Source organism: Zootoca vivipara, chromosome 14 (assembly GCF_963506605.1).
Source record: "Zootoca vivipara chromosome 14, rZooViv1.1, whole genome shotgun sequence".
NCBI lineage: Eukaryota > Metazoa > Chordata > Lepidosauria > Squamata > Lacertidae > Zootoca > Zootoca vivipara.
The window spans coordinates 31416423-31544916 of record NC_083289.1 but is presented as its reverse complement, the minus strand read 5'-3'; the positions used below and the strand labels follow the sequence as shown (position 1 = coordinate 31544916).

At 46.5% G+C, this 128494-nt stretch overlaps 1 protein-coding gene across 1 annotated transcript; it reads left to right on the top strand.

The window, feature by feature from the left end:
• Positions 1-46998: 46998 nt before the first annotated feature.
• Positions 46999-124557, top strand: HS3ST6 (heparan sulfate-glucosamine 3-sulfotransferase 6). Its single transcript, XM_035132329.2, has 2 exons — positions 46999-47762; positions 122627-124557. The coding sequence occupies exons 1-2, from the start codon at positions 47221-47223 to the stop codon at positions 123243-123245; spliced, it is 1161 nt and encodes a 386-aa protein (XP_034988220.2). The 5' UTR covers positions 46999-47220; the 3' UTR covers positions 123246-124557.
• The last annotated feature ends 3937 nt before the right edge of the window (positions 124558-128494 follow it).

Here is a 128494-nt window from a genome sequence, read left to right as displayed (position 1 = left end):
TTAACCGTAAGACTATTCCACCAATCCAAATTTAAGCATATACAGGTGCAGCCCACATGTCCAGACCCTCCAAGTGTCCTTATTTTCCTGGGACGTCCCTGATTTAGAGAAGCCATCCTTGTTTCTGATTTGAACCCAAAATGTCCCACTTTTCCTTAGGAAGTCCCTATTTTCATCAGAGAAATGTTGAATGGTATGGGGTTATCTGACCCCCAAGCCATCTGAAGGCAATCCTGTAGTTGTTTTTTGTTTTTGTTTAAGTGTTTAATGTTTTATTATGTTTTTTATATCTGTTGGAAGCTGCCCTTCCTGGGCAACCCAGGAAGATGTGTGGGGTATAAGTAGTAAAAGTATTATTATGGATTGAGACGTCCCTATTTTCATCGGAGAAATGTTGGAGGGTGTGTACATCCAAACGGGGATCTGAGTGAGATTCATGCTTATAATCCATGTCTTGAAAGGGCAGTGAGGTCTCCAGACCACAGAGGAGTAGGTTTGGCCTTCTAGCCTTTCGATACAAGTCTCTTAGCCACCATAAAGTTTTGCGAAGTCCCCTTTTTTTTGTCCATCCGTTAGTCCCCACAATGCAGGGATATAATTAAAGACTGCGTGAAAATCTGCACATATTTATTTATTATTTATTTGCTGCATTCGCATCTCACCTTTTTCTCCAAGAAGCTCAAGGTGGCATACATGGTTCTCCTCTCATCCAGCTGAATCCCCACAACGACCCTGTGAGGTAGGCTAGACTGAGAGGCAGCGACTGGGCCAAAGTCGCCCAGTGAGCTTCATGGCTGAACAGGAATTTAAATTCTGATGTCCCAAATCCTAGCACGGCACTGACTTTTCTCCCAAACAGAATTGTCGTTACTGCTGCTGCTGCTGCTGCTGCTGCTGCTGCTGCTGCTGCTGCTGTTATTTCCCCTTGCCTGAAGCCCTGGAGAGCAACTTCCAGTCGAAGGAGACAATACTGAGCTAAAGGCTTGATTTGTTATAAGGCAGCTTGCTATCTTCTTGTTGTTCCTAAATGTGTTATGAAGATAATTACTATGGTGTTTAAAAAGAAAGAGCTGATCAAAATTCCACTAGAGGGGGGTCTTGAGCTGCCAAGCTTTCAATCTTCCATACATAGAGAGCAGACTGTGGGGAGGGGATTCCCTATGCTCTTGCTGCCCCCAATGCAGACCGTCCCTCCTTCCAAGCTTTGGGGGCCAGACTAGCAGAAGGGAGCTGGTGTTCTGTGTCTGTGTGTGCACAAAGGTTCCTTCCTTCCTTCCTTCCTTCCTTCCTTCCTTCCTTCCTTCCTTCCTTCCTTCCTTCCTTCCTTCCTTCCTTCCTTCCTTCCTTCCTTCCTTCCTTCCTTTCTCAGCAGGAGACAGCTCCTTCCTTGCTGCTACCAGTTCAGAATTTTCTCTTCCCCTGAAAATCTTAAAAGTTCACAGGACAGTTTCAGTGGCTGCCTGTTGGCTGCTGAGCCCAATTCAAGGGGGTAAACTTGACATATGAAGCCCTAAGCTACCCGACAAAGCACCTCTTGCAATACAAAGGAACATACAGTACGAAGATGCCGTGTACCAAGTTGGACCATCGGTATATCTTGCTCCATATTGTCTACACGGACAGGCAGCAGCTCTCCAGGGTTCCCACTAGGAGTTTCTCCCAGCCCTACCTGGAGATGCTGGGAATTTGAACCTGGGACCTTCTACGTGCAAGGCAGATGCTCTACCACTGAGCTATCACCCTTCCCCAATACATCGGGCAGGGAGGCTCTGTTGGTCACTTCATCTTCAAGGGAAGTCTGATTAGCCATCAAAGGTATTTAAGAATGCCAGTGGTGGTAGAGTGATGAGAGTGTCAGACTAGGACCTGGGAGACCAGGATTCAAATCCCCCATGAGCTCACTGGGTGACTTCAGTTAAGTCACTGCCTCTCAGCCTTCCTCACAGGGTTGTTGTGGGGATTAAATTAGGATGGGGAGAGCCATGTACGCTGCCAGGAGCTGCTTGCAGGTGGGATATAAATGCAATAAGGTGAAAAAATGCAATGATGTGCTTTTATTTATTTTTATTTAATTTTTTTCATTTCCCCTTTTAAATCTGCATGGAAACGGGATGGGATGGGCTTAATCCTGTATCCATGTGGAAAGGGGATGCACTGGACTCCCCTAGGTTGGTCCATCGCTATTTGCCACATAAGCTGAGCCAGATAATAATGTCCATGTGATGATACCCAGCCTCACCTTACATGCATGCAAGCATCCCTCAGTCTACCACGAGAAACTAATCAGGAGGTCATATCGGGGCTACCGAGGGGAGGATATATGGATGATTCTTCAAATTGTTTGAGAAGTTTACTTTGGCTTTCAGGATAATTCAATTCCTGCCTTGTATCTCCTTTAATTAACTGCGCTGACGCCAAATCTCTTTGACTCGGCTAAGCAAAAAATATCCCTATTAAGTCAGAAGGATCATTACCGTAATAAGCAAATGAGGGTTTAATGGCAGGACACAGGGAAGCAGGGAGGCTGATTCCCAGACTCATCACGAGGGATAACAGGCTGTAATGATGCCTATGAAGGAGAGCCGGAAAATGGGGGGTGGGGTGGGGGGAGAAATCTGCCCGGGTCTGGAAAGTACTCATTGACCCACACAGAGGAGTCAGGCAGGGTCCTAGACTAACACAGACTGTCCCGGTTTTCCCTGATGACGATAAATTGCTGTCCCTGGCGACAATAAACCGCTGGCCCTGTTTCACTGTGTTTATTCAAAATATAGCTAGCATAAAAGACTAGAGTTCCCATCAGTGACACAATGCATTGGGACATCTGACTGGGAACAGGATGTTGGATTAGATGAGCCCCCTTTTGTCTGATCCTGCGGAGTTCCTCTTCCGTTCTTAAGACTATGCAATAATATATTTGGTCAATGCAGACATTATGACTTCTGTAGCAAGCCAGCTTTCATTTTCTCACTCCTTACTAAGTACAGTGGTACCTCGGGTTACAGACGCTTCAGGTTACAGACGCTTCAGGTTACAGACTCCGCTAACCCATAAATATTACCTCGGGTTAAGAACTTTGCTTCAGGATTGTCAGAGGGTTGTCGTGGCTACTCTAGGGTAACTCCGCTTGAGTCCAGTTTGTCTTTATAGACTTATATTGTGCAAGGTATTTACAGTGCAGAGACAGTTTAAAACATGACCTCTTATTCTGAATCAGAATCCAGTAATGGCGTACATCTGTTCTTACGCCAGCAAAGTAGTCGGGGCACCCCAAAACGCCTCCCCCTTGACCTGCGTCGTGGTGCTCTCCTTAACTCTTGCACCAGAAGCAGCGATGCCCTCTCAGTCTCCTCCCTGAGCAGGTGGTGGGCAGGGCTCTCCAGCATCCCTGAGCCCTGGCCTGCATCTCTCCGCCCCCGAGCTTTCCCATTGTTCCACATGCTGGTTTCTCTCTCCCTCCGAGTCTTCCCCTCCCCCCTGGCTGCTCCAGACCTACTGCTGCTCCCTGTGCTTGGCGAGGTGGACGTCAGGATGATGGGGGCTGGCTCCCTGTAGGGAGTCACCCTTACAAGGATGAAAACAGAAATTGTGCGGCGGCGGCACAGCAACAGCGGGAGGCCCCATTAGCTAAAGTGGTACCTCAGGTTAAGAACAGTTTCAGGTTAAGAACGGACCTCCAGAACGGATTAAGTTCTTAACCCAAGGTACCACTTCTGTTCCAGTATCAGAGATAGTATATCTCTGAAGGCTGGTTGCTAAGGTTCACAAGAGGGGAATGTGCTGTGGGACTTGCCTAACTAGCCCAGCGTCCTGTTCTCACATTGGCCAATCAGATGCATGTGGGAAACCCACAAGCAGGGACCTTGATCACAAGAGCACTCTCGCCTTCCCCATGGCTTTCAGCAACTGGTCTTCTGAAGCACCACTGCCTCAAACTGTGGAGGCAGAGCATAGCCACCACGACTAGGAACCATGGAGAGCCCTCTCCTCCATAAATTTGTCCAATCCTCTTTTAAAGCTACCCAAGTTGGTGGACGCGGGTGGTGCTGTGGGTTAAACCACACAGCCTAGGGCTTGCTGATCAGAAGGTCGGCGGTTCGAATCCCCGTGACAGGGTGAGCTCCCGTTGCTCAGTCCCAGCTCCTGCCCACCTAGCAGTTCGAAAGCACGTCAAGTGCAAGTAGATAAATAGGTACCGCTCCAGTGGGAAGGTAAACACCGTTTCCGTGTGCTGCTCTGGTTCGCCAGAAGCGGCTTTGTCATGCTGGCCACATGACCCGGAAGCTGTACACCGACTCCCTCGGCCAATAACGCGAGATGAGCGCCGCAACCTCAGAGTCGGTCACGACTAGACCTAATGGTCAGGGGTACCTTTACCTTTAAGTTGGTGGACATCACTGCCTCCTGTGGAGGTGAGTTCCATAGTTTAATGGCATGCTGTCTGGAGAAGTCCAGTAGGCAGGCTCTTTGGATGTTCTTATCTTGGATGGAAGAGCAGAGGAGCACCCTCCCCGCTGAATGCGTGACTTGGGAGTGACCAGAAACTTGGTACACATAGCTCTGCAGGTGCTCTCTATCAGTCCCGACTCCCTTGCCCCCTGCTTTCTGTGCACCTGTGGAAGAGATCAAAGTGCCTCTCTTCACTCCTCACCTGCTTCCCCAGCCAAGTCCTGCTCCATGTCTCCAGGGGCTCAGTGAAATCTCTTAAATAAGGGCTATCACTCAACAGATGCACCTCGATCCCAGGATTGCCAAGACTTGTTCAGAATTGAGCCTGGCACAGGGAAAGCTCGGGGATGTCACGAAGGAAGCAAATAATGATTTATTTCGAAGCCAATGCCCCAGCTGGTGACGGCAAGCAGGGCATTCGCCAGCTGTTATGGAAGGGTGAGGACTCTGGCAGGGAGGCTGGGCTGGCACAGTCGACACAGTGTCCAGGAGTTAACCGATCCAGACAAAAAAATCTGACATTCTGCAGGCAGGTAGCTCAAAGAGGAGCGACCATTTGCAAGCCAAAAAGATGCAAATTAAGCAAACCTGCACGCGGCCGCAGCTGCTTAGTTTTGTGGAGCCCTGCAGCCTCCCATCCACCCTAAATGCAGGAGCCGACCGCCTCCCTGCAGTGACTTCTGGAATCAAACCAATACTTTCCACAAGTTTTCAAGCTGAACTTTCCAGTACAGTAATAAAGTCCAGAATTTTAGTCTTCTTTTTTTAAAAATTTTTTTTTTTAAAAAAATGCTGAGCTAAAAGGGCTCCCCTCCAATTAGAGTTGGACAAATATGACACTTTTGCTTTATATCCATTTCTCATTGTTCTGATTTTCGGTTCAGTTTGTTTGTTTGTTTGTCTGTTATATTGATCTGTAGAGAGGACTCTATGAATTGAAAACAGAGGTGCTGTATATACTTTTGTTACCCAAGAAAAGCTTTTGAAAACAATTTAAAATGTATCATAAAAAAATCAAAGCAGTTTACAGCAATAAAACCATAGAGTAAATGCATAAAAAGTTTTAAAAAACAAGCTACTTTTTTTTCTTAAAACAGACACCAGTAAGCCATTGTGGAAGGGTCTCCTCTTAATTGCTTGCATGCTCCTGGTGGAATAGAAAGGTTTTCAGCAGGCATTGAAGCTGGCCCAGAAGGCGCCCACTGGATCTCTCTCAGTAGAGTATTTCAGAGGACTGGACCAATGACACTAAAGGCTTGGCTTCTCGTTCTTGTCAAATGACCCTCACCAGCTCAGGGAACAACCAGTGGCATCTCCTGCAGATGATCTCAGCCATCAAGCTGGGATAAAAAGGTTCAGACAATTCCTGAGGTACAGTTTACACCACTTCTACATCAGTTTGCATTTTTTTTTAAAAAAAAAGTCCTGAGAAATTTTCAGCAGTCTTTTAATGTGCATTACCCCCTAATATACACCTTTTGCTTACGGCCATACCACCCTAATTGATACACAATTTTAAACAAAAGAACAAAAAAAACACCTTGGTGGCTATCACCAATCGAAGCTTCGTTACTCAAACTGCTTGGCAAAAAGGGGAAGTGACCTACATACAGAGACTTACTGAGAGAACAAGAAGGAAAATGGAAATTAAAAGATTATGATGAAATAAAAGACCACGTTCAGAGTTGGTTGCATTACAGACAACTAAATGAGATGTATAAGGAAGACAAAAAAAAAGGGTTTAGCTATATAATTTCTAGATTCCAAAAAGAGGTTATAGAAGGAGATGCAAAGCTACTGAAGAAAGCATATAGTATTTTGCTAGAATGGAAAATGAAAGATGAAGAGGTTAAATCAGTTATGATTAAATGGGCGCAAGATATAGGACATAGCATACAATTTGAGGATTGGGGGAAATTGTGGAAGGTAGATTTGAAATTTACAGATTGTTCTCTTTTGAAGGAAAACTATATGAAAATGATGCACAGATGGTATATGACACCAGTTAAGATGGCAAAAATGTATAAAACCGGATCAAATACATTTTGGAAATGTAAAGAAAAAGAAGGTACCTTGTATCATATGTGGTGGGAATGTAGGGAAGTCAAAAAGTTTTGGGAGATGATATATAATGAATTGAAAAAGATGTTCAAAATGACATTTGTAAAAAAAACCAGAAGCATTTTTGTTAGGGATTCTAGGACAAGACCTGCCAAGAAAAACAAAGAGTTTATTAATGTATGCTACATTAATATAGCGTACAACAGTGGCAAGAGTCTTGTTAGCACAAAGATGGAGGAATGAAGAAATCCCAAAGAAAGAACAATAGAAAGAAAGACTGATGAGTTATGTGGAGTTGGCAAAGCTAACATATAAACTATGTGAGAAGGACAATCGTGACTTTAAGGCAGAATGGGAACTTTTTACAAACTACTTAAAAAGGATCTGGACTCCTTGGCAGGTTTTGAATGAACATCCACAGATTTATTAGTAGAACATATGACAGACAAGGTAATGATATGTACAATTTATAACATGCAGAGAATAATATGTATAAACAAAGAGAGGGGAGCTGAGGGAAGTCTTTCGAGGGTGGGAGAGGGAGGGGTGGGAGGGGGGAAATGTAATTGGTTATAATGATTGATAATTGGTTTTGTTAAATTTGTCCAATTAAAAAAAAAAAGAGCAGGGAAGGGGGGTGGAGTTTACTCGGACCAACGCCATTACCCCTAGAGGCAGCATTTCTAAGCCTTTCTCTGTAAAAATTGAATAAAAGACTTGGTAAGAGCTTTCTGCATCTATCTATCCCTGGCAGCCTGTCATGGGGTGTGTGGGTGTGTGATCAGACTCCCTAATGCCTGACACCAGGAGTCATTGAGTCCAGCCCCCTGCAATGCAGGAATCGCTGCTAAAGCATTCCTGCTGACAGATGGCCACCCGACCTCTGCTTGAGAACCTTCAGTGAAAGAGAGTCCATCACCTTGCGAGGGAGTCCATTCCACTTCCAACATGCTCTTGCCATCAGAAAGTTCTTCCTAATTCTAAGTTCCTGGTTCTGGTGTACACACAAACACAAGAAGGGTATCATTAGGATTAGGAGATGTAGTCGGGATCATCAGCTCAGCGCTCATTTCAAGTCATTAAGGATGACTGATTAGGAAACACATTTTCACTAGGTGCTTGGAAAAAGACAGACCTCAGCAACCCCCTGGAAATAAATAAATAAAAGCCCAATGTTTTCCTCAGGCAAAACATTTTTTCCCCAACAGGCTCAGACTAGTGGCAAACAATGCATGTCATTACCTCCCTAATTAACATGCACGTGGGATGAAAACAAATTTCAGCGCCTCCTCTGATGCACCAAGGTGGATTCTTTTCCCTCTGATTAAGCAAAACTTCGTGGAATGGGCCGCCCTTGCTCGGCACGCAGGTCCTTTGGGGTGTTCTTGGGCTCTTGGAATCAAGATAGATGGAGTTATTAGGAGAGGATGGAGGCAAGCGGAGGCTTTAATTTTATCCAGATGTTCTGAGGCTTCCCCTCCTTTGACAGGTGTGAGCTCAGGAGGATAGCAAGCGAGAGTTTGCAAGGGAAGGTGGCTTTCATTTAATACGGTACCTCCTTTTATCCTCATATGTTTTTTAAAAAAGAGAGTATTTTTTGTTTAAAAGTGTGGGGTTATGTGTGGTGGTTTTTAAAAATGCATTTTAAAAAATGATATACCCTCTAGGCAATGCAATGAGGATTTGGGAGGCAGGGAGAGAATATAATAATATTCAGTATTTACATGGCACTTTCAAAGGGGGACAGTTTTGTCTGGTGTTGGGCTAGGACCTGGGAGAGTAGGGTTCAAATCCTCACTTGGCCATGAAACCCGCCTGGTGACCTTGGGCCAGTCTCTCAGCCTAACCCAGGCCACACCTACTTCCCAGGCCACACCCACTTCCCAGGCCACACCCCTCACCAGCCATGTTCCAAATGCTTCTTAGGTGTTTTTGCCTGGCTAGAATGTGCCACTGAGCTATGACAATGCCTCTTGCTTGCCTGGATGGAGCGAGATATGCATTTGGCTGTGGCAATATAGCAATCCTGGGTTCTGGCATGACTGGAATTTGGCATCCTGCGCAGAGGTAAGAGTTACAACTGTTACTCTGCCCATTTTTGCTTCTGGCCTCACCCACCACTGCTGTGCAGCCCCCCCCCCAAAAGTTCTCCATGAGGGAATGTGCCCAGGCCAGCTGCTCAGCCCACCAGGGGGTGCAACACTTGCCCCGCCCCGGGCACCGGCAACCTACACTATACCTCTCTGCCTGTGAGAACAGAATGCGGGTCTAGATGGGCTATTGGCCTGATCCTGCAGGCTCTTCTTATGTTCTTATTATGACCTCCCTCTGAAAAGCAGAACAGCCACTCGCCCTGCGGCTGGGTAGTGGTTTAAGCCAAAGCCTTGCTCCAAGTCCAACATTCTGTCCATTGTTCTGCAGCCACTTGCATTCTTTGTGAAGTTTCCTTCCACGGTGGTCCAGCCAACTCCAGGAGTATTGCTCACTCAAATAAAAGCAATGCCTCTACAAGAATGTGCGCAGGTTTGAGGCGCTCGTTTATGCTGCCAGTAAAGATGAATGTGAAGTAGCTTTGGTGCCCCTTTCGAAGGTCAGCCTCCGAGTGGAGGTTTCATGGGGCCCAGATGTTTCCGATACGTCCTCTGGGCTCCTAAAGCATTTGCGGTTCCTGAGCCCGGTGGGGAGTGTCTCCAGTCCTGGCCGCTGGTGGGAAGATGAAATATCACGAGATGAGTCTGGGCTGACTTTTATAATGTTTCCTCGACGTAATGCGGCAACTGTGGACGATTCCATAGGAGAGCATGGGATTAAACAGGCTGGAGAAGCGAGTTCTATGTGTCCATGACAGTACAGGGGGAAACAAAAATATGAAGCAGGACTCACCCTTGACGGAGACCGAGAGATGGTTTATAGGCCATCTACTCTTAAACCACCTCCCCCCCCCCCCCAAATACAGACCTCGCTCCCATTTTGTTGACTGCAAATGGGCTGGTAAATTTGGAAATAGGAATGGGAGAGAAAATTGGTTCACTTTTTAATGCAAACCTACCTTATTCTTCCTGAAGCACCTGAGGGCCTGAGGCTACAGTTGTAGTTTATGGGTGCTGAGAGCTCTTAGGAGACCCCTGTTCCCTCCGAGAGCGACAATTCCCAGAGTTCCTTGTGAAAAGAGATAGAGTGTTAAATAACTTTGGGAATTGTTGCTCTGGGAGAGGAATAGGAGCCTCCTAAGAACTCTCAGCACCATTAACAAATTACAGCTCCCAGAATTCATTGAGGGAAGCCATTGGATGTTCAAAGTGGTATCATAGCACTTTAATTGTGTGGTTTGAATGTGGCCCAAGACACAGCGATGCTTCAAGATTCACACTTCTCTGAATTTTGTGATATTGTTCGCCCCTCACCAAAGTACAAAATGCATATACAGTGATGCCTCGCAAGACGAAATTAATTCGTTCCGCGAGTCGTTTTGTATTGCGAAAATTCCGTCTTGCAGTTTTCCAATTTAAACAAATCAAAGCAAAAAAAAAAAATGCAAAAAAAATCGTCTTGCGAAGCACGGCCATAGAAAAATTCATCTTGTGAGTCATCAAAAAGATCTCAAAACGCTTTCGTCTGTTCTTAACCTGAAACTGTTCTTAACCTGAGGTACCACTTTAGCTAATGGGGGCCTCCCGCTGCCGCCACACCACCGCCACACAATTTCTGTTCTCATCTTAACCCAAGGTAGTATTTCTGGCTTAGCGGAGTCTGTAACCTGAGGCGTCTGTAACCTGAAGCATCTGTAACCCGAGGTACCACTGTATTAGAGAAAAGTGTGCATATAAATGTGTACATTGCTGAAAATAATGTACAAAAAATACATCATATTTGAAGAAACTGCTTACAAATTGATTAGGAAAATAAAAGGTAAAAGGTAAAAAGGTAAAGGACCCTGGGATGGTTAAGTCCAGTCAAAGGCAACTATGGGGTGTGGTGCTCATCTCGCTTTCAGGTTGAGGAAGCCAGTGTTTGTCCACAGACAGCTTTCTGGGTCATGTGGCCAGCATGATTAAACCACTTCTGGAGCAACGGAATCACCGTGATGGAAACCAGAGTGCACGGAAATGCTGTTTACCTTCCCACCACAGCGGTACCTATTTGTCTACTTGCACTGGCATGCTTTCGAACTGCTAGGTTGGCAGAACAACGGGAATTCATCCCATCACACGGATTTGAATTACTGATCTTCCAATCGACAAGCCCAAGAGGCTCAGTGGTTTAGACCACAGTGCCACCCACTCCCTCTGATTAGGAAAATAATTGCATTTTAAAATTTTGTTCTATTAGGTCAGGCATAGGCAACCTTGGCTCTCCAGATGTTTTGGAACTACAAATCCCATGATCCCTGACCACTGTATTGCCTATGCCTGTATTAGGTCTTTATACCTCTCCCATACTCTCATTAATGATCTCCTAATTATATGATTATAAAATCCATTATGTACTTTCTCTTTCCCATACCATAAGTATGCATGCCAGCCATATCTGTTGTCATGGCCTTCCAAATCTAACACTTCTTCCTTTTCCAGTTCTATCCAGTCCCTAATCCAAACCAAACAGGTAGCCTCACACACCGCTTCCCTTCTCAGTCGTCAATAGCGCCACCACCCTAATGCTGACTGCTTAAGGCCATTTGTCTCTCTGCTCTCCTACTTTCACTGTTTGCTGGGTTCTGAGAGGGGGTGTCTGGAATGCTTTCCAGTGATAACGTATCAGCCAGCTGCTCCGGCTCTGCTTCTCCCCCCCTCCTCTTCTCGCATGATTTCCCAGCTTTGTCCCTCTTCTATCTCTGAGCCTTGGCCTCCTGCAAACCACTGTTGTAAATCTATACCGTCTTCCTCTTCTCTGGAAGGTTCAGGAGGCACTGGCAGAATGGGGGGCGGAGGGAGTGGACCACCCCCGGCACCGCTATTCCAGTAGGGTGCCATCGCGGTGGCCCCCCTGGACACGCACCACGCCCCCACACCACACGCCGGATGCCACGCCCCCACAGCAGCGCGTCATGCCCTCAGAACACACACCACGCCCCCGGGACATGCATCATACCCCTGGAGGGGGCGCCAGCAACCCCCTGCCTGCTCTCCACCCTCGATAGTGGAGCATGCAGCTTCGCCACTGTCAGGAGGGGGAGGGGGAGGGGGAGGAGGCAGTCTCCACCGTTCCTCCTCAGTCCAGTCCCTGACCCCTGGGGTCCCATCCAGCTCTACAATTCTATGATTCAATGAACGTATAAAGGTGCCTTAACCAGTCTGTCTAGCTTTACATGATCTTACAGGGTTAGCCAGAAGGATAGCACCACCGTGCCTGTCTCCCAACAAAAGCGTGGCTGCCACTTAACAGAGTGGCAAGGTCAGAGTGGGTGTGGGGTCACCAAGGGAAGCACCAGTTGGCCTTACTTGTGTCCCTGTGCTGCCCTGACCATCTTCCTCATCCGCCCCCAGCCCTATCCTGGTAAGCCACAGCAACACCACTGCACACAGACAAAGGGACAGCCAACCGAGCAGGCTAACCATCTTGTTCCCTCTTATGGTGAGATGGCTTGCATTTCTATGGGTGCTTTCAGACATGGAGAGTATTGTGCTAGTTTTCCTGATTATACGATCAGTGCTTCTGTTCCGTTTCCTAATGTTCCTTCCACACTGGAGTGACTGGCTGTGTTATGGAACGGTGGCTTTTTGACCAAGATGCCAGCATTTTGTGCCAAATTTCATTCATACCAGCGGGCGTGATGTGGCACAACAACAACATTGACAAATTCGCTGCTTCCCCGCTCTTTCTGCACATGCCTGCTTCTGTTTCCCCGTTTCCCCCATGCACACAGCAGCAGGGAACTGCATGCTGATAAGGTAAAAGTAAAGGGACCCCTGACCATTAGGTCCAGTCATGACCGACTCTGGAGTTGCGGCGCTCATCTCGCATTATTGGCCGAGGGAGCCAGTGTCCAGCTTCCAGGTCATGTGGGCAGCACGACAAAGCCATTTCTGGCAAACTAGAGCAGCACCCGGAAACGCCGTTTACCTTCCCACCGGAGCGGTACCTATTTATCTACTTGCACTTTGACGTGCTTTCAAACTGCTGGTATATGGCCCCAAATTCCATCACTTCTACTAAGACAATTTTCTAGGTTAAAGTGGCTGCAAATGGATTTTTTCTGGAATAAAACACTCACTGGAAGGACAGATCCTGAAGCTGAGGCTCCAATACTTTGGTCACATCATGAGAAGAGAAGACCCCCTGGAAAAGACCCTGATGCTGGGAAAGATTGAGGGCACAAGGAGAAGGGGATGGCAGAGGATGAGATGGTTGGACAGTGTTCTCGAAGCCACCAACATGAGTTTGACCAAACTGCGGGAAGCAGTGGAAGACAGGAGTGCCTGGCATGCTCTGGTCCATGGGGTCACGAAGAGTCGGACACCACTAAACAACTAAACAACAGCAACATAGCAATTTGCTATACAGTGGAACCTCGGTTTATGAACACCTCGGTTTACAAATTTTCGGTTTACGAACGCCGCAGACCCATCTGAAACGGATTAATTCACTTTCCATTACTTTCAATGGGAAAGTTCGCTTCAGTTTATGAACAGACTTCCGGAACCAATTGTGTTCATAAACCGAGGTACCACTGTACATATGCATTAGCATATGAAAAGTTTATGCAAGCCTTTGTACATTTTTTTTGGGGGGGGGGCACTCCCTACTGCTCTGCCTACTGATTGCCCCACTTCGCTCACTCTGCTCTTGAAATCAGTGTGATCTGAAATGTCAGAATGGACTGAATTGTGCTCCAAGTTTTTTTGGTTTTTTTTTACTTCTCTCTAAACTGAAGCTGAAAACTCAACCTGCAACATCCCCAAGAGGAATCAGCCCCGAAAGCACCAACCTGGGACTTGACAGCCTCCTTTCCTTTGGGGTTTGCCCACACCTATTAACGGAACCTCCCTTCACAAGAGAAGAGCTGGTTTTGCCCAGGGCTTTCCCTGCACTTCTGCAAACAAGTTCAGGCACGAAAGGCCATCCTTTAGGACACCGAGGAGAGGAGAGGCAGCCTCTCTCTCTCTCTCTCTCTCTCTCTTTCTCTCTCTCTCCCTCCCTCCCTCCCTCTCTCCCTATCAAAATTTTAAGTCATCCACTTCAAAATTGAAATCCATGATTTGTTGCTTGTAAAACCGCAATGATTAACTGCGGTTCAGTCTCCCGGTTCCATGTCTTATCATGTTTCATCCTGCAACAAAGGAACATCCACCCTCATATTTTTTGGGAGGAGGAAAAAAAACTTCAAAGCCAACGTCTGTTACATGAGCAACACTAAAAACAAGGCAAATATTTAATCAAGGCCTGCACAGCATTAAACTCTCCTGATTACCCCCACTGGGTGAGGATGAATAGTCCTGGCCAGAAAGATACCTTTTTTTTGCCCCTTTTTTTGCTTTATAGACCATTGATTAATCTTTTACTTTCCCCATGCTATCAATTTGACACTCAGTATTGGGGTTTCTTTTTCTGCGCTCTCATCATCCTTTAAAAAGTCTGCCTTTTATGCACTTCAATATAGGAGGTGTGACTTCAGATCTAATTGAATAGGGATGCTTCACCTGTATTCCTTTGAGAACTGAGCTCATCTTGAAGGTCTTTGAATCTCTGGGCTGGATTACCCAGCAGGCTAAGCTATCTACAAAGGAGGAGGCTGGCCTGGTCTGTGCCACTTTCTCTGGCATCATTATCTAGAAAGGCACTTGGCAATAGTTGATCACTGGACAACTTCCAAGGCTGCAAACTGTTGCTGAGGGAGGGGAAGTAATTTAGTGGTGGAGCATCCCCTTTGCATCCAGAAGGTCTCAGGTCCAATCCCCAGTATCTCCCGGTATGACTGAAGACCTGTTACTATTTCCGCCGCAGGGTCCCTGTCTCCAGTGTCCTAGAGCCTTCCAATAAACAAAAAAAGAGGAGCTATTTAGCCACTGGGAAGAAGTTGCTTTGGCCCTTTGTGTGGATTGGGGCCAATCAGAGTGAAAGGAGGTGATGCGCTCCGAGGGTCACTCTGGAGAAGGCGCATGGGAAGAACATTGAGGAGGAGTTGTTGTGCATGCTCCAGACCTAAGCATTTAAGAACACTCAAAACACAAAGAGCTTCGGTTTCAAGAGGATGGTGCGCTGGTCATAGAATTTAACTTTGCAGAAGAAACAACTTAAGTCACTCTGAAAGGCGATACTGGAGCCCTCCAAATCATTTCCCCATGTATGTGCACAGAAAACAGAAGATCTGGCTGAAAGGCAACACATGGAGATCTACATTGATTGTTGCAATGCATCCCTACTTATTATTGTTGTTTAATTAGAAGATCATTGTACGTTGTTAGAGAATTGCATCATCTTGGAAGGAATGTAGCTGTGGCTATGAGGGGCATGACGGTGAATATTATGAGGGGACCCTGCACTTCTAAATTTGCCACTACATCACGGGTGTGTGCATGGGTCTCCACCTGAGGCCAATGCCTCCATTTGCCAAATGGAAGAGCCAGCTCTATTCTCATATGTCCGTGGAACGGTGGGTGAAGATGACTGAATTTTTCACGTTGACCCAAAATAACAAGCCCAGCTTTTAGTCTCCAAGTCTCTGAGCTCATCATTCCCCTCACCCACCGCTAAACTGATACTGAATCTCTCTCCCCACCGCCGCCATCTTCTGCTGTGGATCATGCATTACTCCCACACTGAGAGATAGCTCTGCGGCCTCAATGGCTCTGAAATAATATTGTGGCCTCCACTCCATAGGTTAAACCAAGTGGAATGTTTTTGATCATCCCTGATGACATGACTTCATGTTTTGGGATTGCACTTAATAAAAAAAAAAAAACCTCTGTAACTGACAGCAATCAAAGTGGAATTCCTTCACCCCCCCCCCCGGTGCTCTGTGGAGCAGTGGTAATAAGTAACCCAAGGTGGATCTGTTCCTTGCACCAACTGGCACCAACCGGATGCTTTCTAGACTAGAAAATAGGGTGTGTGTTTTTTTCGCGTGTGTAGTGCTGTTATATAAAACCGTTTAGCACTAAAATGTCTGGGAGTGACATAACGTGGGTAGCAATAAAAGAAGCTGATTAAAATGAAAATCCATCTTCTCGGGATCTAAATTGTTCAGGCTAATTACATGCTCACATTTGTCTCAAACTTCCTCCCCGATGGTCTGTTTTTGTAACTTCTCTCCCCCTTTTCACCCCATGGCAAATATTCTAAGTAAAGAGCCTGGGATTTAATTGTGCCTTCTCGCAAAGGGTTTCCAACTGCCGACGAGCAGGATTTGCCCCGTCGGGTTTCACGCTGAAAGCAGGAGCTGTTCTGCCAGGGGGATTTCCATTCCACCCAGGAGTAATTTCTGAGATGGCAAACTTTCCTCACCTTCCCAAATTAAGAATGAAAACTTAAAACCAGTGGGCTAGTTGTAGGAGGAACACGGAGTAAGGTGGAAAGGGTTTGCTCGCACATTCCTGCCCCAGGCATTTCGGTGCTTAGACAATGGTGGCCACTGTGAGAACAGGATGCTAGACTAGATGGGTCATTGGCCTGATCCAATTGCAAGAGCTCTTCTGGTGTTCTAATGCCACCATCACTCCAGGTTCAGGCAACCAAGGCTCTGTAGCCAAGAGTGCCATCTGGGCTGTACCTATTGGCTTGGGTATAGCTAGCTGATCTCACAAGCCAATGGGGAGACAGCAGGCCTTAGACAACCTGCAGTTTTCTGGGAGAATGAGCTGGGGCTAAGGAGGGAGACTGAGACTGTAGTTTTGTTAAAATCCTGAGTGTTTAAGATAAAGCAGACTGTGGGCGCTTCCAGGCGTCCTATTTATTGAGCGTTTACCCTGACTGGTTTGCAGGGAGATGAGATGAAGTTAGGGTAGCTATTTGACGAGCACACATTCTGAATTGTTTGTGGGGAGATTAAAAGAAGTGTCCTCTCACACTTTCTAGGGCATTTCTCTGTCACTTTCCTTACTGCAAAAAGTCTAGATTTGTTGTACAAAGCCTCCCAATCAACTTGTATATTATTAGGCATCCTGTATAAAATTATGCAACCTGAACTTGCCGGTATGTGATTGAATCCCACCCCCAAACAGTGTCAGCCTAGAACCTCCCTGTAAATACATCAGTAATAAATGTTAAACTTTCCAAGACCCAATTTTACAAGTCATGTTAGAGCTGCCTCTTTCTTTCTTTCTTTCTTTCTTTCTTTCTTTCTTTCTTTCTTTCTTTCTTTCTTTCTTTCTTTCTTTCTTTCTTTCTTTCTTTCTTTTACACATTTTGAGTACTTAAAAAAACAGTAATGAAAGAACAATGACACTCTCATAAACGCTAGTAAATGTCAAGAATGAATTATCCTCTAATAGATGTAGTGACTGTGTACAGTACAGGAGTGTGCCCTCCCTCCCCAAAGTCTGGGACATAAAGCAAGGAGAATATTGGGTAATATAACTCTCTGACATCCAATGGTGAAGATGCATTGCTAATGCTTTAATAAAGTAGAGGCTGGTGTCTACGTCGGTCCAAAGCTCTCTGAAGAGCCATAATTTCAAAGCAAGATTTTGCAGGCAGGTTTGGTTGATGGGACAGAAGTGTGAGGTGGGGCAGTGTAGGAGGGACAGTGTGTCTCCCTCCCCACATACGGGACCTTCTAGACTGTTGGGTGGGGTTTCGGGTGTCTTCTGCGCTGGGTCATCTATTCTCAGTATTCTCAGACAGAGGACATTCCCAGGCCTCCCTGCAGATGCCAGGGATTGAACTTAGAACCCTTTAAAGGCGAAGCTGGTGCATTGCTAGGGAACAATGGGCTTTCCCCAGTTCCAGAATCTGGAACTGCCATAGAAGGAAAGAATAGCAGACCTTTGTGTTCTCTCTAGACCTTAGCACTAAACCTTCCCCTGGATTTCATTTCCATGACTGGAGATTAATTTTGTCACTCCACTGAATGGCCAGGACAGGGCAGGTGGTGGGGAGGATATCGCAAACTAGCCTTTATAAATCTAATAACAAAATCTTTTCTGTTTCCTCCCTCCTTCAACATGAGATCAAAGCATTGCCTGTCAAGCCACATGAAAGCCTTTGTGGTTCTGATTTTCTTAAAAGCTGGGCAAATTAGCAGCTGGTTAACAGTGAGCAGAGGCCGGCAAATGTGGCGTCTCAGGTTCACGCCAAGGATGGGGAAAGCACCTGCTTTTCACAGTAGGAAGCAAGAGCAAATGTTTCACTTTTAACATTGGCAGGATTCACTCTTGCTTCCTACTGTGAAAAGCAGGTGCAGGTTGGTCCATCAGGGCAAGTGAACCATTGCCCCACAATTCACTGCCTGCCCTCAGCCTGCTGCCTCCTTCCTTACTTACAACCAGTCTAGTGGGTGGTAGTAGAGGGCAGCTTCCTCCTCCTCCTCAGTTTCAGTTGCTTTTGCAGCAGTTGGGTCTGGAGGAAGAGGATAGTGACAACACCAGATTGAGTTGGCTTCTCCCCCCATTGGCTCTGGCGCCACCTAGTGTTGGCCTCCCTGCCTTCCATCCCAGCAGTCCCACTGATGAAAGCTACTTCACACACACACACACACACAGGTACAAGGACTCAGGGGAATGCTATTGGACACTATATGATGACGTCAAGCTCAATGATGTCAACACATCCAGTAGATTGCTGCAGATTGTGGGAGGGTGTCGCCTACAAGTTTTAAAGATCTTCGAAGCCCATTACCCAGTAACTGTGCAGGGCTTTTAGTATGGCTGTTCCTGTTCTGTGGAATAGCATCCCTATCAAGATACAAAAGGTACCCACTGTTTGTTTGTTTTTTAAAAAATGATGATGCAAAAGTTTTGTTTGCTTTAAAGTACAGTTGCAACTTTTTCTTGATTTTATTGTTTGGTATTCTTGTATGCAAGTAGCATATAAATATTATGGGGAAAAACAAAAGTGGGCCACCCTAATAATCAGACATTCTGCTCATCGATTAACCTTAGTTGACTGTTCACGTGCACTGCTAAGCTGAGCAATGACTGGAGCGGATGTAAATCTCCTGCTTTCAAATTCTCAAAAGTTGTCACTTGGCCAGGCATCCCCCAGTTGAATTGCTGGTCATAAATGGCCCAGCATACATGTTGCCCTTAATGCAAGACCTCAACCTGTTTCTACCGCATAATGCCCTATTGTTTCCTGATTAAACACACCGTAAAAGGGCTTGTTGGGACTGCGAGAGTTTTCCGTTGCAAGAGTTTTCTCTGAAGCCCTTTGTTACCAGGAGGACTATCTCTATGTGCATCAGAAAAAAATTATCGTTTGTTTGTAGCAGAGAGGGTGCTTCCTCTTCCCTTGGTAAGCGGGGGGGGGGGGAGTAAGTCCCCCACTCTTCTCACACAGAGCAGAACTGTCTGTTAATGGAAGAAACAGCAACATCCTTCCTTACAGCAGCCGCAAGAGGAAACGAGCGTCAAGAATTCAATGGCCTTTTCTCACCCAACAGACAAGAGACAGTAGGAAGCTCAAAACGTCTGAGTGCTGTCCACAGGTGTGTGTGATGTTAAGGACTTAAATAAATGAGAGTAACACTGAAATTGGTAGTTTGGTGTGTCTTTAGGTGAGTGGGCTAAGCTTGCAGGTTTCTGTATACTGTATAGAATCATAGAATTGAAGAGTTGGAAGGGACCCTGAGGATCATCTAGTCCAACCCCCCTGCAGTGCAGGAATATGCAACTGTCCCGTACGGGGATTGAACAGGCAACCTTGGCAGTATCAGCAGCATGCTCTAACCAACTGAGCTATCCAAGCTGAGGGGCATAGGTTGAGCCTATGAATGCAAATGTAGGGCATGTGGATTCCAGTTTCTCATTTCTCCAGTCTTATGTTCAATTCACCCCACAGCCACTTGATTTTCCATTTTATTTATGCATTCATTCATGTTTTAGAAGGCCATGGAAAATTTTGTGCAGATTTCCATGCATTTTCTCCTAAGATATTTATCATTTGCCCAGTATACACATTTTTGCAAGCAACTTTCCCTAATTTAATGGATTAAAAAAACTCACTAATATATGCATATATGTAGATCGGATGAGCGGGATGTGTGTCTGTGTGTATGTTAGTGGTGTGTGTGTGTGTGCACGTGTGTGTATGTGAACATGTGCATGTCAGAAAGTGCATATAGAGTGTGAGGTGGCCATGCCCACTTTTGGCCATACCTGCCACTGGCATGTGGCCCTTGCACGACCATCCAAGGGTTGGATGTGGCCCTCGCATCAAAAAAGTTAGTCACCCCTAGGGATGGATGAATCTATCAACTTTCATTCTTCTCTGTTTCTCAATTTTTTTCAGACTTAAATTCAGTTCTCCACATTTCTGCAGCATTTTTCAGTTTTTCTATTTAAAAAATCCTTGCGAAAATTTGTCAGCGTTATACTGCAAATTTCTCCTAATAGAAATATTTTTTTGCATGCAGCTTTGAGTAACTGCCACATTTCTGCAAGCAAATCCCCCCATTTTAATCCGTGGTTTTTGTAGCTTTTTTTGTGTGTGAATAGGCACACTTCACCACAGTATATGCATTTTTTGAACACACTGTGTGCCTGGACAACTGCAAAATTCAGAAAAGTGCGGATTTTGAAGAATGGCTGTGTATGGTTTGTGTATTTTCTCCGAAAGCGCAGATTTCTTAAGTTTACATTTAAACATGACCAGAATAGAATTTCTTTCCCATCCCCAGCTGCTCCCATTGTAAGAGAACCAAGCACCCTGCCCTTGTTCTTGAAATGGGCTTGCATCTGAAATGGGCCACTACTGTCACTGTTACGCTACGACGCAAACTATCTTTTTCCTGTAGAAAAGTGCGGGGTCTCATCAGTTTTTTGAGGAAGAAGAAGGAAAGTGGGTGGGTTACGAATTCTCCTCTGTCCTGAGACAGAGCTATCTTCTTAGAGGCCATCCCTTCCTGCAAAGATCCTTGGAGGAATTTGATTTTCTACCCGTGTGATTAGATTCTGAGTTGTACAGAAGTGTCTGGTACTTTCCCCCATGCAAAAGAACGTCTCGAAGAGGGAGCAAGAAAGGGAGGGGGGAGAAAGGGGAAATCTGGGTGGGGAGGGGGCAACAGAGAGCCTGCCAGCAGATGAAATCCATACGGCCAGCATTGCATCTTGATCCCATCTATCGAGGGTGCAGCTTGGAATCCGCATGTGCATTAGTTTATCCCAGACTTCGTTCCGTGTCAGAAATTGTGGCATGAAATCGTATGGTGGCTGCCATGATGAATCGCACCCAGATGTTATCCCACGGGGTCCATGAGTGATTTCCCCACACACACAAATGCAGGCATGCTCTCAAGAAACCTTAAGAGAGCAAAGGTTAAAAATGACCAGGGGTGGGGGAGTTCAGATTAGCCTTTGGATTGCAGCATATGCTTCCCTGCCTTCCCTAGTTAAGGGAAGAAATTTTATTTGCTACACATAAATTTAGCAAAATCTCGAGCTGGTAGCATTAGGTAGAGCAGGGGTGCCAAATGTGCCCCCCCCAAGCCTTTCTGCCTGGCCCTTGGGGGACTTTCCTCGTCCCAATCCATCTAAGAATAGCATCTGAGAAGATCCCAAACAGGATTGTGTTGCAGAAAGCACATGTAATAGGAGGAGACTAGAGGGAGGCTGCCAAGGAGGGCTGGTGGGTGGGGGAAATCATTCATGGAGGGTGGGGGATAACAGCCCACATTTCCTCCTTGGAGGAAAAAGGTGGGGGTAGAAACGCAGTGAAATAAAATGAAAAATGAAAACGTTCAGACATAACAACTTACGGTATAATAACACTACTGCTTCCAATTCCACTCTTTCACACTGTGTCTGTATGTAATGCTAAACCATGGTTCAGTGCCATCTGCATGAGCAGGAATGAATCTGAGCAAAAGCTTCCCTCCAGCAGGACTGGAAGAAGAAGGGCCTAGGTAGCTTCCCTGGTCTAGCTTCCCCTAGTTAGCATCTACTTTCATTTTCACGGAATCTCTTTTCCTAGCCACACAGAGCTCATTGCCTACTGTATTTCATGATGCTCTCTTCTCATTTTGAACACTAAATACAAAATATGCAGAAAACTGTGCTTAGCTTTAAGCTCTCACACAATTTTGGATTGCCTCTCTAGGGATAAAATTGAGGGCATTGTTTGAGAAGCTCGGAACTGAGGGAATTGTTGGTTAGAGCATGGTGCTCACAACTCCAAGGTTGCAGGTTCAATCCCTGAATGGGCCACCTGAATATTCCTGCAATCCAGGATGCTGGACTAGATGATCCTCAGGATCCCTCCCAATTCTATGATTTAAAAACAAGCCCCAAACCCACAATTCTAAAGAAATTCTCAACTGCCCGAAGAATAAGGAAGAAGGGTGGGAGCTTCCTTTGCAGGGCAAGAAAACTATTGATGAAACCAGAGGACAGAGTTCATCATGGCGCTAGATGAATTCTCTAGATTAAATTGAATCAGACTGTCAGATCAAGGGCTGGAAGTCTGGAGTCTCCAGACACCATGAGTCCTGCAAACCATCTCCATAATCTGATGCTCTTTTCTCCTGCTACTAAATATTTGAGCCCAGGTTGAGGGAGATAACGTGCAAGGCAAGAGCCCCTATGAAGGATGCGGAGGCTGTCCAATGAGGAAGGGGGGAAAGGCGCTCACTGGCAGACTGAACTCTTAATGGCATCCAGCCAGTTAAAAATCCCCCTCCACCCAAAATGCCTCTTTAGCTTTGATCTCACTGCTTTGGAATGCTTCTCAATGGGCTGGAAAGTTTAAGAGTCAGATAATAACCCCTTAATGCCGTCTCCTCGACATATCCCCCAGTCATAGGCCGACTGATCAAAACCACACAACCGAGCTCCCGACTTAATCCATCCTTTCCGCAGACAGAGGTGGCTCATCTTGAACTTGGAGGCAGAGGTGAGGCATCCCTGCATAGCAGATGGCCGAGAGGGTTTTGAATTAGTGGCGAGGAAGGTCAAAGATGCACAGACCTCACAAGGGCTGAGAAATCAGGATCTTGCTGAATGCAAGCAGGCAAGGAATACCTCTGGATGCATTTGTCGTGCTCGGAGCACTTTCTAAAAAGTGAGAGAGAATAGAAAGTGTATAAAATTGTGCCAGGCATAGAGAAAGCGGATACAGAAGAGTTTTTCTCCCTCTCTCATAACACTAGAACTTGTGAACACCAAGCTGAATGTTGGAAGATTCAGGAGAGACAAAAGAAATGACTTTTTCATGCAGCGCACAGTTGAATTATGGAGCTTGCTCCCTCAGGCAGCAGCGATGGCCACCAACTTGGATGGCTTTAAAAGAGGATTGGACAAATTCATGGACGGGAGGGCTATTGTGCTCAGGTCCTGGTTGCAGGATTCCCTCAGGCACCTGGTTGGCCACTGAGAGAACAGGAGTCTGGACTAGATGGGCCACTGGCCTCACCCAACAAGCTTTCTTAGGTTCCTAATAACATACCCGCCAACATTCCTCAGACAAAAATAGGGACATTTCTCACTCCCCGCCAACTGACCCTCCTCAATGCTCCATTTTTGTCGTCCGTCCGTTCCCCCCCTTAGGTCATTCCAAGCCTGGAAACGCCATAGAGGACTGAACCTGGGAGCTCTTGCATGCAAGCAGGTACTCTACCACTGAGGTGCAACCTCTCCGTGAAGGGAGGAACCTCTGGGCCATGTCCCTGGCACATGAGAAAGCCGCTGCCTGCATTCATCTGTGTTCCAAAAAAACAGATGTTACTGGCTGTTTCACAGGTGAATCACTCAGTTAATGCCTATAAAGTAACAGCACAGGGATGCCCTCTGGGTGTGTGGGTAAGGGAGGAGTGAAAGAAGTGGGGGGGGCAAGGAAGAACCTTAAACATTCTGTACTTTATTAACTCCGGCACTCTTGCTATTGATGGCCGTCCAGACAAGTGCTGGCAATCTCTCCCCTCCCCGCCCCCCGCCACATCCTTTTTCTGCATCCAACACCTGCCCTTGATCGGCGCAAAAGACAGAGCAGCCCCAGGGCTCAAGGAACCGAAATGTACTCTGCTCCCTCTCGTACCTGGAAAGGGTCCAAGGCTCTCTCTCTCATGATTAATTTAGCATGTGCATCTCCTGGGATGGGAGCCATGAAACATCCTTCACTCTCTCTTTTTTGTTGTTTATTAATATATATATATATATTTAAAACAGGTACACGATCAGCCCCTAAAGCGGTACACTGTTGCACACATGTGGAACGTCCCTGCCCAGGGATTGCTTGGCAAGAGGTTGGCAGTCGATTTAGGGGAGAGGGAGGAAGAACTTGGAATATCACGTACGGTTCTGGCTGCTTAACTCAAAAGGCTTTGGGATGGCTTTAAAAGAGGAAGAGGCAGATTCATGGAGGAGGAGGCTGCCAGAGGTTGCTGGCCATGATGGGAATCCATTGGTGGGAAATGTTGGTGGACAGAGTACTGTTGCTCAGGTCCTACTTCCAGGTTTCCCACTAGCAGCTGTTTGGCCTCTGGTAGAAGAGGATGCTGGACTCGGTGGGCCACTGGCCTGATTCAGCAGCTCTTTGCATGTCCTTTTTTTTAAGAAGAGAGATTGTAGAGCTGGTCAAGTTACAGAAAGGGCCATTGATTAGTTAAGCCTTGGAGTGCATGGATCAGGGCCTCAGCACTCGTCTCCATGGGATATTGCAGGCCCTGTTCCTGAATATTCAGGCCACTGAAAATAAAGTCCTTGCCCATTTTCATTAGGGCAAGGAAGGGGGGCTTCACACCTGGAGTGGGATCCAAATAAGGCCCTCCAATCCTCTTAACTGGTCCTTGGGGTTTTCCTTGGGCCACACCCCCTCTGCCCAGGCCATGCCCCTCACTTGCTCACGCTTTCCTCCTTCCTCAGGTGTTTTTAGCCTGGCTAGAATGTGCCCTTGAACTCTGATAATGGATTCTGCTTGCCTGTGTGGATGTATTTATTTATTTTATTATTTTTATTTATTGAATTTATATACAGTACCACCCTATACCCGGAGGTCTCAGGGCGGTTCACAGAACAAAATCAAAATATAAAACCACAATATCATGTAGAAACTAGCCTACAGGACAAAGGTAAACTTTACATCCCTTGCAACATCCACTTTTGCCTCTGGCCCTCTTTGGCTGCAAAATGGCTTCAGGAATGATCTAACTGGCCTCTCCTTCCAGAATTTCAGCCACTGGGATGGTAGACAAAGGAGTTTTCTCTTTTTAATTTGTACTAAGCAAATGGGATAGACTAAAGCAATTTGGAGCAGGGCTTTGAAATAGCATTCCTGTTGAGATATGACAGACACCCCCCATCTGCACTCTCTGGAAACAATTGGTGACATTTGGATAAACTAGTGACCACTTGTTAGGGTTTTAATCTTGTTGGGTGGCGCTGTGGGTTAAACCACAGAGCCTAGGGCTTGCTGATTAGAAGGTTGGCAGTTTGAATCCCTGCGACGGGGTGAGCTCCCGTTGCTCAGTCCTAGCTCCTGCCAACCTAGCAGTTCGAAAGCACGTCAAGTGCAAGTAGATAAATAGGTACCGCTACAGCAGGAAGGTAAAAGGTGTTTCCATGTGCTGCTCTGGTTCGCCAGAAGTGGCTTAGTCATGCTGGCCACATGACCTGGAAGCTGTACGTCGGCTCCCTTGGCCAATAATGCGAGATGAGCGCCGGAACCCCAGAGTCGGTCACGACTGGACCTAATGGTCAGGGGTCCCTTTACCTTTTAAATGTATGTATCGGTGGTTTTGTGTTTTTAATTGTTTTCAATATCTTATTTGTAAATCACCTTGAAATGGTGCTTTCCAAGGCAATTAACAAATCAAAGATGATGATGATGATAATAATAATAATAATGTATTTGTTTATTGTGTTTTTATCCCATCTTTTCCTCCAAGAAACTCAAGGTGGTGTAAATGGTTCTTCTCCCCACCTGTATTTACATGTTGAACTTCTCAGGTAGAAAGCAGGAGGAAGCTCGATTACCCACTTCCTCCCAAGGTAAGGGGAAGTGACATCACTAAGCCTCATAAGACAGCTTACTCAATGGTATTAACCCCTTTGTGCATTAATTAAACTTAAAGCATGTTGGTTATCCCACATTATTACTGCCTGCGACAGTGGAGGCAGAGCAATAGCCATCATGGCCTTTGATAGCCTAATCCTCTATGGATTTGTTAAAGCCATCCAGGTTGGTGGCCATTCCTGCCTCCTGTGGGAGTGAGTTCCACAGTTTAGCTCTGTGATGCGTGAAGAAGGACTTTCCTTTGTCAGTCCTGAATCTTCCAGCATTTGGCTTCACAGGATGTCCATGGGTTCTAGCATTATGGGTGAGGGAGAAAAAGCTTTCTCTATCCACTTTCTCCATTTCTCAGAGCTGGGTGTTTGCACTAGGAGAAGCCACCGTTAGCATGAGGGCCGCCCGCCTTGTCCAGCTGCATCAGTCACATGCCGCAGTGGGCATCCCAGTCTTGAGAAGCTAATTCCCAGCTGCCAGGGAATCGTTTTGCCAATAATTCCAACTGCTCTGATTTAAGACCTTGCCACGAAGTATTCGACGATTCAGGGAAATTAGGATTTTTATCTAATTGCATTCATTACCTGCTTCATTATGTGTTCATTACCTGTTCTTAATGGGCCTTGTTTTCCCCCACCCACTCCATCGGTTGCAAAGTTGCATGAAGCTCATTTATTTATTTGTTTCTCCAGAGCCGAGAGTAGAATAGATACAATCATTCATTCAGCCTTTTAAAGCCAGGCGGAAAGTAACTTGGGAGCCCAACTTTATGCCATGAAGCAAAGTCTTCCATTGACTACTAAAGGTAAAGGTAAAGGGCCCCTTGACCATCAGGTCCAGTCGTGTCCGACTCTCGGGTTGCAGCGCTCTATAGGCCGAGGGAGCCGGCGTTTGTCCGCAGACAGCTTCCAGGTCATGTGGCCAGCATGACAAAGCTGCTTCTGGCGAACCAGAGCAGCGCACGGAAATGCCATTTACCTTCCCGCCGGAGCGGGATGTACTTGCACTTTGATGTGCTTTCGAACTGCTTGATGGGCAGGAGCTAGGACCGAGCAACGGAAGCTCACCCCGTTGCAGGGATTCGAACCGACGACCTTCTGATCAGCAAGCCCTAGACCCACAGCGCAATCTGGGTCCCTAACTTGGTCCTAACTTGAGAGCCCAACTTTATGCCATGAAGCAAAGTGTTCCATTGACTACTACTCCATGCTAAAAAAAAGGTTAGATTCTCATTGAAGATGAGCTGATTTTCACAAGCTGCATAAATTGCCTGCATCAACTGGAGCTGAATCCCAACAAGACAGAGCTAAGTGGTTCCCTTATCCAGATAACTGATTATACGGCCTGCTCTAGATCAGGTGGCCCTCCCCCTGAAGGACCAGATCTGATGCCAGGAGATACTCCTGGCTCCAGCACAGTGACTTGAGATACAACAGGATGCAGTGGCAAGGAGAGTCTATATAGTGCCAGGTATGGCCATTTCTAAATCGGGGTATTCTTGTCCTGCAATCATGACATCGTAATCTTAGGTTGAGACTACTGCAGTGTGCTCTACATTGGGCTGCCCTTGAAGGCTGTCGGAAATTGTATCTAGTGTGGAACGTTGCTGCCCAGATAAAAATGGGTGCATCTGCACACTTTGATTATAATACTGATTTTCCGAGCGCTACCCTGGCTGCATGTACAGTTGGGTCAAAGTCAAGGTTGCAGTATGAGCATTAAAGCCAAGGACCCAGCTACGGTGGTGTAGCTAGCCTCTCGGGTCACCCATGGGGTGGGGGAACCTAGGGCAGGGTGCGCTGCTTGGAGCCAGAGCCTGCATGGCATCCACTCTGCCCCCCACCTCCCCCTCTGTTGCAGGCACTGTGCCACCCAAAAAGGCAGTGTAGGGCTCACATCTGCTTTCCACTTCCTCCTCAGCTGCAGGGCAGGCGGACACAAGCCCCATGCCACCTTTCCAGGTGGCACGGTGCCTGCAGATGCCCAAACCACTGCGTCTCTTCCAGGAGAGACATGTGGCTCGGGCGCGCTAGAGGCACCATGGTAAGTGCCGCCCCCGCAATTAGTTGCTGCCCAGTATGCCCCACCCCCTGCCCCCTAGCTACGCTAGTACCCACCTTTTTGTCAAAATGCCTGCTGCATGCCACCCCAATCTTCAAGCAGTGTGAGATTGCAGGCGTTCCAGCTGCTTACCTAGAGTTTGGTTTCCTTTGAATGAGGGGCAGCGCAGACTGTGGTGTTTTTATGATATATGGCTTCTTTACACATATATACAAGCTGATCTTGCAATGGAGGGGCTCACAGCATTAGCACCCAGAGGGTCTTGCTTCCCCCATAGCCATAGTCTTGGATTCAAGCAGAAATCAAGCATGGCTATGTCTCTCCCAGCTGCCCCATTTCCAACTTCGAGCGCACATCATCCGACATCTGGCCTTTGTCTTTCTAACTACCAGCAAGCTGAGGGACGCCCCCCCATTCACAGAGCCACTTCCTTTGTTGCCTTAATGGCCCATACTTAGAGGCCCCTTACCTCACCAGGAAGCTAGCCTGGCTATTCCAGGAACTGGATTCATGCTAGATCCAGGAATTAGAATGGGGCTTGGGCATACAGCTACCTCCATCCAAACTCATAACATGCCTCTCTCCATGTTGGCCTTTTCAGGCTTTGGGGTCAATGGTTTCTGCTGAGCAGAGTATATTAATAACCACTGTTTTGTCTTATGCTGTTGCTCTATTGCTTCTTTTTATATATATTTTGTATTACTGTGCATTCTTGGAAACTGTCCTGGGACTATGTTGTTATGTTGAAGGATGTTCTACTAATTGGAGGAATTGAAGTATTTGAATGTGTTTGCATAACTTTATCTCTTTTCTGCATAACTCTGCATTCTCACAGTTTTGAGCGGTTTGAACAGCCAACAACTTGGATGGCTTTAAAAGAGGATTAGATAAATTCAAGGTGGATAACACTATCAATGGCTACAATAGCAATGGCTATGTTTACGCCTCCATGGTTGAAAAGCAATATCCTTCTGTTTATTAGTTGCTGAATAGCAGATTATAGTGCCAATTCAGCACTCATTTCCAAGATATTTGCAAAGAGATATTGTTATTTGCAAATAACAATATTTCACTATATTTCCAGAAGTGGCTTTTGCATCAAGTGAATGCTTAAAGATATTGCAGAAATTCACAGTTAGGGAAATGTTGGGGAAATGAAATAAATTGGCATGTGAATGCAACCTGATTTTTGCGAGGCGGTTCTTTCTATCCAAAATGCATGCAAAGATGCCCGCGGCAGTGAAAATGACACGCCAAACTACATTCCGCTAGTGAAAATCACTTGCATATTGCAGGCAACATCGTGTACAAAGATGTGTGTGCAAAAGCTGCGTACGATTTTTTTAGTGCAAACGTTGTTAAAGAAAAAAATGGCAAAGGGAAAGGAAAGTACTCTCCTTGCGCAGGGCTGAACAGAAGTCCCTTCATGTGGTCTTAACAGGCCAAAGGAGAGAGGGTTTCTCGCTTCCCCGAGACCCGGAGACAAAGCTTCTGTTGACACAACTGAAAACGATCTTGGGCCCATTGAGTGGAAAGGGTTGCAACTGGATTCAAACACAAATCCTGGGGATTTGGCTAAGCCTGTAAGTGGCAAAGGGAGCTGCAATTTTCTTAGCGTGGCAAAAGGGCAGAGGAGCCTGCCAACGTTAATGTTTAATTCCATCCTTCCCACCACCCAAGCCCAATGACAAGCCTCCTTTCTTGTTTCATCCCCCCTCCCACCCCGCCTGGCCTTGCAAAATAACCCAATAAATCAATAATAAACTGACATTTGGAACTTTGCCTTCTAACAGGCACCAGAAAGTGCTTTGAACTCTTGTCTTTTTCCCCACTTTTAACTTGGAAGGACAGTCTTTGGAAGTGTGTGTGTGTGTGTGTGTGTGTGTGAATGTCAGGCTCAGGGCCAACATTTAGATTGCGTCGTGCTACCCTCCACCCCCTCCCTTCCAGTTGCATCTCCTTGCCTAGTGTATCATAGGCTGGATAGTCTCCCAGTGAGCAAATCGAAACCATCTTCCACAATGAATTAATACAACGTGCTGAGTTGTTGGGTAAAGGCTGGAAAATGAGGCTCTTAAACACAGGTTTGGGCTAGGAGTTCAAGACATGTGAAAGACAAGCATTGTCTTTCTACACACTTTCCCTTGCTTTGGCGTTAACAGAAATAGCCGAGAGTTTGAACATTTTCATCTGGTGGAGAGAGGTGAAACATCTCAATGTGCATTTTATTAACATTTTTCTTGTATTGTTGCAGTGCTCTTCTTCTTCTTTTAAAAAAATGCTTTTTATATAAATAAATAAAATAAGTAAAAACAACAAGCATCAAAACGGAAATTAGTAATTAAGCCCCCACCACCTCAAAATAGGAACTGACTAAGGAGAATGCAAGAATGCCACAACCCTGCAAGGGAACAGGAAGGAATTAATTAAAGGGGCAGAAGTGTTATGAAGGAAGCTATTAGTTAAAAGTACCATAGCTTCCCTGTTTTTCCAGTCCACACTCAACTATTCTTTTTTTAAAGGTGCTGACAAGAACCCCATTTTCAGGTTCTAATCATGGAGTCACAGCTGTCCTTGTGACTTTTACTTTGCTTCTCTGATGTGAAAAATCCAGGGGTGCAGAAGTGCACAATTTGCATGCCAAAATCCCTTTACAGCTCCCAGGAATCAGATTTGGGTCTTTCTCGCCTTGCAGTTTTCATATAGGATTCTTCTGCAGCTATTTTTCATTTATTCTTTACAGAAGAGGGGAAGTGGATTTGGATTCTTCTCAGATTCCCCTCTGCGTTAACAGCATTTTCCATAGCGATTAAGCAAGGAGGTAAACCCGAGAGCAAAAAAAACCCTGAAAAATGCTTGCCCCCCTGCTAATGTTCCTTGCTGATGTTGATTTATTCCTAGCCACGGGGCACAAAGTCTTTGTATAAAATAATGGAGTGTGTTTTACAGAGCCATTATTTTCTGGTTTTACCAATGGCGCAACAGCAGATGGTGTCTTTCAAAGACATCGTTTAAAAACATGACTGCTTGTGTTGAGAACTGGTTTCTTTCCATAGCCTCTCGGGACTTTGTAGTCTATAACCCATTGCATTCGCTGCAATCCAGGGCCTGCTCTACCATTAGGTAAACGCTGGCAGGGAAAAGGGTGTAGAGCTGTTCCTCTGGCAGGAGATGCCCTGAGGAAGGGAGAAGCTGGAAGCCAGAGCTGAGCGTGCCACCTGCTGTGCCCTGCACCCCTTCATGGGCAATGGAGGATGTTCTCCTGTTACTAGGAATGAAGGAATAAGATTCAACTGTCATCCTGGTCAGCTTCTGGACCATCAGTGGTAGAGCATCTGCTTCCCATGCAGAAGGTCCTTGTTATGTATTCAGTGGTCTGTTTGCCTGAGCTTGAGTCTGGACTAAAGATTCTGAGCCCCTGTGTTCTGATTCGATACATGATATCCAATCACAGAACACTTCAGGATTTGGGCCTCTGCTATTGGCCCTTAAACTCTGCGAGTTATGATTCATAGAATCATAGAGTTGGAAGAGACTACAAGGGCCATCCAGTCCAACCCCCTGCCAAGCAGGAAACACCATCAAAGCATTCTTGACATATGCCTGCCAAGCCTCTGCTTAAAGACCTCCAAAGAAGGAGACTCCACCACACTCCTTGGTAGCAAATTCCACTGCCGAACAGCTCTTACTGTCAGGAAGTTCTTCCTAATGTTTAGGTGGAATCTTATTTCTTGTAGTTTGAATCCATTGCTCCATGTCCGCTTCTCTGGAGCAGCAGAAAACAATCTTTCTCCCTCCTCCATAATTCGCAGCTTGGAAGTTTAGACAGCCAATCACATTGGGAGTGGGAGTGGCCCAGAAATGTATATAAGCAGTTGCTTTGCCCGTAGTCTAGTTCTGTTAGTTCAATAAAAGTTATTGCTGTTATCACTGTGTTTTCCTCATGGGAACCCACCTACATTTCTGCCCCAATCCGGACTCTACACACACACAACACACACACACACACACACACACACAGCCCTCTACTCCAGGGCTCAGTCTCACACTTCAGGCCAGCCCCAACCCAACCTGGGACAATCAGAGGCTGGCTGACCTAGATCCATGCCCTGAATCAATTTGGGGGCCAGCCCTAATCTTTAAATGCATAAGAACATAGGAAGAGCCTGGTGGATCAGGCCAGTGACCCATCCAGTTCAGCCTCCTGTTCTCACAGCGGCCATCCATATACTCCACAAGCAGGATTCTCCTGCAGTTTCCAGCAGCTGCTATTCAGAAGGATTGCTGCCTCCACCTGCGGAGGCAGAGCTGATACATCATGGCTAGTAGCCATCGGTAGCCCTCTCCTCCATGAATATGTCTAATCCTCTCATCAGACCGTTGGCTCTTAATTATCTGTGGGATGTTGTAATCCCGTCTTTTCTTCTCTTTTTAAAGTCTTGTCTTTTCCGTTTTTCTCTGCTTTTTCTTTTATGCTGTTTTTAAGGCATGTGCTTATTTATATATTGCATTGAGTTACTTTAGTTAAAAAACAAACACAATAGCAAATGGGGCACTCATTCTGCTCTCATCCACCCCCCACCACCTGCCTGCCTTGTTACTTCCATCCAGTCTAAGGGGTCACCCTGCCTGCCAGCTTCCTCCTCCTTAGTCTCAGCGTTGCCCCTTGTAGAATGTGGCACTGTGGCAGGGCAGAGGATGGAGGCAAAGCTAGAATGTGTCGCCTCCGACCCTCCCTTCCGTTTGGGCTTCCTGCATTCCGCCCCACCAGTCCCAAATTCATAGAGGGTAGGGCACCCAGCCACAGTGCCTGTGTTGTACTCCCAACTGTCAGGTGCCAGGTGCTGGGGGTTGCTGTGGCACTCAGGTTTACAGGAGAGGAGAGAGCTCTTGCGCTCAGGTCCTGTTTGTGAGCTTCCCCTTGGGGCATCTGGTTGGCCACTGTGAGAACAGGATGCTGGACTCGATGGGCCACTGGCCTGATGCAGCAGCTATGTCCTCCTGATACTCTTATTTATGTGATGAAATTGTAGCACGGGGTAAGCTTTGCTAACCATTGTGGAGAGGGAGGTCTCAACCTGGGTGGGGTGGGTTTGCCCTTTCTACCACAGTTTGGTATTATCTTGCCTGGTGGCAAGGGAACAAAGCAGCACAGCTAACATAGCAACACACTTCCCAGTCTTTGGGGTTTCTGGCTTCCTGCTACCTCCTGGATCCAGCTTTCCGTTATTCCACCCAGGCCTCATCCTTCCCACCCACCGAGGAAGCTTTGCAAAGGCATCAGCTTAAAAAAAAAAAGTCCATGTCTGTGTGCATCTGGAAGTCCAACTCTTTCTCTCCCCCCACCCGCTTTTATTAGTTTTTGTGGTTCGGTAATATTTCACCCAGCAAGACAGTCTGGCTACATTTTATTGCTCAGATTTCTTTGGGAAGGATGCTTTCTCAGCGGGAAACCCAACCTCCTCGCCTTGCAAGTGCCGTTATCAAGAGCTGGAGTCGCTCCCCGAGGGTTTCCATCCACACATGCGCACTCCTGGTCATGCACACACGCGCAGATTCTGTGGCTGCTTGGAAATGAATGTCAGTGGATCTGAAAAGCAGGACTCCTCAGAAGACAGCATCTTGTGCAAATGGGTCCGGGACCCAAGATTTGTGGAGCCCGGAAATCTGTGCCCACATCACATTTCCTAAAATGCTGATGTGCCAGAAAGAGAAGACTTGCCTCCATCATGGGCTGAGAGAGATCCAGCTGTTCAGCCTCACTCCCTTGCTTCAGAGTGGACATCAACGGCAGCTGCTGCCTAGTGGGCAGAGACCAAAGAACAAAAGGTTACTTGATGGAAGTGTATGAAATTGTGCATGGCACGGGGGAGGCAGAGAAAAGTTTTTCTCCCTCTCTCATAACACTAGAACTTGTAGATATCCATGTTAGAAGATTCAGGACAGATAAAAAGAAGTATTTCTTCCCATAGCACATGGTTAAACTCTATCCCGCAGGAGGCAGTGGTGGCCCCCAAGATAAAAGGTAAAGGGACCCCTGACCATTAGGTCCAGTCGTGACCGACTCTGGGGTTGCGGCGCTCATTTCGCATTATTGGCCGAGGGAGCCGGCGTACAGCTTCCAGGTCATGTGGCCAGCATGACAAAGCCGCTTCTGGCGAACCAGAGCAGCACATGGAAATGCCGTTTACCTTCCTGCCAGAGCAGTACCTATTTATCTACTTGCACTTGACATGCTTTCGAACTGCTAGGTTGGCAGGACTGGGACCGAGCAACGGGAGCTCACCCCGTCATGGGGATTCAAACCGCCGACCTTCTGATCGGCAAGCCCTAGGCTCTGTGGTTTAACCCACAGTGCCACCCGTGTCCCGGCCCCCAAGATAGGTGGCTTTAAAAGAGGGTTGCACATACTCGCGGAGGAGAAGGCTATCAGTGCCTCCTGAATGTAATGGCCATGTTCCACAGTTGGAGGCAGCAATGCTTCTGAATACCAGTTGCTGGGAAGTACAGGAGGGGAGAAGGCTCTTGTGCTCAGATCCTGCTTGCTGGTTTCCCACAGGCATCTGGGAACAAGATGCTAGACTAGATGAGCCACTGGCCTGATCCAGCAGGCTCTTCTGATGTTCTTATGGCAACATCAGGTGAGAAGCTTGCGGGCAGAAAATGCTGCCCGAACAATCCTGGCACCATAGGAAGCTGCCATATACTGACTCCAACTATTGGTCCATTGAGCTCAGTATGGTCCACACACTGACTAGCAATGACTGTTCCTCCCAGCCGTAACTAAGGATGCCAAGAACTGAACCTGGGCCCTTCCGCATGCAGAGCAGATGTTCTATCACTGAGCTACAGCATGTTCTCTCAAGGGGGGAAGTTCCATAGACCTGGGGCTACTGCTGAGAAGGTCTTGTCTCTCTTGCCTGCCAACCTGCTCTGCTGGGTCTTGGGACTCACAAGGGAAGATGAATCAAGAAACAAGTCCACCAAAAAATAAAGCAAATCAGGACCCTGGTCAACTCCCTGTGAGTCCTGCTGGCTAAGGTTCGGAAGATGTTGTCTCAGCCAATACCTTCTTCTTCTTCTTGGATTTTAATGGCATTGCAGGACCGTAGGAGGGTTTCTATCCTGGCCACCTGATGGCGACATTTTTACTGCTTCTCAATTACAATCACTCATCAACTTTGGCTTCTCAATTATTTCCATAAAACCACCAGAACAATCCCCCTCTCCTCATGCCCAGATATTTCCCAGGGCGCTGAAAAATATCAGACTACAGTATTTTCCACTGCCTCAATCCTGTGGGGCTAAGGGTAATTGGGAAGATGCAAGGCAAGAGCGGTGCTTCGTACAGAGATGGTGTGACCACACTCCTCTGTGCATGGCTGCTTTTGTTTTTCGGCAACTTTTCTCTGACTTACTCATTTCTCTTAGCACACCATTAAGGGAATGAGAGACATGTACCCTGAGAAATCAGGGAATTGAGGAAAGGTTGCTGAAAACTCAAAGCAGCCATGCATGGAGGAGTATGCCCACTTCATCTCTGTATGAGTCACCGCTCTCACCTTGCCTCGACGTCTGGTAGTCTGGAAATGTCTGTCCATCCTGACCAGAAACTTTCCACTCCCCAACGCAACCACAGCAGCTGATGTTTCTTCTATGAGAGAGACAGTTTAATCCACTTTCTCTGTCTTTGTGATAAAAACCCTGCCTGTTAATATGGATCAAAGAGAAAGAACTCACATCCCAGAAACAGATTTGAGCTCTCTGATGGTTTCGTTTTGCTTCCCACCACGTTCCTTTATAAAGCCATTTGTGATCTGACTCTGACAGAAAGACCCACGAAATCCACAGGCGAGCATGGATGGCAGTTCTGCCCGTGAGGTTAACAAAAGACTTCTCAGCATGGAATCTCTTGTTTGCACTTGCTCCAAACACATCTATCTCCAGAGGGCCAACGTCTTCCAGACTTCGCTGCTCCCTGAAGGGGGATTTCTCTGCTTTTATTTAAGAGACAAGATTTAAGTTCCCATCATCCACGATGTTTTGGGAATTCCAAGAGAGCATTGGTTTGACACAGAGCATTTTCAACAGAAAGAAAATGGAAACGACGGCCATCAGCTTAGAAGCCTTGAAAAATGGCTAGTCAAATTCATGGAAGAGAAGGCTTTCAGCAGCTACTACGGTAGCTATGAGACCTTGACAGCCAGAGACACTAATACTGGGGATCGCAGGTTGGGAGAGAGCTGTTGCACACATAGTGGGGCATGGCTGGAAGGGAAAGTGGAAGCTTCATGCAGGAAGTTGATGAAGGTTGAAAGGGATAGGACATCATTCCAGCCCGAGGGCCACATTCCCTTCTGGCCAATCTTCCATGGGCTACATGCCAGTAGTGGGCAGGGCTGGAGACAAAAGTAGGTGGAGCAACAAAGGCAGTTTTTCCTATGCACAACAGTCAACTTTCTTCACGTACCCCTTTTGTCAGGAGCGAGCCAACACTAAATTACACCATGCAAGTGCAAAAATAATAGCTGCTTAATCTCCTCTCCAGGTTCTCTCTCCCCCAAGCAATCAGAGACTATGTCTGTGTACAGACTATGTCTGTAATCTCTCCTCCACCCTTTTCAGGCCTCTTCTGGTTCTGGCAGATTAGAGGGGAGGGAATAATAATAATAATAACAATAATAATAATAATAATAATAAATTTTATTTATACCCCGCCCTCCTCAGCCAGGACCGGGCTCAGGGCGGATAACACCAAATATAAAACATTTAATTAAAATACAGCTTAAAAACAAGATTAAATACAACATTTAAAATGCAGCCTCATCAGAAAAGGAAAAGGGGGGGAGGGGATCAAGTTGATTCCAGGCCAAAGGCCAGGCGGAACAACTCTGTCTTACAGGCCCTGCAGAAAGAAATCAAATCCTGCAGAGCCCTGGTCTCATGAGACAGAGCATTCCACCAGGCTAGAGCCAATGTTGAAAAGGCCCTGGCTCTGGCTGAGGCTAAACTGACTTCCTTAGGGCTTGGGATCTCTAAGGTGTTGCTATTTACAGACCCTAAGGTCCTCCGTGGGGCATGCCAGGAGAGGCGATCCCGTACAAGGGTCCTAGGTCGTGAAGGGAAGCTTGTCGCAGCAGGAGGGAGAGACACTTGTGCCTCTTCAGCAGCCAGACTCATCTCTGTCTCTTGGCTTCCCTCCTCCCTCCTCCCCTGCTTGAGCCGCTGCCTCTGATTCTGGGCTTCTCTCTACCACAGACTCTCCCAGCTCACTAAGCCCGGTTACCTCTTCTTCAGCTTCTGACACCTCCTCCCCCCAGTCTTCTCCCTCTGAGCATGCATCCCTTGGGGGTTCCCTAGCTCGTTCCTCCCACCATGCCTCTGCATCCAACCAGTCCAAGACACCTCTCTATTGCACATCCAGGAAAGCAAGAGGCATGGTCACGGTTTGTGAGCACATCCCAGGCAAAAACACTCAAGGACAGTACAAACCAAGGTCAGGGAGGGGTGGCGCCCTGGAAGAGTCCTCGGGGCCCTGGCAAAGAGATCCAGAGAACTGCATTTTAGACTATCTCATCACTTAGATTATATTACTGGCCTGCCGGGAAGGAGATCTTGTAATTACTGATCATATGGGAACTTTTTTTCAGCTGAAAAGTGAGATTCCTCTCCCCACAAATAAAACAAAGCAAAATAGGAATTGAGAGCAAGTGTGATGTAGTGGTTAGAGTGCTTACCTACAGCCAGGGAAGATGCAAGTTCAATTCACTCCTCCCATCAGCCATGAAGCTCACTGGGAGACCTGTGGCCAGTTACTATCTCTCAGGCTAGCCTACCTCACAGGGTTGTTGTGGAGACAGAATGGGAAATAGTAAGGCTTAGTCAGCCGGTCTCAGGATGGTAGGAGTGGGCAGCGTTCTCCCCCCCACCCACCCACACTGCCCCCCCTCCAATGCAACAGGTCTGTCCTTTCCACCACAGGAAATCTGTGTGGGTCTCTGGGATAACGCCGTTGGTAGAGCATGAGTCTCTTAATCTCAGGGTCATGTGCCTGAGCCCCATGTTAGGCAAAATATTCCTACATCGCAGGGGGCTGATTATACTCTACGAATCTATGATTCTATGATTCTGCTTGGACTCTCAGCATCATCAAAACACCCTCTGAATGCAGCAAAGATTGCTAATCGAATAAGGTGGTCTCTGACCATTTCATTGATTAGGGGAGAGCTCTGGAGCCCATCTCTTTCATCCCCCACGTCAATGTGCAAGCCATATTTCCGCTTCTCACCTAATTGGATTGTTTGGAAAGAGCTGAAAGAGCTGTTTGACAATCAGCGGGAGAGCAGGGAGCTTCCTTGATCATAAAGGGCTTCTTTCCCTTGGGACCACGACTCCTCTTTGCTCTTCATAGAAAACATGACTTTTTTAAATAAATAAAAAACACCCCAGAAAATCAAATGCTCCAGTGTATCAGCTCATCAGACTGCAATTTGCTAAGGGAGTATTGCTCTGGAGGGGAATCCAGCGCAGGAGCCACAGGGAGAGGCATGCACTTGCTGGCTGACTTTCATCTTTTTTGTTGATTTCTGAAACAGACACTGCATCACCTGGGGTCTAGCCCAATCCAGGATTGGAACTAGGGGTGCTCAGGAAGGACCCAAGGGTGCTGTTCCTGAAAATGGCTAAATCTGTCAATTTCAGTTTCATAGAATTGTAGAGTTGGAAGGGATCATAGAATCATAGAATCATAGAGTTGGAAGAGACCACAAGGGTCATCCAGTCCAACCCCCTGCCATGCAGGAAACACCATCAAAGCATTCTTGACATATGCCTGTCAAGCCTCTGCTTAAAGACCTCCAAAGAAGGAGACTCCACCACACTCCTTGGTAGCAAATTCCACTGCCGAACAGCTCTTACTGTCAGGAAGTTCTTCCTAAAGTTTAGGTGGAATCTTCTTTCTTGTAGTTTGAATCCATTGCTCCGTGTCCGCTTCTCTGGAGCAGCAGAAAACAATCTTTCTCCCTCCTCCATATGATATTGGGGGTAATATCATACAACCCCTTGCAATGCAGGAATCTTTCACCCAACATGGGGCTTGAACTCATGACCCTGAGAGTTAAAGTCTCGCGCTCTACCAGCTGAGCTGATAGGTATGTTTCTCTTCATTTCCCCTCCCCCCCCCCATCTTAAGTTCTCCACATCACTGCATCAGTTTGTGGTTTCCTTTTTAAGTCATCATGAAAATGTATCAGCATTTTAGTGTGAATTGGGAAAGGCTGTAGCTCAGTGAGTAGAGTATCTGCCTTGCATGCAGAAGTTCCCAGGTTCAGTCCCTGGCATCACTAGGTAAGGCTGAGAGACCCTGCTTTTCTGAAACCTTGGACAGCTGCTGCCAGTCAGTGTGGACAATACCAATCTAGATGAACCAATGGTCTGACTCGGTCTAAGGCCTGATACATTCATTTTTGCTACGTAGTTCCATGAAGCAAATGCATTTCTGTATGCTATTTTTTACTAATATGTACAGTTTTATCCACATGCCCCAGCTTCTGCACTTCTGCACACATCACTTGGCTGGAGAAATGCACTGCAAAATTTGGAGAACTGTGAATTTTGAAGGGCGTCTGTGTTTCGCTTTGCAAAACACTGTTTCAGAAAGTGTGAATTAGGTAGATTCATCTCTAAATGTGAACTGAGTTGAATTTCTCCCCATTCACCAGACGCAAACTTTGATAAATGTAGCACACAAGGTTCTCAGCACCTCTACAGTTCCCAGCAATCCTCTTCAGGATTATGAGTAGATCATTGTTGTCATCTCTGATTAGTATTGTAAACATCACAGCTTCTGCTGGGGGTTGGTGTGGGTGTTTGAGGTAGGATTTGGAGCGCTCAGGATCCGCAGACTAACTTCCTTTCCCTAATATTCCTATTCTTCTCCCCAAGGCCTTTGGATAAGAAGCAAAGTGAGCTGGGGACTTTATCTAGTCCTGATGCAGTAGCTCCTAAGTCTTCCCGTTGAAAACCTCCTGTGTACTCTTTCTACAGCGCAAAGTCCCTCAGCAAATCCCAGCAGATAACTGGGTGTGTATTCAAGCAAGCGTCTACTTGCCCACTGGGGGGAGCCGTTTCCCCCCTCTTTTCCCAGGACTGGGAAATGCAAGAGCTGTAAAAATGCCCTTTGGTCGGATTGCCCAATGCACCGCTCCATATTTCTCAATCCTTGCTAATAATAATAATATCTCCACTTGGATTTTATCATCTGCATTCCCAACCCAATGGACTCGCAAAGTGGCTAACGGCATGTAAAATCATGCCATAAAATCAACACTGTCAATTAAACTAATGGAACAACAAGCCGAAGCATGAAGATGCTGGAAAAGAAAGGAGAAGTCTGCCTCCAGTGAGTAGCCAGAAGACTTAAGCGCTCTCCTAAAAGAATCCTGATGGAACTGGTCAGGTGGATTGGGAATTCAGGGGTGGGCAGGGCAAAGTAGTGCTGTAACTAGTAAGGCCTCTTCTCAACTCTTCCCTGCCCAGGAACCAGTACCAGGACAAGTTCAGAATGGCTGTAGAGCAGGCGTTCCCAAACTAGGGCATATCTTCCAACATTTCTTAGATGAAAATAGGTACATTCTCTTCCACATCGGGAAGGTTCTCCTGCGTTTGATCTCCCTGCACACATAAACGTCATTTACATATCTACATCTGATACGCTTTGCTGCATCAGGCTGTCTGCACAGAGACTAGGGCGAAGCTGCCTGGCTGCCTTGCCTCACTAAGCCTTTTTGGGTAACAGGATCAGGCCCGGCTCTAGGTAGACCCCCGGTGGCGCAGGGCACCATGGCGCTGGCCCGCCAGAAAGGCGCTGCGAGCTGCGTCCGCCCGCTGGCCGGCCGGCCGATCCGCCGCACAGCTGCGCCCACCGCGCTGGGAAACGGGGCGGGAGGGCGCCAGAGAGATCGCGCTGTGCCTGCCCGCCCGCCCGCCACTGCGCCCACCCACCCACCGCGCTGGGAAACGGGGCAGGAGGGCGCCGGAGAGATCCGGCGCACCACAGCGGCAGGGGCGTTTAAGACGGCCCTGGACAGGATGTTTATTCCTTTCATCACTGCAGTTTGCTAAGAGTGCTGGGAAGTGTAGCTCTGTGAGAGGTATACCACAGTCCCCAGGATTCTCTGGGAGAAGCCATGAGCTTTAAACATGCTTTAAATATAGGGTGTGTGTGCACCCTTAGAGTATTATGTTGAGCATCTTCAAAGTATGAGATGGAAGCTGTCCAAGAATGAAGCGGCCAAACAATCTGGGATCCAACTTCTTGAGGAATGGTATTAAAACACATAAAAAAAAAAGAGGACTTGGCAAAAAAGGACTGAAGACATGGAGGATGGACAGTAGTAATTGATTTTTCAGAAAGAGAATTCCTGAAGTCCCCTTTTGAGGTTGCAGTTAACATCATGGGAACTTTTAGGCCCCTTGTTCCTATTTCAGATCCACCTCTGCCACAAACTCACTGTGTGTCCTTGGGCAAGTCACTTTCTCTTATTAAGATGGAGACATGCTGGGTATGAATGGACCAGCTTTGGTCACATTCATTAATTTCAGTGGGTCTCTTCTAAGCATAGCCAGCAAGCACTGAAGACAACCTAAAGAGCAAAGCAACCAGCTGACTTCAAAGTGCTTTACCGAAAAGTGAGGCTGTTGTTGCCCCCTCCCCCCACATCCGCTCCATCTCTGGTCTCCATATTTGAAAGCACACTAGAATCTTTGCTCCCTTGCCAGCTGCCGATAATGTCTGCTGTGGATCCTTTTACAGAGCTGTGGATTTGGAGCTGAGCAGCAAAACATAACCCTCCGCCTACCATTAGGCAGAGTGAAGCAGTTGCTTCAGGCAGCAGATCGGGGTGGGGAGAGAGATGAATGGCAAGATGTTCCGTTCTGGTTGCCTCGCCTCAAAACAGATACTATTGTAGAGTTGGGAACGGTTCTGAAAACGGCAGCCAAAACGATCAAGGTGAGCGGAGCAACTTCCCTATGTGCATTTGGTACTTTTTTACTTTAGAGAAAAGGTGAGTTAGAAGCGACATATGGAAGAAGTTTATATAAAATTATGCCTGGCATGGAGAAAGTGGAAAGAGAAAAGTTTTTCTGCTTCCTACCGCTAGAACTCATGGATCTCCAATAAAGCCGAATGTTGGAGGATTCGGGGCAGAGAAAAGAGCATCCCTCTTCATGCAGCACGTAGTTGAAGGATGGAACTTGCAGCCAAGAGATACAGGGATGGCCACCCACTTGGGTGGCTTTAAAAGAGGATTAGATAAATTAATGAAGGAGGATAAGTCTATCAGTGACTACTAGCCAGGATGGCTATGCTCCGCCTTCATGGTCAGAGGCAGGAATGCTTCTGAATCCCAGCTGCTCAGAAGTGCAGGAGGGGAGAGTGTTTTTGTGCCTGTGGGATTCCTTCAGGTATCTGGTTGGCCACTGTGAGAACAGGATGCTGGACTAGATGTGCCATTGGTCTGATCCAGCAGCCAGGCTCTTCTTACTTTCTGAAGATGTTTAAGGATGGAGCTGTGTGCGCCATATGGCCTCGTCTATCTACACCCCTAAGCTAGCCTGCTCCCCTAAAGTATGGTGAATATACTGCCCCATTGTTGAGTGTTGTGGTCAGAACGAACTGCCCATCTGGGTGCCTCAAGAACAAGCAATGAGAGCAGACACCTCCTTCTCCTTCTCCTTGAGGAGCCAAATGTTTTGGAACACCCCAGTCCTCCACATGCATAGACAAGATGCCTCTGAATGCCAGAGCTGAAGACTAACAGCAGACAACCATCACCTCCGTGTCTTGCTCCTGAGTGGCCAGAGTGCTGGGCTGGAAGGAACGTTTTCCAACCTAGCTCAGCAAGTCATCTGTTTTGGAATTGTTGTGTAACATCAGAAGAGCCTGCTGGACCAGGTCCATCATAGTCCAGCATCTTGTTCCCCTGGTGGACAACCTTGATACCCTGCAAGCAGGATCTGTGTGCAGCAGCAACTCCCCTTGTGATTCTAGTGACTGGTATGCAGAGGCAGCCTGCCTCCAACTGAGGAGGGAAAATGGATCCACTTGCTGGGTGGTGACAGAGACACTCCCTTCCTCTCCCCCAAAGCCATACATCTTCTTCCCTCTATGCTATCACTTGGGAGGTTTGGAAGTCCTAATTATATTCAAAACAGATAATTATATTAATGGGCTAATTAACGCTTTTGCTGATTGTAGCTATAAAAAAGGATGGCACAAAATGGGGATTTGGTGCTCAGAAGCAGATGTGCAGAAGCAAACGGATGCATTTCAATGAAGACGAGTGTGGACGGTGCTTTTGTAGAATACTGTTGCGCTCATGTCCAGCTTGAAGGCTTTCCAGAAGAGGCCTCTATCTTGTTGGCTCCTGGGAGGACATTCCTGGATGTTGGACTAGACAGCCTTTGGTCTGATCCAGCAGGGCTCCTCTGGGATCTTTCTCAGACACGGAGACTTTCCGGACACGGTCCAGTGGGAAGGTCTCCTGCACAAATCACAGCCGTGATCTTGGTGTTGGACTTGTCCATGGGAATTTTCTACTGGATTTTACTCTCTTCTATACTCCACAGGGTTAAATTTATAGCTTTGTGAAAGACAGAAATGGCTCCATGCTTCCATTCCCATGACCGGCGGGTTGTTTGAGGCAGCCTTTATTGGCTCAGTACCCTTCAGAAGGAGCGCGGGTGGCGCTGTGGGTTAAACCACAGAGCCTAGGGCTTGTCGATCAGAAGGTCGGTGGTTCGAATCCCCAGGACGGGGTGAGCTCCCACTGCTTGGTCCCTGCTCCTGCCACCTAGCAGTTCGAAAGCACGTCAAAGTAGATAAATAGGAACCGCTCCAAGCGGGAAGGTAAACGGTGTTTCCGTGCACTGCTCTGGTTCACCAGAAGCAGCTTTGTCATGCTGGCCACATGACCTGGAAGCTGTACGCCGGCTCCCTCAGCCAATAACGCAAGATGAGCACCACAACCCCAGAGTCGGTAACGACTGGACCTAATGGTCAGGGGTCCCTTTACCTTTACCCTTCAGAAGAGTTTTAGATATGCAGCAAGTGTACCCCCTGCCAGTCCCACAGCAATGTCAATTGGCTGCAGCTCCAACATTCCTGAAAGACCACCTCCTCACCTACAGACCCTCCCTGGTGTTAAAATCAGCTGAAGGGGACCCCTGGTTAGCTCCACCTCCCACAGAAGTTTGGAAAACCCATGAGCATTCTCCCCTCCTGTGTTTTCCAGCAACTGGTATTTAGAGCCTAGCCATTGTGGCTAGCATCCTCCATGAATTGGTCCAGCTGTCTTTTAAACCATCCAGGTTGGTAGCCATCACTGCTTCCTGCACGAGTGAGTTCCATAGTTTAACTATGTGCTGCACGCAGGACTTTATTCCCTTTGCTCTGAATATTCCAACATTCAGCTTCATTGGATGTGGACGACTTCTAGTAACATGAGGGAGAAAGAACTTTTCTCTATCTACTGTCTCCAATCCAATCCTTAAAAAGCTTCTATCACATTGCTTGTTACTTGCCTTTTTTTAAGCTAAGAAGTCCCAGGTACTGCAACCTTTGCTCATAGGGTGGAACATTTGAGGCTTGCAAAAGAACATTTTTCTGACGGAATGTGTCCTTCCCCAGCAACTAACATTCTCCAGCTGAATGCCAAAATAAAAATAAAAAATTGCTGCAGGTCACCAGGCCTTTCCTTTAAACTCATTTTTAAATTGATGACTGATAATGGAACGGCACACATTCAATTTGTATAATGCATGTATTTGTGTGTCTACACGCACCTACACAAAAACTCCTGTACCTCTTTAATTAAAGCTGACATTTGTGAGGGCTAATTGTTAATTGCCCAGCATGTGGCTATCATCAAACTAATTGCTGTTTATTTATGACATGTTTCCCATCTTTGATTTAAAACTCGGCAGGGAAAAAGGCGGTCTTTTGTGGCAAATCACTTCCCATGAGGCAAGTGATTTGAAACAATAATTACAGTCCCCAAAATGTGGAGGTGGTTGTTGTTGCTGGGGGAGGAAATCAGATGTGAAAATATTTGTTCATTGTATGTAGGCTGTAAAACATCCTCTCCCGCACCCCCTCTCAATTAACCTAGCAGTTCTTCTGCTCAAATCTTGTTTGATCTTCCTTTAATTCCAGTTTGGGGTGGGAGCAGGGAAGTCATAAAACCAGTAAAGACACATTTGTCTTTGATTTGTATCGTTCCCCATCCTGAAGGTTCAAGGCAGATTGTAAATTACATATTTTGTAACACACACACACACACACACACAGAGAGAGAGAGAGAGAGAGAGAGAGAGAGAGAGAGAGAGAGAGAGAGAGAGAGAGAGAGAGAGTTCCCCCTAGATTTTCAATGTGCTTTACGTTTACTTTCAGAGATCATGGGTCTTCATGGTATTGTGACAGGTCATTCTGGAGACCTGCTGTTCAGATGTTCTGCAAGATGGAAAAAATATGGCAGTACCGTAGTCTCACCTTGGCAGTTGACTCCAGCCACCTCCAATTGCCCCCAAACCTCAAAATTCACTTTGCAGTCCTCCGTGATCATAGAGAGCCACCTGGAGATTCCTAGACATACTAAAGGTCAATAGATGTTTAAATTTAAGAACATAAGATGCGCCTCCTGGTTCAGGCCAATGGCCCGTCTAGTCCAGCATCCTGTTCTCACGGTGGCCAATCATTTACACCAGTGGGAAACTTGCAAGCAGGAACTGAGCTGAACAGCACTCTCCTCTCTTGTGGTTTCCAGGAACTGGTATTGAGAAGCATGACTGCCTCTGCCCATAGAGGCAGAGCATAGCCATTGCGGCTAGCAGCCACGGGTCGCCCTCTCCTCCATGAATTTGCCCAATCCTCTTTTAACGCCATCCAAGTGGGTTGCCATCACTGCCCCCTGCAGGACTAAGTTCCATAGCTGAACTATGTGCTGACTGACACTGGAGCCAACTTCAGGGGACCGTGGGTGCTTTGGTACCCACAATAATATATCTGTGGGGCTGCACCCCCCCAAGTCAACAGGCAATGTTGAAGCCCTTCATTGTGGGCACCCACAATCTTTGGTACGAGATGGCCCCTATGCTGCCTGAAGAAGTCTTTAATTTCTAGCTGATGTGCCTAATACCAAAAGGCATCCAGGATATAGCTAAAGCCTGGGGAACCTGTGGCCCTCCAGATGTTGCTGGACTATAACTCCCATCATCCCCTGACCTTTGGCCATGGTGGGTGTGGTTGGTGGGAGTTGGAGTCCAGCAATGCCTGGAGGGACCACACATCCACCCCCACCTCAACTGAGCAATTGGCACCAATCCTGAGCCTACGTCCAGTTTCACTGAATGTCTAGTATCTGGGTCAAAGTAAGTGGGCAAGAGAGAAAAATGCCCCTTCCATAATTGGGGGTGGGGTGGCAGGTCAGTGGTGCCTTGGCTTTTATTACTCCGTCCTTCTCCAACCCAGTGCTCTCCAGATGTTGCTGAACTACAACTCCAGTCACCCCCAGTGCCAGTCCAACCCCATCTTGTGGCACCCCTAGTGAAGGAAGGTCGAGTTGTCCTCTATAGCACCCTGCACGTCTCATGGTGATGCACGCTGAAATAATTAAACGGTACGAAAAATTTAAACAGTAAGTTCTTTCGCTGTGATCTTTATCTGTTACAAACTTCCGATATCGACGCTTACGGACCACTCTCGGGGCTGCAAAACTGTATCTACTTGAGGGAAGGCTCCCCCATTGAAACCAACGAAACTAGCCTGAGCTCGGGCTGAAACGCGCGTCTCCTTGGCTAGCTGACGTATCTGCAAAGTTTGAGGGGCCCGTTCCATACTTACTGGGAAGTCGCTTTTTTAAAAATAAAATTAAAACCAGCGGTGTTTTACCCCCGCGCATGGAAACCCAGCCTCGCAGCACCCGATCCTACGCGCGCGCGCACGGTTACTCAAGCAGGCGCCCATTGTCGCCTCTTTCCGCTCTTTGGGGTTCCCGGGGAGATGACAGACGCTCCTGCCGCGCCTCTCCGAGGGACTCTGGGCTAGTCCGTTTCCCGGCGCGGCGTCTTCCTCGGGAGCCGCGCGAAGTGAAAGTGACCAGCCCTTCGAGGGGGCGGTGCCAGCGGTGGGTGTGAAAGTGACCGGAGCCTGCTGAATGGTGCCGGGAGGGAGAGAGGCGGGGGAGGGCGCAGCTGACTCTCCTCGCGGAGTAGGAGGGGGGGACTCCTCCGTTTGGTGAGGAAGGAGACGTGGGGGGGGGGAAGAAGAATTGGGGACCTTCTGGGCGAGGACAGGCGGGCGGAGGCTCCACTTGGGCTGAGACTGAGAGCGAGAAGAAGGAAGCCGAGGGAGCCGAGGGAGGGGGGGACCTTTCCCGGGGCGGCGGCGGCGGCGGCTCCCCGAAGGAGCGATGTCCCCTCCGGGCCGCGCTCCTCCTCCTGCTGCTACCGCTGTCGCGGGTGGCGGCGCCGTGGTCCCGCGTCCCCCGGGGCCGGCCCCCCATGGGATGTAGCCGCGGCGGGCATCTCCGGGCGCACGTCGGGGGGCTGCTGGGCGCGCGCGCCCCTCCCCGCGCCCCGCTGCTGCTCACCATGCTGCTGCTCTTTAGCTACTTCTTCTACTGCCTCACCGGCTCCTGCGAGCCCCTACGCCCGGGGGGAGCGGGCCTGATCCGACAAGCGCAGCCGCACGACGAAGGGAACCCCCCGCACAAGCTCCTCTTGTTGCTCCCGGGACTGGCCGGGGACGCCGCCGCCGCCGCCGCCGGGGAGGACGAGGAGTCGGCGGCCGGCGGGGCGAGGCTGGAAGAGGAGGACAACGACGGGGGGGACGGCCGGATCGGGAGCCCGTCGGCCGGAGGAGCCTTGCCCGTGGTCAACGGCTTTGGGAGTAAAAAGTTTCCGCAGGCCATCATCGTGGGCGTCAAGAAAGGCGGCACCCGTGCGCTGCTGGAGTTCCTGCGCATCCACCCGGACGTCCGAGCCGTCGGGGCCGAGCCGCATTTCTTCGACAGGTGCTACGAGAAAGGGCTGCTTTGGTACAGGTAAGGCAGGTGCCTCCGTCTCCACCTACCCCTTTCCCGCGGTTTTAGGGGGCATCCGACACGTGCGCGCACAAGCACACACTAGGGTGCCAACTTGAATAAAATATTGGAGCCCCAGGTATGTCCCGCCCCATGTTTTATTTAGGGCGAGTGGCGAAGAGACCTCGGCTCCTAGGATTTGGCTCCTATGACACACACACACACACACACACACCAAGGGTGTCTCTCGGAGTCCCAGCACAGGCAGGCAGGCACATGTCCCTAAGAAGAGTCCGTTGCATTTCGTTTTTCTATCTCTCTATCTTTGAAGCCCTCTCTTTCCACTTTGCTACGACCAGATCAGAGTTTGTTCACAACTCTGGGATGAGATGAAACAGACATTTTAAAGCAGCCCATTGTCCTGCGTGTGTGGGTGTGGAATAGGTTAGCCTGAGTATCAGGATGATCAGTTTTGCACCCTCTCAACCTCCCTCCTGAAATCAGAAAGCATGGAACCACAGAGTCAGGCCATCTAGCTCAGAACTGTTTGCACTGACTGGCAGCAATTGACCGTCAAGGGGCTCCAGGGAGGGAATGAACTGGAAGCTGTCTGTCGCGTGTCAATCTTGAGTTCTGTCACTGAGCTACAGCCCTCCCACCCACCCACTCACCCACCCACCCAAAGGTCAGAAATGAATCTGAGCATGCCAGGCAGGCATCAACATTGGCACACAGGAAACTGCCTTGCATTGAGTCAGACCGCTGGTCCACCTAGCTCAGTGTTGCCCACACTGGCAGGCAGTGGTTCTCCAATGTTTCAGACTGAAGGTTTTTTCTTAGCCCTATGTGGAGGGTTTAAACCTGGGACCTTCTGCAAGCAAAGCAGATGCTCTACCACTGAGCATCCCTTCAACAGCCCACCCTTCATGCTTCACCTAGCCATATGATTTCAGAACAGTGCATCACTGTATTAATTAACCCGAAGTAATGGTCAATCCTATTTTTGAGCTGGAAATAGCTAGTACTTGGGGTTGAAATTTCCTCTTTGCCAATAAGAATCATGGCTTGAATGGGCGGGGAATTTTGCCCCCAATTAACTAGATTGGAACACAAACTATTGATCTAACTTCAACCTTTTTTTTTTTTAAAAAAAAATCTGCTTAAATCTCTGAGCTTTTGGGATGTGAGGAGAGGCAGAAACTAAAAATAAATAAATACGGGATGTCCTTTTTTTGATCATTTGCTCCCCACTGTGACACAGAGCTTCCCCTGTTCAGCACACAAACTTATAAGTGGAATGCAACCTCAAACAGACCCAAAGTGTTGTTTAACGATGGAGGTAAATTTTGCTTCAGTGTATTGGAGCTGGCAAACTGCTGGTACAATATGTTTGTTAATCCAAATTAAAACACAGCTGTTGCCCCCCTCCCTCTAGGAATTCCAATAAATCCTTTCCATATTAGGGCTGTCTTTCCCGGATGGTGTACTTATCAAAATATTTCCCAAATGTTTGGGTCGCCATTGTCTCCAGAGTTTCCTTAAAAGCGTCTTCTTGTTCCGCGTAGTCGGTGCGCACAGGCCACAAATTTAACAGCCAACTGCACACTCCAAATTATGCGAGCAAGACTCTTGTTTTTTTACACCGGATGAGCTCGCCGGTCTTTCTCCCTTCATGTTACCATCTCCCCACCTTTGTGCCTCTTTTATGAAACTTTCCATTATGGGATAAGGTATGAAAGACACTCTTAACTTTCCGAGTGGAAGGCTGTCTTCGTTTGAAGTCAATGGCAGAGACTCTGCCTTTATGGACTTCAAAGAGGTCTAGATTTCACAAAGACCAAGGTAACAAAAGCTGACTGACTATTGAAAATGCTTTTTTTTAAAAAAAAAAAATCCCCAAAGCGATTTATCAGGGTTCAGGTGCTGCCCTTTCATGCAGGACTCCTGTGGCCTGGAAGGCAAATCGCAAACTTTAAAACAAATGAGCTGGGGTTGTTTCAGTGTCCTTAGACCAGGGCACCTGCCCAGTTCCCAAATGTTCAAATATCTCTTTTGAATACGATGCAGAAAAGTTTCTGTTCTTGCCGATATTTCCCCACTCGAACCGCAGTGAGACTGACATCACGAGCCCATCAAGTTTCCCCAGCTGACACTCTTTCTTCACCCCTCCTTCCTTTCTTCTCCTTCCTTTCTTCTCTTCCCTCTTTTCCCCACTTTAAATTTTTGCATCTTTTGGGACTTTTGCGCGAAGCCTCCAGTGGCAGCAACGGCATAGGAAACCACAGTTAAAGCTGAGTTTGGTGTCCTTCCTGTCTTGAGAAAGACCATCACAATTCAGCAAATCTTTGGAGACCGGAGACTAACAAAGCATCCTTTTTGGGAGACACAGGGATAGGACCTCCATGCTAGAATGAGCCTGATTAAAGTGTATCTAATTTTCCCCATCCTTCCTTTGCATCCTCACTTTGTATATGTCTCTGGGGAATCATAGGGTTTCCCACCCGCATTGGTTCCCCTTCACAGCCACTAAGAAAGGCACAGAACCAGCCCATCTCCCTAGCAGAAAGTGAGTTTGTGTGTGTAAAGGGAACATCAGCTGCTTTGGGCATCCTCTGTGGTTAATGGCATTCTGACATGAGTCTTGCCAATGTACAATGGCCTTGATCCACTTTAAAATCTTCCAGCACAAGTCCCATTGATAAGAATTTCCAAAAAAAATGGCACGCAAGAACGCATTAGTGGAATCACACAGTTCCCACATCAAGTGGGGCATTTGCAAGAGAATGCCAAGAGAAGTGATTTGTTTCTGTTATTTGGTATCCATTTGGTTCTCTTTTTTTGCCAGCTGAGCTCCTTTCCTGTTGGGGTCGTGATGGATTCCCGGAGTTCAGCTGGCTTTTTGGCAGGCTTGTGTTTTAAGAAATACAGATTAAAAATAGAAAATTAAATGCTGGGAGATCTGTGTGTATGTGTTTAGCCTAGCTTTATTTATGTATGTATGTGTCCTGATCTATGTATTCCATGGATGCTTGGAAGGGCAATGTTACACAACAAAGCAGGTCTCTGCCCCAAAGAGTCTACAATCTAAAGGCCAGCAGTGGTGGTGGTGGTGGTGGAACAGTATGAAGGGGGAGATTTGAAAAGGGAAGCAAATGTGAACCTATAAAGATATGCGTCATTTTGGTTGGTGTGAGGGCTATGGGACTTCTACTCCTGCCAGGCTGTTGGAAAGAAGCAATAATGATGCAGAAGCAGTTATCCTGAGTGCTGCCACCTCTACTTTAGCTTTGGAGTAGATGGCAAAGACCCTAATCTTTTGGGAGCATCCGCTGCACAAACCCCAAGAGAAGAACAATTGCATGCCCTTTCTTTTCAACAAAACACTTGGAGGCAACAATCTCATTTGACTTTCTGCAGAAGGCCCTTGAAAAAACAACAACCTGGGCAATTCTGGGTTGAAATGCAGGTTTAACTGTTTGCAGCTTTTTAATGTGGGGTGGTAATCGTTGTAAATATAAGTTTTGTTGAAAAGTGTCGCTTATTATTTTTATTTATTAAATTTCTATACCGCCCTATAGACAAAATTTGCCTAAGTTACTGTGGACTAAAGATGCAGTCCTCATATTGTGTATTTGAAAGCAAGTTCCCTGGAACTCAATACGTTGTGCCTCCTAGCAAACACACAACAGATCTTGCTGCAAGACATCTGGAGGGCACGTAATGGAAAATTAACAAGATCTAAACTCTTCTTCTTCAAAAAAAAAATTCTGACAACTAACCTTTGTAAAAAAAAAAAAACCTTCCCCACACACAGCTCCCCCTGGTTTTGGTAAACATAACTATTATGTCATACTTGTGCATCTTATCAAGTGACATGAATGTGCATATGCTTTTAAAGTTAAAGGAATTAATATAATTAGTGTCTGCATATGTTTGAAAGGGTGCTCTAGTACACATGGGGGGGGTGTATTACTGGTTTTCATTTCTTATGTATGAACCCTCGGTGTTTTTAAGTATCTTTAAAAAGTATTGCAAAACTTGATATTTTCTAGCACCTGAAAACATTAGTGCAAGCGAGGAGACGGGCATTGTGCAAAATCTGAGTTGGGTCCCTTATGCAATTAAATTGTGATGAGGTGGAATTGATCCGGGAGATATAACGCTCTAATAGCACAAACAAACTCTCTTTAGGCAGCCCAACTCTGAGAATGTCTGGCTACTGTTCATATGCTTAATATTAAACCTTCATCTCTTGGCCAGCTGGGTAAATGTCTGGAGCAGATTTATCTCTTCTTAGAAGTCAATTACTGTATCCGGTACATTATCTTAGACAGGGGAAGGAATGGGGCAAAAAGCAAAGACTTTAAAATGGCTACCTTTTTATGTGACCGGACCTGTTTTCTCCCCAACCCGCCCTGTCTCCTCTGGAGCAAATCAGAGTAATGGGTCTGATCCATGTAAAGGCAATCGTTGACTAAATCCCATGGGAAACAAGAGGTCTCATTTAAATTAGCTGCTAACTCAACCCCATTATTCCCAATCAAATATGCAGTAGCTAGATCCCCAAATTTACTCCAAGTAGGCCCCACTCATTTCAGTGGGACTCATTGTTGCCAGCTAAGCTTGCACGGCATGTAAGCCTTTAGCTGGTTCATGGCCAATATTTTTTTTAATTGTACACATTCCTAAAACTAGGGTTTTAGCGTGATGACAGCTTACCCTAGGTCTTACAAATGGGTCGTGGTCTAATACCTTCTGCAGGAATTGTTATTTTGAACATCTGTGGCTTTGCTGAGAAACTCTAACTTGGAAGTCAATTGAACCATAAAGGCACTTTCTGCACAACTCAGATTTTGCTTCTATCGCTGCAGTTTTCAAGGAAGTATAACTTGCACGATTCTCTCTCTGTGCATAGCTGTCAAGTTCTCCCTTTTTTTAAAAGGGAAATTCCCTTATGCTGAATAGGCTTCCTCGCGAGTAAAGGGAAAACTTGACAGCTATGTCTCTTTGTGTGTTCTACTGGATGGAACAAAAAAATATTACGGTAATTCTAATCTCACTCCTTAGATTTGTGCCGACCTGTAATGCTACAGGGACAAGTCTGATTAAAACCAAAACACGAACGGCGAGGTAAATGTAATGGGCTTGGCTCATAATGATAATAGCATTTAATTAAAACCGCAGCATTGTTTTAGTAGCTATGGGGCTATCCTAAGATAAATGTTAAGAATGAGTATAAACCGTTTGCTTGGCTCCTGGGTTGAACTTATATTTTCAAGGGTTCATTGTGCCTAGCTGCACCTAGATCAGTTAGACATGTAAGGTGGAGCTGGTGGTTGTGATGGAGCCAGCTGTGAACAGTTGCATTATTTTTGAGGCAAAAGGAGGAGGGTTGAAAGGCAACAAACATTAACTACTTTTAAGGCTCTAGTCCTGTGTGTTCTGGGTATATGCCCTTTTTGAAACCAGTGCTTTTCACTGGAAGCATGCATAGGACTGTGCTGAAAACCTAACTGGTTTCATCAAGGAAAAGTTTAATCAAAGACACGTTCAAATCTCTCGTTGAAATTGCTGAAAACTTCAGTTGGACTGAAATGTGTAGAAAGCAACCCCTTTAAAAAATAATAATAAAAAGGTAAAGGGACCCCTGACCATTAGGTCCAGTCGTGACCGACTCTGGGGTTGCGCGCTCACCTTGCATTATTGGCCGAGGGAGCCGCCGTATAGCTTCCAGGTCATGTGGCCAGCATGACAAAGCCACTTCTGGCGAACCAGAGCAGCACATGGAAACGCCTTTTACCTTCCTGCTGGAGCAGTTCCTATTTATCTACTTGCATTTTGATGTGCTTTCGAAGTGCTAGGTTGGCAGGAGCAGGGACCGAGCAACGGGAGCTCACCCCGTCACAGGGATTCGAACCGCTGACCTTCTGATCAGCAAGCCCTAGGCTCAGTGGTTTAACCCACAGCACCACCTAATAAGCAAAAAATAGCCCTCCACATGATTACGCTTACTGAACTCCTATTGTTTTATCCTTCTTCTTCCCCTCCTTTTTGGCAGAGAGTAAACAACATGTTTCTTAATTGGGTTGTATTTGAGATCACATATGATTGCAGGTGCTATTTAAATTTGGGGTGTGCGTGTATGTATTGGGGGAAAGAACAAACGTTGAGCTCCTCTTTTTTGCTCCTGGGAATCTTTCGCAGCAGTGTCAACATTTCTGAAATAGTTGACTAAGCCAAGAAACCCCAAACCGGTGCCAATAGCTTTTAATTGCCAACATCTTGGGGCCCTGAGGCACCTGTGGAATTGTTCATCATCTTAAGTACATTTTTGTTTCTTCAAAAAAAAAAAAAAACCAGCGGGGAAATATGTCGAGCAACAAACTGCTTCTTTGCAATATAACCCTCTTTGTATTTTCTCATGCAGTGTTAATCCCAGTTGGAGTTTGGTGGCTCCGACTCTTAGATTTCGTATATCTTTGGCTTATGACTGGCACCTGGCATCCTTTCAAGTAGAAGTTATTTCAGTCGGTGAATATATAAAACCAACAAAAGCAAAATAGGAGCATCTCTCTCTTTTTTTCTGCGGACATGTTTTTGATTCCCGTTTCCCTGCCCTACATCTACGGGAACTTGTGCTCTTTGTTAAATAACAAAAGAAACAGGTGGTTTAGAATGCCAGAAGTAAATCTTTAGGTTGTGAAACCCTTTAACTCTTTAATGTAGAGGCAGGGGAAGAAGGGAGCTGGCTTTCAGGCGAAGGGCCATAGAGCATCTGCTTTGCATGCAGAAGGTCCCAGGCTCAACCCCCAGTCTCTCGAGATGGGGCTGGAAATGGCCCGTGTCTGAAATCCCAGAAAACAGCTGCCAGTCAGTGCAGGCCATACTGAGCATGGTAGACCAGTGGTTTGACTCTATATAAAGCAGCATCAAGGAAGGACAGCAACATGGTTTGCATGCGGATTATCCCTGGTGTCTGCAGGTACGGCAGGGAATGTTGCCTGCCTGGAATCCTGCAGAGCTGGCGCCAGTCCGTGCATAGGCAATATTGAGCCAGATGGATGTTAAGGCAGCCTCTCATGTTCTTTTCCTTTCAATGTGGTAACAAGAACAACATAACTTAAGAATTTTTACAAGAGAATTATTATTATTATTATTGTTATTATTATTATTATTTCAGGGTAGGTCCCAGTCATAATCCCCACAGCACATCGCAGGGGAGAAAGGAAACTCAATTCTTTAGTTTTCCAGGGGGACGATGTGTCTCTCTCCAGCAGCTTTGAAAAGATGGTGCCAGGAGCATCTCTGTGTGAAGAGAGTTTCTTGGGGCCATCACCAAGAAGGCTCTCTCAAGAAACACCAGCTGTTTTGTAGCCCAAAACATCTGGAGGGCAGCAGGCTGGGTAAAGGCTGGTCTAGGTGATCAATAATTGCATTTTAAAATGGATGGGGGTATAGTTGTTTGCCACTCATAGCCAGCTGAACAAGATGAAGCATATCTATCTATATCTCTCTATCTCTCCTCTATCTATATATCTATCTATCTATCTATCTATCTATCTATCTATCTATCTATCTATCTATCTATCTATCTATCCTCACCTGCAACATAGGATTAAACTTGACCTTTGTGAAGTCTTATCATGCTTCTGCAGGCAAAGCACTGAGCTTTAGTCATTGGTTCATCTAGCTCTGTATAAAGAACCTCAGGTGAGCCTGTTGGATCAGACCATTGGCCCATCTAGTCCAGCATCCTCTATTCATAGCTGCCAACCAATTAAGTGGCGTCACTTTGCCACCCTTGATAATCGGAAGAGCTTTCTCTAGTTCCGAGCTGCCATTTGATAAGTGAAGCAGCAGTGCATTGTGGGCCCATGATAAGAGTCTTCAGCTGCCATGCCCTGAACTAATCAATGATTGCTTTGTCTCCTTTGGCAAGGGCAAGGGACTCCCACCCAGGGGTGTGAACACTTGGATTTGGGCCAATGCATAGATTTCTATAGATACCGAGTCTTGGTATGTGCCGTTGAAATGTCATCAGCATTTAAGTTTTGCTCTCTGTACGCCATTGTCTGACGGTTGCCAGGATGTTTCTTTAGCAAACATATTAGGGCAACATTGGAGAAAGGAAAGAGAACCAACTATCTTTAAACACACAATGCATTTGTCATCAAAATATCCTCGGAGGCTAGCCTCGGCGGCAATCGATGGAGGCTTTCCTCTTTCACAATGAGCATGAAAACTTCCAAGAGTTGTATTTCCCCACCTTTTCTGACTCTCTTTGGCTGATGAACACAACATTGACATAGCCTAATTGTTTTTCTTTTGTCTGAGTTTGGTGGCCGCCATCCTGGACGTGCCCGTTTTATTTTAGTATCAACAAGTCCCATTTAAATCTGCCCACAGCTTGAGACCCAGGTGTTTGAATGAGTATCTATTCATCTTGCACAGTGACGCCACCTGCAGGAAAGGCCTTTGAAGAGGACCTCAGTGCCTGTGCCACTTCTATGCTGAAGTCATCTTCAAATGTGCTTCTGCAGATCTCCCCATCATCTGCGATGAGGCAGGTGGCATTTGGGAAAGGACCTTCTGTACTGTAGTACACAATTTGTGGATTTCTCGCCCTAGATAGACTTGCCTGGTGCCGACATGAGTGCTGGATTATTATTTAAAATCCAGGCTTTTAACATCTGGTTTATTTGGGGTGGTTCATTGGCCCTGGCTCCACCTACTGCTGGTCTCCCTGGCTTCATCCCTACCATTGGCCCCAGGATTTGAAAAAAATATTAAATGCAGGGCATGCCTGATTTCAGAGATATAGTGGTTTGGTTGTGCTTGACACTTCTACGTGAAGAAGAACCATGTGTGGTCTAAAACTCTGCACAGTCCTTTCCCAGCAGAACATGGCCCAGTGCAAACTATCTTCATACCTGTGTCTGTGTGTGTGTGTTTATTTTGTTTCGCAGAATAACAGTTTAAATAAACGACGCATACTGATGTGACCCTTAAGTTGATTCCCTGCTGGTGAAGAAATGAACACATTCCCTCTCGAAACTCTTTCTCCAGCTTTCCTGGGATATGAAGTATCATAGTTTGCTTCTGTCCTTGGAGCACTTGGAGAACTTGTTTGTTTGTTTTGTAATTCCAAAGGTGGAGCGTGTTGTGCTTGTCTTTCCCTGCATGTCAGAGTTTGAACATCCTTAGTCTGCAGAATGTTTCCTCTGCTATCATAAGGCATAAACAAACAGCAGGCAGGCCTTAACCTGTGCCATTTACCAGAAGCAGTTTCTCTCTCTAAAGCAAAACGTAAAAGCAAATTTGGATTTCTGTCTCAGGTGAAGCATTTGTAGGATTTTTGGGGAGGCCTGAAGAATTTGATAAGACTTAGCAAAAAAAAAATATTTTTTTAAAAAATTAAGTGGTTATTTGGATACCACCTTCATAATGAAGTCAGGAGTGAGCAGTGATATAGCCAAATGTGTGTGTGCAGGTGGTGCCCATTTACTTGGGATAGTGAAACCCAAAATGGACCAGCAAAATCTCTCTGAACAGAGCACACTGGCAGGAAAGTAGCAGATGATAATTAATGTAACTGCAAAGTGGCACACACTCAGAAAAAAAATGAACCCTAACTGTTAGGGAAGGGAGAGAAATTAAATTCAGTTTGCATTTAATGTTTAACCTAACTGATTCACACTTTCCAAAATGATACTTAAACACACAGCCTTCCTTTGAAATTTGCAGTTCTCCGAATTTTGCAATTCAGTTCACCAGCAAAGTCATGTGTACAAAAATGCATATACTATTGTAAAGTGTGCATGAAAACTGCATATAATAGGGGAAATGATGCACAAAGGTGCACTTTATTTAGGAAAATTGGTTTGCAAATTTGTATAGTGGACAAAAATGCACTGGAAAATGGCTATATTGGGAGAAATTTGTGCTAAAGTATCGCTGAATTTGCAAACTGATGTGGAAATGTAGAGAATGTAACACTGGGAAAGTGAGAAAATGAAATTGACAGATTCACCCATCCCTATTCTGCATATTCACCAACAATATAGGGTATGACTGGGAAAGAGATCTTGGGATTGTAGTAGTTGGCTCTCTGAAAAAGACAATTCTTTGTGCAGTGGGAGGGATGAGGGGGAAAGCAACAAAACCATTAAGGCAGGGAGTTATAAACAAAATCTGGTGTTGTTGTGGGGTTTTTTTTAACAAACAACAAAAACAAAACACCCTGATGGGAGTTGTAGTCTAAAACATCTGGAGGGCATCTGGTTGGCAAAGGCTGATCTATTGTGTAGCCAAGTTTGGAATCCCATATGCATTACTAGTGGCTCTGACTCAAAAGGGATATCTCAGAGCTAGGGGGGGGAAGTGCAGAAAAGGGCAACGAAAATGATTAATGGGCTGGAACACCTTCCGATGAGGGAAGGCTCTGCTAGCCTTGCCAAAGTTGGTGCTCCATCAGATGTTGCTGAACTACATCTCCCACAATCCCTGGCCGCTGGCCATGCTGGCCGGGGTTGATGGGACTTGTAGTCCAGCAGCATCTAGAGACCCATCCTGTAGTAACCCATGAGGTATCCCGTCCCCGCTCCCTGTGGCTTCCCCCACCCTACGTCAGCCCATGACCTATTTGGGCCCCTCCTCCCCCCACCCCTCACCCAGGGCTCTATTTGGGATAGTGGACCAGCCCCTTGATGAAGAAGTTTGCTGACTCCTGGACTAGACAAATTCCCTCAGACTATCCCTCAGACCTTGTGGGGGGCTGGACTATATTTTTTGGGGGGGAAATGAACGAATTCCTATGCCCCACAAATAACCCAGAGATGCATTTTAAATAAAAGCACACATTCTACTCATGTAAAAACACCAGGCAGGCCCCACAAATAACCCAGAGATGCATGTTAAATAAAAGGACACATTCTACTCATGTAAAACCACGCTGATTCCTGGACCGTCCGCGGGCCAGATTTAGAAGGCGATTGGGCCAGATCCAGCCCCCGGACCATAATCTGCCTATCCATGGTCTAGTCCTCTTTTAAAGCCATCTGAGTGGGTGGCCTTCGCTTCCTCATGTGGGAGCGAGTTCCAGAGTTGAATTAAACGCTGCACGAAGAAGTGCTTTTTTTAATGGAAGTCCATGAGTTGTAGTGTTATGGGAAAGCGCGCTGGAGGGGAGGGGGGAGAGATGACTTCTGTCTATCCATTCCTCCAGGTTTCTGAAAAGCTGGGTCCATTTTCTCAGTGGACTGATTGATTTCCCTACGGATGTGAAAGGATCTGGTCCTCTTGGGTGCGAGGACAGCACAATGGTCCAAACCCTGAAAGGTAGAAGAGGCACCTCTTCATGTTCTGCTGCTTGGCTGATACGTCTTCCCCCATCATCGCTTTCCCTCAAAACCTGGCAGCTTTATAAGTCAAGAGATGTCAGGAGAGCAAGAGTCGTCAGTAATGGTGTTAGCTGAAGGCAAATGGGAAGCTCTTCCTGAAACATTTGTTCCAAGCCTGCAGTGTGTGTGTGTGCATGCGCGCACGTTTAAATCATTATTTTTAAATAATAATTATGCCCCATTTGCTCGGAGAAGGAAGTGGGCTACTTGGCGGAAGTTGGGCTGGGCCAGGGAGGCAGAAAAAGTTAATTGGAGAGGCGGCTTAAAAGCTTATGACTGACCTTTTGTCAAATGGGGAGGTGGGGGAGAGGGAGAGAGAACTTTTTTTTCAGTGTATTAAGCCTGGGTGGGGATTGAGAAGTTGCCTAATGAAAGGCTTGGTTTAATACCAGGATTTAAGCTCCTAAATGGCTTTTGAAAGCACTCTGGGAGTCTGTTTCTGCGTGGAGAGCCCATCAGCAGTAGGTTGTGGTTGTCTGTTTCTTCCCCACCCACCTCCATTTCTGCAGCCCGCTCCCCCCCCCCCCGAACTGGAGGCCTCTCTCCAAATTTGAAACCAATTCCTTAAAGCCATCTTTGAAAGCAAGGTCACATTGGGGAGCCATCTCTGGCTCTCTTTCTATCTCCTCCTTCTCAAAGAATTTTAGAGACCCAGTGGAAAACGTAGCCATTTGGTTTTTGAGCTAAATAGGAGAGTTTGAGCTAAAAGATATCAGAATGGCCTCGCTGGATGAGAGAATGTGTCCACCTGTCTAGAGTTAGGAAGGCCATGTCTGCATTGCTCCAAAAGGGGACACAGGTTTGCATGAAATCTGCAGCTTGAAAACCGGCTGTGTAAACTTGACTGCTTCTTTATTGCCACCTAATCTTCTTTCTCTCTCCTTTGGATACAAAATTTTTGTATAAAATTGATGTTTATGTAATTGGGATTTTTAATGGGCAGTATGCCCCAATAACTTGGAGGAGGGGGAACATTCAAAAATTTCCTTGAAAATGCTTATATTGAACCTATTTCCTTGCTAATTTTAGAGTTCAACCCCCGGACAAACTGGGCCCTGCATTTCTGCCAAAACTCTTGAAGTTTCTGGCCCACAGTTTCAACAGCGAGGGATGAGGGGGTGGCCTTTATTGGAAGAGCTTCGGGGAATAGCCCTTAAACTTTCCCTGGCATCCCCCCTCCCTAAAAAAGAGCTGCAACTGTTCTACCAGAGCAAATTGATTACAAGCAAGAGGTGAATTACGTTAATATACTTGCTTGTCACTTGGGCCGTATTAGTAATCTCTTCTCATTAATCTGTGGAGAATACGGAGGTGACCTTGTTAAGCATCCTTGCAGATGGGGGAAGTCTGACCCGGCTGCTATTGATTTACTACCGTGAGACCCATAAATGCCCTCTTGGCGCACCCTGCATTCCAGCCACAGCAGGAGCATCTATAGCTATTTTGGGGAAAGAGCCAGGTCCTGACATGCCCCACTTCGTGCTTGATGTGTGCGATTCAGACATCCCTTTTTGCACTTGCAGACTTCTTCCTGCAACATTCAAACAGAGAAAAGAAAATCCTTCCTCATGCAGAGCATAAACTGTGGAACTCTCTTCCATAGGAGGCAGTGATGGCCATCAACTTAGTGTTGTTTTTTTAACTATCAAAATAAGTTTATTGTACTAGCCAAAGGCCACAACAATTCCATGCAGTCACAATCAATTTAAAATATGACACCTGCAAATAAAAACAGTAAACATAATGCAATGTATCCAATAACAAGGAGGCCTCTATGTCTACACTGAGTTTTAATTTAGTACTCTGCCCCTTGCAGTTTACAACTATTTTTATCCAGTTCCTGCTTCCTTATCTCCCCCCCCCCCCTCTCTGCCTCCAGAGCAAAAGGGGCCACCTTATGTGTCACTGAAGCCTCTCACTTGGGGAGAGCCTGCTATCCTGTATAAACAGGGGTTTCAGAAAGATCCTCCTTGGATCTGCATATAGAGGACAAGTTAACATATACTGTAATGTGAAATATCTTCCACTTGGTGTTGCCCACAATGCACAGTCAGCTGGCACCAACTTAGATGGCTTTAAAAGAGAAGTGGAAAATTCATGGAGGAGTAGATGGCTGCCTCCATGGTCAGAGGCAGTAACACGGTATGTCTGAATACCAGTTGCTGGAAACCACAGGGAGGGAGAGGACTCTTGTGTTCAGGTTCTGCTTTGAGGGTTTCTCACAGGCATCTGGCCGGCCACTTTGAGAGCAGGATGCTGGACCAGATGAACTACTGGCCTGATCCAGCATGCTTTTCTTGGGTTTCACAATAGGCCCTGATGAGTGATATACTTGCTTCTCACTGGGCCAATACTTGGCACTTGGGAGAGATGGGATGGTTGAAAGCCAGCATGTAGCCTATTCCCTCCAGTTTATCACCACCACCTTCTGAAGCTGTCCGATGCCAAGTTAGACCATTGGCTCATGTAGCTCAGTATGGTCTACGCTGCCTGGCTGAAGATTTGCAGGGTTTCAGACAGGCAGTCTTTTTCCAAGCCTAACTGGAAGTGCTGGGGATTGATCCTGGGAACTTCTGTATGCTGTGCAGTTGCCCTACATATCCTAAAAATAAAGTGAGATTCTAGTCCTCATGATTCTGAATAAGGGCAGAACTATGTGACTGTAGAACACAGCAAGCTGCCTTCCACCAGCTCAGGCCACTGCTCTGTTTAACTCACTGCTGTTTATACTGACAATTCAGTATTGACTACTCTGACCTTCTGCATGCATAGCAGCTGCTCTGTACCACTGAGCTACAGCCCCTGCCTGGCAGGACATATACCGTGTTTCTCATAAAATAAGACGCCGTCTTATATTTATTTTACTCAAGAAAATAAGCCTATGGCTTATTTTTGGAGGGTGTCTTATTTTATTTTATTTTACTAAGCGGTAAGTTGCTGCTGCTGCTGCTCAAGTGCCGACAAAGCGCCCGGCAGCGCTGCGCAGAGCGCCCCGAGCCGCAGGAGGAGGAGGAGGAGGATTCAAAGTGCTACAGAGCAATGCTGGGTTCCGCTGGCTCAGGGTGCTCCGCGTGGCGCTGCTGGGCGCTTTGTCAGCGCTTCAGCGGGGCCCGCAGCACGCACCGTGTGGAGTCCCGAGCCAGCGGGACCCAGCAGCACGCCCTGCTGAAGCGCTGACAAAGCGCCCAGCAGCGCCACGCGGAGCACCCTGAGCCAGCGGAACCCAGCATTGCTCTGTAGCACTTTGAATCCTCCTCCTCCTCCTCCTGCGGCTCAGGGCGCTCTGTGTGGCGCTGCCGGGCACTTTGTCGGTGCTTCAGCTGGGACCCGCTGGCTCGGGGCTCCACGCGACGCGCGCTGCTGGGTGTTTTGGCGGGGGCCTCCAGAACTGCACTTAGCACTGCGGCTTATTTTCGGGGTATTTCTTATATTTTTTCAACGCATGAAAATCGTGCCCTGGCTTATTTTATAGTCACGTCTTAAAATGTGAGAAACACGGTAAATACCATGACTGACGGCAAACCTGCTTTTGAGTGTGAGGAGCTTTCTTTGAGAGCCCATCTCCCTTCCTTTCCCTCTATGAAGCCTTATAGTCTAACTCTCTATTACCTCCCTCCCCAAAATGGAAATGTCTGGGGGAATGAAGGCGCCTGGGAGGGCTGGATTTAAAGCCACGGCCAAATGCTTAGCCGCTGAGCTCTTTTTGCAAGCTGAATTAGCCTTTCGTGCCGAGAACACAGCGCCTCTTCCAGCAAACTGCCAACGTTTGGGCTTTGAGCTAGAAGATGCTCCTGGTAAGTGGGGAAACATGGAGAAAGCAGAACCCCCTTTCTCAATCAGGTGCTTTCCAGATGTTTTTGGACCACAGCGCCCATCAAGCCCAGCCAGCTGTAGTCTACAACATCTGGTGGGCAAGACTCAAGTCTAGAGATCCTGATTCGTAGCCAGACCAAGAGGTTTGAGTGATGGATGCAGAAAATTGGCATGGCTTCTTGTTCCATTAATTCCCAGTGGGATTTGCCCACAATGTGGCTTGGCTGGCTTTAAAAGAGGATTGGGCAAATTCATGGAGGAAGAGAAGGCTATCAGTGGCTACTAGTTTGATGACTATCCTCTGCCCCCACAACTAGAGGCAGCAATGCTTCTGAATACCAATTTCTGGGAACCACAGGAGGGGAGAGAATGGGACATTTGTTTGGCCCCTGTGAGAACAGGATGCTGGACTAGATGGGCCGTTGACCTGATCCAGCAGGCCTTTCCTTATGTGATGCAGGTTCCTCCCTTCTTTGCTACTGGGGAGAACTTCCTGAATGTGTGGAATCCAACTAGTCAATTCTGTGTGGCTCTCAGCCACTTTTGGTGATGCCCCAAACTTGGTGACACTCCTCCAAGCTCCTCCCCAGCCTCAGTCCTCAGCCAAGTCACTTCTTAGATTGCAAGAGAGGAAGGGGAATAATATCTGCCGAATGGATCTGTAAGCATCCCTGTCTCATTGCCAAAGGGGACCCATCTGCATTTAATTTGCACTGTAATTCTGAGTGACAAGTTGTCTTGGGTGACGTCCTGACAGAGTGAACATCGATAGCCCTGGAAATGAAATGAACCCCCCAATTACCGTCTCCCAGGGAGCAGGGTGGGGCCAGCCATCAGGGGATATGATGAGGGCTCAATAAACAGCATTGATCCGAGCGTTGACGAGGCGTTCTCTGGGGTGTGTCAGCGTATGAACCCCCTCATTACTTACACTTGTCAATAGATCCTGGCTCAGATGCAGGAATTGGCAACCAATTGACTCCCATGCCAATAGGACCACTGAGCTTCATCTTCCTCTTTCTCTGTGTGGCTTGCTTCACAAGAAATGGCACACTCCGCAGTAATCGATAGCCAAGCAAGCCTTTTTGCCTCCGAGGGACCTCCTACTACCTCTTCCTGAAGTGACAGTTACTCCCTGGTTCAGATTTCTACTAAGCTCCATCATTTGGCTTCCCTTGAAATCTCCTGGTGCTTTGTCAGAGGAAAGCACTAGAGCATCACAGTTTGGGCAATCGAGCTGAAGAAGCTTGACTTAGAATCATGGAACTGTGGAGTTGGAAGGGGCTCAAGGGTCATCTAGTCCAACCCCAGCGTGTGATAGGTCAGTTCCAAGGATCAATGTTTTAAATGCCAACTCTCACTGCCATGCTAGATGGGGCTGACTGGCGTAGTCTGGTGACTTTAAAAGAGGACAAGATAAATTCATGGAGAATGAGGCTTTCAGTGACTACTAGCCAGGATGGCTCTGTTCTGTGTCCACTGAGGGAAGCAATATGCCTCCGAATAATCGTTGATGGGAATCACAGGTAGGCAGAGGGCACATGCTGAGGTCCTGCTTGTGGGTTTTCCATGGGGGTATCTGCTGGGCCGCTATGAGAATAGGATGGTGGACTAGACAGGCTACTGAACAGATCCAAAAATCAGGCTCTTCTTCAAACATTCTTACATTCCAAAACATGGCCATGCTGGCTGTGGCTGATGGGAGTTGTAGTCCAAAACACCTGGAGGGCACCAGTTTGGCAAAGGGCAGGGCTATTTTTCAGGCAGAACTCCCTGGAGTGCAGTTCTTGCACCTCTCAAATGGGCACCATTTCCATTATAAGGGAACAAGGGAGGCGTTCGTGGTGAGTTCCGGCACCTCTTTTTCTTGAAAAATAAGACGCAAAGGGCAGATGGTTCGGTCACCAAAGCCCAGGACAGCTTGCACTCTCTGCAAGTCATTGGGGTTGATGAGCACATCCACCAACCATTTCTCTCAGCGCAAAATGGAGAGGGCTAAATTTGGCATGTTGACAGGTTGGTGGGCCGATCAAAGGAGAGGCATTTTCTGCATGTTGGGGTTATGCAAGCTGTTGACATCCCAATCCCCGGAGGGCGGCGTGTGAGTTGGTTACAGCCCAGCGAGAGGGAGGGAGAGAGGGAAGGAGGGAGGGAGGGAGAGGGAGCACAGCTGGTTTGGTTCCTGTGAACACCTTGGGGAACAATCAAGTAGGGACCTATCCCGGCTGCACCTCTTGTGCAAGTGTGCCAATGCGGCGAGATCGCCCATTGGCCTGGCCCAACATTGGGCTTTTGATCTTGAACCAAGCAGGGAAAGAGAAGCATAGCAGAGGCGGAGGCTGGTGGAGCTGCTCCCCTCCATTAAAAACCTGGAATCGAGAAATTACGAAGCCAGTTTGCTGTTCTGTATTATTATTAGATTTATTACGCACCCCTCGCCAGATGGTCCCAGGTTATAGCAATATAAAATGCAGCATTAAAAACACTTTAAAACATACAGTACCGGTATGTAGCCTCTCTGCTCTGCTTTTGTGACATTGGAGATATCTATCATCTAGATCATCTATCTATCTATCATCTATCTATTTTCCAAGGTTGCATACAAAACATATATTTAAAGCAGATTTAAAGCACTTCTACTGCCACTGAGCCTAGAGCTTGCCAATCAGAAGGTCAGCGGTTCAAATCCCCGCGATGGGGTGAGCTCCCGTTGCTCGGTCCCTGCTCCTGCCAACCTAGCAGTTCGAAAGCACGTCAAAGTGCAAGTAGATAAATAGGTACCACTCCGGCGGGAAGGTAAATGGCGTTTCTGTGCGCTGCTCGGGTTCGCCAGAAGTGGCTTAGTCATGCTGTCCACATGACCCAGAAAAACTGTCTGCGGACAAACGTTGGCTTCCTCGGCCAGTAAAATGAGATGAGTGCCGCAAGCTCAGAGTCGTTCGCGACTGGACTTAAATGTCAGGGGTCCTTCACCTTTACCTTTTACCTGCTTCTCCAAAGAATTATGGGCAGAGCTACAATTCCCAGCACCCCTAACAAACTACAGTTCCCAGAATACTTTTTCGGAGGGAAACGGGCTCTAAATGTTTAGTGTATATGCAGCTTAGGAATGCAGAGGGTGAATCCTTGGTCAAGATTGGTGACTGCAGCTTGCAACCCCCCCCCCCACACACACACACTTCCCGGTCTCCTCTGTATCATTTTCTTCCCCTTCCTTGTTTCTCCAGCCCCATAATGAGAGACACCTGAAGCACATTAGCCTGTGATGGAGATGGAGGGTTGTGTGTGTGTGTGTGTCCTTTCCAGAGCCAACCTGGAGTGTGCAAGCGAGCTCCCATTTCCAGAGTTGTCTTCCCAGCAGGAAGGGAACTTGCCCTTGTGAGCGCCAAGCAGTGTCAGAGGGCTCCGATAGGCGATTCCGCCACAGCGAGAAGCGATGATGATTTATGGTGTGATTCAAAGGTCACAAGAGGAGAAAGGGGGAGTGAGAATGGTATCACACCAGTATCTAAAGCTCCAGTTCTTGGCGTTGAACCGGTGGGGTGGGGGGGAGGTGACCTGCAAAAGGGCCCAACAGGGACCAAGGCAGGTAGATGGCTCTGACAGAGCTCCCTGCCTCTCTTGCCCCTGGTCCAGCATCTGGCAACACTTGTCCTGAAACTTAAGACTCTGCTGATGAGGCCCCATTAAATGTAACCAGCAACCCAGCCCTGTCGGAAGACTTCCTCAGCTGCCTGTTGTCTTTTCGGAATATCCTGCAGATGCAGAAGGTAGAAAGATCAGCCCAGTTGATTCAAGTAACTGGTGAAAAGTTACTGGCTACGGTTTATTGTGGGCCTGGCAAATACAAGACCAGGTAGCACCAGGAGGACTAGGTACTTAGCTTCAGCATGTGAAATTCTGGAGGCATATGCACACACAAGCACAGAATGCGTCCTTGAATTCTGATCCTGCCTCTTGCTTTCTGGGATGGAGGACAGAGAAAAGGTGTGTGAGTGTGTGCAAAAAATAATAATCCTACTGCACAACGGTTAGATTTACATTCCTGGCTCCACCCACTATTGTACCTGGCTCCACCCTCCACTGGCAGGCAGCCCTTGAAAGGCTGTGCAGACGGGAATGTAGCCCTGTTGTATTAATTGCAAAATAATTCCTATCAAAACAGATATTTCAATTGGGCCATTTGTTTTCTCAAAATACATATTTGGATACATCATCATCATCATAATTTATTATGATGGTTTATTATGGTTTCCCCAGCCACTCTGCGCAGCTTCCAACCGAATATTAAAAACAGTACAGCATCAAACATTAAAAACTTCCCTAAACAGGGCCGCCTTCAGTTGTCTTCTAAAAGTAAAATAGTTGCTTATTTCCTTGACATCTGCTGGAAGGGCATTCCACAGGGCGGGTGCCACTACCGAGAAGGCCCTCTGTCTGGTTCCCTGTAACCTCACTTCTCGCAATGAGGGAATCGCCAGAAGGCCCTCGGTGCTGGATTTCAGTGTCCGGGCTGAATGATGGGGATGGAGACGCTCCTTCAGGTATACAGGACCGAGGCCGTTTAGGGCTTTAAAGGTCAGTACCAACACTTTGAATTGTGCTCGGAAATGTACTGGGAGCCAGTGTAGATCTCTCAGGACCGGTGTTATGTGATCCCGGCGGCCACTCCCAGTCACTAGTCTAGCTGCCGCATTCTGGATTAATTGCAGTTTCTGGGTCACCTTCAAAGGTAGCCCCACGCAGAGTGCATTGCAGTAGTCCAAGCGGGAGATAACCAGAGCATGCACCACTCTGGCAAGACAGCCTGCGGGCAGGTAGGGTCTCAGCCTGCGTACCAGATGGAGCTGGTAGACAGCCGCCCTGGACACAGAATTAACCTGTGCCTCCATGGACAGCTGTGAGTCCAAAATGACTCCCAGGCTGCGCACCTGGTCCTTCAGAGGCACAGTTACCCCATTCAGGACCAGGGAGTCCTCCACACCTGCCCACCTCCTGTCCCCCCAAAACAGTACTTCTGTCTTGTCAGGATTCAACCTCAATCTGTTAGCCTCCATCCATCCTCCAACCGCCTCCAGGCACTCACACAGGACCTTCACCGCCTTCACTGGTTCTGATTTGAAAGAGAGGTATAATAATAATAATAATAATAATAATAATAATTTATTTATATCCCGCCCATCTGGCTGGGCTTCCCCTGCCACTCTGGGCGGCTTCCAACAAACATTAAAATACATCAAATATCATAGATTAAAAACTTCCCTAAACAGGGCTGCCTTTAGGTATTTTCTAAATGTCAGGTAGTTGTTTATCTCTCTGACCTCCGATGGGAGGGTGTTCCACAGGGCGGGTGCCACTACCAAGAAGGCCCTCTGCCTGGTTCCCTGTAGCTTTGCTTCTCGCAGTGAGGGAACCGCCAGAAGGCCCATGGCGCTGGACCTCAGTGTCAGGGCAGAACGGTGGGGGTGGACTCCAGGTATACTGGACCGAGGCCCTTTAGGGCTTTAAAGGTCAGCACCAACACTTTGAATTGTGCTCGGAAACGTACTGGGAGCCAATGTGGTCTCGGCGGCCACTCCCAGTCACCAGTCTAGCTGCCTGAATTTGACTAATATAAGAACATAAGAAGATATTCAGAGAATTGCAAAATCCAGTGGGAAGCAAAGCTATGATCTGGACATTGGCCCGAGAGGTGCTGATCAGGCCTTTTCACATAAGAATTGGCAGGCCCAAATCCATCAAGCATCGCTGATCTGAGTTCCAGGAGCATTTTTAAACCTTTCCCATGCAGTCAAGCGTATGTGTTATTTGGTGTGTGTGCGTGTGTGTTTTCTTTCTTTTTAAATGGGTCCCTGTAAAGCACAAAACTTCCACTTCAGTTGTGGAAAGGGAGGAAGGATAGGGGGGTTTTTTACCAGAAGATCCAAAACCACAGTGAGGCATCAGGGAGGGAATGGCCAACCTTGGGATTTTTATTTGATCATGAAACGGGAAGTCAAAGCATTTGATGGCTCCAAAGTCTGCAGACCTGTAGCCACCCTGAAAGTTAATGTGGTTGGATTTCACAAGCCAAGTGGGATGTGGGGCGGCCTCAGAGCTGGGCTAGGCAAAACCAGCTTAGACGAAGAAGAGGCACTCCCATGAACTTTCACCTGTTTTTAAGAGTGGAAACATTCCTTCCTGTTTCCAAGAAATTTGGGTGTCCCATGGAAAAAGCCAAGTGTCAGAGTAAGCTCCTTCAGGGAGTGAAAACTTTAGTCTGTTCTTGGGGAATGTGTGAGTGCAGGAAATGAGAATGACTTCCTTTTAAAAAGCCATGGATTCTATCCCAGATTTCCCCTAACCTGGTGCCCTTCAGAGGTTTTTTTGGATCCATTCTCTTTTGGAACTGAGAGAGCCAAAATGAGCAGATCCTTCCATCTTTAATCTTGACAGCAACAAGGTTAATTAGATTAATAGGTAGAACAGCAGGCCCATTTTTATCACCATATTGAATCTTGAAAACATAACATACGAACCCTCTCTGTTGTATTTCTTAATAAAGGATAGTCCTTATTTCTATACAGTCATACCTTGGATACCAAATGCCTTGGTACTCAGATGTTTTGGCTCCTGAATGCTGCAAATGTTCTGCAAATGTTCTTTGGAACCCGAACGTCCGATGGGGCTTTCGCGGCTTCTGATTGGCTGCAGGAGCTTCTTGCAGCCAATCAGAAGCCGTGCTTTGGTTTCTGAACATTTTGGAAGTCGAACGGACTTCTGGAACGGATTCTGTTCGACTTCCAAGGTACGACCATGCTTGAATCAGCATGTATACATTAGCATATGCAAATGAATGCCTTGGATTTTGCCACTGCTTAAGTGGCCAAACCAGAAGGGAGCATAGAGGAAGAAACTGGGGAGCAGGGAGTGAACCCTGCAGCTGGATCCCAGGTGTCACTGTCGCCTCTTCCAGACTTCTTTTTGTGCCGTGTTTCTAGGCACAGGTTGTGCTTTAAAGCTCCATGTCTGAGTGCTTTCCCCCACTTCCCCACAAACACCCATTCTGTACTGCTGAATTGGAGCAAACAGCAATCCATGAGAAACCAGAACTGCCATTTGTTCCGATTTAGTGCTAAAGAGCCAGTTTTCCTGGGAAAGCAGCAGAGGGTGGGGAAGTGCTCAGACACTGAGCTTTAGATCTCAGACCTGTGCCTAGAAAGCATGGGGCGAAAGGTAATTGTGGATGAGCCCAGAGTTCGTCAGTGGAAGAATTCATGAGCGGGAAAGACGGGGGCAATTCTATCCAGTTCCAAGGATTAGGATGGGCAGCCTCATATTTTCTCAGGGGCCCCCAAATGCTCTCAGCATCCCCGTCCTGATGGGATTCATTTTCTGAAGTTAGAACAGGCAGCTTGAAAACTGGGGAGCAGGGAGTGAACCCTGCAGCTGGATCCCAGGTGTCACTGTCGCCTCTTCCAGACTTCTTTTTGTGCCGTGTTTCTAGGCACAGGTTGTGCTTTAAAGCTCCATGTCTGAGTGCTTTCCCCCACTTCCCCACAAACACCCATTCTGTACTGCTGAATTGGAGCAAACAGCAATCCATGAGAAACCAGAACTGCCATTTGTTCCGATTTAGTGCTAAAGAGCCAGTTTTCCTGGGAAAGCAGCAGAGGGTGGGGAAGTGCTCAGACACTGAGCTTTAGATCTCAGACCTGTGCCTAGAAAGCATGGGGCGAAAGGTAATTGTGGATGAGCCCAGAGTTCGTCAGTGGAAGAATTCATGAGCGGGAAAGACGGGGGCAATTCTATCCAGTTCCAAGGATTAGGATGGGCAGCCTCATATTTTCTCAGGGGCCCCCAAATGCTCTCAGCATCCCCGTCCTGATGGGATTCATTTTCTGAAGTTAGAACAGGCAGCTTGAAAAAGCCGCCCATTTCATTCTAGCCCCCCCCCCCCTAACCAGCATGTCTTCATTCAAAAATATGAGTTCCTAGGGAATTGCAGATGGAGACGTTTTCTGTGTTTGCTGGTAACAAATGTAAACTGTGGCCACTTAGAAATTTTCAGGAGCTGTTTCTGATTAATTTCTTTTGCTTTTGACAGTTTCCGCCCAGCATCTCTTGTTCTTTGAGAAGGGAAGAGAGATGTGGCTTGCTTTCCCCTTCCTTCCTTCCTTCCTTCCCTCCCTCCCTCTATATTTTGGGTAATGTTTCTAGGTTTGCAGTAAGGCTAAAATAATCCATCTTGCTCTTTTTTTTAAAAGAGGCAAAAGGGGGAGGGAGGAATCTTGGGTGAATATTAAGTTCCACTGACCCCAGAATATCTGATTGCCATCAAGGACTGTAAGGGAATTTTTCAAATGGCTGCCTGATGAAGCTGTCAAGGCTGTCAGGGAGCAGAGCGTTCCAGCTCAAGCCATTTGCTGCTGTTATTCTTTCTAAAAACTATAATAAAAAGCAAAAGCCGAAAAGCTATAAAAGCAGAAAACTGGAGAGGAAGAGATACAGAGGGCTGAGGTGCCCAGAAAGATGGCGAGAGGTCTGATCATCCAAAACCTGGTTTGACATTCCTTTAGATTCTGTGGGCCAGCCCTTCCCAACTCCAGATTTTCCGAACTACAACTCCCATCAGCCCCCCAGCCAGCACAGGTGTACTGCCTGACCCATCTGGAGGGCACCAGGTTGGGGGAGGCTGTTTTGGATGCTTTTTTTTCTGAGCCACATTCACCCCATACATTGAAAGGACTATGATGCCACCACTTAAATACTCACAGCTTTCCCCAAAGAATTCTGGGAGCTGCAGTTCCTTAAGGGCAGGCTCCCAGAGCTGCAGTTCCCAGAGTTCCCTGGGAAGAGCGATTGACTGCTAAGCATTCCGGGAATTGTAGCTCTGGGAACAGTGCAAGGTTAAACCCTGTGGAGACCCCCTAGGCTGTCAAAATGTCAGGGGGGGGGCCCTCGCAAATTATCTCCGACCTAAAACTAAGAAAGCTTGATTGCTGTTTTCTTTCAAGATCAAATCAATATTATTTTGATCCATTGCCACGGGCCCCCTAAAAGGCCTGGGGGGCCGTAGTCCGATGCCTACTCTGCCTATTTAGTAATCTGGCACTGCCGGTGGGGGGGAACAGGGGGTAATTTTGCCTGATTCAGCAGCCAGGCTCTTCTGAGGTCTTGAGTGGAAGAGGGATGCTGTGCTCCTGTTGGATTTGCAGGCTTCCCACTGGGGCAGATGGTTTCCACAAGGATGCTGAGCTAGACGGCCCACTGGCCTGATCCAGCGCTGTTCTTATCTTCTTCCTAAAACGATAGCCGTTATCTATAAATGTGCATCTATGAAGCGGATTCGCATATGCAACCCCGTGCCCTCTTTTCTTTCTGCTCGGTGATTCATTTCCTCTTTTGCAGCAAAGTATGTGATGTCAGAACCCGCACTGCCTGCAGTAGCCCTCTAATGAATGCTTTGCGCGTAAATGTATAAATAGATTAACTTATTTTTCTTTTTTGCAAAGGTGCTCTAAGCAAGGTTATGTTGACTCTTTACACAGAACATGCACACCTCCGTTGGGCGTCTTGAATACTTTAAGCTGCTTTTGCCTCACTTTAGCATCTCTCTTGAGCCACAGAGAGGGAGAGAGGATGAAGCTTAGCAACACAGTCTTGGCTGCTGATACTTTCCCTCCATCTCTCCTCGGCTCTTGATTTTTCACCAGGTATGGTCATGTAGCTTTGACCTTGTTGGAAATAAAGGGCCTGCTTAGCCATAGGCCTAGAACCTATTGCATTTTCAGAAGGAAAGCTGGGTGTTCTAAAGTGACAGAACTCTGGATCAGATCCTTGCCTGTTACATTTGCATATGCAAGGAATTCACACCTGCTTTTTCATTGTCTCCTCCAAAGGTCTCCTGACCCAAGAAAGTTATTCTGAACAGCGTAGACTTAGAGTTTGCTTGCAGTTGTGAGATGGGGACAAGGTGGGGGGGGGGGCTCCACCATATGTGAATAATGGACAAATCATGGAACTCAATATATGGGGTGAACTTGGCATCAAACCTCTGCATTTTTTGCTTTTCTTGTGTCTTTCTGAGTCTGCGCAATGGAGTCTGAAACTGCTTTCGATTAGAAAAAGATGCTCTAATATTTTTTCTGGAACCATTTGCACAAGCGGTTCCCAGGGCCTGACAATGAACAGTGAATTTCTCTTCCTGCAGAAATGTTTGGGGCCTCACTGAAATAATTTCCTTTGGCCGTGCCTATAAACCAAGCCAAGTGGAAACGCCGGGATTTCAAATGCTTGACTCCAAAGCCGAGGGATCTAGTGTCCCCTTAATAGCTGATCCCTCGGAACTGGCCACAGGATCTCCTGGAATAGGGAGAGAGACTGGCAGTGGGAAGAGGGCAAGGGAGACATCTGTGCTTTGAGCCCACACTATTTAAACCAGCCTCCCCAAACGTGGTGTCCTATGGACATTTTGGACTGCTGGCTGGGGCCGATGGGAGTTGTCGTCCAAAATAACTGGAGGGGAACCAGGTTGGGGGTGACTGGTTTAAAATGTGAGGGTTTTAGCAAATGGGATGGGTGAGCATAAGCTTCCAAGCCAACCCTCTTTCATCACCAGGAAAGATGAGCCAGACACATTTAATACACTAAACCACCAGCAGAACGGATGAGCTTAGGAGCACGGAGGCACGGATGATGATGGGCTGCGTTCAGGAATAGCATCTGCCCTTCTTCCTTCTAATTAGGGTTTTGTGTCTCTCATTGTCTCCCCTGCCTGAAAGCTCCCCTCTCCCTTCGCCTCAGTTCCTGAATCCAGCTCAAACTCCTCTCCAGCTTCACTCCATGCCATCTCCCTGCTGTCTCCCCTTATTTCACACAGTACCCATTACCTCCTCTGTTCAGACTCCAGACACGGCTCTGCCATTAGGCAAAGTGAAACAGCAGCCTCAGGCAGCAGATGCCGGGGGTCAGCCACAGTCCCACCACTGCCACCTTTTCACCTGAATCCCATAAACCGGTGGGCCACAAGTTTCATTCAGGTTGCCCATGGCATGTCTGTGGATTTATTCTCGGAGACAGGAGATGGCATATCTGTCGCAGTAAATATTCATATAGATTTATAATTGTATTTTTGTTGCATCTTTCATTTCTTATATCGCCGAAACAAAAAATAAAAATAAAAATTCCTTCCAGTAGCACCTTAGAGACCAACTAAGTTTGTCATAGGTATGAGATTTCGTGTGCATGCACACTTTTTATATCGTGTTACCGTTTGCATTCTGCGGAATTCAGGTTGTAATACAATACAATAAAACAGATAAGAAATAAAGGAAGCCACAAAAACCCAATTAAAAACCACCCAGCATCTAGCACACTTCATTGCAACGGCTACAATGGGCAGGAGAATCATTAAGTGGTCCACCAAGACCCTCTGCAATTTTCAAGTGGTCCCGGGGGCGGGGGGTGGAGTTTGAGAAGCACTGCCCTAAACTAGTTTTCTTTGCACCTTCTACACTAGCCTGGTGCTCTCAGGTGCTGTGGAAAATGTTGTCCCATCACCAATGGTGAAATACGATTTCATCTGTCTTCACCCTTAGCATGTAGTCGGAACTAGGGATGAGAGAAATAATCAGTTTCCCAAAACACGCATGCAGACCCATCAAAATCTGCACTTCTCCAAATTGTGAGATGCTGCTTTCCAACCAAAGAGGATGCCCAAACACACACAGATTAGTGAAAATACACTACATTGGTGGAAGATGGCTTGCAATTCTGGGTGTATTAAGTGGCATTGTAGAAAAGCACGTATATTAGTGCACACTGATGAGTTTTCACAATGATTTTTAAAATCATCAGCATCACCAGGCATTTCAACCACACTGGAAAAACGAGAAACCAAAATGGACAGATATGCCCGTCCCTCACCAGAACCGGCTGTATTGTGTTGTGTTGTGCGTGCCGACAGTCCTCTGGGGTGTAGTTTCCCACTTTTCTGATGTGGGGGCTGGTTTCTGCAACTCTCCCTCTGTTGCTAATTTGAGTGGCTGAGATTTGGCAGCAGAGAGCAGGGTTGTTGTTCGGGGTTGTGCGTCCAAGATTGCAGGCCCCTCGAGTGCTGTTCATCCCCCCGCAGAGCTGTCATTACGCTTGTTCGTAGGAAAGCCTTTGACCACCACTGGAGAGCCCTTGCCAGGAGGGAGAGCTGCAGAAGGGCAACGGGTTGCAGCTGAGCTGAGATCATATTCCACCTCCCTCTTTCTTTGCCTGGCTTAAAATAAAATAAGCAAGGTGAATGAAAGGCAGCAGGAAAAGCATATTGGGACTTATGCAGAATATGGACCATTCTGTGCAAGATATGTAGGGTGTTGGGCACTAGTTTCTTTTGGACTCTGTGCTGCTCCTCCCCACAAGTATTTTTGCAGCATTTTCATGACATAAGGACATAATAAGAACCCTTCTGGATCAGGCCATTGGACCATCTAGTCCAGCATCCTGTCCTATCAGTGGCCAACCAGATGTCCCAAAGGTGAAACCAGCAAGTAGGATCTGAGCACAAGAGCCTCCTACAGTTTCCAGCAAAGTGGTACAGTATTCAGAAGCATTGCTACCTCCATGTGCAGAGGCAGAGAGCACAGCCATCATGGCTAATAGGCATGAATTGGTCCAATCATCTTTTAAACCACCCAGGTTGGTGGTCATCCCTGCTTCCTGCAAGAGTGAGTTCCATCGTTTAACTATGTACTGCATGAATGAATAAGGACTTTCTTTTATCTGCCCTGAATCTTCCCGCATTCAGCTTCAATGGAGTTCTAGTGCTATGGGAGACAGAGAAAGACTTTCACCTGTCTGCTTTCTCCAGGCCAAGCACATTTTTATAAACTTCTATCATGTTGCCTCTTATTTTCTCTAAAGTTCGAAATGTTGTAGTGTTTCCCCACAGAGGGGAACCACTCCATCTCCTTAATAGTCTTGGTTGTTCTTTTCTGAACTATCACCACCATCCAAGTGCCAGGCCAAACATTTTTCTTTCTGTTTTTTTTTTTTTAAAAGATTTAACCTGCACTTCACATTGCCAAAGAAAATCTGATAAGTACAAAAATAGCCCATAATAGCAGGGGCTGGGACCACTTTAGCTGCCCTTTCGGATGCTCCGAAAGCCACAGTCCTCACCTGCTCTGCTCTGCCCCTCTTGGGAGTGTTGCTTTCTCAGGGGTGCGAGAGCCTGCTGTACAAAGGTAACATTTATATTTCTTGTTACAGGTAGGTAGCCGTGTTGGTCTGATGTAGTAAAAAAAAATTAAAAAAAATCCTTCCAGTAGCACCTTAGAGATCAACTAAGTTTGTCATAGGTACGAGCTTTCGTGTGCATGCACACTTCTTCAGATATCTGAAGAAGTGTGCATGCACATGAAAGCTCATACCTATGAAAAACTTAGTTGGTTTCTAAGGTGCTACTGGAAGAAATTTTTTTATTTATATTTCTTGCTCTGCTCACTTTTGCTGTCAAGCATGCCCTCTACTGGTATGTAGCTCCTGGAAGGCTGTCCAGAATGGAATGTGGCCCTCAGACTTAAAGGGTCCCTGTGGCAGGGACTGGCCCAATGGCACCTAGTGAGCTTTGGAGCCGAGTGGGGATTTGAACCCTGGCCTGATGCTCTTTCCACTATACTACACCGGCTGCCACCACCACTCCTTATGTCCATTTGCTGCTCACCTGAGCACAATCTGGCTATTTCCCTCCCCGCAGCCCTCCAGACCAAAAGGCATGATCTAGCGTTATTGCAGTTTATCGCCCTAATAAATTGACATTATAGCACCATAGCTCTCTTTTGTTCAAAACAGCCAGAAAAGTGTTTTGGCGATAATTAAAAAAGATTGATTTCTGGAAAAAAGAAAGAAATAGGGGGTCATAAAATGGCACTCACCCTTGGGGGCTGTAGCAAACACATATGGAGAATCAAAGGGCTCCATACCTCCGGGGTGGGGGTGGGGGTATGGGATGTGCAGAGCGGGAGGTGCAGAAAGAAAATCTGCACCACTTCCCATGATAGTTTGGAGAGCTGGTTGCAATTCCCCTTTGAGCCTTGAAATGGAAGGGCAGGGGTTGGGAAGGAGCCATTTCCCCAGATCAGGAAGGCTGGCCCTTGATAGCAGCAGCTGGAGGCGCCACCTTACCTGGGAATATTGGAAGAAGCGTGATGCCAAAGCAGGCTAATGGTCATTTAGCTCAGTCCAGCAGGGAGCTTTTCTTCTTCCCACCTGGAAATGCCAGAGATTATTCTTTTATTATTATTTATACTTTTCAGATATATACATTTCACTGATTTTACATTCATTTTGACATTTTAAAACTTGACTTCCTTCCCTCTCTTTCTTCGTTTCCTTCAGTTTATTTTTACTATCTTCTGCACATCCAAATTAACTTAACTTGCTCATTTATTTATCTTCTTTTGGAAATGCCCGAGATGAAGGATGAGTGGATCTGCCCATTTTAGTTTTCTCATTTTTCTGTTCTTAACCTCAGTTCTCCATATTTCTGCATCACATTTTTTTTAATAAAAAAAATCATATAATTATAGAATTGTAGAAGGGACCATGAGGGTCGCCTAGTCCAACCCCCTGCAATGCAGGAATCTTTTGCCCAGCGTGGGGCTCAAACCCACAGCCCTGAGATTAAGGATCTCTTGAGCTTACTTGGCAATTTAGTGCCCATTTCCCTTAATAGAAGAACATAAGTAGAACCCTGATGGATCTGGGCAAAAGCCTACCTAGTCCAGCATCCTGTTCTCACAGTGGCCAACCAGATGCCTTCATGGGAAACCTGCAAGCAGGATTTGAGCATGGCAGCACTCTGCCTTCCTGTGGTTTCCAGCAACTGGATTTTAGAACCATTGCTGCCTCCGACTGTGGAGGCAAAGCCTCCTCCTTCTCCACCATGAGATTATCCAATCCTTTTTTTTTAAAAAAAGTCATCCAACTTGATGCCCTCATTGCCTCCTGCGGGAGTGAGTTCCATAGTTGAACTATGCACAGTTTCAGTTAGGGAGGCTTCTTCCTCCTTAGAGATGGCAGGGATTGAACCTGAGATCTTCTGCATGCAAAACAGCTGCTCTACTACTGAGCTATGCTGCATATCCAGTGTTGTGACGTGGGGTTCGTGATTTCAGCTCTCTTGACATAATATGCTGGAGACAGTTCTCTAGTAACACTTCTTTATTAAAGCAAACAAGACTGGCCTCTGAGGAGAGGAAAGCTACATTTACAGTGGAACCTCGGTTTATGAACACCTCGGTTTACGAATTTTCGGTTTACGAACGTTGTGGACCCGTCTGGAACGGATTAATTCACTTTCCATTACTTTCAATGGGAAAGTTCGCTTCAGTTTATGAACCCTTCAGTTTATGAACAGATTCCCGGAACCAATTACACCCATGCTTTGGGTTAAGTACGCTTCAGGTTGAGTACTCCGCGGACCCATCTGGAACGGATTAATCCACTTTCCATTACTTTCAATGGGAAAGTTCGCTTCAGTTTATGAACCCTTCAGTTTATGAACAGACTTCCAGAACCAATTGTGTTCATAAACCGAGGTACCACTGTATAGGGACAGGGGACTAGCTAGAAAGGGATACATTTTGGAGGGAACAATATCAGGCAATCACAGTGCTGCCTTTTGGAGGAAACTAATAAGACCCTAATGCAAATACAGACAATAGCAATACAGATATAAAATCCTTTGACTCAATACACAACATCCAGACATAGATACCAAACCTTCTGTGGATAATTGGCAGCAGTCTGAATCCTCAGACTCTTAAGCTTTTTCGTTTGCTTGCTTTTTGACTTGATGGTTCCTGGCTGGAATGAATGCACGACTGGCCCACCCATGAGGCAAGGTTGAGGGGTCAGGATTCCAAGCCTGAGGGTGTGTTGCTGCTGCTGCCGCCGCCACCACCACCACCTCCTCCTAAGCAAGATGCAACCCATTGCCTGGCTTTTCCGGCAGGCTCTGAAGAATACACCGAGTCTCCAGCACCCCATCTTCCCTCTCCACAAATGCACACACACCTCTCAAAGGGTGGCTTGTGCCGAGATTTCAATCCTGCCTTGAAGATGGCTGTAACTCAGTTGCGGAGCTTTTGAGCTACGCTGCTTCAAGCCGTGCATGGAATGATCTGGTTCACTTTATCACAGAGGCTATCAGCCACAATGGCTATGGGTCTGTCTCCACAGTCAAAGGCAATAATGTTTCTCAACACCAGTTGCTGGAAAATGCAGCAGAGGAGAGCTCTTGTGCCTGAGTCCTGCTTGAAGGCTTCCCATAGAGGCATCTGGTTGGCTGCTGTGAGAACAGGATCCAGGACTAGATGGGCCCCCAGACTGATGTCCTTAACAAACTTGATTGAATTCGTTAAAAAAAAAAATCTGGACCGTACCTGAATGTAGATCTCATAATTGCTGGGTAAACTGAATGTGAATTAAGCCCATCTTGTGGCAGTGAGTTCCCTAGTTTAACTATGTGCTGTGTGAAGAAGTACCTCCTTTGGTTTCTTCCCAAAAGTTCCAGCTTGCAGCTTCATGGGATGGCCCCATTAGGTTGCGGCATTATTGGAGAGCATTATGTACATGAAGTGATGTGGTCTTCCCCAGAGAGAGTGCCACATATTAAAATCTCTGTGTGGTCTCCCTGCTTCCAGCGATGCCAGCCTGGTGTTTGGTGATTGCTGGGAATGGAGTGCTTGCACCACAAAAATGTTTGCCTGGCCTCCTCCCCCCCTTTCCTTTTGGAGAAAGTGTTCTAATTCTGGTGAACACCATTTTGCCATTGAACGTACCAAAGTCAAGCTGTTCCCTGCTCCTTTTTCTCTTGGCTCAGCTGCCTGTCTGGAGAGCTGTTTCTCCTGGCCCTGTTCTCCTGAGCCCATCCCAGAATCGGTAACCCAAAGCTGGGCCCAAACCACAAACATCATCCCCAAATCACCAAGTGTAATTTACTCCCAGAGCGTGTGTGATTTTCTTTCCTGCCAGACTTGCAAGACAGAGCCGAGCTGACACATGGAAGCATTTTGCTGCTGATAAATTTAGGACGAGGAACAACACTCCGGAGCGGTTCAGAGGGGCTAAGGCAGGGAAAGTGACCCGTTTATCTCACCAGGGAGCAGGAGACATTGATTTGAAAAAGAGCTGCACTTCCTGGGATTGACCAGGTTACCTTTTCAGTTTAAATTTGGCAACAGATGAAGCAGTTAATGTTTGCCAGGGGAGTGTGGGGTTGGGGAACTCTTGCAATCGGGTTGCTTTTGAATCGCAATGAGCTTAACCTTTTTGCAGTTTGCTCACCAGGGATCTCTCTGTCCCTAATTGCAGTGTGAAGTTTCCCTTCCCTCCCTTGGCAAATTGATTTCCCCCACCCTCCCATCATCTATGCTGGTTTTCAGCGTTCACCATCAGTTAGAATATTAGGAACATTCCGTGCCATCCCTGGGAGGACAACAGGTCTGGCACAGAAAGTGATGGTCTTTTTTCAGGACAACAAAGATAAAAGATAGCATCTCCCGCCCCCAGGTTCAAACCTGCAAGCTGTCTTTGCATGAGCCAGGTGCCAGTGTTCAAGAGTTAAGATTCCAGTGTTTAAGAGTTAAGGGGTTGGACTCAGGCATCCCCAAACTCGGCCCTCCAGCTGTTTTGGAACTACAACTCCCATCATCCCTAGCTAACAGGACCAGTGGTCAGGGATGGTGGGAATTGTAGTCCCAAAACAGCTGGAGGGCCGAGTTTGGGGATGCCTGGACTAGATGATCCTTTTGAGTCCCTTCCAACTGTACAGTTCTATGATTCTGTGATTCTGCCATGGTGGTCTCAGCAAAGACGTGGCAGTTTGCAATTTCCTACTGAATAAAAATGAGGTTTAGGTTGTGATTTCTACAAGGGATGGAAACTAGGGCTTGGGGAGAGATTTGCATTTAAATGTGAACCTGATTTTCACTGAAATTGTGCCAAAAAACCCCCCACAAAAACCCAGGCAAAGTCATGTCAAAGAGACGTTTTGGTCCACCATCTTGATTCAAAATGGCGGCTGGCATCCAAACACTGATGACTGCCAAACCCAATTCAGGAACCCTCATGCCAAGTTTGGCAACAATATCTCGAGAGGGAGCCAAACCTATGGAGACCAGATGAAGAGACAGACAAACTACTTTCCAAAACATACAGTAGCTATAATATAATGTAATATTATTAATACGATACACACACAAACACAAATATTCCTCTTCCTTCTAGAAAGACTGCTAAAATTGGCGTCTGGAAATGGAAACGTAAGCAAAGTAGGTGTATACTTGTCCATTTGGCCAGAAAATGCTGAGCCTCATCAAGTGTTATTTGGTCTGGGCATCACAGTGGAGGGGATGTAGAAAGCCAGCAGCAACTTTGTTTTCTGGCGGGATTCTGCACTCTTTTCCTGCACCTTGGCCAGGCTGTGACTTCTGAGGATGTAGCCTCTGCCCCAAATTTGTGATACAACATGGGATAATTCAGGGCCAAGTTCTGTAAAGTTTTGAGCTCCTCTCCCCTCATATATAAAAATATAATTGTATCCAGTTCTAAGTCTGGGGCGTGAATTAATGTGTTTTCCAGATTGCTGCAGGGAATGGGGAGAAATGGTTAAACTTTTAGTAGACTCAGGGATTTATTTTATTTTATTTTATTTTTTAAAAAAATAATCCTCTGCTTCTCCTTGAGTGCTTCTTTTGCTTGGCTGGAAAGCTTTGTTGAAGTGTGATGCTTCTGGCTCCCCTAGAGGAAAGGGTGTGTGGTGTAGAAATCTCTTGTCCTTTCGTTGGAGTGGAGTGGAGCCCACTCGTGGCTTCTCCCAAAGAATCCTGGGAACTGTAGTTTGCTATGGCTGCTGTGAGTTGCTAGATCTTATTCCCCCTCGGAGAGCCACAGTTCCCAGAGTTCCCTGGGAAGAGGGGTTTCTGGTTAAGCTGCTCTGTCTATGTTTTGCAGCAGGCTGACCTAATTCAACAGTTTCAAACTCATTTGTGGATTGGAACACAGTTTCCAACCAATTGAATTACGCACTTTTCTAGATTTTGCTGTGCAGTTTTGGTCTATACAAAACTACATACAGTGGCACCTTTGTTCTCAAACTTAATCTGTTCCGAGAGTCTGTTCGACTCCCCAAAGCGTTCAAAAACCAAGGCACAGCTTCTGATTGGCTGCAGGAGCTTGCTGCACTCAAGCAGAAGCCACATCAGACTTCCAAAAAACATTTGCAAACCAGAACACTTACTTCTGGGTTTGCGGCATTCAGGAGTCGATTTATTTGGCAACTAAGCCGTTTGGGAACCAAGGTTTGACTGTATTGTGCTGCAAATATCCCTGCAAAAATGCATACTTTAACACACACATACCTTAAATATATATATGCACAGAACATATGCAATTTGGGGGGAACACATTCAAAAATGTGCAGAGAATTTGAATGAGGACTTTTTGTCTGTTCAAACGAATTCTCAAAAACAGGACAGAGTTGTGTTTCCTGTCATTGAAACTGAAACAGGACAGAATTTGGCAAGTTTCCCCTCTGCTTCAGAGGTTCACCCTTTCACCCAATGGCTCTGGTGCTGGCAACTGGTTTTGAATTATCGGCACCGGCTGAAGGGTCCCTCCCAGGTGGGTTGTGGCCTTTTCACAGCTGATCTGCCCCCTGTTTAAAATTCCTTAAACAGCTGCTCAGCACAAAAGTGTTGATTCCCCACCGGAGGTTGCAAGGGAACAGATGTTGCTTCCGCCATCCACGGGAGTGCTGGTCGCAGTCAAAAGCTTCCATGGTGGAAGGCCCTTGGGTTTTGAATCCTAATGTACATTGTTTGCATGACTGCTCTGGAAACCAAAATAAGCACCTGCACAGGGGGGAAAGGATAGGGATCCTCTCCTCCCCCCGTATCCATAATTCCATAAAGAAAAGTCTTTTTTCCAAAGCAGATTATTAAAACAGCTAAAATATGCATACGGGGGAAGGAGTATTATAGTGATAATCCTGTGCTTCATTTAAGGAACTCGGGGAGCATAGTGCAGGGTTTAACTATTACAACCTCACAACAACCCTGCAAGGTAGCTTAGACTAAGCCAGGGGTTCCCAACAAAATTTTCTCGAGGACCCTTCATCGAGCCACTATTGTGACAAGGACCCCCATTCATTCCTAATCCTAAATCTAATTCCTAATTCCTAATCCAATTTTTCCAATAAGCTTAACACTGATCTTGGAAGGGTTAGGTTCAAGGGACGCCGACGATTTAGGTTCAATGGACACTGACAAGATCGGTTCGAGAGTCACTGACTTACTTGCTTGAACATCAAATGCATTATCTTCCTCTTCATCTGTAGGCCTTTGTCGTTTTAACGAACCACTTTTTAACCAACAATCCATTTTTAACTACGCGAACTGTAAAACAACGCTTTGTTTACAAACACTACTGTTTTGCAAAGAGGCAGTGCATGCCAGGGAGGAGGGAGGGGAATGGAGAAGACAGGGTACCTGCGCTGTAGCGCACAAATGAAGCCAACATGCACAAAGCATCTTGGGGAGGTGAGCGTTAGTAGAATGTGCGCGCTGCCTCTTTGCAAAACAGTACTGTTTGTAAAGCGTCACCTAACGGCATACAGCAGAACTACTGCCTCTATCTAATTCTAGTTTTGCGCTAGACTCTGCTCATGCAGGAAGCGGCCAAAACAAAAAATCTGTTATCATACGAAATATATTTAATATATTTTTTATTCTAATAGCATCTTGCGGACCCCTCTGGCATAGCTCGCGAACCCCTGGGGGTCCCCGGACCACCTGTTGGGAACCACTGGACTAAGCAGCTAAAATGCACATTTTTAAATGCAATTTATACACATTTTCGCAAAGCGTATTTGCTCTAATACACTTCACTCGATTTTGCTGTTCAGTCTCCAGCCAAGTACAAAAATGCATACGATAGGGTAAAGTGTACTCATAAATCCATATATTAGTGAAAAATAACATACATTATACTAGAGAAAATTGTTTTGCAGAAATGTGTGTGTGTTGCTTAAATCTGCTTACAAAAATGTGTCTATTAAGAGAAATTTGCACTAAGACCCTGGTGAATTTTCACAATAGCTTTTTGAAAATGGAAATGTGGGGTGCTGCAAAAATGAGAAATGGAGAGAAAGGCTAATGAACAGATTCTCCCATCGCTGAGTGCTGCCAGTGGGGCAATTGAGTGCTTTGCTTTCAGACTTCACAGCCAAGCATTAGTTTGGATGCTGATCTCGGTTTCTTCTTGTGGGGGCTGATGAAAGGCACATGGTGGCTTCTCTCATCTGCCTCGAATTAGGGGCTTGCATTGTGGTGTGGGGCTGGGCCCCCCTTTTCTCTTTTCCAAAGTGGGCTTTCTGGCCACTTGGTGGAGAGGAGATTAGTCTGGAACAGAAGTGCTAAGTGGCTTAAAAGGCATCTGCAGCAAGCCTTCACTTAAGCTGTCATCAGTTTCTTAATATGCTCCACTTCTAAGACCCAAAATTTGTACCGACTCACACTTTTCCTACTTCAAGGTTTCATCTAGAGGAGTCTGATGGATTGGAAGGTCTGGTGTCTTTTGGCTTTCCAAAATGCCTGCAGTCCTGAGTGCCTCCGCTCATGTAAAGAATGCCATTTGCCCCCCCCCTTTTTTTTTCAGTAGAGCGTAAAAGCACACACCCTGTCCCAATAACTCAGAAAGGAAACCTTCAGTGCAAGATAAAAATAAAAGGAAGCACTTATTTACACTGCCTGTAGTTAAAACTATGGATTCCACAACTGCAAGAGGTAGTGATCAGCACCAGTTTGAATGGCTTTCAAAGAGGATTAGATAAATTCATGGAGGAGGAGGAGGCTAGCGATGGCTACTAGCCAGGATGGCTTTGCTCTGCCTCCATGCTCAGAGGCAAGAATGCTTCTGATGCTGTAAACTATAACTCCTGTCAGCCCCCACCAGCGTGGCTGTAGGGCACTGAGGCTGATGGGAGTTGTAGTTCAAAACCTGGCTGTGCTGGCTGCAGAGCCGGCCTCCTGATGAGGCAGGGCGAAGCACCAACGTCAGGTGGCGGGAGCGCAAGAGCAGGCGCGCCACCCACCCCCACCACTGCTGTTGCCTTCTGGAATGCTCTTGCCATGTTCAGTGAAAGGGGACAGTGTTCTGGCACATGGCGGAAAAGGGGGGAGAGCAGGGGCACATTCCCATTTCGCCTCAGGTGGTGAAATGGGATGGGCTGCCCCTGGCTGGCTGAGGTTGATGGGAGTTGTAGTCCGAACCATCTGGGAGGCACCAGTTCGCAGGCTGTATGCGAAGGTCTTCCGTGTCTGTGAGTGATTTGGTAGCACCCGAGACAGTAGCACAACTTGAAGCTAAGAGGGCATCGATGAGATCTCCAGGACACACACAAACCCATTTAAATTGCTTAGGGCTTTCTGGAGATCGTGTAAAATGGATAATGAAATGCATAAATCCTAAATATTTCCTTTAATGAATCAGGTGCTGGGAGGAGAGGAGTCGCAACAGTTCAAGGGAGTTTTCAGACGCCTCATAGCAGCAGAAGTCATCCGCGTTGATGACTAAATTTGCATGCTACAAATTATCCAGTCAGCTCAATTAATTATCCCAGTTGGGCCTGAGCCAGTCTCCTTCATCGGATGCCCGTCATGCTGGCGAGAAGCTCAGTGGGAAGCTTAAAAGCAGGAGGAAGACTTCGGATAGCTTTTCAGATACCTTGCTTTCCCTGATCTTTTGCCACCGAGCCATTAAGCAATCCTTGTAAATAGCTATTATTGCAGCAGTTTGGCAATGGGGGGTGGGGACACACACACACACACACACACACACGAAATAAAGCTGAAAGCAGTTTGGATTCTTATCCGTTCTGAAATGTCGTTGAGGGACAATCAGTTTACCCAGGTATGGTCTGACATCCAGAGTAACCTTTACCGTAGGTTTCAAACTAGTTTGGCAGAATTTAAGAACGTTAGAAGAGCCCTGCTGGATCAGGCCAGTGGCTCATTTTAGCCCAGAATCCTGTTCTCACCATGACCAACCGGATATCTGTAGGAAACCTACAAGCAAGATTCGAACACAAGAGCTACTCTCCCTTCCTGCGGTTTCCAGCAACCAGTAATCAGAAACATTGCTGTCTCCATAGAGGCAAATTCTCCCAATTCACACTTCCAGAACAAGACACAAAGCGAAAATCTGAATATACATAAGGGTCTGGTTACTTCTGTTTCAGTGTATCTGAAGAAGTGTGCATGCACACGAAAGCTCATACCAAAATAAAAACTTAGTTGGTCTTTCAGGTGCTACTGAAGGAATTTTTTTATTTTTTATTTTGTTTCGACTCAGACCAACACGGCTACCTAGCTGTAACGAAAATATTTTGAAAGCCACACATGTCCAAATTTTGTGACGTAGTTCTCTAGTCAAATAATACATTCTCTTAGGGGACATTGCTTGTGGGGGGGTGGAGTAGGTCGCAAACTAATGCAGATTTGTGCCATGTTTCAGACTGCAGATTGGTTTGGAAAGTTCCCACTGAAGGTCAATTCACAGAGAAATACTAGAGCTCAACTTCGGTCCAGGGTTCCTCAGGGATTACCTGAACTCTTGTATCCCAGCTCGATCACTAAGATCTTCTGCGGGGGCATCATCAGTCATTCTCTGAGTTGGCAAGGCTCATTGGACAACAACATGAAATGAAGCCTTGAGTAAGGTTACCAGACGTCCCCGTTTCCCAGGGACAGTCCCCGGATTTACAAATCAGTCCCCATACAAAATCCATTGAAGTTGAAAAGTGTCCCCGGATTCATTGAAAAAAATCTGGTAACCTTAGCCTTGAGTATCATCAGCCCTGTCTTGTGGAATACTCTGCCAACACAGATTTAGCAGGTGCCTCCTTCTGTTTCAGTTTCCAAAAGCCTGCTGAAAACTTTTCCATCAGGCTTATGCAGGCTGATTTCTGATTTCAACTTTTAAAATATAGAATCATAGAACACAGAATCATAGAACTGTAGAGTTGGAAGGGACCACGATGGACATCTAGTCCAACCCCCTGCAATGCAGGAATGTTTTGCCCAATGTTGGGCTTTCAATATATGGTTTTATGCACAATTATTGTAAACTGCTTTGCTGTTTTCTTTATGAATTAGTGGCATAAAAATATTTTTTATGAATAAAGAAAATTTTAAAAATGCAAGCTGGGCAAATTTCTCCCCTCTCACTGTTGGGCAACTTTAAGAAAAAACAATTCAGGCTACGAACTCTTACAGACCGTTCTTTGTAAGACTGTGCTAGAAGCAATGGCTGCCTGGGAGAAGTATCCACTTGCTTGCTTGCTCGCTTACTTGCTTGCAATTTCCCTTTGAGAGAGAGCAAGGGAGCCAGGCCCGCCATGCACCCTTTTAATTGCGTGCAATGGAGGTTGACAGTGGGGGTGTCTGAAAAGTCTTTAAAGGGGAGAGCCGGGCCTTTAATTCCCGAATATATCATCTCCACACGGCTGCGCCTTCATCTGCAAGCTGTTTGGCGCTGCTCGACATCGTCATTGATGGCAAGGGTCACTGGGCGATCACAGCCTTCACTTGACCTGGGTCACAGGCATGACACCTGTCACTGAGCTGCCCCCCTTTCTACCTTCTTTTGCACACTCCCCCCCCCCAACCCTCCGCTGCCCAGTGGCAATACAGACCTGTGAATCAAAGGGACTCCAGGGAGTGAATATCAATAAAAGGATTTCTAATTGCTGCTTTTCCAGACACAGTTCATGCTGGGGGTTGGGGAGGGTTTCGGTCCATCTCATTCTTTCTGCTTTCTCCTGCCGCCACTGCCTCCTCTGTCCTGCTCAGCTCTCCGTAAACATGCTCATTCTTTTCAGGATTTGGGGCTTGGAAATCAGCCCTTGAAAGAAGTTCTTATTTTGAAAAAGGGGAAAGACAGGAGCATTGGGAGGGGAGGGGAGAGGAGCATATCACCCTCTTTGGTTAAAAGGAATCTGTGGGTTCTTAGCAAAAAAAGAGGATGATTTCTGCAGAAGTAAACCGCAGCACATCACAGCCCCCCCCCTACCCTGCCACACACAGCATGGAAATGAGAATGTTAGGATTTGTGCTCACAAATGGAAAACCAAATCAGGGCTGAAACAATAAAATCTCTGCGGAGCCAAAATAATCTTAAATTCTGGTTGCATCATAGGGTGGCAGTCTTCCTTAACTGGGTGGCTCCAGGAGTCTTTGGATTCTAACAACCCAACCAGCATGCCCAATGGTCAAGGATGATGGGAGTCGCAGTCCAACAGTATTTGGAGAGACACAGGATCCACACCCCTGCCCTAAACCAGGAGTAGCCAATGTGGTACATCCTCCAGGTGTGGTTGGACTCCAGCTCCCATCAGCTCCAACCAGCATTGCTAGTGGTCAGTGAGTTGTAGTCCAATGGCAGCTGGACTACCCATTGTCTACAAGGGTGTAGAATGAGATATTTCACAGGAGTTTTTCTCCAAATCTCTGGTGGTTGGGTGAAACCGGGGTGGCAAAACACATGGGTCAATTTTAAGGAAGGAGAGATTTCTCATTAACCTTTGGGTAGGGTGACCATTTAGGTATTATCAAATCAGAGGAAGCAGATCGCCAAAAAGGAGGGGAAAAGAGAGCACAGGTTTGCATAATATTTGCAAAACTGTATGTGCAAATTTATTTATTATTGTTGTTTGGATTTCTTCACCAACGAAGTCCCAAGGCAGGTTTAATGGAATAATAAATTTTCACATTCTTCTTTTGTGAGGAATGACCGAAAGCAGGATTTTTAAATGATTAAAAAGCATTTATATACTACTTAATTTTTTTATTTAAAAAAACACCATCCTAATTTAACCAAACACCCCAGAATTGCAGAAGCCATTCCTTGCTTCTGATTGGATCCTGGAATGTCCCGCATTTTGCTCTGGCACTTTGGCACGAGTCAGCTGGTTCGTGCCAGAGCACCGGACCAAGAGACATTCATTTTTTGGTCTCACTCTGATGCAAAACAGCTGGCTCCCAAAAGAGCTCAGGACCAAAAAAAAACCTACCATCCCAATCTGGAGCACCCAGATGTTGGAGGGTATCATGCAATGCACAGTCTAAAACAGACAATGTATTATTAAAACATAAAAACACAACCTTAAACGAACAAAAAAAGCAATATAAAAACACCTGCTTCTTTTGGGTTGAAGACAGAGAGGTGCAGTGTGTGGAACTTAGCCTATTGTGTAAAATTCATATTCACTGCTCTGCCCAGGTTTGCTTCAGGCCCTGCCCACCACCAGAAAGGCTGCTTGGAAGGGAATGCAGCCACCAGGCTGAAAACGGTTCGCCATCCCTGGTTTGCATGGACTGGTGGTGGCTCTGCAGAGCTTCAAGCAGGGAGTCTTCCCCAGCCCCACTTGGAGATGGCAGGGGTTGAACCCTGGCCTAGACCCTCATTTATGGCAGTAGCAGCCTGAACTGTATCTGGGCCAAGGGTTTCTCCTTCCGCTGGCCTCAATCGGGCTTGTGCATTGCCCTGATGCTGCTTGTAGGAGAAGCTCACAATTGATTCTCAAGCGTGTTTGCTAAAACGGCCTCTGCCCATAATGATCTCGTGGAATCAAAGTCTGGCTTTGGGGGCCTAGAAAGCAAAACATTCTAATTCCTCCCCCAGGAGCTGAGCATTGCTCTTTATCGACTCCTCGCCAGCGTCTCCGGGGGCAGAAGCCAAGACTCACTCCACCCTCTGGGAACTTTCTCGTTTTCACAAGCAGAGATTAAAAGAGAGCACGCGGGGGATTCCAGCGCTTAGGTCTGTGGCACTTGGGAAGCAAAGGCAAAAGCAAATCAATAGGTTCGATCGGAGGTTTTTAAATTTTGCATGTACGTGTGCGCAAAGTATTTGGTTCAATGTGGAGGGTTTGTATCGGTCAATTTGTAAGACTCTGCCCTTGGCAGAAATTTCCAAGAGAAATTTCCAGAAGAGCTGGACAAAATTTGAAACGCTGGAGTAACCTGGTCTTTTGGCATTTTGGAACCATTGCCAACACTGATGGCTTTAAAAGAGGATTGGAGCGATTCATGGTGGAGAAGACTAGCAATAGCTACTAGCCAGGATGGCTATGCTCTGTCTCTACAGTTGTAGGCACCAATGCTTCTGAATACCAGTTGCTAGAAATCATAAGATGTGCTCTTGGGTCCTGCTTGTGGGTTTCCCATTGGGGGATCTGGTTGGCCACTGCTAAAATAGGATGCTGGACTGGATGGGCCATTAGCCTGACCCTGCAAGCTCCCCTTAGGTTCCTATTTTCCTAGGGAATAATAAAAACCAGAATCTCAGCGGGACTGCGTCCAAATTTGTCACCACCGAAAAAGCATCTCCCAAAGGCTCAAGTTCTCCAAGAGCGGTCCATCTCTCTCTCTCTCTCTCTCTCTCTCTCTCTCTCTCTCTCTCTCTCGCGCCAGTGTTTGGCGTGACACCGATTAACTTTTCCGTCTCACATGGGGCTGTTGCTACTTGACATTCAGGAGCTCAAGCCTCTTGTTATCTGAAGTTAATAACCAGGTCACTGAATCAAACTATTTAATTTAAGAGCAACTCCAGCTGGAAATAATGTTGGCTCTGAGTCAGGATTCGGAGAGTTCTGTCACTCCAAATCCCTCTAGATCTTTAAAGTAAATAGCTGGGAGAGAAAGAGAATATCTCCCCCCCCCCCTCCAGCCTGCTTGAGTGTTCACAGTTGTGATTAGACACTTCCAGGTTGTGACCCCCGTAGTGATCGTTGACTTGTGTGTACTTTACAGCTCAGATTGTTTAAACTTCATTCACTTTGATTAGCACTGAAGCAAAGAGTGATTGAAGCAATGTCTGCTGCTTGGGCGATGCCCACAAATTAACCCCCCTTTATGCACATACACACACAGTGTGCTGCTTTCAGAGGGGGCATCAAGGGGCTCACACGGCACCGATTCGGATAAATTTTGAAAAGGTCACTAGCGTTTTCAGTCCAAAGCTCTCCAAAGAGATGCTGAATTGTAGAGATGATGGTCCAATGAATCTGGTTCCTTGTCGCTTTTGCATTTGCGACTCTTGTTCTGTTGACCAACGGATGGGGCCAGAGTTTCTTTTGCCCTTGCTTGTGCAGTCCCAAGCAAAACAAGCAGATGGAGTCGAGGGCTCTTTCTGGATGGGGTTGGCAGCTCCCTGCAGGTACAATGAATGAGCCAGGCTAGTTTCCCCCTTGTCATTATATTGCATATATATATATATATATATATATATATATATATATATATATATATATATATGGAGGAGTCAGAGAGTGGAGTCTCTCAGTGGCCACTTGATGTCATCCTATTTCTGCATTAATCTGCAGATTTGTTTTTTTAAAAAAACCACACAAAAATTGTGCATGGGTTAGATATGCGTTTTCTCTCAAAATATGCTTTTCTAGGCATATTTTTTCACTACGGTGATTGAAATCATCAAGCATCCATTCTTCTTAATATTTCTGGTGATCCTGCAAACTCAGCTTGTGGTTCTACATCCAGAGATTCTCACTCACTCTTTCTTCTTTTTCTTCTTCTTTTTCTCCTCTCCTCTCTTGTGTTTGGTTAGTGGTTTTCGGAAACTTTACTTCTCAAATTAGGATCTGTTTTAAATTTACCAAGGGAATCGAAATGGACCTTGTAATTTAGGTCAAAGAGGAGGAATCGAAATCCAAACTTCAAAATGTGGGAAAGAAATCCAATGTTTAACTATTGGCCAGGAATCTGGATACAGCTTATTGTGGAGATTTTCATTTGTAGAGAAATGCTGATTGGGTCTGCAGTCCCTGGACCTTGATTCTGCTTTTGTATAGAGCAGCTCCTCCTCTTTCTTGCATGAGAGAAAGTGCTGGTGCTTTGAAATGTTCTCCCTCTGGCTCACAGCGTGGACAAGGGATCTAAGAGGGCATCATGCTCCATTTTGCACTGCATTTGCTGCACGAAGACCTGTTTCTTTTCTGCTGCAGTCTCCTGCCAATAAATACATTATCTGTCTTGCTGTCCACTGGCAAAATTACACAACTTATTTAATTATCATATTAATCACATTATTCCAGGGAATTATTTTTCAATGCAAAGCGAAATGCAATGCAAGTTGGGGTGGAAGCATATTCAGTTGCATATCATTTCCAGACTGAAAGCAATCATATTAACTGGATTTATTTCCATTCTGAGCATGGAGTGAGTAAGTGGGCACTGGCCATTTCTGCTCCCGGTTCTGCATTCGAAGGGATTATGACACCTCTAATGTGGACCCCACTGTATTTCCTTACTTCTTCAAGTGGCAGGAAGTTTCAGAAGCAACTACAAGGTACGTTTCATTAGAAGGAAGGAAACTAACCATGATGGCTCTGCTCTGCTCCCACAGTTGGAGGCAGAAATGAATACCAGTTTCTGGAAACAACAGGGGGGAGAGGGCTCTTGTGCACAGGTCCTGCTTGTCAGCCTCCATTTGGAGCATCTGATTGATCACTGTGAGAACAGGATGCTGGACTAGGGCCAGATCTAGACACATACAAAAAAATGTTTCAGGAAAACACGTTGTAAACCTCATAATGGGAAATTACAGTGCCATCTGGTGTCACAGTGTTATAACGCATTTAAAATGTTCTAGTTACAGGTAGGTAGCCGTGTTGGTCTGACATAGTCGAAACAAAATTTTAAAAATCCTTCCAGCAGCACCTTAGAGACCAACTAAGTTTGTCATAGGTATGAGCTTTCGTGTGCATGCACACTTCTTCAGATATTCTTCAGGTATCTGAAGAAGTGTGCATGCACACAAAAGCTCATACCTATGACAAACTTAGTTGGTCTCTAAGGTGCTGCTGGAAGGAATTTTTTATTTTGTTTCGGCATTTAAAATGCTTTTTCTTTAGTAATGTAGCTGAGTCCTAAATGGGGCATTGATCCGATCTACCAGAGATGATGATAATTATTATTATTATTATTATTATTATTATTATTATTATTTATTCCCCAGCCACTCTGGGTGGCTTCCAACAGAAGTATTAAAATACAATAATTTATTAAACATTAAAAGCTTCCCTAAACAGGGCTGCCTTCAGATGTCCTCTAAAAGACTGGTAGTTGTTTTTCTCTTTGACAGCTGGTGGGAGGGCGTTCCACAGGGTGGGTGCCACTACTGAGAAGGCCCTCTGCCTGGTTCCCTGTAACTTGGCTTCTCACAGCGAGGGAACCGCCAGGTATACTGGACCGAGGCTGTTTAGGGCTTTAAAGGTCAGCACCAACACTTTGAATTGTGCACAGAAACGTACTGGGAGCCAATGTAGGTCTTTCAAGATAAAAAGATGCCATGTTTATTTTTGTTACTTCTGCTAATTCACAAATGTATGGTGCGGAAGCTGCAAAACACTGATATTGGCCTCCTTTACTGGCTACATTTGAGCTCCCAAACCGCCTCTCTCCAGACTCCCAGAGGATTGGGAGTGCTGCAGTTTACCGTAGCTAGTAGCCACCAGTCATTAATGTTCATTTAAGTGAGCATCTTCTGTCCATTAAAACATCATCTTTAGCTATTAGCTAAACCAAAGGCTGGGAAGGTTTATCGCTTCACATCATGCTACATAATAGCTTTTCTATTATGCTGTTTAATTACAGTCAGGTTTAACTTCTCTGGAAGTTCCCGATCCTGATCATAAGTCTAAGAAATAAAACAAAGCCCTTTGTGATGGTCTCCCAAGTCTTGCCAACCTTATTTGAGAGACTTGGCCTTGGATTTTTGGTGAGATTCTTGAGATACCTTCTTGCCTAAAACTCTGGAGAGCTGCTGCCAATCAGTGTGGACAATCCTGAAGGCTGGGCTCCTGCAGGGAAGGTCCATAACTCAGTGTTGGAACATCAGCCTTGCGTTCAGTGAGCTACATTCCAGACACATAAAACAAGAGGTTTCCGCACAGATACATCTCCTTAGCGGAAAGGCCTTGGCTCAGTGGTAGAGCATCTGCCTTGCATACAGAACATTCCAGGTTCAATCCCCAGGTAGGGTTGGAAAAGACTCCTGCCTGAAGCCCTGGAGAGCAGCTGCCAGTCAGTGTGGACAATACTGAGCTAGATGCACCAATCATCCGACTCTGTATAAGATAATTCCAAAATCACACCCAAGAGCTGAATGGTGAGAAAAAGGCTCGGTGAACACACTCAAAAGGACTTCCGCATTTGACAGGCCTTCCAGATGCTTCCGTCTCAGCATTCAAAGGGAGTTCTGGGGCTGAACCCCCACTGACATTCAGCTCTCAAACTCACTGTTGTTTTGCTCGCCTGCCGGTCTCAGGGCAGGAAGGGGAGGGCATGGAGAGACGCAGTCCTCACTTGCCTCCGGGGTGTTTCTCTCCCACCCCCACCCCACCCCGATCTCTCTCCCTTGTATCAAACTCTAATTAGGTATAAAGGGCAAAGGATGGGGTTGGCAGAGGGGAGGGCGAGGGGTGCTAATAAATTATTCTCCTTCTTGTTAATTGTCATGTCTCAAAACTGGGAGGTTGTGCAGAAGGAAGAGGCGTTCGTGCCAAGGACGGACGGACCGTATCATAAGCTCATGTTGGCCTCCATTAGCATGTATGGGGTCTGGCCTCTCAAAACCAATTAGCTCATGGACTGAGCTTGATTGGAAACCCACTGGCTTCATTGGCACGTTGGAATAGTTGAAAGAATAACAAACTCAGAGCGGGGGGGTCTCAGTAAAGACGCCAAAGGGGGGGCTCGTTTCCGTGGCTGCTTTTGTGAGAAGAGGGGTGGGGAAATGGCTCGAGCCTAGGGGAGAGGGGGGCAAGTGATTAGGAGGGAGGGAGAGAAATCCTGTGGCTGAAACTTTGAGCCGCCTGCTTGGAGCGCATTCAAGCGCCTGGTGCGTTCCGACCTATGGACCACTCCACCATCAAATCTGCAGTTCCTCGCCCTACCCACCTGTTGCTGAAACCATCCACAGTCTCCCAGGCAGATCACTCAGACATCATTCTCGAATGGAGGGGGAAGCCTGCGGGCCACATCCCCTTGTGCCTGGCCTTCTAGGGTGAAAGAGCTTGAGGAGGGGCGTGGAGCAAGGACCATTTGGGGTGTGGCCAAAGAAGAGGGTTGTTGCCTGGGGAGGAGCTGTGGTCTGTGGACAGTCCCGGGGGCCAAATAGAGAGGCATGGGGGGCATCTTTGTTCCCCCAGACCTGAGCTTCCCCTTCGCTGTTGTAGAACAAGGGCGGGCTGTGATTGTGAAGGCTGCTGTTCTTCTGAAGGTGGTCCTGGTATTTTGCTGCAGAAATGGACCCCTCATGGGTAGCTAGGCACATTAGAGAGACAGCGTAGGGCAGGTGTCTGAGTGTTGGGCTTGGAATGGCGGGACCCACGTTCCCACTGGGCCACGATGCTCAGAGCCCCCTACCCATCTCAAATTAACATACAGTGGTACCTCGCAAGACGAAAATAATTCGTTCCGCGGGTCATGCCTTCTTACAAAAAATTTCATCTTGCGGAAACAACGGCAGACGGCCCAAAAAAAAGCGGCCAAAAAAAATCGTCTTGCAAGATGCGGCCATAGAAAGCTTCGTCTTGCGAGGCAACAAAGAATTGCTACACGCTTTCGTCTAGCGAGTTTTTCGTTGCGTGAGGCATTCATCTTGTGAGGTACCACTGTACCATACAGGCTTCTTGTAAGGATAAAGGAGGAGAGGGGTTCTGTCCTCCTCAGAGTGTCAAGCCCTGCCACCTTCCTGCCAGAACCAATCTGAATTCAGATGAGGCCTGCTTGCTCTGCGGGGTCAATCAGCTGTTATGGGGAATGGAGGGGGCCAAGGGAGGATTCAGCCCAGCCTCCTGCTGCCCAGGGGTGTCAGGAGAATCCCATTGGAAATGAATATAGGAGCAGCCATTGCCCAAATTTGCATGTTCGCCTGAGGTCAGGAAGGAGGTGGTGGAAGCAAGCAAGCAGGAGCAGTATCAGCTATCGCTGGCTTTTCTTTTTTCTATCCTCCAGTCTGTGAACCTGACATAAATCACTGGGTTATTTTCTGTGTCGTTTTTGACATTTCCCTTCCGTTGAAATGCGTTGGAGTTAATTATGTAATTGGCAACATAATTAATTACATTGGTTTCGGCCGCAGTGGATGGCGAGACAAATAATGTAGGTTTGAGCAGACGCCCAAACTGCTGTGGTATGGAAACACCACTGATTGTGACGAACACAGAGCGGGAGGGAAACTGCTGCCTGCAGTGGCAGAGTTTGCCACTCGAGATGAGCCAGGGCAGGGCGCACGGATCCTGCGTGGAGTCTGCTCCGGCCACTGCCTCCCCCTCAGCTGCAGGCACTGTGCTGCCCGAAAAGGGGATGCAGTGCCCGCATGTGCCCAAGCCACTACGTCACTCCCAGGAGAGACACGTGGCTTGGGTGCGCTGCAAGCCCCCCGTGGTTAGTGCCGCCCCCTCGCCACCCCCCAGCTATGCTAGTGGCTGCCTGCTTACATCCCTAACTGCTCCCTCTCCGAAAGCACTTGTTACTGCTGCTGGGCAGAAAGAATCATGGAACTGTAGAGTTGGAAGGGATCCCAAGGATCATATAATAATAATAATAATAATAATAATAATAATAATAATAATAATAAAATTTATACCCTGCCCTCCACAGCCAAAGCCGGGTTCAGAGCGGCTAACACGAAATATAAAACAACTAATTAAAATACAACTCAAACAACAAGACTACATACATCAAAATTAAGTTAAAAATTAAAAATGCTGCCTCATATAAAAGGGGAAAAGAAAGGGGAAATGGGGGAGGGAATCAGATTGGCTCCAGGCCAAATGCCAGGCAGAACAACTCTTGTCTTACAGGCCCTGCGGAAAGAAATCAGGTCCCGCAGGGCGTTCCACCAAGTCGGGGCCAGTGTTGAGAAGGCCCTGATTCTAGTTGAGGCTAATCTGATTTCCTTCGGGCCTGGGACCTCTAAAGTATTACTGTTTATGGACCTTAAGGTCCTCCGCGGGGCAATACCAGTATCTAGTCCAACCCCACAATACAGGAATCAGAGTGCTGTGTGTGTGTGTGTGTGTGTGTGTGTGTGTGAGCGTAGGCAGTCAAGAAACAGTATGTGTGGCATGCATTAGCTGAATAAAGCCCTCACGTAGGTTAGTCACATGGAATGCCTGCCTGTATCCCTTGCTGACTTGGGGTGCCACAGTCTCCTACAATCCCTCCCTGCAAAGAAACCCACCGATAAGGCCACCCTCAAACTTCCTGCTGCCTAAGAGGCATGGTTCCAGCACTGGAGAAATGCAACAGCCACATTCCCAGCAGGAAAGGCATTTGCAAATCCCCATCTCAGCCCATGAATGGCGACGCCTTCCTTGCGCAATAAAACTGCTGTCTGGAAAAGGCCATTTTAGCCCCAGTTGAGCCACTCTGGAGAGCTCTGTTTCCCCTTTCAACAAAGGCCTCCTTGTTCCTCCCTGATTTTATTCTCTCTCTCTCTTTTAAGAAAGAAATGGCAGATAGGCCTGCATATTGCAATTGATATGCAGATCTGGGAGGTTCTGCATTTCCAGGCTGAGGGGATAAATCTACACGCATCTCCTCACTCTCCACTCCCCTTTCTGCTCCCGTCCCCTGCATTTTTATTTTTATTTTGTCATGGTTCTCGCCTGTTTTACATTTTTATACAAAAAAGGTTCTGTCCCCTTTAATCTGCGTTCTGGGGGCAGCCTGTCACGCTGTCTTTTCAAAAGGGGGTTGTGTCCGGACTTCATTGAGAATGTCACCCTTGCCGACTGTGTGAATTAACAGGGGTGGAGCAGGGGTGGAACAGAGGCTGAAACAGACACAGAAGTTAATCTACGTTTCCTTGCTAAGAGTTCAGTTGGGGTCCCCCCCCCCAATAAAAACGTTCTGCAAAGTTATCCAAGTCTTAAAGGTGGTGCTTCATAGCCCAGAAGGCTTCTATCAACCAAATCACAGTACAGTATTTTGCTTGTAATTTGCCTTGGCCTTTCTTCAGGGCGTGAGTGTGTGTATTCCCATGTTTCCTCATAATTCAAGACAGGTGGGTGTAGCAAGACATTTCTTGTGAATATTCCCCAATGGGAAAGAATATACTGTGTCTACTTGATGGTAAGTCGCTGGCTCTGGCCCTTAAGAATAATAGGATTTTAAATTTGGAAGGTACCCAAGGGTCATCTAGTCCAACCCCCTGCAATGCAGGAATAACTGTTAAAGAATTCCTGACAGAGGGCCATCCAGCCTCTGTTTAAAAACCTCTGTTGAAGGAGAGTACACTACCTTTCTGAGGGGGGTCTGTTCCACTGTCAAACAGACGGTGATTTAATCCTTGATTTCATCTAACTTCAAAGGGGGCAGGAGACACTCTTAGGGCCATATCTGGCATTTTCTGTCCACCAAAGAAAGGGCTCTTGTGCTGGTGGGTGGTTGCTTTTTAATGTTGCATAGCATAGGAATCCAATGGGACAGTTGTGCTTGTGGGAGTTTGTTTCACCTTAGATGGCTCAATCTATCACAAAGTTATGAGCAACCTGCTTATGCGTTCTCTTGCATGACAATGTTCCACTGGCACAACATATTTAACCAGAGGAACAACAACACCTCTAAAGGACTTTAAGGTCCCCATCCACACTATACAGTGGTACCTCGGGTTAAGAACCTAATTCGTTCCGGAGGTTCGTTCTTAACCTGAAACTGTTCTTAACCTGAGGTACCACTTTAGCTAATGGGGGCCTCCCGCTGTCGCCGCACGATTTCTGTTCTCATCCTGAGGTAAAGTTCTTAACCTGAGGTATTATTTCTGGGTTAGCGGAGTCTGTAACCTGAAGCGTCTGTAACCTGAAGCGCCTGTAACCCGAGGTACCACTGTACATTTAAAGCACTGGGATTCAACTTCAAACTGTACTGGCTCCCCCTTCCCCAAAAAAATAATAATCCTGGGAGCTGTAGTTTGTTAAGGGTGCTGAGAATTGTTAGGTGACCTCCATTCTCCCTTGCAGAGCTACAGTTCCCAGACTTCCCTGGGAAGAGGGACTGAATATTAAACCACTCTGTGTATTGTAGCTCTGCGTACCCTCCAACATTTATCCATTGAAAATAGGGATGTCCCATTCCATAATGATTGTTTCACTATTTATACCCCACACATCTTACTGGGTTGCCCCAGCCACTCTGGGCATCTTCCAACATATATACAGTGGTACCTCGGTTTATGAACACAATTGGTTCCGGAAGTCTGTTCATAAACTGAAGCGTTCATAAACTGAAGCGAACTTTCCCATTGAAAGTAATGGAAAGTGGATTAATCCGTTCCAGACGGTCTGCGGAGTAACCGTTCATAAACTGAAGCGAACTTTCCCATTGAAAGTAATGGAAAGTGGATTAATCCGTTCCAGACGGGTCCGCGGAGTACTTAAACTGAAGCGTTCATAAACTGAAACATGGGTGTAATTGGTTCCGGAAGTCTGTTCATAAACTGAAGCGTTCATAAACTGAAGCAAACTTTCCCATTTAAAGTAATGGAAAGTGAATTAATCCGTTCCAGATAGGTCCGCGGCGTTCATAAACCGAAAATTCATAAACCGAGGTGTTCATAAACCGAGGTTCCACTGTAAAAACATTAAACATTTTTTAAAAACCCAAACCCTATACAGGATTGCCTTTAAACGGCTCGGGGGTCAGATAACTCCATACCCTCCAACATTTAACCAATGAAAATAGGAACATTCCGGGATCAAATAAGAAACTGAGACGGCTTCTCTAAATCAGGGACGTCCCTAGAAAATAGGGGCACTTGGAGGGTCTGGCTCTGTGGGAGGAATAGGGGTCTCCCGGCAACTCTCAGCACCCTTAACAAACCACAGTTCCCATAATTATTTGTTATTCTTTGGCCAACTGGGGAAGCAGCTTGACAAACAAATACATTTAGCCATTTGTTACATTTCTATCCCACCCTTTGAATGTGCTTTTGGCTGCATATGTCATTCTTGCTCTCCATCACAACAACCCTGTGAGGTAAGCTAGTCTAAGGGAGAGGGACTCCAAGGACAGTCTAGGCTTGTGAACCTAGCGCTCCCTAGTTCCTTGTCTAGACACCACATGGTCTGGTATTTCCCCCAAATATGGATTATATTAACCATTCCAGCAATTTAGGAACATAGGAAACTGCCTTATAATTAGGCAGACCACTGGTCCATCCAGTTCAGTGTTGTCTACACTGACTGGCAGCTGCTCTCCAGAGATTCAGAGAAGGGGTGTTTCCAGCCATACTTGGTGATGCCGGCGGTGTTGAACCCAGAAGCTTCAGCATGCAAAACAGATGCTCTGCCACTGAGCTACCCTTCCCCTATTTTGCTCAGGGGAAATACTTTTACAGTACTGTATATGAAAGGTCAGCCAGTCTGTTGGACCTCCTGGGAAGGCATTAAAGTTCACTTTACTCTTGTAATAACAAAGTAGCTGGGGTGTGTGGATCAGTCACAGCCTCCGTGGCCTCCTATGGCTAGCTAGTTTAGGGTGCTTTTTTAAGCACAAGGGCTCAATGCTACTTGCAACCCAGGCTTCTTAGAGCTCGAAACACTTTGGGATTGGCTATTATAACTATGTAATGGCTTTGTTGTTGTTTAGTCGTGTCCAACTCTTCATGACCCCATGGAGCAGAGCACGCCAGGCACTCCTGTCTTCCCCTGCCTCTCGCAGTTTGGTCAGACTTGTGTTGGTAGCTTTGAGAACACTGCCCAACCATCTCATCCTCTGTCGTCCCCTTCTCCTCAATCTTTCCCAACATCAGGGGCTTTTCCAGGGAGTCGTCTCTTCTCATGAGGTGGCCAAAGTATTGGAGCCTCAGCTCCAGGATCTGTCCTTCCAGTGAGCACTAGGGCTGGTTTCCTTCAGAATGGATAGGTTTGATCTTCTTGCAGTCCAGGGGACTCTCAAGAGTCTCCTCCAGCACCAAAATTCAAAAGCATCAATTCTTCGGTGATCAGCCTTCTTTACATACACCACTACTGGGAAAACCATAGCTTTAACTATATGGAGCTTTGTTGGCAAGGTGACGTCTCTGCAATGGCTAGGAATGTACTATTTATTTTCCCCAGTGCCTCCGTCTCCAGGTAGTTCAAGGTGTGTGCAGTGCTAATTTGCAGTAGGCTTTCTTTCGGGCACCTGAAAGAACCCTGGGGGGAAAAGGAGTTTGTAAAGGAGTCCTGGGAGTGGCGAGGGCCTGATTTATGAGAAGAGATTAATAGTGGGAAATACGTTCCGCTTACCTAAGCGGTAATTCATTAGGAAGGATCAAGAGCTGGTGTGTGGAGGGTGCGGGGGGGGGGGTGAGCATGTTAAATGTCTGGAAATATTTGAAGGATATAAACGCTGAAGTTGGTGAGAAGAATTATGGGAGCGATAAAAGCGGGCTTAACTGGGACAAAATTAAGAGGAAATTCAGGCATATGCACGCACATAAACATAATGACACCAGTGCCTGTTAATCTTCCAAAAAGATGCTGGAAATTATTGTCAGCTGAAGCCTTCAGACCAATAGACTGGACTAATTGACTCTTTTAATTCCACCCATCTTTCCCTCTACATTGCAAAAAGATACATTGCATCTTACTTTGTTCCTTGGGGTTGTCCAAAGAAAAATCTGGCAGATCCAAAGTCATCCACAGGATACATTTGAAGCCCATTATTTACTTTTAATGCACATGACTTCTCCTAAAGAATTATGGGAACTGCAGTCCATTAAGGGTACTGGGAATTGTAGCGCCGTGAGGGTAAATGACTGTTCCCAGGATTCATGTGGGGGACCCATGTACTTCAAATGTGATTGAAATGTATGATTTGACTGTGACCTTAGTCCAGGGGTCCCCAAACTAAGGCCCGGGACCCGGATGTGGCCCAATTGCCTTCTCAAGCCGGCCCCCGGACGGTCCAGGGATCAGCATGTTTTTACATGAGTAGAATGTGTCCTTTTATTTAAAATGCACCTCTGGGTTATTTGTGGGGCCTGCCTGGTGTTTTTACATGAGTAGAATGTGTCCTTTTATTTAAAATGCATCTCTGGGTTATTTGTGGGGCATAGGAATTCGTTCATATTTTTTTCAAAATATAGTCTTTGTTCAGATGAATGTGTTGTTGATGCCACAGGTGCACAGCGGTGCCGGGGGGGGGGGGAGCGAATGCATTTCTAGGCTGCATCAATAGACGTACAGACCAAGGCTGGTTCTACACAGCTATTTAAAACTCTATAAAAAAGTTATAAATGTTCACAATGGAAATTATCATAATAATGATGACAAATTCTATTTATATTTATATCATGGACTTTGGATTTCAGCTCTACAGCATCATCTGGTGTCACATTGTTATAACGCATTTATAATGTTATAAATCCACTAATGTAGCTGAGTCCCAAGTACTACTCTATTCTGCCTTGGTCAGAACCCACCTGAAGTCCTGTGTCTACTTCTGGGCACCATAGTTTAAGAAGGATATTGACAAGCTGGGACATATGCAGAGAAGGGGCGACCAAGAGGATCAAGGGTCTGGAAACCAAGCCTTATGAAGAACGGTTGAGGGAGTTGGGTATGTTTAGCCTGGAGAAGAGGAGATTGAGAGGAGATATGAGAACCATCTTCAAAGATCTGAAAGGCTGCCACATGGAAGATGAAGCAGGCTTGTTTCCTGCTGCTGCAGAGGATGCAACCCAAACAAATGGATTCAAATGACAAGAAAGGATATTCTGACCCAATATTAGGAAGACCTTTCCGAGGGAAGGAGCTGTTCAACAGTGGAACGGACTCCCTCAGAAGGTGGTGGACTCTCTTTCATTGGAAGTTCTTAAACCGAGTTTGGAGGACCATCTGTCAGAGATTCTTTTGCTGTGATTCCTAGATTGGTGGGGATTGGACTAGATGAAACTCGGGGTCCCTTCCAACTCTACAATTCTATGATTCTTAGGGTGCTTTTCAGTAGAGTTCCTAGGGGAAGGCAAGCGTGCTGGTGCAAGAAATTATGCCTTCTGGGGTGCAGCCACTGCAACCAACTGGCATCTCTTCTCTTTATGGTGGTGGCTGTCCAACCTCCATTCCACTTTCTTATTTTCTGGGCTTCTGCTGCAGCGTCAGCAAAGTCCTCTGCCTCCTCCCTCCCTGTCTAGCTCTGGGAAGGGCAAAAGTCCTTTCTTAGAGCAAAGCATTCTGGGTGGGGTGGCCTGAGCCAATGGCATGGTTTGCTTGGTGGCCATGATGTCTAAAATAATGGGTGTGAGATGTTAAAGTTTCAGTAGCATTTAAACTGTGATTCCTTATCGTAGGCATCATTTTTAGCCAACACAGCAAACCATGATGGTGTGCCGCAGGCACCCAGTTCGTTTGGCTCCATTGTAGATTTCTGGCTCATCAGAGTTTAAACATAATGTCTCGTCCATGATCCTCAATGATCAATTGTTCCTCCTGTAATGGGGGTGGGGGGACTTAAGGTGTGCTTTGCCCTCAAGCAGATTCCATTATTTCATCTCAGTCGGTTCATTTAGATAGGGACAGGGGAGGCCTGTTTATCTTCCATAATTGAGCATCTTCCTGGAGAGCCATTAGGTGTCATTACAAAACAGCCCTCGCGCATCCTAGCTCTAATGAGGGAGCCTGATGTGAAATCAATCCTGCCTCGTAATGAACCTGGACCTCTGGCCTCTCCAGAACTATAGCCACCGATGTTTCGGGAGAGAATAAAATTAGGTGTCCTCTCACGTTCTTTGCCAAGCCTGCCCCTCCAGGCTGGTGGCATCGGATAGAAGCTTGGCACGGCTGCTTGCCCAAATGCATCTGCCCAACCGTTGAGAAGAGAAGGTTGGATTTGAATGAGACCTTACCCAGAGAGCCTTGAGTAAAACCAGGTTCCTTGGGTTGCCACAGGATGATATTTTCAGTTCAAAATGGCAGAACTGACATGTTTCTATGTTTGTTCTGCAGTTCCAAAGATTCAGTCCTTCAGAGGGGCAGCACCTACTCTTTGGAACTCACTGCCTATTGATAGACAGCGGCCTTTGCTGTACTGTTTTGGTTCTTGCTACAAACTCGGCAAGCTCCATGGTTCTCAGCAAAGTGGCGTGGCTACACACCCAAAGAGACATGCATTGTGGCTTCACAGCCCATGTGCAGAGCCATCCAATATGGGGGGGGGGGGGGTCCCCTAATATCAAGCAGTTATGGATGGGGACACTTTTAATCAAAAGAAGGATTTGTATTTTGCCATTGCAGAATTGTTGTTTGTGTTTTGCTTGCCCATTTGACTTCTTTGTGCATAATTCTCCTGTTTAAAAGCCCATATTTAGGTTTGAGTATGCACCGCTTCCCATCCAAAAATAGAGACCTGAGTAGAATGATGAATCTTAAGCTTGGCCATTGACTTAATAGGCTACAAGATTTACCTGCCTCTGTTATTCACACTGAGAGGGAGAAACCATAGGTCTTTGCGAGTACTGCCACAATCTGGGGGTGGGAATTGTCTAGCTTGTTTAAACTGAGGGCTTTCCACATTCCGCTTGTGCCATGTCTAGAAAGCATGAATCTGACCAGTTTTGTACTTGCCCCCTGCTCTCAAGACACAGGTCCAAGTAGTTTTTGCCTTTGCCCCACTGCTTTCCCCTGGAAAGCCCACTATTTGACGCTAAACCATAGAAAGCATCAACCGGGAGAAACCCTAATTGACATTTGCTCCAATTCAGCACTTCCAGGGGAAAGTGATGGTCAAGTGGAACTGCAGATGTACTCTGAGTGAGGCAATGCATGTTATAGCAGAAAGGAGGTTAGGATCTCATTGGGGAACATCTGTTGGGTCGCCAATCTTTTTTTGCACCTGTGGACACATGGTGGTGTGGGAACCATGCCCACATCACAACCATGCAGGCATACACCCACAAATTATACCCCCCCACACACAAACACTTACTCTCCCCACCCCACCCCAGCAATTAGGCATGGGAAAAGTCATATATTGTCTACAATATAAGGAGTCTTTCCAGCTTAATTTCCACAGGGGAGCAGGACTCTGCAGGTGCCCAGACAGGAACCTTTGCGGGCACAGGAGAGCTCATGGACAGCACATATGAACCCACCATATAAACATCTTTATTTGTTGTGTGAGAGAAGACAGTTCTGCAGTTGATTGTATATTGGCAGGGGTGTCGCGATGGGGGGGCGATGGGGCGGTCTGCCCCAGGTTCCACTCGGGGGGGGGGTTGCCACTTGGCACCGTACCGAGCGGACTTTTTACCAGGAGGCTGGAGGCTCACCTTGGGAGTCGCAGGGGTGGGGGCGCCAAGTGGCACACACACACCCCGCCGCACCAAGCGGGCTTTGGGAGTTTGGAGTTGGAGGCGCGCGGCTTTGGAGTCGCTGGTGGGTGGCGATACCCTGCCACATAACGATGCATGTGCATGGCAATTTGCCGCCCCGGGTGCCGTGGCAGCTCGCTACGCCACTGTTTATTGGGAACTTTACTGTCTAATCGATTTGCACAACCTTTGTCTCAGCTGATACAAAGAAGGTTCTTCATCCTTTCCTCCATCTCTTTTTTCCCTTGAAATCTAACACGGTTCCTTCGTTTCAGTTTCTTGCCACCCTTTCTACCTTCAGGCGATGCTTAGCATTCCAAAGACATTCTCTTAAGGTCAATACAAATTAACGGGAAATTTAATTAAAGTTCCCAGTGCTTTTGCTTAAAGTGGTGTGTAATGGGTATCTTTTTCTGGCCTTCCCGCTACAGCACCCTGCCCACCCCCCACCCTAGAAAAGAACTTAACTCGAGCTCGAAGGGGGTTATCAATAATGAACAGAGGTAATTTCAGAGGGAGAATTAGAGACTTAATGAAAATGTGGCAAAAGTAAAATTATGCCGGAAAGAGTGGATGGGGAAATGAAGCACTGCAGCATTTCAGCCTTGGAGATGGGGCAGGTTGGAGGAGAGGAGACTTGCCTTGAGAACGCTGTTCAGGCAGTGAAGAGCAGCTGCTTTAGGTGCTCTGATGTTCATGGCTGTCATACTTGGGCCGCCTTCACTTCATAGGTTTAAAGAATCCTGGGAACTGTAGTTTGTTGAGGGTGCCGAGGGCTGTTAGGAGACCTCCTGTTCCCCTCCCAGAACTACAATCCCCAGAATTCCCTGGGAACAGAGACTGATTGTTCATCCACTCTGGAAATTATGGGGGGAAGGGTTCTCCTAACAACCCTCAGCACACTTTACAAAATATAGTTCCTGGGATTATTTGGGGGGATGTCATGACTATTAAGGTGGTGCTGTGGGTTAAACCACAGAGCCTAGGGCTTGCCAATCAGAAGGTCGGTGGTTCGAATCCCCGCGATGGGGTGAGCTCCCGTTGCTCGGTCCCAGCTCCTGCCAACCTAGCAGTTCGAAAGCACATCAAAGTGCAAGTAGATAAATAGGGACCGCTACAGCGGGAAGGTAAACAGCGTTTCCGTGTGCTGCTCTGGTTCGCCAGAAGCGGCTTTGTCATGCTGGCCACATGATCTAAAGGCAGCCTTGTTTAGGGAAGTTTTTAATCTGTGATATTTTAATGTATTTTGGTATTTGTTGGAAGCCACCCAGCCAAATGGGCAGGGTATAAATAAAATAATAATAATAATAATAATAATGACTTGGAAGCTGTACGCCGGCTCCCTCGGCCAATAACGTGAGATGAGCGCCACAACCCCAGAGTCATCCGCGACTGGACCTAATGGTCAGGGGTCCCTTTTCCTTTAAATGACTATTTAAAGGGGTCTGGTACTGCTTTAAATGGGGCCTAAATCTGCTAGGAGGCTGAACATGGAACCTCAGACTTAAGTAGAACCCATTCGTATGCTCCCAATAGCACTTAATTCAACAATTATTTCCCATAATACTTGTGCTGTGTGGCTTGTTCACCATAGGAGTCAACTCCTAGGGGCCGATGCCACTTCACCCCCAATAAAATATTGTGGGGACTGGACCCCCACAAAGTTGGTGGGTATTGCCATTCAAATGATGTGCATGTGCTGCATCATGTGATCAATTATACGGGGTGGGGCTTACCTGACAAACCCCGCCCCCCAATATTTTATTCAAGTTGGCACCCCTGTTGTCTACCACAGTGTTTCCCAACCAGTGTGCCTCCATCATCCCTAGCTAGCAAGACAAGTGGTCAGGAATGATGGGAGTTGTAGTCCCAAAACATCTGGAGGCACACTGGTTGGGAAACACTGGATATGCAGGTGTAAGTTTTTGGCACAGGCTCAGCGGTTCCAACTTTATAGCCTCATTTTGGAGGTGCTACAGGCCATTGCATTGCCACATACAGTTCTCTCGATTTGCACACCATTAGATGCCTATGGACTGCTGGTGATGCCACTTCCTGCAGTTTGTTTAACTGATTACGTAGGAGCATAAGAAGCTTCCTTCAGAGTGCCATCCATCAGCTTTGGCTGGTGGTCCAGCTGTGCCCTTATCTGGACAGGGATAGTCTAACTTCTGTTGTCTATGCTCTGGTAAATTCTAAATTAGATTACAGTCGTACCTTGGATCTTGAACTTAATCCATTCACAAAGTCCATTTGACTCCCGGAACCGTTCGAAAACCAAGGCGCGGCTTCTGATTGCCTGCAGGAGCTTCCTGCCCTCAATCGGAAGCCACGGAAGCTGTGTCGGAAGTTCAGCTTCAACACCTACTTCTGGGTTTGAGGCACTCAGGAGCCGATTAGTTCGGCTACTAAGCCCTTTCGAGATCCAAGGTACAACTGAACTGCAATGCGTTATATGTAGGTGCCTCTGAAGACGGTTCAGAAACTTTGGGTGGTACAGAATTAGGCAGCCCGGTTGCTCATCGTGCCAAGACAGTTTGAGTATATTACAGTGCCAGGCGAAAACGTTCTTCTTCAACCATGCCTTTGGCTTCTTATATTCTACTGCCTTTTAAATGTGTTTGTGGAAGGGGGTCGTTGCTTTGTTGTTTCTGTTTTAACTATTTATTTGTGCTTTTATCTTGCGTTTTTAACTCGTGAACCACCCTGAGATCTTTTGATAAGCAGCAGTATATACCGAAAATCTAACATCCTCATCTTCATCCAGCTCTCGATTGTCTGCACTGATTGGCAGTGGCTCTCTAGGATTTCAGGCAGAAATACCTGGAGATAGCAGGGGTTGAAACTGGCATCTACATGTAAAACGGATGCTCTACTACTGAGCTACATCCTTGTCCCCTAAAGTCTGTTGATTTTAAGGTGTCCAGTGTGAATTTGGCTTATTCAGATGCTACTGCCCCAGTTTTACTGCACAGCACAGGAAGAGGCTGGCTGGCTTCACTGTGTTGCTTCCGCTATTGCTGAAGATAACATGGAACAGAGACCTGTGAGATACAGCTGAGTGCTGCTGCTCACTGGGCCAGGGGAGAAAGAGATTTGCAGAGAGGTGTTCCAAGCTCTTCTGACCACCCATGTTCCATTCACTATTCTGGTAGTTCCTGGTTTTTATAAACAGAAGTTGGTCTCCGGTGGGCGTCTTCCATTGCTGAAGGAATTTATTCTTCCAGCCAAGGTGTTACATTATATATGCAAAGCAGCTTCTTTCCTTGTGTGGGGAATTCTTAAAATCGGTTTTTAATCGGCCCACATCATCAAAAAAGAGCGAGCGAGCTGCTTTTCCACAGCTGCATTGGAAGAGGCAATTCTGAACGCAATGAGGGTTTCCCAGCTTGTTAGTGCATCTTGCGAGTTTCCGTCCTGAGTTTATTTGAAGCAAGAAATGTTATGGCGTATAAAATAAATCTGAAGTGGCGTGTTTTATTATTGAAAGAAAAAGGGAAAGAAGTCTGGGCAGAATATTACATTCCTCCACTTTTTGAGCTGAATGAATGCGCTCGTGTGTTTTCAAGATAGGCTGGAAGGATTTACTGGCCTGGTTTAATGCAGTCCTTTCCAGTATCTCAAATGACATCACAGCCTGGGGTTTTTTTTCCCTGCCCCCACTTGATAATGAACATTTTATTGCACGTTAAGCAGAATGATTGATTTAGTTCCTAAGCTTGTGTTTGCTGAGTGATTTTTAAAAAAAACATTCGGAAGGAACACATGGAAAGAATCATTTTCCTGTACTACTAAAAAAAAATTTCAATGAGGAACCCAGAAAAACATTTGGAAAGGACATAAATTATTCCATAAATCGGCACACAGTAGCTGTGTGTAATATTATATCTAAAACTCTCTGCTTGGTCGGTAGAGTAGGGCAAAACTGTGGGGTTGAGGGGACTGTGGTTGTTCCTGTAGGCCAGGGGTGGGCAGCCTTTTCCAGCCCAAGGGCTGCAATGTCTCATGGCCAACCTTTTGGGGGCCACATGCCAGTGGTGGGCAGGGTCAGAGGCAAAATTGAGCAGGGCAACAGACGCAACTCCCTTTTGTACATTGTACATTCTGTCCATGCCAAAGTCAGAGCTTTTGAACACAGATATCTCTCCACCTGGGCAAGCATGAAAGGTTGTTGTTTAGTTAATTCAATTCACACCCTGCCCTCCCTCCCAAATGGGCCCAGGGCAGTCAACGGCAAGTGATAAAACAGTAAAAAAAAAAAAACAGATTTAAAGCATCTTAAAAACAATTCCAATACAGCTGCAGAGTGGGCAAGATCTCTGTTTAAAAGCCTTCTTGAAAGAGGAAGGTCTTCGGCAGGCAGTGGAAAGATATAAGAGAAGGTGGCTGTCTAAGATTTAACAGGAGGGAATTCCAAAGGGTAGCAGCTACAGTTCTTACATTGTGCAGAACAGACCTCCTAATAACACGGTATTTGCAGGACGTGCCTATGTGATAATTTTCGCATTTTACATGATCTTTCAAATGACGTAAAGGTCACTTCTGAAAATCTAGAGGAAGTTTAGCCCTCATTTACATCTTAATTGCTTCCAGGAAGAAAAAGAAAACTATTTGCAACCCTGTTAGTCTGGAAAGTCATGAGAGTTTTGCTCTGTAATTTTCCCACCGTTTTCGTGCATCATGTCATGTGGAGGGAAAATGGGATAATATATGGTTTCTCCCCTGGGGGAATCCTGGAGGAACAGAATGGTGGCAACATGTCCAGTCAGGGCCGATGTTGTGTCAAACCACAGATGTGAATGAAATTTAGTAAGGCATGGCAGTATATCAAGCCAAAAGCTACACATTTCCATAATGCAACAGGTAAGTAAAAGGTAAAGGGACCCCTGACCATTAGGTCCAGTCGTGACCGACTCTGGGGTAGCGCGCTCATCTCACATTATTGGCCGAGGGAGCCGGCGTATAGCTTCCAGGTCATGTGGCCAGCATGACAAAGCCGCTTCTGGCAAACCAGAGCAGCACATGGAAGCACTGTTTACCTCCCCGCTATAGTTTATCTACTTGCATTTTGATGTGCTTTCGAACTGCTAGGTTGGCAGGGGCTGGGACCAAGCAACGGGAGCTCACCCCATCACAGGGATTCGAACCGCCGACCTTCTGATCAGCAAGCCCTAGGCTCAGTGGTTTAGCCCACAGCGCCACCTGGGTCCCCAATGCAACAGGTAAAGCCATGCAAAAGGAATGTTAGAAACCGGGACAGAACCACATTCACATCAAGCATTTAAAACACTATGACACCACTTTAAGTAGTCATGGGTTCTTCCCACCCCTAAATAATTAATTCTCCTCACAGAGAATTTCCAGATTTCCAGTTGCTTAACGATCAGTCTTTTGTCACAGGGAATTACAGTATGGAAATTGTAGCTCTTTGTGGGGAAAAGGAAGGCAAGTAAAAGAGTGAAATGAGCACCCATAATGCTGAGAGTTGCTAGGAGACCCCCATTGCCCTTCCAGAACTACAGTTCCCAGAATGGTTTAACAATCAAAACCTCTTTCCAGAACTGCAACTCTGGGAAGGGGAATGAGGGTCTCCTAGCAACTCTCAGCACCTTAACAAACTTCAGCTCCCAGGATTCTCTGGAGGAACCAATGAGTGTTTAAAGTGGTTTAAATGTATGGTGTGAATGTGACCTCTGTGTCACCATCTATGCCCCCCACCCACCAGCTTTCCTAACTCTATATTAGCTCTACAACTAATGCATAGCTGCCAAGTTATCCCTTATTTTAAGGGATTTTCCCTTATGATGAATAGGCTTCCTCGCGAGAAAAGGGAAAACTTGGCAGCTATGAACTAATGTCAAACATGGCAAACGACAAATCTGTTATTCAAGGCAGCCAGTTAATCCATTTAAAGGCAAAGAATAAACTTTCTAAACCAGGAAAGAAGGAAACATTACCGACCCTACATGCCGAAGGGATAAGGTGAGAAAGAAGCATAAAGCCTAATAAATCTTTGCTGGGCGATGTTGAACCTGTTGCTTAGTACAGCTGCCTCCATTCTCTGTGTGGGCAAGAGGCAAGATCAAAGGAGTTCAGAAGCAAAATTATTTTCTTCTGGCTGACTCATTCACTGGATGGCTCCTGAATTTCTCACTGCTCGTGATTCCCTTGTTGGTTCCGAAACTGATACTCACAGCACAAAACCCTAACTCAGATCTAGCCTTTTGAAAGCCGTGCTGCCTATTCACATCTGCAGTTCAACTTGTCCTTGAATAAGGCTGCAACCTTAAAGCCCATTCGAAGCACATTTCTCCCCTCAAAGATTTCTGAGCACTGTAGTTTGTTAAGTTACTGAGAATTAGAACTCTCTAAAGGATAAACTACATTGCCCAGAATTCTTTGAGGGGGGAGAATTGCTTTCAGTGGGCTTTATGGGTAGTGTACCAACCTATAAGGGCTCACCCGAATTTCCACTTGCCCTGCTGCTTTCCCCTGGAGAAACCCACTGTTTAAGATATCTTTATTGTCATTGTCCTCTTGCGGGAACAACGAAATTACTCACTAAAAGTTACCACTAAATTGGAGCAAACATCCATCAGATTTCCTCCGAAATGGCGTTTGCTGTGATTCAGTACTAAAGAGCAGGTTTTCTTTTCTTTCTTTTTTCAAATATATTTATTGGTTTTATAAAACTGAAAAGAACATATAAAACACAAAAATACAACAATACAAAACACAAAAATACAAAATACCAAAAGAAAAAACAACCATATTTATCATTCATGTGTCCTGACATTGTTGACTTCCTCATGTCCCTCCTTGCTGCGTTTCATTGTATATCATCCTTAGTAATTTCTATATCATACTTCAATCATCTTATTTTTACCTTAACTAACCATTTTCACCTCTTATTAATTCCGTAACAAGATTTCAATTCTTATTTAACACTTATATCTAAATCTTAATATACTACTATACCTCTACAAATCCTCCTCTACAACCTCCCTGTACTTCCAAATCTTATATTAAACATTTCCAATATTGCAATTATTTCTTAAATGAACTTTGAATTTCTTCCAATCTTCTTCCACCGACTCTTCTCTCTGATCACGAAGTCTCCCGGTCAATTCAGCCAGTTCCATAAATTCTGTCATCTTCATCTGCCATTCGTCCACTGTAGGTAGGTCTTCACTCTTCCAATTCTTAGCCAATAAAATCCCCACTGCTGTTGCGGCATACGGGAAAAAACGTAGTATCTTTTTTTGTTAATTCCTCTCTGACTATTCCAAGTAAAAACACTCCTGGTTTCTTAATAAAGGTGTTTTTCAACACCTTTTTCATTTCGTTATAAATCTTTCCCCAGAAGTTCTTTACTTGGGGGCACGTCCACCACATATGGTAAAAGGTTCCTTCTGCGTTCTTACATTTCCAACATGTTGGAAATAAAGAGCAGGTTTTCTTGGGGGGGGGGGAGCAGAGGGGCAAAGGCATAACTGCTTGGACCTGTGGTTAGAAAGTACAGGGCAAGAAGAAAACTGGTCAGACCCGTGCTTTCTAGGCATGGGAGAAGCAGAAGTATGGATGAGCCCTAAGATGGCCTACAAGAATCATAGAAGAGTTGATGATGATTAGAATTTGTATACCGCCCTACAGTCGCAGGTCTCAGGGTGGCTCACAAGATAAAGTCATGATATAAAAGCACAAAAGACATAATAGAAATAAAAACAAGAACAACCCTTCCCAAAACATTTTAATGTCAATCAGCCAAAGGCCTGGTTAAAGAGGAACATTTTCACCTGGTGCCTAAAGGTGTATTATGAAGGCACCAGCCAACCCACCCTGGGGAGAGCATTCCACAAACGGAAAGCCGCTACAGAAAAGGCCTGTTCTTGTATTGCCACCCTCCAGACCTCTCATGAGGCACACGAATAAGGGCCTTAGAAGGTGATATTTAATCTTATTAAAGAGGAGAGAGCAGTCACAGCAAAGGCCACTCCCACACCATGTATTTAAAGCAATATAATACCACTTTAAAAAGTCATGGCTTCCCCCAAAGACTTCTAGGAAGTATAGTTCGTTGATAGTGCTGAGAGTTCTTAGGAAACCCCTATTCCCCTTACAAAGGGACGCGGGTGGCGCTGTGGTCTAAACCACAGAGCCTAGGGCTTGCCGATCAGAAGGTCAGCGGTTCGAATCCCTGTGACGGGGTGAGCTCCCATTGCTCGGTCCCAGCTCCTGCCAACCTAGCAGTTCAAAAACACGTCAAAATGCAAGTAGATAAATAGATACCGCTCTGGCGGAAAGGTAAATGGCGTTTCCGTGCACTGCTCTGGTTCGCCAGAAGCAGCTTAGTCATGTTGGCCACGTGACCCGGAAGCTGTCTGCGGACAAACGGCGGCTCCCTCGGTCAATAAAGCAAGATGAGCCCCGGAACCCCAGAGTCGTCCACGACTGGACCTAATGGTCAGAGGTCCCTTTACCTTTACCTTTATTCCCCTTACAAAGCTACAGTTTTCGGAGTGGTTTATCATAGAATTGTAGAGTTGGAAGGGTCCCCGAGGATCATCTAGTCCAACTCCCTGAAATGCAGGAATCTCAACTATCACAGGGAACTCTGGGTAAGATCTTCCTTCACCCCCATCCAGCACAGGCTGTAGGATGCCAGCGAGTGGGTGGGAGTCATAGTCCAAAATCCCTGGAGAGCTGCAGGTTGGCTGTTCTAGGTCAGCCTTTGTGCTAATCGTGTAAGGCAGTTCTTAACTCCTTCTGCTAACGGGGAAATATTTAAGCATTGCAAAGCAGAAGTTCCCAGAGAACAGGCTGAGAAAGGCCATCGGTGCTTGGCTGGGCTGCAACGAGATGTTGCCGCCCCCATTCAGATTTATGGAGTGCATCTCCCATTGCTTTGCACATCAAAGAAGTCTGCATATTGTACAGGCCGACATAATGAGACAGATTGGCTCCAGATCAAACTGCTGTGTGTGTGTGTGTTTTTTTTATATAAGTCATTATGATTATCCCATATTGCTTCTCAGGAAGAAGGAAAAGTAGTGATTAGCAAAGGCCTCCTGGGCAGCTGTTTAGCTCCGTTTCCTCTTCTTGGCTTTGACCCAACAAAGCAACAGCTCCCCTGGCACAGGCGGAGGGGGATTCTGTGGGGCCAAGAGGTGCCAAAGACCACCTAAGGCTATAGGGTAAGGTGGGGTGGGGTTGTGGCAGAAGATAAACAATGCTTGCATTCAGCGGTGGGCTCCCGATTTCACAACGGCAGTTGGTAAGCTGAAGCAAGAGTCAGAAGAGAGCAAGGAGGATCCTACAAAGGGATGGAAAACGTATCACCTAGAGTTGCCAATTAATTATCTATCTATCTATTGCATTTCTATCCCACCTTTTCCTCCAAGGTGATCGAGGTGGCTTACATAGTTTCCCCCATGCCCCCCATTTAATCCCCACAACAACCCTGTGAGGTAGGTTAGGTTGAGAGGCAGTGACTGGCCCAGCATCACCCAGTGAGCTTCATGGCCGAATGAGGATTTGAACCCAGGTTTCCCATGCCCTAGTCTGACACTCTGACTATTATGCCAAAGTGGAAGGTGCTCTATGACCCATTTTTTTTCATAACCTCAGGATTGGACTACTGTAACACGCTTCATGTGGGGCTACCCTCAAGGTTGGCTCAGAAGGTGCAGCCGGTGCAGAATGGGGTATCTAAGTTGCTCAGTGGGACGAACTATCACACCAGCAACTGTGTCATTTATTATGATGCCTTTACTGATGACCCTTTTGTGAAAGGTTTGGGCAATCTGGACATTTCTGAATGATGTGCAAATTCTGGAGCACACGCACACCACTCTAAAACTTGATAATAAACTGAGATTTGGATATGATATCCCTATTTTGAAAATGTGTGTGTGTTCTGTTTGGTTTTTAAAAAACCAGCTGTTGGTCAAGTTCATGAATTTACATACTAACGTTTCTATTTGTGTATACATTTATTTTATTTTTTTACTTTTTAAAATAAATAAGCAAATAAGTCCCTGGCTACCAGTCCATTTCCAGGAATAATTCAGGGTTGTGATCTATAAAGCCCTATATAGATTGGGCTAAGGCTACCTGAAATATCACATCTTCCTCTATGAACCTGACTGGGTGCTGAGATCCTCGAGTGAGCGCCGCCTCTCAGTTCCCATCAACATCAGAAGCACAGTTGGTGGTGTCACACGAGAGAGCCTTTTCTGTGGCTGCACCCAGAGTGTGGGATTCCCTCCCAGGAGGGGTTAGACTGGCTCCCCCTCTTATCCTTCCAGCAGCAAGCTAAGACCTTCCTGTTCTGAAAGGCTTTGCTTGGGGAAGATGCAGATGATGCTAGCCACTGCGTTTTAATTGTTGCTTCCAAATGTGTTTTGCTGTATTTTAGTTATTGTTTTTAACTAGTTTGCTTTTATTACTTTGTGTTTTATAATGTTGTTTTTAAATGTTGCAAGCCACCTGGAATCCCAACTTGGGAGAAAGCCATAATCATCATCATCATCATCCAGGAATCAGTGGCTTGGAGCTGGCACTGGGCCCATCGTAGTTAGCATTGTGCCAGCCCTGATCACACATATATTCTAGAGCCCCTAATTATTCAAGGGCTCTATCCTCCACCCTTCAATCCCTTGGGGTCTCAAACTGAAGGCAGCTAAGAATAAGGTGTCAAGGAACAAACTAGGTCTTAGCAGAAGGCGTAAAGGAGAGAATTAATAAAGGAATTAGAGCTCAGCCTGGCTTTATGTGGGGTGTTTTTGTTTCTTTGCTCTCAGCTCTGTGCCACTGGCAGCCTCAAGACCAGCCCTCGCTGGCCCCTTAACAGCCAGCATTGATTAAGCACTTAACACAGAGTGATTTACCCATCCATCATTAAGACAGGTGCTCTATAGTTGTGAAAATGCCTGGCTGGAGAAAAGAGCCCTTAACAGTTACACTTACAACTTGCATTTCGCTAAATGAAGAACAAAAGGCATTGAGCGCTCAGTAAATATTTATTGGCGTAACAATAAAGTGATGATTGGAGAGTCTTTTGGGTGAAGGAGAAACTGGTGTGGCTGAGCTCAGATGTGATGCAGCTGAGAGCAAACACAGGAGGAAGCTGAAGACGGCCTCTATATTTAAAGGAATCATATTTGTCTGTGTAGCATAATAGTATAAGAAGAGCTCTGCTGGATCAGGCCAGTGGCCCATCTAGTCCAGCATCCTGTTCTTACAGTGGCCAACCAGATGCCCGTGAGAAACTGGCAAGTAGGACCTGAGCACAAGACCACAGCAGTTTCCAGCAACTGGTATTCAGAAACAATTACTGTTTCCAACAGTGGAGGAAGAACATAGTCATTGTGGCTGGTAGCCATCGATAGCCTTCTCCATGAATTTGCCCAGTCCTCTTTGAAAGCAATCCAAGCTGGTGACCATCACAGCCTCCTTGGGAAGCGAGTTCCATAGTTTAACTCTGCAGTGTGTGAAGAAGGACTTTCTTTGATCAGTCCTGAATCTGTCTTGAAGATGCTCAAATGAAACTGGAACAAGCTTTGATTTTAACCAAGGATCAATAATGGCCTTCCCTTTCTTTCATACATTATTCTTTCCGAAAAGCACTGGTGTCCTTGAGATCTTCACCCTTGATCTGGGCCTCTGGTGGAATAGCTCATGTTATTATACCACTGTGTTACGATCGCTAACAAAATCCATGTCCATGTAGATCACAGTGGTAACACAAACTAGGGCCGGTCCCTACCATTAGGCAGAGTGAGGCGGCTTCCTCAGGTGGCAGATGCACAAGGGTGACAGTCATGGGACTCAGTACAGAGCTGTGTGTATCACCCTTCCTACTCTCCCCTATGCTAGCCTGTCGGAAAACCCTGTCTAGACTGCTGGCCCATTAAGCTTCAGTACATGGAAAGGAGGGGCATCTTCTACCAACTTTAGCTGGTACACCACCTGCTACCATTCCTAGACCTGTTTCGCCTGAGCACAGCGGCTCATTCATGTCCTGGCTCCCAGTTGCTGAAGAACAAAGACCTGAAGAAGGATTCTTTCCAAAGGCTTTAATGCTTAGATCACTGCGGTGCACATGCAAATTGCTGGCTTAAGGCGCTCCAGGCAATGCACACGGTTAATCCCAAATTCAGCTGCAACAAAGGCAGGTGCTCCAACTGCCAAAGTTTTAGCCGTTGATCTGACACTGTCACACCCCTTGGCATCCTATATATAGGAATGGGCCAGGCTCATTTTCGGGCAGTAAGCATTTCTGAAATCTCTCGCTACGCCTAGTAGGCTCTCTTCTCTTTTGGTTCCTTCTAGACCTAGGTGATGGAGAATGTTTCTCTGCCTCCTGAGAGGTGGCTGGGATGGGAGAACCTTTTCCCTTGAGGTAGGCAGAGCTACTTGTTGCATCCGACGGCAACAAGGTAGGCAGTGCAACGAGCACCATAGGAGTGTCAGATGAAGAGGGGAGGGGTGGAGAGGGAGGCAGGACATGTGGCTCTCATTCTGGGGACAGATGAGACAAGAGAGCTGGTTGAGGGAAGCCTCACCCCCTGTCCTTGCTTAGCCGCCCAGGTTCTCGGCCAATCCTCCACCTGCATCGTCCTGACTCAGACAGCCTATGACAATTCACTCATTAGGTCAAGACTCAATTACTGTAACACACTTTGTGTGGGGCTGTCTAATGATGATGATGATGATGATTACGTCTCATTATTTTGGTTTCTCCTTTTTCAAATCTTTACGTAGACGCAACTTCCGGTGTCGCTTTGCCCATCTATGGGCACCGAAAATGCCCGGCGCCAACTCCGTAAGTCGCGTCTACACACTTCCGGACATGCGTAGGCGCGACTTCCGGCACTGGCCATAGATGGGAAAAGCAGGGAAAAAATGGCCGGCGGCAGGAGCGGAATAAGGGAGAATAACGGGAAACGAACTGATACGGGGGACCGCTGGGAAACGGTACGAAAAAACGGGGGTTTCCCAGGGAAAACGGGGTACTTGGCAGCTATGGTTCAGTTTGCTACTTTTTCACATCAATATGTGTGTGTGTGTGTGTGTGTGTGTGTGTGTGTGTGTGTGTTCTCATGAAATTTTGTCAGCATCTTCAGTGCAGATTTCCTGCATGAGTGTTTTTCCAAAGCATGGAAGCGAGCACAATCTTTTGCTGTCAATGTCTTCAAGTCGCCGGTGCTGGCAGAGTCACAAGACTCCTGTGGAAAAGCTAGCAACACCGAACTGAATAATATTTTTATATCTTATTATGTGGCTGCTTCCAACACTGCATCTCTGCTCCTGCAACAGACCCCCTCTTCTCCCCCTAGCTCGCCTGTCCCCTCCAGCTCCACCCACAGGCACCCTCAAAATCAGCTCCAGAGAATATTTAGGGGTTCGCAGGGAAAAGAGAAGAAGTTGTGCAAGTGAAACTCTGTGCAGCCCTGGATACAAACAAACAACAGTATTACAGGAAAGGAGAAGCATATTGTCTGAATGTGAATATCCTCCAGAAGTTTTTTTTCCAAACAGGAAAGTTTTTCTGACACATTTCACATATGTATGTACATGCTAAACTTATTCCTTCTCACACACCCCTCCCTCCCCCAGATCTTTCCTAATTTCTGACATCTGATCGTCATTAAAATAATTGACATGCAACTGAACTGTTTGGTATTCCTTTTCCAGTGGGGGAAGGGGAACTTGGCTCCACTCCCAAAAGTCTCGTTGAAATGGGTTCACGGCCGTCCCCACCCCTCAGAAATGTCCTGTGACCAAAGCCCGGATCTGAAAGAACGCAGAGCGTTAATGTTTGACATGTGGAAGCCGTGGGCGTGGGATGTGGTGGGGGGCGGCGAGGAAGAGAGCAGGAGCATGACTGATTTTATTTTTTTTAAGGCTCTGACCACGTATGGAAAAGAGTATAACCCGCGAATATTAGTTGCAAGGGGAAGATTCCCCTTCAGTATGGCTGTATGGTTTTTGGCTGGTTAGGAATTGTGAATGTTTGACGAAATATTTTAATACACTAAACCCTGCCTGTCATTTGTCCACCATCTCCAGCTATTGGCAGAACTGCTATGATGTCATGGTATGTTCATGGATGTTCTGCTCACTTCCTGCATTGATATAATTCGGACAAGTCATTCAGATCCTTTCAGGGAAATACAGTGGTGCCTCGCTAGACGAATTTAATTCGTTCCACGGGTCTTTTCTTATAATGAAAAATTCGTCTAGCGAATCCCATAGGAATGCATTGAATTTTTTTTTTTTGCTCATAGGAATGCATTAATTGAATTTCAATGCATTCCTATGGGAAACCGCGATTCGCTAGACGAATTTTTCATAAAACGAAGTCGTCTAGCGAGGCAACCTCCGCTCGAAAAATCCTTTCGTTAAGTGGAAATTTCGTTAAGCAGGGCATTCGTTAAGCGAGGCACCACTGTAGACTCGCTTATATATATATTGCATTGCACAGAGCCTTCAGAAAGGGAGAAAGCTTTGCACTGCTGATATATACCATGTTTCTCATATTATAAGACACGTCTTATATTTATTTTTTCCTTTAAAAAAACACTATGGCTTATTTTCAAGGGATGTCTTATTTTTTTTCCTCCTCCTCCTCCTGCTGCGGCCGGCATTGCTGCTGCGCCTATCACTATGGCTTATTTTCGGGGTATGGCTTATATTCCTTGAATGCTTAAAAATCCTGCTTTGGCTTATTTTATGGGTATGTCTTAAAATATGAGAAACAGGGTAGCAAGGGGGATTATTTAAAAAAATTAATTAATTTCAATTAAATTTATTGCACTGATATCCCACCTTTCTCCCAAGGAGCTCAAGGTGGCATCCACATTTCTCCTCCTCCCCATGTTATCCTCATAACAACCCTTTGAGGTAGGTTAGGTTGAGAGTGAGTGACTGGCCCACGGTCACCTGAAGAGCTTCATGGCTGAGTGGGGATTTGAACCCTACCTAGTTCAACACTCTAACCATAACATCAGCTCTCTGTTCTGAATCTGAAGGGAAGAGGGTCCAGAAACTGAAAGGGTGGGGAGGTAGGGAATGATGTGAATAAACAGTAGGTTGATAATGGCAATGGAATAGGAAGAGCCCAAGGAAAATACTACCGCTGAGCTGAGGTACATGGGAAGGAACACAAGCAGCTGCTTCATACTGAGTCAGACCCTTGGTCCAAGTAGCTCAGTATTGTCTACACTGCAGCAGCTCTCCAGGATTTCGGGCAGGGGGCATTGCCAGTCCTACCTAGAGGTGCCATTGGGTATTGAACCTGTGACCTTCTGCATACAAGGCAGGAGCTTTGCCACTGAGTTACGACCCTCCAACTTTGCACCAGCCACCACACTTTGCTCCCTTTTGCTCATCCCACGTTTGCTGCACTCCAGTCAGAGAGGCGCCAACATCTTGGGAACACTTTTAAGTGGGTCTCGTTTTCCTGAGGAGGAGGCTGGCAGATAAGTCATGAAGTGACAGGAGAACAAACTGTTGTTTGGAGGCGCCGTGGAACGGAAGAACAATGGCCCCTTTTTTAAACCTGCGCCGTGCCAGAAACCTCAGCCAGTTAGCAAGAGCTGTCAGTGTTTGCTGATTGCCCGGTCTTGGAAGGGCAATTTGATTTGGTAGCTTGAGGACACGGCATTGTATCGCCTTGTGACCTGGCTCTTCAAACCGTGCCCAATTTGGAGTGCCCGCTCCCTTCTGCGTCTAGGAAGTGTTATCTTTGCAGCTCCCAAGAGTATTACTCACTTCAAGGCTGGGGCTGATACCCAGAGAGCTTGTTTTCAAGTTTATCAAGAATGCCCAACAGGTCATCACAGCTTTCAAGCATGAATGGAGGTCTTGTTTTTTTGTTTGTAAAAGAGCTCCAGGTGGCAAGCCACACACAAACACAGGGGAGGGTTCTGTCCTTACAGCACCAAAAGGGAATATACACCCAACAAAGACTCCAAGTCCTCTTTGTTGTTATGCTGCAACAGACTCACAACAGCTGGGGAAAGTTAATTGTTCCATAGCACTAATGCATGCTCTGGTAACTCCTGATTAGGCTACTGCAATGCAGTGTATCTGGTGTGAGGTGGGGGGGGGGACTGAATTCTGTTCACATTTAATTCCATTTCCCCCCCGAAACAATACGGAAACCGAAACGCAGTTCCCCTCTGAAATCTGACCATCTCTGAATTTTGCAATTCAGTTCTCCCATGCATATATCAGCAGGAAAGGCACATTAAAGCAAATATATTGGTGACAGTAAGATGCATTATATTAGGGGGAATTCAAAATAAAATACCAGAAGGTTTTCCTGCTGACTTAAAATATATATCCACAAATCAGTGTGGAAATCTGGAGAACTGAACAGATGATTCAACAAATAAGAAAACTGTGTGGACAAATTCTCTCATATTCGTATATGTGCATTTTTTTTTTAAAAAAAATCTGGCTTTAAAATAGCATTATTATTTGTTTTTCAGTATATATATTGTTCTGAAAATTAAAAAAAGTAAATTAAAAACTCCTTGTTGCAGTCTTGATGCAATACCAGTAGATTGGTAAAGCCACAGTCCCCCCCCCCCTAATACAACAGTCAATGCAGTGTGAAAGAAATGTTATTAAACAGGACAGAAGCACTTGCATTTAGGGTTGCCAGACTCAATAGAGGACAGGACTTCTGTGCCTTTAATTGCCCTGCTCTCTTTTGAGTCTGGAAACCTTAAAGAGAAACCAAAGGGCTTGGAAATTAAACAAAGGGTCTGCTGGTTTCTCTTTAAGGTTTCCTGACTCAAAAGAGAGCAGGGCAATTAAAAGCACAGAAGTCCTGTCCTCTATTGAGTCTGGCAACCCTACTTGCATTATAATCAGGAAAACCAAAGCAGTATGGAACTCACAGGTAGAGAATACTTATATTTTTATTTGTCTTTATTATTTGTAAAGAGAATCTTTACATAAGTTAATACTTGATTATCCCGTCGGATCTGTGCTATATCTTTGTACTTTCATCCTTCCAGGCTGCAGTTCTTTATGCTTTTTAATTCTTTGGTTTCCTTAGGCTAGCACTTTTTGTGTCTGTGGATAAATCAATGATACATATTTTTTTTAAAGAAAAAGAAAAAAAGAAAACCAATGCGATCTTATTCGTATCTGATTGCACCCACAGAGAGCTGCTGGGGGGTCTGAAGAATGTAGAATTATCAAGGCAGGATCCTTACCAATGCCCTTTTATTTCCCCAGAAACTTGATGCCCCGCACCTTGGAGGGACAGATCACCATGGAGAAGACGCCGAGCTACTTTGTGACCAAGGAAGCTCCCCGGCGCATTTACAACATGTCCAGGGACACCAAGCTGATTGTGGTGGTGCGCAACCCGGTGACGCGGGCCATTTCAGACTACACGCAGACTCTTTCCAAGAACCCCACCATCCCTAGCTTCCAAGCCTTGGCCTTCAAGAACATCAGCACGGGCCTCATCGACACCACCTGGAGTGCCGTGCGGATCGGCATTTATGCCAAACACCTGGACAGCTGGCTGCGGTATTTCCCCCTGTCCAAGTTCCTCTTTGTCAGCGGGGAGAGGCTGGTGAGCGACCCAGCCGGGGAGATGGCCCGCGTCCAAGACTTTCTGGGGATCAAGCGGGTGGTGACAGACAAGCACTTCTACTTCAACGAGACTAAGGGCTTCCCTTGCTTGAAGAAGCCCGAAGGGAGCAGCCGACCCCGGTGCCTGGGGAAATCCAAAGGGAGGCCGCACCCCAAAATCGACCCGCAGGTCATCCGCCGCCTGCAGGAGTTCTACAGACCCTTTAACATGAAATTCTACCAGATGACTGGCCAGGACTTTGGCTGGGACTGACGGAGAGACCCCTTCATGTGTCAGGGGGGAAGTTGAACTTGCTAGAGGGCGGAATGGCCCTCTTCCCAGCAGCCTGTTGAATGCTGCAGGCCCCTTCCCCACACAGTCGTAGGGCATGGGGCATCTGAAATGGGTCTCGGGTCAGGGGGGACATCTCCTTTTCTTTATAATTTATATCACCTCTTGCCAGTAAGGAAGAAATGTATGCTTACCGAGTAGAGAGAAAGTATTTAAGTTTTGTTTTGTTTTGTTTGTTTTTTTAACCACCACCCGCAACATAAGAGATCAAGTCCAGGAAACTCAGATCTGACGAAATATTCTGCTGAATAAACCTGGCTAATATAGACAAGACATGGAAGTTTTTGAAGCGGTGGGAGTGAATGAGAATGCGGGCAAGGGAGGAAGAACACAGATCACAGCCTTGACTAATGGCACAGCCTACTACAGTGGTACCTCTACTTACGAATGGAGCTCCGCCCACCATCTTGGATGTGGTTTAGATAGGATTTTTTCTACTTACGAATTTTTAGATAGGGTTGTTTCTACTTATATTTTTTCTCCCAATGCATTCCTATGGGATTCGACTTACAAATTTTTCCGACTTACAAATGTGCATTCGGAACGCATTAAATTCGTAAGAAGTAAAGGTACCACTGTATGTTCTTCTCCACACATCCTTTGGGATGAATCCAACTTTAGCCCTGCTCAGGGTATGCCTTTTGATATTGATGGACATAACTAATGTTGAGCCATTGATTTCAATTGGTGTGCTCTGGGCAGAACTAAGGCCACATTCACACCATACTAGGATCCCATAAACAGGCATAGCTCCCTCTCCAAAAGAATTTTGGGAGCTGTAATTTGTTAACGGAGCTGAGAGTGATTAGGAGAACCCTGTTTCCCCCAGGACTAGTTTAAGAATCAGTCCCTCTCCCCGAGGACCACTGAGTGGAATAAGAGTCTCCTAACGGCTCTCCCAGTTCATCCACCTTGGAGATGATCAATGTTCTCCAAGTGGCATGTGAGAAGAGCCTCTGTCTGGGCTAATAATGTTCTAAGATGTGGAGCAAGCAGGCCAGCACGTTCTGGCCCACTTGACCACTGCAACAAATGGATATCATAAGATGCACAACTGCACACAAAGTTGCCCCACACATGCACAGAATCTGCATCTATGATCAAAGAACACTGAGCAAGGAAGTGGTAGGTTCATAAAAGGCTCAGTGGTGGACTCTGAAGTCACCTCCGCACCACATATTTTAAGCATTATTATACCACTTTGAAGGGGATGCGGGTGGCGCTGTGGGTTAAACCACTGAGCCTAGGGCTTGCTGATCAGAAGGTCAGCGGTTCGAATCCCTGTGACGGGGTGAGCTCCCGTTGCTTGGTCCCAGCTCCTGCCAACCTAGCAGTTCGAAAGCACGTCAAGATGCAAGTAGATAAATAGGAACCACTACAGCGGGAAGGTAAACGGCGTTTCCGTGTGCTGCTCTGGTTTGCCAGAAGCGGCTTTGTCGTGCTGGTCACATGACCTGGAAGCTGTACGCCGGCTCCCTCGGCCAATAACGCGAGATGAGCACCGCAACCCCAGAGTCAGTCACGACTGGACCTAATGGTCAGGGGTCCCTTTACCTTTTACACCACTTTGAACAGTCATAGAATTGTGGAAACTGCAGGTTGTCAAGGGCACTGAAAGTTGTTCAGGGATCCCTATTCCTCTCACATAGCTACAGTTTCCAGAGGGGTTCAACGATCAGTCCTTCTTCCCTAGGAACTCTTGGAATTGAAGCCCTGTAAAGGGAATAGGGAGTCTCCTAACAACATTTAAGCATTGTGGGTGTTCCTTTCACTCTTGCCTTGCAGAGTGGGGAGGCCTGCATCCTAGGATAACATCCCCATGCAAACCTTTTAGAGAAGAGGCCTGCTGTTCTCTTTTCACGACAGATCTGGCAAACACTAACCCAGTTTTTTTTTATGGCCCCTCAAAACATTTCTGTGAGAAATATGAACTAATAAAAGGGAAAATACAAAAGCTCTGAATAGACTCCAAATGTTTAAGATCTCTTTTCTTCTTAAGTGTCAGGCACTGTCCTGCATGTGCTGTGCAAACTCACGGATCAAGGTGGAGGCTTCTGGGAACAGGATCGAAAGGTAATACCGGAGACAAATAATTCCCTGGAGCGAAATCTAGAGAGGGTTATATGAGCTTTAAGTGACTGTAACAGGAGACTTAACAAGTCTTTGTTTTCTCAAACTATTTAGTCCTCCAGCAATTTAGTACAGGTGTCGCTTAAGGACTCTTCAGCCTTCTTTGAGGACTGCACACAGTCACAAGCCCTCTTCAGACAGCTAGTTAATCTGTTGACCGAAAAAGCAGAAAGCCACACTTGACATGAATCAAATGTATGTCCGATTGGAACCTTTACAACATGCCTAGTTTTCTGCTCAAAGGGGCGGGGGGGGGGGGGCTTGCAAGTTTTATGCATACCCTCCAACATTTCGCCAATGAAACTATGGCTGTCTTATTCAATAATAATAATAATAATAATAATAATAATAATAATAATGGGTTCCTGCAACCACTGGGTTCCTCCAACCAATCTGGGCAGCTTCCAACATATATAAAAACATAATGAAACATTAAACATTTTAAAACTTGTATATACAGGGCTGGCTTCAGATGTCTTCTAAAGGTTGTATCTTATCTCCTTGGCTTGGGGAATCGCATAACTCCATACCCTCCAACATTTCTCCAATGAAAATAGGGGCATCCTAAGAAAAAGCGGCACATTCCAGGATCAAATCAGAAATTAGAATGGCTTCTGTAAATCTGGGACTGTCCCTGGAAAATAGGGACACTTGGAAGGTCTATTTTATGTGCATGAACACCAAAAATAACACAGTGACATCAACAGGCAGGGAATTCCAAAGTGTAGGTGCCACCACGCTAAAGTACTGATTTCTTACAAGTGCAGAATGAGTATTATGAGTGCCTGTTCTGCAGATCAAAGTGGTCAAGCGGGCACATGCAGGGTAGAGCAATCCTGGAGTGATATGGGGCAGCCACAAAGGCCGCCATAGGAAAAGGCCTCTTTGCCACAATGAGCCCCCCTGCCTCGAAGGAAGCGCTGTGCCAGGTGCCCTGCCAGGGGTTGGATGTCAAAGCTGAGGGGACTCCGTTGTCACTTTTTGCCAGCATCCCACCCCCCATGATGGACTGCCCCCTGCTTGTTTAGGTTTTGTTTCCAGCCATGACATTCGACCAAATTATTCTCCGGCAAGGGCTTTAAAGATTCCCAAGAGCCCGTGAATGCCGGGAAGTTCCGATAGTGATCCTATTTCTCAGCTGAGTGCCTGCATTCAGGCCGAGGCCCATTGATATGCAAAGCGCCCAAAGGGTCCCAGCTCTGAAAGATGGTTTGTGTCTCTGCCTTGTGAAAAAGGGGAGTTGGGGCTCGAGGGTCTTTTTTCCTTCCCCCTCCCCAGCTCGACAAAGGGAAAGGCCTGAATCTCCAAAGCCACACAATGCCTTATAGAGTTGAGCTTTTCAAGCATCTGACGTGACCCCAAAACGCATTGAAAGCGAGCATTTGCCTTGCAGACTCATTAAGAGCTCTCAATGGGCTCTTGGCAGAGGCCGGGGCTGAGGCTGGCCGCCCGGATTAAGACTTTTGAAGTGTTACACGAACCCCCTGCTTAAACTAATTGCTGCCCCACCGCTCAGGGGGTCAAGTATTTGCATTCATGGCATTGAACAGGCACCACTTGTGGGGTTGACCAGGTGAAACCGCTACTTCATTAGACGGGGACAATAAAAACAACCCCTCGTGGGGGGGGGGGGAGGAAGAGGAAAAAGGTAGCCGAAAGGGGAAACGGTCAGATCTTTCCAGAGGATCCCCGCTGCATTCAGAAAAAGCCCTCTTGTTACTGCTGCGAGCTCGCTGGAGTTAAGAGTTGCAAAATGGAGCAAGCCTTTTTTAAGTGGGGGACGGGCCAGGCGCTTTTGTGGAAGATCTGTCAAGCTATTTGGTAAATTGCCTGCTGGGCCTGTTTCAAAGGCAATGTGTTTTTAATGGTTTGCCATCTTTCCAGATCATTGTGACTGTTAGCCTGGGTTCTAATCTCCAAACAGCCAGGGGCGAGGGCTGTGTTCTGCAGGAGGGCAATGTGGTACAGAACCCAACTTCCTAAGAAGTGCAGTTTTCAAGGATGTGGAGTGTGTGCGCCGTTTTTGTTCATTTAAAAACAAGTTCCTAGTCCCCGTGGATGCAAATGGAAGGCTGCAGGGCAACTCCTGCTGAATCTTAGGTGTCAGAGTAAGACTGGCTAGATTCCCCAAGGTCAGAGGGAGGGGCTTCAGTGTGCTCCTCCCCGTGACTGACAGAAGCAGCATAAATTATGCAAAACAGTAAAAAAATGAGACCATTATTCAACATAAGAATAATTGTGCAATTGGCTTGATTCAGTTCAGCTCTTGAGCTCACAAACTTTGGGTTGCTTGAAGGCAGAAGGGGTTGTGGAGTGCTGGCATACTAGAAGCAGTACCAGGCTTTCTGGAGCTCCCACAAGCCGAACCAGACATTGCATCTCAGCCCAGCGTACCTCATCTTAACGTACGTCATAGGATTGCTGAGAGAATGAAAGTGGGGGCCTTGCCCTGCAATCCGTCCCAATGAATGGTAGGATTAAAACAGCATTCTTCAACCTGGGGTCTTCCAGATATTATTGGACTACAACTCCCATCATCCCTGACCACTGGCCATGCTACCTGGGGCTGATGGGAGTCAAACAACATTTGAAGGGCACTGGTATAGATTGCATGCAGAGCCCAGAGAGAAAAGAAACTGATAATACTGAACTGGGTAAACTACAAAACCAGTCAGCGGTTTTCCTTTATTTACAAGCCTTTTTCATAGGAGAGACATGCAACTACACTTGCAGGGAAGGGAACTCCCTCAGAACTACCCAGCCAATCAGAGAACAAGTTACCTCAGCAAGAATCATGCAATTTTGACTGGTTGCTAGGCAACACCTCTAGCACCCTGTTGACCCGGCATCCCCAAACCCAGCCCTCCAGATGTTTTAGGACTACAATTCCCATCATCCCTGGCCACTGGTCCTGTTAACTAGGGGTGATGGGAGTTGTAGTCCCAAAACATCTGGAGGGCTGAGTTTGGGGGTGCCTGCAGTTGACTATCTGACTATCAACAAAATTAGCCCTTAGATACTAACGGAATGATTCTTGCTGT

Bases quoted from the DNA above. Each gene is read 5' to 3' on its own strand.
- HS3ST6 (XM_035132329.2), top strand. From the start codon at position 47,221: ATGGGATGTAGCCGCGGCGGGCATCTCCGGGCGCACGTCGGGGGGCTG. The intron at 47,763-122,626 runs GTAAGGCAGGTG...TTATTTCCCCAG, and splicing joins AAAGGGCTGCTTTGGTACAG to AAACTTGATGCCCCGCACCT.